Source organism: Molothrus aeneus, chromosome 9 (assembly GCF_037042795.1).
Source record: "Molothrus aeneus isolate 106 chromosome 9, BPBGC_Maene_1.0, whole genome shotgun sequence".
NCBI classification, from domain to species: domain Eukaryota; kingdom Metazoa; phylum Chordata; class Aves; order Passeriformes; family Icteridae; genus Molothrus; species Molothrus aeneus.
In genome coordinates, this window is record NC_089654.1 from 4,514,388 (window position 1) to 4,657,794 (window position 143,407).

The window sequence follows — 143,407 nt, forward strand, 5'->3', positions numbered from 1 at the left end:
TTGTGCTCTACATTCACTTGACCATATTTGCTGTGAGTCTTTATTCTCAGTTTGTAAAGTGTCCAGTCTGACCTGTTTCTTTCATCATTATTTTTTTTAGCTGTCCTGCTCCTTCTGAAGGTCCTTGAATGCATCCAGGGGAGGGTAACAAATCTGGAAGGCACATCCTGGGAGAAATGGATAGGGATGTTGGGCTGGTCTCATTTGGAATCAACTTCCTGGGACATGGAAAGGGAGGTGCTGAGCTCTTCTCCCTGTGTCCAGTGATTGGACATGTGGGAATGGTTCAAAGCTACACCAGGCGAGGTTTAGGAGGAAGTATTTCTTTACAGGAGTGTAATCGTGTTGAGGAATTGTGCTCACAATAATAAATGATAAATAAATTGTGTCTGCTGCTTTTTCTCCTTTCTGAAGTGATTGCAGCTACACAGGTAGGGGATGGTAGATGGGATTTTTGGCTAATGGCTGCTTATGCAGTTTAAGACAGGTTTGGGCTCTTGTACAGGGATGCTCTTGGGTCTCCATGTGCAGTAGGAGAAATTTTTACTCTTAAGGCAGCCCTGGTGCTTCTTGAGCCATAATGAAGGAAGCTTGTGGGGTTTTTATTGCACAGCTCATAGCTGGAAGTCTGGATTCCTTGCTGCTTTTCCTCCATTTGGAGTCCAAGGCTTTCCTGTTTTCATGAAGGATGAGGCTCTGTATTATCAACACAGCTTTCAGCACAATCCAAAACACAGCTCTGTACTAACTCCTACGAAGAAAATTAACTCTGCCTCAGCCAAAGCCAGCACAGAACCCTAAGAAAAATTCCCACAAGAACTAACCTCATATCCCATCCTACTCCAGCTGCAAAGCAGAGGTTTTTGGTCTGCCTTCTTTGACACAAACGCTGAGCAGTGTCTATTAAGACAGCTTTCCAAAACAAAACCCCATCGAAACAGAAGGAACTGTGTATGATATTTCCAAGGGCAAAAATGAGACTCGCTGCTTAGGGAGAGTCATTTGAGTATTCAAGATATGCAAACCTGTGGGACACGTACTTATAATTACTTGATATTTCCCAGTTATTTTTAACTGATGTATCATGTGATGTAAATCTCTTTTTTATAAAATGCAGAGTAGCTCGAAGAACAGCGCGCCTCAAATCTTAATTCAGGCAGCTTTTTATCAACCTTTGGAATTCAGCAACAAACTAAGAAGAAATTAAGGATTTGTGTCAGACAAATTGGAGATGTAAACAGCTGCTGGGCTGCCTTTTGCACCCTGTAGGGAATTTGTCTGCTTTTTATAGCAGCTCTTGTCACCTAACACTGAAGGATTTTGAGCCATAGCTTGGGATCCCTCAGCACTGTTTCACAGCAGTCAGTTAATAGAAGACATTGTTCCCTGTAATGTAATGCTATAATTGTTTCAACTGTTTTGTTCAAGTTCTTTAATCTCTCCTCATGATCATCCCCTTCTGCATTTTTAATTATCAATGCTTTACATGAAGAAATGCTGAAGTGTGAAAGATTAGATAAGGAAACATCCAGCTGCCCTTTGCTCAGAGGGGCTGTGATCAGGGCTGTTGCACTGATTTGTTAAACCACAGCCTGTGTTTTATCAGCAACACACATATCAAATGCACTGAGCACAACAAATAAATACAGCTTCCAACAGGAAAGAGACCCCTTTCAGCATGGTGCTTCTGCTTGCTGGCTCATGTGAGACAACAACATTGTTTGTAGATGAGGAATGATGGAATAGGTCTGTGAGAACAAGATCAAGCTCATTTCAGGCCTGGGGGTGGCTGGTTTGCTCCTGGCTCAGAGTGACCCCTGAGCTGTCACACAGATGGCCTCAGGCAGCACCCAAGGGAGAGGGCAGTGCTCAGGGCACCCTGTTCCAAGGGGGAGCTGACTCTCATCCAGCTGGGACACCCTCAGGATCTTCTCCTGTGCCCTCAGGCTGGGGATTCCAACCATGCCCTGTAGAGACCACGTTCACATTCCAATATAACTGGTGAGACTGGCTCTGCCCATACCCTGTTGTTTTCCTGCCCAGAACTGCTGTGCAGAAATGCACCTGTTTCTGACAGATTTGGCTTCATTTTATCGTAGAACAATTCCTAAGCAATTTAAGCCAAGCTTTCCTATGGCCAAAAATGAAGTCTCATTACCCTTCTGTGCAGGTTCACCTGAGATTAATCTTCAGCCTTCGCCAAGATGCAGGTTCTGCTGCTCCTGATGTGTTGAATGATGTTGGGCAACATCTACCAGCATCTCCAGCTGCCTGGGAGGTCTGTTCCACCTTAGATTGGGACTTCAAAAATTGAAGAGGAAAGACATTTTAGCAGGGCCTGTTGTGACAGGACAAGGAGTAGTGGGTTTAAATTAAAAGAGGAATGATTCAGACTCAATATAAGGAAGGAATCTGTTTATCATGTGGGTGGTAAAACACTGGCACAGGTTGCCCAGAGAGGTGGTGGATGCCCCATCCCTGGAAGTGTCCAAGGCCAGGTTGGACAGGGCTTGGAGCAACTTGGGATGGTGGAAAGTGTCCCTGTTCATTGCAGGCGGGTTGGAATGAGATGGGCTTTATGTTCAGCCTAAACTATTTTATGGTTCTATGATAGCCATGGCCCCATTTAAAATCTTCCTGTCCTGCAGAAGCAGGGGAGGAAAGGGCACACATGGGACTGTTGGAAATATGTTGAAGAAACAAGATAGAGTGTGCACAACATCTTTAAACAAAGATGAGAAAGAGCTGAGTATTGCTCCAGGAGCCCAACACAAACATTCCTCTTGCTGGTGGGAGATGGAGCAGCCCCCTGTCTTGTGTCCTGCCCTCTATTTGTCCATTCAGGACACTCTCCAGCTCCTCCTGCTCTCCTCAGGCCAGGGGGAACTGCAGCTATTTCATAGGCAGCAACATCCACTGGGTTTTCTTAACTACTCTGCAGGGCCTGGCCTGACCAAGATCAGTCGAGCAGGTATGTTCTTCCCACATTAAAGCCAATTAACTCTGGATGGGGATGAGTGAGAGCAACATTCAGTCCAGCTTTGCCTTCTCTGTGGATAGGTTCACGTTGGCTGAGGCTGAGTCTCAGATCTTTCCTGGAGGCAGAGCCTCCTGTGCGAGTGAAGGCCGGAGCCATTAGAGCAGGGCAGGGCTTTGATCTCAAAATTGCACCACTCGAAATTGCAGATGAAAAAACCCTGAGTTAATAAAACAGCAGGCCAGCCTGCAAGTGAACCACTCCAGCTTCTCCAAAAGGATCAGCCCTGTGCCTCTGAATTAGGGGGCAGGAGCCGTGCACCACCCCAGAGGCACCGCAATGCTCCTTGTCGGAACTCAGCACATCCCTTTGGATGCCCAGAGCTGCCAAGGACCCCGCCAGGGGGCTCAGAGACCCTGGCATGCTGCCCAGAACACCTGGGGATTTGATTGTGACCCCTGGAGCAAGTTACCAGCTTTGTATGAGGACCTGAAAGTCACAGAAGTTTGAATGGTGTAATAACAAAATGATCACAGGGTGAAAATGTAGATTTTAGGATTTTTGGTATGGGGGTTATGGGGACAAGATGGAGGAATCAGGGCGTGTCTAGTCCTTCTTCTTTCTTCTTCTTGTTCTCCATTTTTTGCAGTGATGTTGGCACTTTGGGATTGGTTTAGAGTAGAAACACACTGTCTAACATAGGTGATAGGTATTGGGAATTAAGTGTAAATATGTTATACGTAGTTTGTAGTATAAAAAGACAACACCGCCTCTGGGGTGGTCAGAGTGCCTGTGGCTGCCTTGCTGAGCAGATCTCGGCTGGGCAGAAAGAAAATTTTATAGATAAGAATTAATAAACAACTTCAAGACTGAAAAGTGAAGAGCTCTGACTCGTTCCTCAGTTGCGCGGGCTGAAGCAGAGACACCCTGCACATCTCGGGGCAGAGAACATCAACAGCAACCCGAGAGCTCCTGATGGCCTCGGCGCCGGAAGAGCAGGGACGTGCCAGCTCTGGCAGGGCAAGATGCCCGCAGAGGCAGGGAAAAGCAGGACAGGGGTGGGTGGGAGTGTGCCACAGCTCCTGGGGAGCAGCGGAGGAGCTGTGGAGGAGCAGCTCTGCGCAGCCTCCTGCCCTGGCCCCGAGCTGTGGAGCCGCTGCGGTCGGCACCGTGCCCGGGCAAATGGGGCTGGCTCTGCAGCCCAGTGCCACCCAGCAGCTCCCAAACCAGACCTGACTTGCTCCCTGCCAGCTCCAGAGCAGCCTGAGCAGGGTGGATAGACGTGCCCCGAGGATATGTCTGCATTACAGTGCAGAGGTGAGGCCTGGGCTGGGTGAGACAGAGCTGGGCTGGTCCCTGGGAGCCGTGGGGCTGCAGAGCACCCAGGACATGGGAGGTGTGTGCTCCTGGCTCTGGGATGTGCAGGAGGAGGAGGAGGGAGAGGTTTTGCCTTAAAGAGCCTCATGATGCTTTTGGGTACTGAGTCTGGGTGGTGGAAGGACTTTATGTGTTGTGCTCATCAGTGGGGTGGCCATGCTGTAATGATCACATGGGAAAAATCATAAAATTCTGGATTCATTTAGGTTGAAAAAGCCCTTTGAGGTCACTGAGCCCAGATCTGCCAAGGTCACCACCAAACCATGTCCTCAAGTGCCACATCTACACATCTTTTAAATGTCTCCAGGGATGGTGACCCCATCACTGTCTCAGGTTGCCTATTCCCACACCTGACACCTTTTGGTGAAGATATTTTTTCTAATATCCAATGTAAACCTCCCAGCCAGCAGCACTGGGAAATGGACAAATTGGTGATGCTGAAATTGGGAAAAATACACTGGTCTCTTCCTTAGAGTGCCTGGATCTTTGGGTTTGACTGAGGATCCTCAGCTCCTGCAACCTGGCAAGGGGACAAACCCCAGCCCTTCAGCTGGGTGTTTCATCTCCAGGAAACCAAAACCATCCAAACAGATTTTGGATGACTCTAGAAAATATTTCCTTTTAAAGGTGTCCCATCTCCTCAGTCTGTGCTGCAAATGTGGTTGCTTATTCCTGAAATTCTTCTGTACTAGACAAAGGAAAAAAAAAAGAAAAGGTAGATAAAGAAGTGGTCAGAAGAAATTTTATCAACCCAAATCACAGGTGATTTTCAGTACGGTCTAGGGAAATAAAGTCTGGCACGAGTCAGCAACCCCTGGAAGAATTTTCCTCCTGGCAGCTCCAGGCACCTTGGGAATTATCTCTGCTCTCAGCACTCAGCACTAGGTGGCATCCAAGGTGGCAATTTGGGCTCCCAAATGCAGTCCTGGGCTCTGAAATTATAATGGCAGCTGGATTAAAAAAATGAAGATCCCATCTAGATGAGGGGAAAAAATCAAAGGGCTGAGGAGGTGGAGTTCTCCCATCCCCTGCTGCCATCTCACCGTGGTGCAGCCCCTCCAAGGTCTGTTCCACCACCTCAGCTGCGTGCTGGGCCACCAGGACAGGAAAATAATGGGACAGGGGGAAGAGCAAAGGCACCACCCACAAGCCAAGGTGCATTCAAGGCTGCAGGGATGCATTCACCCATCCTCTTTTTCCTGAGAATGCTGCCAGCCTCGTGGGTGCTGGGACACGCAGCACACTGCACACATTGCTCTCTGGGGTCCCTCTGCAGCCTGGGGTGACTGGAAATGCACCTGCTCTGAGCTGGAAAACATTTCCCAATGAGGGAATTACCTTTGCATCATCCACTGTGTTTACTAAATGAGCCAAATTGTCCCTAGGCCACTGATGGGATTTGGGAGAAAGCAGAAGCACCAGGAGAGACAACAGACAACCCTTGCCTGGGAGATTTTTTCTCCTCTTCACCTTGCAGGTGTCTGTGGGATGAGGAGGGGGAGTGCCCAGCATCTCTGCCTGTCATCTGTATTCTCCTGGCTGGAAGGTGGGATTAGCCCCCCCAGACTCCAGCTTGGGGAGCAAATTATTTGCTTTTATCCCCTCTCAGCTATGCCATGGCCATGAACAGGTTCCTCAGGAGAGGCAGCAGCCTGGAAGGGGCCCAAATGCACACAAAGGTGTGAGGAGCAGCCAGGTAATGGTTACATGGCCCTGGGTGGCTGCCTGGAGGTGCAGGAGCCACAGGAGAGACACGAGGCTCCCTCCCTGCCCTGTCTGCACTCTGCAAGTGACCTTAACAATTCAATGAGCACTGTGGGATTGCCAGCACCATCTCCTGTGCCCTGGCCCTGCTGAGGAGCGTGATGAGGTCCAGGTCCTGGAGGTGACTTTACAGCCACCTCTCCTGATGGTTTTTACTCTGTCTGCAGCTGAGTAAAGAGTTCTCAGGTCTGAATATCTCACCACTGCCCAGAAACAGTTCTCCCTCTGAAACACCTTTATGCTCATGCCTTTTGTTTTTCTTTTCCTTGTGTTTTCCTGGTGTGAACTCAGCATCAGGCAGGGATGCAGGAGAGCTTTATTGAGGTTCTGTTGGAGGTTGAAATACTTCTCTTCCCAAAAGTATATGTACCTACAAGGAATAGCTTCAACCCAAGCCCTGAGTAGGCAGAGGCACTACAGAGTGCTGTTTGTGTGTCCATTCCCTGTGCCTGCAATTATGGGGAAATTGCCATCGTGTAAGCAGCAGCTGTATGAATAACTCTATTATTTGTTATTATTAGTCCTAGATGTGTGTTTTTCTTGAGATCATATCTGCACAAGAAGGCACATTAATAATAGCCTTTTGAACTGGCCAAGTTTAATTTCTATGGATCGTGAAACTTTTGAAGCAAGGTGCTGTTTATTGCTTTCTTCTGAAATCAAAGCTCTTGAGCGGCAGCAGAGAGAGCTCTGTTGAGTTGTCCAGGCTGAGTTCTTGTGAGGGCAGGCGGTCATGTTGAGCTCACCCTCCTCATCTGGCATCAGCAAAAGGGTCTCGTGTTACAGCCTGGTGCCAGCCTATTTTAGGAAGCAAGATTCCCCTTTTATGCAATTATTTTTCATGTGAGTTTAAGTTCTGTTCTCCTTTGCTCTTTCTCTGTTTCGGTCTGTTCTCTCTCTTGCCTTCAGGTGGGGTGTGTGATACAGAGAACAGCAGCTTCTCAGCCACCAAGGTGCTGTCTGAGTCTGCAAAACAGGAGCAAGAATGGGTCAAGAAATAGGAAAAACCATGTGCAGTGTCCACAAAAGGACATGGAGCTGCTGGAGTGAGTCCAGCCAGCAGGATCATCTGAGGGCTGCAGAACCCTGGGGCAGCTGTGAGTGTTCAGCCCAGAGATGGTTCCAAACAGACCTTAAAGTGCCTGAAGGGGATCCAAGAGAGCTGGAGAGGGACTTTGGACAAGGACATGGAGAGGACAAGAGGCAATGGCTTCACACTGACAGAGGGCAGGGGTAGATTAGACAGCAGGAAGAAATTCTTCCCTGTGAGGGTGGTGAGGCCCTGGCTCAGGTTTCCCAGTGAAGCTCTGGCTGCCCCATTCCTGGAAGTGTCCCAGACCAGGCTGGAGCCACCTGGGATGGTGGAAGGTGTCCCTGCCATGGCAGGGGGTAGAACAAGATGATCTTTAAGATCCCTTCCAACCCAAACCATTCTGTGATTCATGTTTTCTCTTTGAGGCCATTATTAGGACTCTTCATCCAAGTACTGTAGAGAAGAGTAAAATCAGATTCCTTAATGCCCATCATGACCTAGCAGTATTTTTTGGGCTGCTTGTGAGATGCTCACAGAAGCACGGGCAGTCATAGAGCCACCCAGACTGGCAGCCCCTAAGAAAACAAATCCAAATGAAAGCAGTAAAACAGTGCCTTCTCAGACTTGTGTGATTTGTGCTTTTGCATTTGGGTTTGTCACCCCAAAAGCATTTTGCCCCACTTTCCCAGCAGCTGATGGCCCAAGATTTGCTGAAGGCAGGAGGGTGTAAAGGTGGGAGAGCCTAGGAAAGCCTAGGAAAAGGTGGGCAGGTGAGGACAGGTAAAATGAGAACCCAAAATGCCTCATATTGAGGGGGGAGAAGTGTCTTTTTCTTTCATTTTTGAATCCCAGTGTTTCAAAACAGTCCTGTGGTTTGGAAACAGGAGGATTTTGACATTCAGTGTTTGATGCTGGCAATTCTGATAAAGGAGATAAAGAGTCCGTGGTGGAGCACAGGAGATATTTGTGGGCTGTTGGGCAATGACTGTCAGTGAACCTGTGTCTTTGTGTGTTTAAAGTGTAGTCCCTGACATTTGCTGCCAATTTTAAAAGGATTTACTCTTTGCTATTTCATAATCCCTGATTCAGAGCAAATTTGCAGATTTTGAAGATCCGAAGAGACCATTAATGCCCTGGTCTGAGTCTCTGGATAGCTGAAGCCACCTAATTTCATCTCCTCCTGTACTGAGCCAGATACTTTGTGTTCAGCTGCACTACAAAGCAAGACATGAAGGTAGAAAGATCAACCACTAACCCAATACTCAAAAATGTGATCCAAGGTTTGATCATTGCCACTATTTAAAATAGAGTGAGCAACGTGTTTCTCATTTTCTTTAGTCCACCTTCAGGTAGAAAAACAATTTATGCCCAAAAATTCATGTAAAAGCAAGTATTTCTTCATCCTGTTCAAAATAAAGGAAAAGATAAACTGGATATATATCCCAGGGAATCTGCTTGGCTTTACAGGGAAAATAGCATTCTTCTAGTGATTTGATGATGTGGTCTGTAAGGCAACTTTGTGTGCATGTGTAAAATCATTTGAGTTGCAGTAAGGTCAATATCATAACTTGAACAGATCATTTTCTTTTTTACAGACATTTCTTCAGCCTTTGGAAATCCAGTGTCCCAGGCAAAATTAAACTGGCAGCGAAAACTGAAGCAAGAAGGGAAGTTTGTGCACTTAGAGAGAAAATGAAAAAGTTTTTTTAACTGGAATTGTCTGTGACAAGTGTGACAAGGCTTGACTATTAAAAGGCTGTGTTGCAAGATAGTTTTTGGGGGAAAGAATTGCAGCTAGAAAGGGGGTGTGAAACAACTGCTTCATGCTGAGTCAGTAATTTGAGTGCTGTAGTTTTGTAATTCACTACTAACCCAAACTGTGGATCCTACCACTCCTGAGTTTTTGGGCCTGGCTCTTATCACAGGAGCAAACAGCCCCTGTGAAAGGATTCAGAATACAAATGGGGGGAGCAAATCCTTTTCAGAGCTATAAAACCCTTTTGTGTTTTAAGGAGCCTGAGTGTTTCTGGCAAGACTTTCAAAGCAAACAGTGTCGAGGTCCTCTCGATGAATAGCAACATTAATATATTAGGTGTGTATTATGTAAATCCTTGCTTCAGTGGAGCACTAGATAAGATAAATGGGAGCAAAGAGCAGGCTTTGAAGACTTCTGGTGAGATTTTGTGAGTGTGCTGTGCCACTTGAAGGCTTGGTGCAGAACTCAGAGCCCACTGAAGTCCTGCCCTCCCCTCCTGCTCAAGCGGCTGCTGCTTATGGGACCATTAAATTTTGTCACCACGTGGCACAACCTTGCTCAGCCACAGCACTGCAGGGCTGTGCCTGAAAAACCTCTTTTCTCCCTGTTTTGGTGCAGAGGCAGTGAAGTTCCTGCATGGCAGAACTGGGCTGTGCATCTCCCTTACACCTCCCTGGCACTGCATGGCACAGAGGGATGAGCAGGTTACAGCAAACCCAGTCTGTGTGCTGGAGCAAATATTTGGGGAGGGTCCAGCCTGGCCCTGACAAACACAATGAAATTCTTGAGGCTGGTGGACAATGACTTATCAAGATAGGGAGGCTTGGGAGCAGATAAGCCCAGGGACTTGTGCATTGTATACAAATACCCGGCCTGGCCCTCGCTGCTCACATGAGGAGTGATGCTGGAGCTCTGCCCCAGTGAAACTCCATTTTTTGTTCTATAATCGTGCAAAACCGGATGGACAGAGGGTCCCCACATGTGGGGCCACGTGCTTCACTTTTTTCTTGTGCTGCTTCATCTCTTGATGAGCCCCAATCTTGCTCCACTTTTTTCTTTTTTGCTTGTGATGTCTTTCAAAAGCCTCTCCCAGTTACACACTCAGATCCCTCCAGTACCATCCCATCAAGGCAGAGTCTTGACTCACTTTGGGAAGGCACAACCTCATGTTCAGTATCCCTTTTCCTGCTGCTCCACCACACACCTGCCCCACCAGCACCCATGTTCATCATCAGGGCTTCACGCTTTGAAGGTGACGCCAAAAGCTGTGGGGTGGCCCATAAAAATGGCATGGTCTAGACGTGGAAAAAGATATTAATTTTTCTTTCACTTTTCACTTTTCACTTTTCAAAATGCGGAGCATTTTCAACCAGGTCATTGAGACAGTTTGCGACCAGAAATAAATCCAAGCCGAAAAAATGTCGGCGGACCTGTTTACTTTATAAACCACAAATGTTTGTATCCTGCAACAAATACCTGGGAAGTGCCTGGACCAGACATTACAAACGTGTTAACTACCCCGAGTTAAGCAGTAATCAATTCGGGGAGAAAAACCCGAGCTGGACCTCTCCTCTGAGACTGCTCTTCATAACGGGGCTTTCATTTAGGCCCCGGCCTAGCAGCGCAATTAAACCATGGCACATTCTTGACTTTCAAACAAACTCCTGGGAGCTGGCCAGCCCCGAGCACAGACCTGGATTTCACCAGGCTGGAAACCAGGGTGATGTTCCACGTCTTTCACGAGCTGTTGTTGACGGTGGAAACGCCTGCCCGCGGTAGAAATTGGGAATTCCACACACAGCCCTTCAAGGCTGCGCTAATAAACACGTGAAGGGATTTGGAAGAAATATATGAAAATATTGGTCTGTTGAAATGCTTTTTGCAATGCCACCAGTTTTGGGAGCAAGGTGTATTATTGAGGCCTGAAATTTTTAATAAGTAGGGTGCATCAATAGTAATTTAGACTGCTGATTTTTGATTTTTTCTCATTTCTCTATCAATACCGGGCCATGACCTGCAGAGGTGCTTTGATGGAGCTGGAGTTTGGCATTCCCAAGCGAATGCTGAGGAATGGCAGTAGATGGTGCTGTTATTCTCTTTTTTGAGGACAAGGATGGCAGACACAGCTCTGACTGTACACAAGGTGTTACCAGTCCCCGGTGTCCCCAAATTATAAATCAGGCTCCTTCAAATAATGGGATTTGGTCATTAGAAAACCTTAAATCAAATAACATCTTTTTTTACAGCTTCTGTGTTTTGATCTTTCAGATAAGATTTCAAGCTCACATTTTCAAGCTGTTTGCTGTGATCATGTAATTTGAAATTTATTTCCTTTTTTTTTTCATTTCTGTAATAACATGAATCGAAATCCTCCAATCATGTCAAGAGCCAGCAAGATTTAGGGGAACTAAATTAAATTAGGGAGAAACATCAGGGTTGTGAAACTTGGCAGGAATACAGATGATGGTTTCAAAACAGACTGGACTTTAAGTTGTTGGCAAATTGAATGTTGCTGACCCTGAGTGATTTGTGATGCCAGGAACGGGTCCCTGACCACAGAATGTCCCAGCCCTCGGGTCACTGAGGCACGTGCCTGAGGGCTGACCCTCCTGGCCTGCATCAGCCTGGATCCCCAACTTCCTGGACAGCACCAAACTGCTGCATCAGGATGACATTTATCAGCGAATTCTTTTTAATTACCTGAAGGTTTATGAGGCTTGATCCTTCCCAGCTGCACTGGGGAGGGCAGAACTGGGCCCCCTTTGGATTTCACTTTTATTTGCCTTTCTCTGCAGTGACAGGTCTAACTCCAGCCTTTGTAAAAATTTAACAGGGCAATGTTGACTGTGCAGGTTGGACAACCTGGCGCCGGGGATGGTGTCCAGCATGGGGACGGGGACAGGGGACACAGCAGGTGTCCTGCCCTCAACCTCCTCCTGCCATGGGCTGGGCAGGGCAATGCCCCCACTCCCAGCCCCTCTGAGGGTGTTTTCTCCAGCAGCAGCAGCTGGTGATGCTAAAAATACCCCTGAACAGGGTAGTGGTGGTTGAGCTTTGGACTTTTCAGAAGTTTACTGGTATTTTGGCCTCGTGACTCCAGGCCAGGCCACCTGATGTGCAGCACGTAACCCGTGCTCCAATTTCCCCCCTCGGTGGGGAACAATCTCAGATAACGGATAACAATCAGCTCACTTTCTTATTTTAGGATTGCTGTAGCCATGGTCATTAGCAGCTCCAAGAAATACAATAGGCAGGGCCTGGTCCTCCCACACTGCGTGTCCCCTCTCCACAGGAATTGCTGCCAAAATCCTCCCTGTGACAGAAAAGCAGAGTGGGTTCCCAAGGAAGAGCTGGCTGTTGGTCTGAGGGGAAAGGGGTGGCATGGCACTGAGCATTGCCATCAAAATGAGCATCCCAAAGGGCACACTGCAGGCACCAAACTCCTCAGCAACAACATCTGTGTTTGCAGCACATCAGGAAGAGCAAAGAGTTGTAACCTGGAGAAGGGAAGGCTCCAGGGAGACCTTGGAACCACTTCCAGTACCTAAAAGGGATCTGAAAGAAGTGGAGACGGACTTTGGACAAGGACATGGAGTCATAGAAGGGGGAATGGCTTTGAAGTGACAGAGGGCATGGTTACATTAGGTATGAGGAAGAAATTCTTCCCTGTGAGGGTGGGGAGGTGCTGGCACATGTTGCCCAGAGAAGCTGTGCCTGGCCCATCCCTGAAAATGCTCAAGGCCAGGTTGGACAGGGTTTGGAGAAACCTGGGATGGTAGAAGGGGTCCCTACCCATGGGGAACAAGATGATCTTTACTGTTCCCTCCAACCCAAACCATTCCAGGATTCTGGGATACTCTACACTTGTAAGTGGAGCAGCCAGGAGTGCCAGGGCCACATCCTGCCTGGCCAAGGAGCAGCCCCAGCAGCACAGGGACAGTGCTGGCCGAGGGCAGTGCTGCTGCCCAGCTGCCTCTGCACCCCAGAGCAAGTGCTGAATGCTGGAACATCCACATCCACTGATGGAACACATTGTAGGGACACCTTAAAGCTGTGCTGGGCCAAGGGGAGCAGGATGGGGTAAGCAGGAGCACAAGGACAGGCTACAAGTTCACTCCCTGCTCCAACAAGTAGCTCTTTTACATTAAATAATGTGTGGGATAAACTACTTCCATGAGCCTCAGAGCAGAATCTGGAGCCTTCTCCCTTCCCTACTCTCTCCCCACACCAAACCTGTGCACCTGGTGGAAACACAAGCTCTCACAACCTCTCAAGAAAGATGTTTGGGCTCCTCTTGCCCCAAACCAGACCTTACTGTCCCACTTGAGCACCCTCTTCTATGGAGAAGAAAGAAAAAAAGGAAATACAAGAACATTTTTTCTGCTGTTTTTTAGTTTGGTTTGGGGTGGGTTTTTTTGGCAGATCCCCTTTTACCAGGATCATGTTGAGTGAGTAAGGTACAAACCTCCTTTCAGTTTTTAAGTTCTTGACACGTCATGAACAGATTTCCACACAATCCTGTCCCACTGATACAAAGGTAAAAGGGGCAGCAACAAGTTCATGCCCCTTCACCCATTCCAGGAATAGCCTTAAAGAGATGATTCTCTTAAAATGACGAGACTGAATGAATAAAACTCAATTCCTCTTTTCAAAATGTTGGCTTATGAAATAAATCTGGGAAAGAACCAGTGGTACAACAATTTTTTGATCTTCCCAGAAATTATATCAGTGTATCCTTTGTTTACCAGAAGTTTGGTCCAGCTGGGGTGAAAAGGTGGTGCAAATCAGTCCTTCTTCAAAAATGCAGAGAAAAATTCACTAATTATACAAACTCAGTTAGTTCAAATTATTTATATAAAGCAAAACCTCAGTCCACAATGAGAATTTCCAGTCTGACTGAAAGGAAAAGCTGAGGTCTTGAAAAGCTGAGGTCTTGCATGGCATATTTGATAATTCCATTTATGAATAAGCGATTATTACCAATGAATCTCTTGCATATTATTGACAAAGGCACAGAAGCTGCTTTTTGGCACTGCTGACTTACCCATTGTCAAATGGGAACTGGGCAATTGTGGTGGCTGCTGCTCCCTTAAGAAATTGTCAAAGATTCAGATTTGTGTGTCCTGGCTTGCATCAATTAACAGCACAATCTTTTTGTTATGAAAAATGCAAACATAAGTAGCCTGAGGGGTCTTGTAAATGCAAATACAAAACCATAATTTCAATTTCCCTGAAAATACAAGAAAGCCTTTTTTTATTTTTTTTTTATTTGCTGTTACAATGATAAGTCTCCATTTTTGTTTTGTTTTTTTTTTTTTTTTTCTCCTTGCTTTGAACGCAAAATGGAATTTAACCCGGGGAATCAGCAGATTTGGGGATATGGGGAGGATGGAGGCAGCTGCTGGAATCTGCGGGCTCCTCTAGGCAGGGCCAGGCTCTGAAGGGTGAGGGGGAGGTGGATGCTTGGCCCCTCAGTGGACAGGAGCTGGGCTGGGCAGCGTGCCCACGGCTGGGGGAGAATTCCCACGTGAAGATTCTTTCCACTTGCTCCAGGCATCCAAGGAGCCTAAATTAGGCGCCCACACCTCTGCCACGCTCAGGGGAAAGACAGAGAGACCTTGAGATGTGTCCTCCGCAGCCAGCTTGGTAGGTGATTGGCACCATTTTGGGCCAAAAGTGGTGCTTTTGTATTCAGTGTCATGGGGTGATAATGGGCAAAAGAGTCCCCTCAACAGCAAGGTGGGAGGTGGCACCTGATTTCACATCACTGAGGCATCACGGAGGCTTAATGAAAGAATTGGGGGAACGTCCAAGGTCTGTTTTCCCCTTTCTTTTTACACCACACATATAAAAGTAAAATTTGAAAACAGCCGCTTCACTTTCTTCCTCCCTGCCAGGCTGGCCTCAGTATGCCCGTGTATGTGTCTAAACAGATTCCTGGAAAACCTGCCCTTGCCCAGGCTTGGGCTGCAGTCTGCAGCTCCAGGAGGAGCAGCAGGGAAGGGTGGCCTTGCTGGGGGCTCTCCCTGCCCGGGAAACACCAGGGATGCAGCAGGATATGTGCCAGCACACAGGCAAGAGGCTGAGGTCAAATGCACGACCCAAAACGAAGAGGAGAAGTGGTTAAACACCGTCCTGAGCAGCTCCCTGGGGTAGCAGCTCTCCCCCCACCTCCTGCACCCCTGCTCAGAGCACAGCATTGCCCTCCTGCCAGCTCGGGCTCCTGGGAAACCTTTCCTTTACTTCCTTGATGATTTTTAATTAGACCGAAGGAGCGATTAACCAACACAACAATCCCTCACCCAAGTCTCTCGCTACGCTTGTTTGATGAAGGTGGTGCTGCTGCGGGAGGGCAAAGCTGCCACGGTTCGGCGGTGGCACCTGGCAGGGTGGCACGGTCAAAATTCAGCCCAGGGTCACCCCGCTGGGGTCCGCCAGGGTCTGTGGGTACCACACACATCATGTCCCCTTCCCTGCCTCAGCACACGGAACAGAGCTGGAGGGCAGGGAGAAGAAAAACATCAGAAAAATGTTTATAAAGTTATTTGTTGTTAGTTTTCTGCCCCCTTGCACCGTTCCCAGCTTTCGGGAGTCCTCCAGCCTTGCATCGGCTGGTTGTTCTCCTTTCCCCCCTGCACTCCTGTAGGAACGAACGCTAGAGGCACCCTTCTTCTGGTCTGCGAGAGAAAACTTAGCTGCTAACTTTTTTCTTTTTTTTTTTTTCCCTAACTTCCCTCAGGAAAAAAATGTGGACCTAATTATCTATGTAAAATGTCAGTCAGATGCAGGAAAGGGGCTGTGCTTACTTGGATATCCCATCCGAGATTTTTTTTTCTTCCCCCTCTTCTTCTTTTTTTTTTTCTTTTTTTTTTTTTTTTTTTTTTTTTTCTGTCCTGAGGGCTGGAAAGCGCCTCTCGAAATAAAAGTGCAGAACCGAGCCGGTGGCTCCCAGAGAGGCCGGGGCGGGCGCGGCGGGAGCCCCCAGCGCAGCGCAGCGCAGCGGAGCCCAACGCGGAGCCCACCTGCCCCCGGGGCAGCATCGCTCCGCACCTTCTCCCGGACTGAGACCTTCACACATGCACAGAAACACACACACATATATATATAAAATATATATATACACTTTTTTTTTTTTTTAATCCTTCCCCCCGGCTTTTCCTCCAGGACTTTTCCACCGCCTTTGGGACAACCCGCAAACTTCTCACTCGCTGCCCCTTCGCTGCTTTCCCGGTGATTGGGGTTTGGTTTTTTTTTGGGCTTATTTTGGTTTTTGTTTTGCTACTTTGATTTTTTTTGTTGTTTTCCCCTCCTCTCTCCTTGGGAAGACCCGCCTGCCTCTCTCGCCTCCCGTGCCCCACCGGAGAGGCCGGGAGCGGCTCCGGCGGCGCGGGCAGCACCTCCCCGGCGCACGGCGTGCGAGCCCGGCGGCGGCGCGGCTCGGCTCGGCTCGGCTCCGAGCGGCTCCCTGCGGCCCGGCACGGCACGGCCCGGCTCGGCTCGGCACGGCTCGTCCCGGGCGCTCGCCCCCGATAATGCAGAGCTACAAGTACGACAAGGCGATCCCGCCGGAGAGCAAGAATGGGGGCAGCCCGGCGCTCAACAACAACCCGGCCAAGAGCAGCAGCAAGAAAGCCCTGCTCATCTGCCTCGACTGCCTCTGCCTCGTCATGGGTGAGCACCGCGGGCTCCGCGCCCCCTCTCCCCGCTCCCGCACCCCCCTCCGCTCCCCGGGAGAAACTTTTGGGAAAGTTCGGCGGCGGGCGGGCAGAGTTCGGCCGTGCCCCGGCCGCGCCGCTTCCCAAACAAAAGCGCGGAGCGGGGCCGCCGGGAGAGCCGGGCCGGGCGGCGAGCGGGGGAGCCGGGGAGCGGCCGCGCCGGGCCGGGGAGCGCGGGGGGCGGCCGGGGGTCCCCGCGGGGAGAGCCGGGCACGGCAGCCCCGCACCCCGGCGCACCGATTGTGGGTGATTCGCTGCTCTTGGTGCCTGGCTGCCCCCGCGGCCCCGGAGCGGCCCGGGCGGTGCGCAGGGGGCACTGTGGGCTCGGGGATGCGCCCCGGGGCTGCCCCCGGCGCGGGCCCCGCTCCCGGCGCTGCTGCCTCGGCGGCTCCGGGGCCAGCTCCAGGTGGAGGCAGCGCTCTACGCTCAGCCCGGCTCGTGTTTTGGTTAATAATGGAAAACAGCAACTCCTGCCGCTCCGGCTGCCGTGTCGCTCTGCTGGCGGCTTCACCGGCGCTCCTCTCTTTCTCCCGTCTCGCTAAACTCATTCCGGAGCGCTCTCGCAGCCCCTGGCAGAGGTTTGGGTTTGCCTGCCTGCTGGGTTTTTTTGGAGATGCGATGGCTTTTTGGAGATGCTGTGGCATTGGAAGGGAACTGTCAACAGCGCGTCTCAAAAAAAACTTTTTGCATTCCAAAACATCAACCCTTCCATTGTGGCTGCGATGCTGAATGTTTAATTGACAGACACGGGCAGGGGAAATCAACCGGCTTCCAACAAAGAGATTAATAACACAACAGCACGTGAGTTTAATACTCCAGACACCACAGTCTTTAAAACAATTGTTTCTGCTTAGTGCCCATTTTTTAAAGACTGTCAGTTTGATTTAATTTTTATGCAGTTTATTGATCATCTGGTGTATATTAGGGGGCACTAATACATTAGGAGGGGAGGCATGGTTTTCTCTTTATATTCCCACAAGAATAGGGGCCAGTGCAGAAAGCTTCATCTTCTCGGATCTGGAAAAAATAAAAATACTTGGTATCCCATATATGAAATTAATATTAGTAGGAACATAACTATCTGGACTTACCTCACTTACTTAAGCAGAAAGTTGAATTCCTAGTAAAACAGCTCCTAGGAGTCAGAACTTTTAAACTTTTATTTACCCAAGTTTTCTTAACTTGAGGTGTTCCTGGCATGAGTAGGTGCTATTTGAATGGAGAAAGGGTTTTGCTTCCCCTTCTCTGGGCTAAGGGTCCTAAATGAAAAAGCAGTTGGTTGACATGTGTTATTCTACTTGTGCTAGTTTGGGTAAACAGGACTTATCAAGCATCACTGGAAAGTATTGTTAGCAGGGAATAATGTGATACAGCAAAACTGTGATTGTTGCTTTGTTTCAGGTTGCTACAGGTGGAAATCGGGAAGTAAACACCAGAGTTGGCTTGTTTAGGGGTTTTTGTTGGGGTTCTTCGTTGTTGTTTTGTTGTTGGGTTTTTTTAGAGTGAGGAGCATTCAAATGCAAGAGCATGAATGCAGCAGAAAGTTTAGATCTCACTGATCACTGGCAGGTGAAGGGCATGGGTGGGACATGGTGAGGGAGATGATTATGGGATGGAGAGCCCATGATGTGTGTTTGGGGATGGATAACCCATGTTGTTGTGTGTTTGGGGGATGAGCTTTGCAAATATACCCGGACCAGGACCAGGATATTGGACCTGCCAGTGGATGACTGGGCATGAGCTGCTGTCAGAGCTGCCCCACTCATGGGAGGCTTGGCTTGCTCTTCCCTCTGCCTTTTGCTAGGGAAGACTATCAGCTTATAGTTTCCAAGTACTTGATTCCCATTTTCTTGCTAAAAAAATCCCCCAAAAACCACTTGGAAAGTGGAAAAAAGGTGCCCTAGCTGAATCCTTCCTGTAAGAGAAAGGTGGACAGGTACAAGTTGATGGATATTTACATATACAGTGGGGAATAAAAAAAAAAGCCCTATATAAGATAATGAGGAGCAGAATTGGGTGAAATGACTTCTTCTGAGGTGGAGGGACCAGAAGAGATCTAATGCTGGTGCGTGTGGGCACATGGCCAGTGGCCTCCAGTGCAGTCAAACTGAGTTACACCTCTTGAGCAGCTGCCCAAAGACATTCAGAGAAGCAGGGAAACAGAAGGCTTTTTCTCATTTGAGGACCACTTTAGGAAATATTAAAACTGGCCATTTGATTTGCAGGGGCCTCTGACGCTGCACTGGCTCCTACTGCAGGTAATGCCATAATTGGCCCTTGGATTGGTTTTCTCTGAGGGGAAAATGAAAAGAGGGAACTATGGCTGGAATGTTTTTCAGAAGTGACACGCTCTGTGTGAGGCTGTAGATGTGTACAAACCCTTTGTTTACACACAAATTTAAACAAATTACCCAGAAGACAATTACCATAAACATCTAAGAAAGTCTGAATTAGTAAAGCTGAGCTATCAGGAGCTTCCTTCAGCTTTAATTTGGCAAGAGTAGTTAGAAAGATCCAGTTTTGTCTTTCATCCTTAAGCAGTACAATGGTTATCTTGATAGCAAATGCATAAAAGGAAGATTTGTATCTTTTTTTTCTGGGGGAAGCAGCTCACGAGCCAGTGGCTGGTGGAGTGGGTTGGATGAAGATCACTGCACCAAACCCTCCATTTTTCCTGCATTTCCAACTTGAGTTGAGTTGGCAGGGAGCTGGATGTTCCTGAATGACCAGCCCACTCCTCTAATGAGTGCACTTGGCACTCATAAATCCCTGGGCTCTTGCATGAACAAGAGGTTTGATCGCCGACACTGCGAACTTCCCAGAAATTCCATGCCCATGCTTAACTCAGTAAAAAAGGCAGAAAAGAACTGAGTGTGCATTTATTAAAGCAGGTCATGCAAGGGGGGAAAATAACTTTCTCCATCTGCTTCCTCCCCTTGGGAGGGCTCTGTTTAGAGGATTGGAAGATGCTTCCTGAAATTGTTAGGGCCACAGGCGAGCTTGGTGGTGTGGAAGAGTCCCCGCTGCCCTGTCCCTGTCTCCTGATCACTGCAAAACGTCTGAAAATGTGATTGAGAGGGTCTGGGCAGGTCTGAAGTTCCCCCTGCTGAGCTGGTTGGTGTCTTTACTTTGTAGAGCAGTGGGGAACTCTCCGAGCAGCAAAACAAGAGGCATGATGGGTGGACCTCACTCCACCTTCATCTGATCATCCTCAGCCCATCCCTCTGCCAGGAGTTTCCTGTACCTCCTACTTGCAGCTTGGATTTATTATGTGGGGGAATTGAGGTGACCCTGGCTGGGGCAGATCTCAGGGGGCAACTTTCCCTGGTGCCATGGGGTTTTGCTATCCTGCAACAGCCCCCAAACCTCCTCCTGATGCAGGAGATGTGGCCAGGCAGGGAAAAGCCTCCTGGCCTGGCCCTTGAGGTGGGATGTTCTGGAGCCTGGCCCCACAGATGTAGCATCTAGGGTTAAATTTACTCCTCTCAGACCTGCTGTTTTCCCTTGGCAGGGGCTCCTGGTGTTCAGCAAGCTCAGAGCAGCCACCTGTGCTCTGCTGACGGGTGCTAAGTCAAGCGTTTAATCTCGGAAGAGGGGAAGGCTGTGTCAGCAAGGGTGATAGGGCAGATGAGGGTCTTCAGTAGCTTGTATTTGTGCAGCTTGTGCAGGTAAAACAGCTTCCAAAAAGTCCTGCTTGTGCCATAAAATAGAAGGATTTCATCTGGCATACCTGCTTCTGAGGCTTGTGGAAATTGGCTTTATGGGAGCATATGTTTCAGGCTGGTGGGATGTAAACTGCACATAATTTACTGCCCTTCTTCTTTTCTGCCTCTAATTTAATTTTCTCTCTTCTGTCAATCCCAGTTAATCTGTGCAGCACAAGTTTTACTGCCTCGGGAAGGTTTTTTGAAGCAACAGATGGACAGACCTCTTACAACCTTAATATCTCTGCAGCTTTCTCACAAATTTGGCATCTCCTGTAGCGAGCTTGATGCTAAAATGAACTTTGAAAGTAAATATTTATGTTAGCTGGACCTTGACATGTTTATGTAAGTGGGTATATAATCTTATAATTTGGGCTAACAGTTTAGATTACTCTTGACTTCCCTCTTCTGTGTAGAAAATTGTGTAGTTCTCCAGCTCTCAGAAGCAAAAAGGATTTGAGCTCTGCCAGGGGCCCTGTCGCTTCATCACAAAAATTGGTGCAAACAGGCCTGGGATTGTCATTGAAGTGTAAGGAGTGGGAGGAATTGGAGATGAGGGGTGAGGTTAGAGTTATTTGGATGGTGTAAGGCTGGATGTGTTGAGCTAAGCAACTTTACTTTGTTTGGGTTGGGGCTGTTGTTTTTATTTTTAGGACTGCCCCGCTGTGCACCACTCACTTGTCACATGGGTGACATCTTTCTGTGCACCTGAAGAAGACACTGAGCCAACCATTTCTTGTGTCCAGCAAGGCACAGCAAGACCTGGCTGTGCCAAACCAGCTGGACAGTCCCAACCCCTCGGTGATGCCTTCTCCAGGCTGTGTCTCCTCTGTGTTGAGCCCACACCACACGGGAGAAGCTGTGTGGGTGGAGAGTCGTCATCGTGTTTTGAGCATCCCTAGGTGGGGTTTGGTCGTTAATGTTTATGTGTCTCTCCACAACCTGTAGGATCTCCTGGTGGCAGCCAGCTCCTGGCCAGGGATGGCTGCTCTGGAGGTGCTCTGGCACAGGCAGGTTGGCAGAACTGGCACCTTGGCATGAGGTTGTTGTGCAGTTGGACTCTGCCAGAACTTGGGAGTAAAGGAGATTTTTTTTTCTTTGAGCCTGGAAAAGCTTCTTATTGAACCAGCAGTCAGCACCTAAAGTGTGATACCCATCTGTTGTGCCTCCCTTGAAAGACCAAAGGAGCCAAAGATGACTGGAAGTAAAGGCGAGAGAAATATTTTGGAGGTGTTTGAAATCCACTTTTTCTGCATTTGCTTTGTGAAAACAAACAAACAAACAAAAAAGAGAGAACCGAACTATCAAAAAGAGATTATTAGTGACAATTATACTTGAGGTGTTAATTGCAGAACAAGGAAATGCTGTACCTATGGCAGACCGAGTCCTCAGGGGTATAAATCTGTTGGCTTTCCTGAGTTGGTGGAACTTGGCCAGCCTGAAGATGTGTCTCCAGGAAAAGCAGAATTACGTGCAACTGCTTCATGGCCAGGAGTGCTTTGAATCCTGTGTACCTGCTGCTGAGACAGGCAGGAGATGGGAATCACAATTACAGCAGATGACATTTTTTTAATTGTCTGTTTGTAGTGAGCATGGAAAATAATATAAACATCGCTCCCAGATCAAACGGATTATTTTTATACCCTTTAAATCTCCATTTAATATGCATGCCTTTCCTAGGCTGCTTTGGTCTGACCATGTTTGTCTGGATACAGACTGGTGGTGTCTCCTCCAGATGCGTGTGCTCTGTGTACCACCCAAAAATGGTTTGCATACCACAGCTGGGGAACCTCTGGCAAACCAGGGCCCCTCTTCAGCATCTGAGATAGGCGGGGTGTTTGTGTGGCCCCATCTCTGCCTGAAATGCCTTCAAAGAGGGGGAGGCAAAGGCCCAGCTCTGCTCTGGCGGAGCAGGCTCCATCCTCCCCGTTCCCTTCATACAATGCTCCCACTTCATCCATAGTAATCCAGAAGGGACCCTTGTGGTCTCCCGGCCTGCCTGTGCCTGGAACAAGGGCCTGCCTGTTGAAGGCAGCGTGGGGAAAGGCAGCAGCCTTCAAACCCTCCTCTCCCAGCATTCACACAGCCAGAGCTGGGAACAGCAGCTTCCCTGGCATCCCAAGGGGCTGTGTCCCCAGGGGGTAAGGAAGCAGGGAAACCCCCTCCCAGGATGTGGCTTTCCCCCCTGCCAGCTGGGGTTTTGTATGAGTGCTATCATACATATATATATATATAATTTTTTTTTTTTTTTTTACATTTCTTCCTTTTTGTTGTATCTTAGGGCCTTGTTCGGCTCTTCCGGTAGGTCAGGTTTCATCTTTTAAACAAACAAACAAAAAGGCTCAGAAATGAGAATGATAAAGCCTCAATGAAAGAGGTGAATTAAAGTAATCCAGCGCTTATCCTGTAATTATAAAAGTCTGAAGTCAGTTTTCTGAACGCTCTTCTGTGCTTCCCCCCTTGCCAGCGTGTCTGGCGGCCCAGCCTGTGGCCAGCCTTCCATCTGCCTTCCCAGATACCTCAGCTGGGTGGGTTTTGCCAAAAGCTGGGAGCAGGGTGCCCTGCGTGTCACATCTCCTCATGGATCAGTGGCCCCCTTTCCCAGAAGGGCATTTGCATCCCTTTCAAAGCCACCCCATCTCAGTTTCACTCTCTCCCATGGCATCCACCTTGGAGGGGCACTACCTGCTCCACAATTTTAGAGCAGGTGGGAAGTTCCTTCGTGTGGATCAGGTGTCTGTGGCCAGGGATGTGTTGGAGCAGCTGTTGGGAAATTGGAGAATCCCTTCTTGCCTCTTGGGTGCACGCAAGGGCTCAGTTGCAACAGTGGGATCATGATCAGCAGAAGCTGCTCCTCCAGTTCGACCTGAGGAAGCAGAATGCCGTGAAAACCAGGGAATTTGAAGTGTCTTCGTTTCGATTTTTCTGCAAACAGCTTGAAAGCAAGCCTTAAGCATAAGTTTGTTACCAAGAGAATGCATGAATGAGTGTGAAAATCAGCTTTGTCGTGGCAGGTTTGGAAGTACCAGAAATTCCTATGGAACTCCATCCTTTGGAGTCAGTCACGTAAGTGGGCTTGTTTTTCACATGTGCTGGATGTTTTGGAGACAGAGGGTTGGAAACAGACTCTGCATCAAGTCAAGTTATATGCAGAACATGTAATTTAACTCCAGAGCTTGTGATGCTCTGCAAATGCCTGTGCTCTTTGTGCTGTGTGTTCCTGTTCCAGCCCTGGAACAGGACTGCATCCATGCGTCCTTGTGTTCTCTGAGCACATGGTGCCCTCCTTCAGGGCCAGGCTGGGGCTGCCAGCCAGAGCCCAGATGGAGCTACAGCTGGTCTGACACTGGTGGTGGCACTGACTCCATGGAGACTGCTCATAATCCTCTACTGTTTTCCCATAGCTTTGCAACCCTTGCCCAGAAAGATGTGAAAGAGTGTTGGTCATAGCGCTGAGGAGCTTGGGAGGTTTTCTGGCCATCCACACCAGTGGGCATAGCCTGTGATGCTTGGAAAACACAGCAAATTGAAGCTGGAGCAGTTGGAATTGTTGGGTTCACCCGCAGCTTGCCCTGAACACCAAAGGTGGCTGTGGGACCGAGCTGTCCTTCACCCCTTCAGGAGCTTGCAGGTGTCAGACTGCACTTCTTGGGGCCTCATCGTCTTTCCTGGCTGCTGGAGCTGAGAACAGCGTGGTTCTTCCTTCCATGGCTTTAAAGAGAAGAAGTGGAAGTTACTGGTGAGATGTTTTGGGCAGCCATCCCTCCTGAAAGAAATTATACTCCTTCAGAGAGCTTCTGCCCCCCAAAAGCGTCAGTCTGGTGCTGAAGAGAAGAAGAAATTAGCTGATTTCACCTGTAAAATCATAAAAAATTACCGCCATTTTTGGCCAGCCAGCAGTGCCCTCTTGTCTGACCATGCAGGCACCACACACTGATATTAATGACATTTCTGTTAATTGAGCATTAATATGAAGCTGAGACCTCATCACATCCTCCCAGTGCCCAGCCACTGAATTTGAAAGCCAATGTGCCAATTGGGGTCTGGGCTTCCTGTCTCCTTGACACTCAGCTGATTATTTATGACTTTTTTTGGGAGGTGGTGTAATGGGCTTTCCTTTAAGCCTGGAGGGAGCATCCAGCCCAGCCCTGGTTATCATTCCCAGCCAGCTGACAGCGAGGTCTTTGCTCTGGTCTTTGTGGCAGCACAGCAGCCATGGCAACCAGTCCCACATCCCAAGCATTTTGAGGGCTTCCAAGGCTTTCCTGCAAGGCCCACCACCCTTTAAAGTGCTATTTTCCAAAGGGAGAGTCACACACAGCATGGTGAAATGCTGATAAGCAGGTCTGGTCAGTAACCACTGGGTGCATTTGTGTTCTGAGTGATGCTCAGGGAGTAATTTTGGGTGGCTGGCGAGCTGATGGCAGGCAGCAGAACTCCTTTGAAGTCGATAGCTGTGAATCAATTTGGTGTTAGCAGGTTTCTGGAGCAACTCTTTGATCACTGATCAGATGGCCCTTGCATTTTAGGGAGCTGCTTCTCCCTGAATTCAAGTGCTGGGCCGAGGATCCCTGTGCCAGGCTGTGCTGCCCTTGGTCCTGCCTGGGCACGTCACGGGAGGTTTGTGCCTCTGGGAGTTTCTAATCTGGGGAGCCAGGGAGCAGAAGGAGCAGCATCACCCTGGTGCGTGGGCAGGCGCTGGAGCCCGGCGAGGGCACACTTTGAAGGCAGTGTTTCCAGTACAGAGGTGCCCAGTGGGGCTTTCAGAGCTGCTCAGGCACCTCTGATTCCTTCCGGAACTCCCTGTTGGAGCTGCAAACTTCAGTACTTCAGTGCTTCTGCCAGGCCTCCCAAAGCATCTTGAAATCAGATCCTGGGCGACTGTGGAGGAGTCTGTGACTGCCAGGGCTTGGGCTGAAGTGTGTCCCTAGGACGTGTGTGTACCTGTCCCGGGGCTTCCCACCTAATTCCTGTGAAAACTTACCCAGGTGCCTCTGCTCTGGTGCTTCCATGCTCTGCAGAAAAGGGAAACAACCTTGGATTCCCCCACTGCAGCGGGAGCTGGCTTGTCCTTTTCCAGAATAAGAGCTGGAGTTTTTTCAGGTAAAGGATGTGGAGGAAAAGCTGCACTAAGGCATCTGCCAGTTGATAATACATTACAAAAATGTATGATTCTCAAAGGGAAGGACTTGGAGGGGCTTGTATCCTACTCATACTTGCCAGGCTGAGAGAAAGTTCCTTTGCTGCCTGACCACAAGAGGCTGTGCTTTTCATAGAGAACTCGGGGACTTTTTTGCTTTTTTTTTTCTTATTAAAAGAATAATAAAATTTTACTTTCATAAAAATGTGCAGCATCAGTTGCTATCCTCTCAGATAATCCCGTTTTTTTCCCACATAATCTGGGCCAGATATTTTTTCATCCAGCCCTCCTGGTTTCTTGACCATCCCTGCAGCTTTAGCATGCAGCTGTCATTCTGCTGCAGCTCCCACAAAGCGGCTGAAAACCAAGGTAACAGCAACATTTTGAGTGAAGGGGATGAAATGTGGGATAGGTTCAGCGTATTTCTTTGTCATTGTTGGAGTCCTATTCAGTCTGGAACTGAATAGGAGGCTGATTAGCATGTGGAAGCATTTCTAAAGCATTGGGCTGTGAGGGTTGGGTGGTTTGGTTTTTTTTTTTTCCTTAAAGGAGAAGTTTTGTGGCATTTGTTTTTCTGACTGAGCTGGTATGAATCTTTGTCAAATGCAAAACCCGTGGAAAAGCCAGATAGCATTTTGGAGAAAGCCTGTTTTGATAAATCACCATGGGCACAAAGAAGTTTTCCAGTGTGTAAAACTCTCAGAGCCACTGGAGAATCTAGGCATGCAGCATGTTTGAAATTGCCAGACAAGTGGGATAGTGTTTGGGATACACCAGGATTGTGGATATAATAACAGGTACTTTGCTTTTGCTCTTGCTGAAGTTTTCTGCCACAAGTGGGTATTGGGTCCACGGCCTGAAAATCCACCTGCTTAAATCTCAGGGTTTTGCTTTCACAGGGAAAGATGTAACACTGAGGTAAATTAAAGCTGCCTGCAAGTGAAAAACATCTTCTTTCCCCATGCTTTAACTCCTGGGCTGGTTTTGGAGGAGAGGGTTTTCCCTTTAGTGTCAGGGTGAGGTGTCGGGCTGATTCTCTCATTAACACTCCCTTGCTGCAAGATCTGCTGTGTTTTCTCTGAGGGGTGAAATTGCCACCTTGGTGCTGTTTGTGGGTGTCAGCTGGGTCAGTGCAGGAGCAGAGATCCTGCCCTGGGAGCACCATATCCCTGCCTTTGGTGGGAACACAGGATTTTGAGGGTTTGCCAGTCTCAAGGGACACAGGAGACCCCCATTGCCTGTCTGTATGGATGTAGCAGAGTTGTGCCCTGAGCTTGCAGTGCAAGAAAATGCATTTTATTTCTGTGTATGGTGAGTATTTTATTTCTTTGTACAGTGAGGGATGGACATGAGGATTCAGTGAAGGCCTCAGTGAGTGATGGCCTTGGGGTTGTATGGAAAGTACTTGGAGTCAGACCCTCTTGATGATGTGTGCATGGCCTGGATCTTGTGCCTGGGTTTTTTTGATAGTTTTCTTTCAATTATGCCAGTTTAAGAAAGGCAAAATGGTCATCTCAGTTGTGTGCCTCAGTGTCACACAGTGGAATGATTTGGGTGGGAGGGGACCTTAAAACTCATCTTGTTCCAACCCCCTGCCATGGGCAGGGGCACCTTCCACTATCCCAGGTTGTTCCAAGCCCTTTCCAACCTGGCCTTGAACACTTCCAGGGATGGGGCAGCCACATCTCCCCTGGGCACCCTGTGCCAGGGCCTCACCACCCTCTGAGTAATGCCAGCTATTGAAGGCTGATTAAAGCTATTGTTTAATTAAGGAGAACTCAGCTCCTCTCTTCACAATCCATGATTAAAGGATCTTTTGAAGTAATTCTGCAGCACTTTCTCGTGTCCTGCCTTTCTCTCCTTCACCGTGGAGGGAGTTCCTGGTGCTGAGGGTGCCGGGCTGGGCGGGCCGTGCGCTGTTACCGCAAACCTGCTGGCAGAGCTGCCTGCTGCCAAAGGCATCCCAGCGTTCAAAAACCCTGCAGAGGGGTGGAAGGGAGTTCAATCTCAGGATACGCTGATTTGGAAAGGGAATCCAAACAAAGAGGCTTTTCAGCAGAGGCTGAGGCTTGGCTTCTCTCAAGGGCAGTTTGGGCTTGGGGAAGCATCCGGGAGGCGGCGAGCGGAGCAGGAGTACATGAGCTGGATGCCGCGTGGTGTAAGGTTTCCCAGCACAGTCTGGTTTTGTGTTACAGGCTGGGGAACTGGCTCTAAACTCTCCTCTCCTTTCTTTTCGTTTTTTTTTTTTTTCACCCCCCTTTCTTTTATTTCTGTTGGAAACAAAGGAGAGGTTTAGGTTCTTTTGTTGTTGTTGTTGTTTTTTAATAAAGGTTCCCATCCCCTGCAGGTTTGGCGGTGCCTCTCGCTGTTGATGCTGGAGGGGGACCCGTTGGTGACTGTGACCTGGAGAAACCCTTTGCAGGGTCCCACACAGGCCTCACAGGGATGTTTTATTTTGCTCAGCAAGCTCAGTCCTCTCAGGGGCTCACTGAGGGCACTCTGGCAGGAGCTGGCGTTCCTGAGGGGACAGGCACCTCGTAAAGAAGTTCTGGCTCAGATAAGAAGTGAAATGAGGTGGATGCTGGGGCACCTTCTTTGCAGCAGGAGGGACGCAAAGTAGAGGGGGTGTCTGCCAGGCCCCCCGTTCCCATGGCAGCCCTGTCCCTCACTGTGACACCTCTGGTGCCACCACGTCCCTGTGAGGTGCCAGGAAGAGCCGAGCAGGGAGGAGGTGCTACCAACCATCCCAACCAACCAGTTGGGGTTTTTTATAGGCACCAGATGGTTTTAATAGAGGAAAGCTGAACTTCTTATGACCCTTCCCCACAGACGTTGTTTGTTGTTTTGTAATTGTGGCCAGGACAAAACCCTGTTCCAGAACCTGCAGTGAATCGAGAGCTTGGTGCCTTCTTCTTCATCCCACCATAAACCCTCCACTGTCCCCATGCTCCTCTGCCTGCCCTGACTCCAAATGATCCAGGAGAAGCTACTGGGCATGGAAAACTTGAGGCTTTCCACTGATCCTTGGCTAAAGACATTATCAAGAGAAGAAACCGAAACATCTAAAAGCAAAGCACAAGGAAGCAATAAAATGTCAGGCCATGTTTTCCCTGCTGGTTGATTAAAAATTCTCCTGATAAGCAGGAAAGCTTTCATGGCTGGACAAGACCTGTATTGTGTCAAATGCAGTGAAAGGTTTATTGGAGAAGGATAAAGCGGTGCGAGCGTTGGGTTGTACTTGCAGCCCTCCTGGAATCGTTATCCCCCGGGGCTGAGGAGCAGTGTTTTTTGCAAAAGAGAAAGTCAAGCAGAAGGAGATGAGGTCTCAGTCTCCATTCTCCCCATGGGAAAACCATCAGCAGTGGCAAACCAGTGAGCTTGGGGACCTGTGCCCAGCCAGTGCCAAGATGCTCCACTGGGCCCATGGTTTCCCTCTAGCCTGAGAAATCTTGGGATCAAACACAAGACAGGAATGACAAAACAGGAAAACAAAAGGCTCACTTCCATGCTGTTGTGTTTGACTTCCCAAGGTTTTAATTGCCAAGGGCTGCATGGGGAGCCAGCTGGCTGCAAAGGGATGCAGATCTCCAGTAAGAGAGGCAAAGGGATGCAGATTTCAAGTAAGAGAAGAAAGACCCTTTTTTGTTGTGGTTTTTTTTTTAATCTTTTGTCAGAGAAACTAACAACTGTTATGTTTTCCTACAGGAGATGCAGTTTTGTGTACATTTCCCCTTCAAAAAGTAAATTATCATTTTTAGATACCTGCTTCCTCAGCTCCCCCAGCTGCTCTTGAAGCTTCTGCTGTTATTGTTTTGCCACCTGTAGGAGTAAGAGGGTGCAAGCAGCAGGAAAGCCAAGTACAGAGTGCAAAGGGTGCCTCAATTTTACAATTTTTCTCCTTGGAGCAGAGAACCTCTGCTTTTTACAAAAGGAAAACACAGTAGGTGGTTTAACTTGCAAGCCCTTGGCCCATGCTCCAAGAGATGTGCATTTCCCTGCAGATGTGGTGTCAGCAGGATCAGGCCCACCAGTGTGTGGCCCTGGGAACAGGCTGGACAATCCCAATTTTACTGCCAAAACCTTGTTTTTATATGATAACTTGGAAAGAGGGGAAAAAGGCCAGCTTAAAGTAATAATAACAATAATATTAATAATAAAAAAGCATGGGCTGTTTGGCACGGCGGGTGTATAAATCTCAACATTAGCTACCTGTGAATCATCCAGCAGCACGTTAATTGGTACCCCTCAGTAGATGAGGATTTGGCACCGGGTCTGCATGTAATTACAAGCCACACACAGAAGGACACAGGCAGCTAATGAACTCCTGCCAAACTCCAGCTCCGCTCCTGCGGCTTTTGAAGCCCGCTGGTCTTTCAGAGTTTTGTATGGTAAGCACTGAAAGGCATCAAATCACTCCTTTGACAGTGTTTAGAAAGGGTTGGTTTGTTGAATAACCCAGTCCCTCCAAAGTCCCAAATCTGAGAACTGGAGCATCTATAGGCTCCTTTCTCAGCAGAGCAGTAAATAGACTGGAAATAGAGGACACCCCTGAGGAGCTCCTGCCTTGCTGACAGGAGCCAGAGGGCTCTGGTTGCCACGATGGGCTGCAAGAAAAGAAACTATTTCCACTTTAAAAATACTTCAAAACAGTCCCACCAATGGGATGCTTTTTGTTCCCAAGCCTCATTGTTTTGAACTGAGGCTGTGCACAGCATCTCTCATGGGTTTGCAGTTGCTCTGGTGTTCTGACTGAGGTGGTAAAAAGGGTTTTTGGAGGGTTTCTGCCCTGTTGGGAGGGCAGGTTTTCATGGGGCTGGGTTTGCAAGGTCGTGGTGCTTTTTCATGGATGTTTTGTTGCTGGGATGGGATTTGAGCCTGAGCCCTTCTCCTCCTCTTTTCATGTCTGAGGTGACAAAGGGAGCAGTTGTTGAGATAAAAACAATTTCCATGAAAACCTGAGATTTTCAGGCAAACATACCAGGCGGGTTTCATGGCAGTACCATGGTGAAGAGGAATAATGCAGCTTGGCACGAAGCCCTTCCAAATAAAAAAAAAGGGGGCAGGAGAGGAAACAGAAGACCCTTTGTCAAAATTAACTGCAATAAAGAAAAAGGGACTCCTATTCCCTTGGGCTTCTTTAACCTTCTTTACTTAATTTATTCACACGTTCCTTGACAGCAGGGCACAGCATTGTTGCAGGAGGCTGGAAATGGAAACTGGGAGTTGTCCATTTTTGGTTTTAAAAGGCATGGTACATGTTGTGTCCCTCCAGTCAGTGTGAATAGAGCCTTGGCCCTCGCCTGTGCCATTCAGATGTGGCCCAGTTCATCCTGTCCCTTAAAGAAACAGGGTTATGGGATGTCACCTGGCTGCAAAATGCAGCTGTTGTGGGCAGGTGCATGGGAAAGGGGCTGGGGTGACAAGGTGGCTGTGCCCACCCTGCCTGGCCCTGTGCTTGCAGAACACGGGGGTGAAGTTTTCAGTGCTACACTGGATTTGCAGAATTTTCAGTCTCTTAGAGGGATAGAAGCACCCAGGAGTCCGAGATGGTGTGCAGCATGGAACCATGCTGTCCCAAAAATTCTGTTTGGCTTTCAAGGGCACAAATAATTCACAGGGGCAGATGGGCAGGGTAGGTAAGTCCTTGTGTGCAGCACGGGGTGGACACCTCTGTCACTGCAGGTGATGATGTCTTGCCTCCAAAATACTCCACTCCCAGCTGCTTTCCATCAAAACTTCTGTGGGCAGGGAGGTGTCAGCATGGCCAAGGCAGCAGTTGTCATTCCTCCTCCTTCCCCTGCAAAGTCTCCTTTCCCTGTAATACAAAGCTATTTTAATTAGGAGCATGGTTTTTATTTATTTTTTTAACATTACCAGCACAGCCTCAGATATATCATGTATTGCTACACATTAGGATGCCACTCTGTGCAGTCAAAATACAGAGGAACAAGAAGAATGGTAATATTACACTTTTTTAACCCATTGATAAATAGGCAAAGCCTTTCAGAGCTCTGCTCTGGGGACCACCAAGATCAACCCCCATCACTTTAAGGGCCTTTGGATCACTTCCACCCACGTCTCTCTGCCTTTCAGCACTCTGGGCCGTGCTTTATGTCCTGGAAACTCTACCAAATCGCGACTACCGAGGGGGAAAAGCTTCATTTCCAGTTAATCAAGGGAGTTGTGTAATACCATTTTCTCCTGGGGAACTTCCAGAAAAAAGAAAGGAGGAGAGGAAGGGGGGGTGGGGGGAGAAAGGGGAGCATTACATAAAGCAAGTATATTAAGAGGAAATAAATTATGAATTAAAAGTGATTAGTGAACTTTTAAGGAAGAGGTCAGAAGTGCTTTTTGGAATACAAACTTTTTAAGCTTCCAGTGCTTGTATTGGGTTACAGAGTTATAACCCGGCCTTATTTGTGCAGGTGGCTGCTGCTTCAAATCCGAAGAAGGATTTTGCATTTACAATAGGTACATTGACAGAACTGGGTCAAAAAGCTACTGGTGGCAGGCTCAGGGCTGTGGCCAGGGGCTCTGCTGCCTCCTGCACCGGGGCAGTTGCTCCCAAAAACATGCTTAATTACAGTGGCACTGCCTGGCCTTGGTGCTCAGGAAGATGTTTAGGAAGTTCAGTGATGAGGTTTGATGAATTTTTATTTAAGAGACCTAATGTTGACTAAGTTAACTGGCTTTATTTTTGCTTCATATGCTTTGTGTCTTTGCTGAGTTAAAAATAATACACTTTTGTTGGCTGCATTACGTTGGCTTCAGTTTTACATTTCTACCTGTTCTTGTTATGGTTTGGGGTGTCTGTGCAAAGAGGAGGAGCCAGGGCTTCTGTTCTGTGGTGTCTGGGGGCAAGAAGCTGAGATAAGGAATTTTTGCTTGCTATTTTATGGATTAAAACAGCACCTACATCTCACAAAATTTTCCTTTTGAGTAGAGGGCGATGAATTGGTTGGATGGGGCCCTGAGCAATCTTATCTAGTGGGTGACATCCCTGTGCATGAGTTGCAACTAGGTGTTCTAAGCTTCCTTCAAACCCAATCTTTCCTATCATTCTGTGATTCTATATGAGCAGAACAGAGTTGTGATTACGTAGGGAAATATTAGTGTTCACCCAGCCAGTGGGATGACAGGGACAAAGGGGAGCAGCTCCTTTGCTCAGCCACTGGTTTGGCAGAAATTTCTTAGATTCCCCCCCAAAGAAGGGGGGTGCTGAGTGTTGCTGGGGCTGGGCAGTGGCCTGATCCATTCCTCGAAGGCAGAGCCCAGAGGAGTGGTGGTGAGAGGCTCGTTCCAAACCCTGCTGACCAGCAGAGCAAGCGCTGCTCGCTCCATTTCTAATTGGAAACATCACAGTCACCACAGTGTGTTTTTCACACGAGCTGTTGGCCTTCACCATTGCAGAGTTCACAGGCACATCTTTATTTTTTTAAATTTCTCTCCCTCTCTTCAAGCTCGGACATCCTAGGTTGGGCTTGTCATATTTGTGAGACTTCCAAAGCACATGGATGTGCAGAGGTGCCTCAAAAGGTGTTGTTGACACTTGGGGGTTTTCATGGGTGTTGCATTTTATCCCTTGCTGTAGACAATGGGAAGTGATGGCTTTGTTTCCATCAAGTTTGGCTGGAGCTGGCTCTGGATTCCTCTTGGTAATGTCTTTTGTGTTCACCCAATTCAAATTTGCTCTTTCCATCATGTTCATCTGGAGCTGGCTCTGGATTACTGTTGGTAATGTCTTTTATATTCACCCAATCCAAATTTGCTGGTTGGCCAGTCTGGTTTAAATTTGTTTTACCCCACAAATGCAGAATTTTTAAAGGACCTACATATTGTGGCTTGGATAGGACCTTTTGTTCTTATTAATGAGTTCTGAGGTTATTGAAAATAAACGTGCACTTTAATATAAAGGCTTTTTAATCCATCAGCTCACGCCAAACTCCCATGAAGAACAACTTAACACTCTTTGTAGAATTCCCTTGTTTTTCTTCCTCTGTATGTGGTCCTTATCTTTGAAAATAGGTGACAGCTACTCACTAAAAGCACTTTTTCACCCAGAAAAAACCAATGGCAGCATTCCTGTTGGTCTGGAGCACTTGGAGCACGAGGCTGGCACGTTATGCTCCAGCCACATGAGGAAGTATTTCTGCTCTTGGTTTCAAATCCAGAGGAATTTGCAGTGCAAGAGGATAATTTGGCATTTGGCTTGAAGTATTTGTGTGACCAAGAACCTTTCTATAATGATATTCTCCCAGGATGGCTGGGTTAATAAATATGCTCTAGGTTGCACAAGGGAGTATTAACCACAAAGAATGAGTATCATGGAATCATGGAATGATTTGGGTTGGAAGGGACCTTGAAGTTTGCCTATTTCATGGACAAGGACAGTAGACCACGTTGCTCAAAGTCCCATCCAACCTGGCCCTGAACATTTCCAAGGATGGGTTTGTGTTGGGCAGCTGGTAGGGACTCCTGTCACTTTTGACACCACCTTTGGTTCCTTTTAAAGGCACTTGTCAAATACCCCTGAAGCCTAGGGTCATCAGTGCTGTGCTGTTGTCCATATAGAAAATAATTATTTCTTGCTTTCTTCTTGTTTGCTCTTGCGCTAACAGGCATAAGAAGATGTTTTTCCTTAACCAGTTCTTACTAAAAACAAAGAAACAAACCCCAAAAATGTAAGAACCCAGAAAATACTATCTAAGTCAAAATGAACCTGTGTCTGCCACTAGGAAGTCTTTTGGAATCTGTAGCATCTGGTGGACCTAAAATGGTGAGGTTTGCTTTGAAGTTCCTACAGTTTAGCTGAAAAATAAAAATAATAAAATAGACAACAGAAATGCCACTCTCTGCATAGGAAGGATGCCAGACAAATTAATTTAGATGGGGCAGATGTTCATGGAAGTTATGTGAACAAACCTACAGCAAGTACAAAATTAACTAATTTTTAATTCTTTTTTTTTTGGTGGAAACCAACCCATTGTGCCCAAGAAATTGTCCAAACAGGTCAAATAAGAGAAATGCAATATATACTGATCCTTGTTTATAGGTTCTTTAGTACTCTAAAGCAGGTACCTGTTTTACCATAAAGTCTAGGGTTTGTTTGTGTGGACAATTTTCTCTCCTCATGTGTCAGCTGAGAGTAGTGGAACTGTAATCGAGCTGAATGGGAATCTGTTTTGCAAACAAAGATACTAGATGTGTTTCCAAAATACAGGCAGATGCACAAATCAGTCTGCTGGACTGCTGGAATCAAGGTGAAGAACAATCAAGACTTTGCAGGTAGTAAAATAGCAGAGCTGACGGTTAGCCCAGTTGTCTCCTTGTCCTAGTGAATATGTGGTCCTCAAATATCCAGATTCAGTCAAAAAACATAGGGATGGAGACACATCACTGATGCTTTAAAGACCTTTAAAAGTCTGAATTTAATAGCTGGATCTAGTCTGCAGTAGGATCTTTTTTTGGCTGATACTGGGCTGCAGATCTGGTCCCTTGAGATTATTTTTTTAGCTGACCACGCTCCTCCCATTCCTTCAGATACACCCAGTGCTGGTGTGGAGCTGGCTTCTGTTTTGATTGACAGCACATGCCTGATATGGCAGAAATGTGGAAATACTTCGATTCACCGGGTTATTAACTTTTATTTATGTATTTATATATATATTTATACATGTACAGTGTAAGTTGGCTCCAAGATTTGCTCGCTCTCGCTGCAGTTGCCAAGGCTGCCCTTGCAGTGCTGCAGCTCTTCTCTCAAAGTTTTGGGAAGCCAACTTTTAAAGCCCCAATAAAAGCCTACCGTAGCCTAATCTAGTTTATATGCATTTTTAAATATGTACAAATATTGTAAACCAAATAAGGCTTGTATGTACCCAGGATCAGCCACTAAGTACTTCAAATAGAGAGCCTGTCTCTTGTAGGTACCCAAATATTTACAGTGTGACTTGAGTAAGGAATTAGATACCCCACTCAGCCCTGCCAAATTAATTAATGGTCTTTTACACTTATTTAGGTAGATGTCTGATCTAGTGAAACCCTAAGAACACCCAGGGTCTGGACAGTGGCAGGTAAAAGCATCATGGAATACTTGTTAGAAATTACTGTTGCTTTGTTGAGGTAGCCAGCAACATCCCACTGACCTGCATGGTTAAAGAACAAAGATTTAATGGGGAAAAACCCCTAAACCCCATCAAAATCAGACATTTAAAAAGGAGAAAGTGGTGATGGTTCTTAATTTGCTGCAAAGGTGAAAGCTGGGCTGGGAAGATGAGAGTGGCCTGGGTGGGTTACTGCCCAAATGCCTCTTGTCTTCCTCTCCTTCCACTTTTTGATGAGTGGCCAGTGAAAGCTTATCCCCTTTTTAAATTTTTTTTCCTCCTATTAAATCTGCACAAGTGCTAACTTTTCAAAGACTCTAAGATTCAAAGTGCTGTACCCAACACAGAGCCCTTTTTTCTCCTGCCTTTGATTTTTATGCACATTTCAAGCTGGTCAGAGAGTACACGGGGGTTTTGTTTAGGCTTGGTGCTGGGGTTTTAGCTTTCAAGCTGCCAGCCTTCCCAGGATTATTGCCTATTAACTGCCTCTTCATAAAGGTGCTGACCAAAGAAAGGAATATTTTTTTCCTTGGTGCTAGCCTTCCAAACTCGATTGGCTTTATTAAATGGAAAGACAAATAAATTTAAACCCTGCTCTGAAATACCTTAGCGCAGGACACCAGCAGTTAGAGGTCACCAAGTCACTTGGACTTCCTCCCAACAAAAGCAACATCATTTTTCAATGTCCAGCCCCACAGTATCCTGCAGTGCCTCACACAATTCCTCGGTGTCCACACCTGCTCCATGCCACTCGGAGCAGGGCTGATCCTGTTTGGATGGGGCAAGATCAGTCCCCGAGAGAATTCTGTTATGGTTTGGAGCCGTGTTTGATCTCTTACAGCAGAGCTGGATAAAAGCTTGTGGTTGGGATTTCCTTGTTCTGTTATTAAAGCAAAAAATCCCCGTTGTACGAGGAAAAGAAACTTTCCATCACGTTGGGAAGGATGTTGCAGGTCAGAAAGTAATTTCAGCACTGTTTACCTTTATTGCATTGGAAGAAGCAAATCCCTTTGTTTTATGCTTTAGTTTCCCATGAGATGGGTAGCAGTCTGGTTGCACAGCTCCCTTTGGATGTGCCAGTGTTGTGTCCATGCTTTAGGACGTGGTCCACAGGCTTCTGTGTCATTTCTCAGCATGGAAATACTAGTATTAAGGAGGATGTGAGGCCCTTCTGCAGCATTCCTAAAGATTTTGCAGTTGGTCTGCACATGACAGAATGACCAGACAGTACTATTTTTGGAGAAAAGTGAGCATCCCCAAAATCAGTGTCATTTTTCTGCCTGCCCTGTACATCTGTCATTCACTTCAGTGCAAGTCACTGTTTCCTGAAGTGAACCTCTTGTGTCCTCAGTAGTTTGGTACCATGTGTAGGGATGGGAAGTGGTGGAGGTCTAAGACTCAACACCTTTATGGGATTCAGCTGTTGAATCCGTAGATCTGCAGCCAGGGATGCACACTCTGAATTCCCTCTTAAAATGCTGACTCAGAGAGGCAGACTGGGGCAGGAGAGGTGATGAGGACAGATGTTCCATCCTCACAGTACAGCCCTACTCTTCTTGCCTTCCATTTCCAAGGTGTGTGGGCTGTAAGCCCCACTTCTGGATTGGATCCTTTTGCCTCGGGCAGATCTCCTAGTGTGAATAATGTCTCTGTGGTGTTTTGTTTGAGGGATCCCAAAGGCATCTCTCCCTGTGTTTAATTTTCTGTCTCCTTCCAGACTTCCCTCTGTAGTGTTTTTTCTGCATAGCCCATGCTCTGCCAGCCTTTTGGCACCACCACAGGTTTCTCCATGCTGGAACCCCCTTGGCAAAAAAAATATGGGTGGTGACCTAGTCCCTCAGACAGCCTGTCCTCCAAGAAATAACCTCGTGGAAGAAGAGCCATCTTGAGCACAATTTATTGTTTGCCATGGGCTGGGGTCCTCCATTCCTTGGGTGAAGGAGCAGTCTCTCACCCAGCCCTCAAAATCAAAGGCATGTTATGTCTTCTAAGTAATATTCACTCAGTTATAGGGAGTGTGTTTATGTTTCTCATGTTAAAAAAAGGGGAGGGGAAGGGAAAAAAAAAAAGGGAATCTGAGGTTAGTGTTTTGCTGGAAAAATATCAAGACTTGATTGGCAATCTCCCACTAAACCACAAGTTTGTAGGAGAGAAAACAAACCCATTGGATTTTCCAAACTATGCCTATGTGCTTTATGAAAATGTGTCCCATATAGGTCACTTACACTCTTATTATAGCTGTGGCAAGTGTACATATAATTGAAACACGGAAATACTACCCCAAGCTGCTCAATGAATGAAGGAGAAACAAATCTTTATTATTCCTGGGTTCACAGAATATATAGGAACACTATTGTTTCTCTTTTTTTTTTAATTCTATTTTTTTAAATTTTTTTTTTTTTTAGGGCCGGTTTTAGCTTTCAGATGTATTTTATTGTCTGTGGGAACATGTGTTTTACAGACCTGTCATGTGAAAGCCATTAGCAAGAGGAACTGGAGGAGTAACAATGAGCCACGTAACCGTGGTGTGTCTGCTCCCCAAGTTCATCCGGATCGTGCCCGGCGACGTTAGTGCTTCTCCCCTGCCATTCCTCACCAGGAAACCTAAGGATTTTTTAAGAATTTTTTAAGTGGCCCATTAAAAAGGGATTGCTGGCATCACAGGCAGGCTTCTGGGGCCAAGCTGGCTGGGCTTCAAAACGGTTAAATCGTGGAATGAAGATCAGCTGGATTCACACGAGATGTCCGGTGTTATTTACCAAATCTGAGCGGGGCGGGCAGTTCTGGAGCTGTTCCTTGCTGGTTCACACATGTGGTGGAAACTGTCCTGCCTTTCCAAGCAGATCAGGGCCCAGAACTTGCAATTGACCCATTTCCAGAGTTTTTGAGAGGATCTGAAAGGGGCCCTGAGCAGTGGCCTAGACCACTATGGAGTACCTGAAAATTTCACTTCAGTATGTGTTGTCCCTGCTTGCAGGCGATGGAGTTTTTTCTTAAGACTAACAAAACCCTGTAGTAATCCTGGCTTAGGCAAACCCATTAACATATAGGAAAAGCAGCCAAAGGGGATTGCGCAAAGTGAAATCCAGAGAGTGGTTCATGTGGAGAACATGAAGAGCATTATTTTGGTGACACTTCTGAGCAACGTGCATGGTGCCCTGGCTAATCACATCTAGCAGATGGTGTTCACTACAAATGTGCCGTGGACAGCTTTGGTTCAGACCCAACAGCGCTTCATTTTTTATTTATTATTTTTATTCATTTTAGAAGGAAAAACCCTCTGATGTCTTTGAGTGCTAGCTGTGTAAACAAACCCACAGATACTTAAGCAAGTTAGTGGTCGACAAGTATTCCCTAATGCCTTCTGTAGGATCTGGGTGTGAGACCTGTTGTCTTGGCCCAAGGACAGCTGGAACCACTGTGCATTTGTTTTTCCCCTTACCTGGGTTTCGCTCTGCAAGTGGGACGAGGGTTTCCTGTACCTTGTGGCTTGTGATTTACTCTGAACATGGGTTTCAGGGAATTTGGGGCTTGGTTTTGTGGGGATGTAGTGCTCCTCTCGATGATGGGCTTAACAGCAAAGATGGATGGGGAAACTGAGGCAAAGGGAAGGAAGGTGCCCTGCCCAAGGTGACATTGGGGTTGGAAACACCCTACTAGGTTTGAGGCAGTGCTGTGTTTGTCTGAAAAACTTTAAAAAATAGGGAGTTGTGGACGTGCCACAATTTCCAGGTGTGCCCCCCATACTGTGTGTCCTGACCCGTGGTCTTGAGCAGATCTGCTTCCTGCCTGGTGCAAAGATCCAACCAAGCTGTCCAGACACAGCAATCCTGCACAGAAGGTTCCCAGATAGTATTTAAAATCCAGATTTCACGTGGCTTTGTTGTGACTGAAGGTGAACAGGCTCAGATGGGAGTTCATCAGCTTTTGTGGATGCTCCGGTCCTTGCATGGATGTGTGTCCCACAGCTGCCCAAAGCACGTGGTTGGTGCAATAGTAGGTACAAACAGGAAACTGTCAATACAGCCTGTAAATACAAAGAGGAGTGAGCCAAGGAAGGCTTCAAAGGCAGGGAAGTGATGGGGATGGAGAATGGCTGGCCGGGGAGGAGAGAAGCCCTGCGGATACTCGATCCTGCCGTGTTTGTTTGCACAGCTCTGGGCTGCTCTGCCCGGCGCACTCGGAGGAGCATCGGGCCCTCCCCGGAGGACAGTGCCAGATTGGCTTTCATGGCCTTTTGCAGAGGGATTGCTCCAGGGGTCTGTTCCTGTAAGTTAATATTTGCAGCGCACAGGGCTTAACTGGAACCAGGCTGCGCAGACATCTGATAACCATAACAGAGCAGATGCTTTTTCCCTGCAAGAGCAGCTTGGAAAAACAAATCTCAATGCTGTTCCCTTTGGAAAGATAACAATATGGAAAGAAAAGCACCAGGAAAGGTGGTGCGTGGTTTGCAAGGGGTTTTCTAGTTGAATCTTGGGGGTTTTTTTGTGAACTGCTCGGTTTTGCCTGTATTGCTGATGGGTTTGGTTGTCTCCCCTTCTTTGTAGCCGGGTTGCCTTTCCTCATCATTGAGACAAGCACAATCCAGCCCTACCAGAGGGGCTTCTACTGCGACGACGACAGCATCAGGTACCCGCAGAAGAACGTGGAAACCATCAACGACGCGGTGCTGTGTGCTGCAGGCATCCTCATCGCCATCCTCGCGGTGAGTCCCACCTCCAGAACCTCCTCCTCTGTCCCAGCAGGGGCTTTTTGGCACCTCTTTGTCCTGCTAATGCTGCCACGGTGTCTACTGGAGCACATCTCCTCTGCGGATTGTTTGACTTTTGTAAGCGTGGAGTTGCAAATATTTACAAATGAAAGCTTGTAATGAGAGGAATGAGATTACTCTTGAAGCCTGTAAACAGGCCCAAAGCTGTTTGGGCAAGTCTGTGAGCTTCACAAGAACTTTTCCACCCTCCAGTTGGAGTTCAGAGTAGAGGCAAAAACACTTGAGTGTCAGTAAGGATTTGGCATGGTTTGTCACTATTCAAATAACTCGTGGTATTTGCCTATTTTATAAGGTTTAAAAAACAAAGAAAGGATACATCTTTTCAGCTAACCAGTGCCTGGAAAATTTAACAGGTTAGTATTAGGTTTTTAAGAGATTGCATATTACAGCTGTTTTTAAAAGACAATTAAAACCTTCCATGGGGAGCATGTTCCCAGGGTCCTCGCTGTAAAATGTAGTTAATGTCCCACCTTCCCAATGCCTCTTCATTTTCCTTCTGCCAGTTTTTCTAGAGCTGTGCTAGGAAATGGTTGCATGGCAAGAGTTTTATTTGCCAGCCAAAAAGCTGAACTCAGCCCATGAGTTGAGCCTCCTGATGCCCATATGTGCTTGGTCTGGGGCAGAAGACAAGATCTGTCTCCAGGTTGTTGCTTAAACATTTCCAGCTAAGATGAAATTCCCCTATGAAAAGTACCTGCATTTTTTTCCTTCTCACCTGCTGCCAGAACAGCTCAGGTGCTTTCCCAGAAGTGCCACCTTCCTCTTGCTCCTTCAGCCAGGAGGGATGGCAATGGACAAGTCAGAAGCACTTGTTCTCCTTTCACCTTTCCTTTCATGGGCAATAGATATTTTAGGATGGCACAATGCCTGCTTTGGTAATACTCCATCCTCAGCCTTGTTTGATGTGAATAACTCCATCATTTCCTCATCTCTCCATCATTTCCTCATCTCTCCATCATTCCCTGACCACATAGACATCCAGCAAAGCAGTTCCCCAAAATTGCCCTGTTTCTCTGCCCCCTTCCTCCCCAAAACAAGCCCAAAAGGTGCCCGGCCCCCAATTCTATAAACACAGCAGAATTTCCCCCGTAGGTGAATGACCCCTGAGTGTGGAAAAGCCATAAAAATGAAATGAAAAAGCCTCTCATTTTCGCATTACTGCCGGAGCTATCGGCACGCCAGCTCCATGCAGAGTGTGCTTCTGATCCCTAATGAGGCAGTGGCAAATACAGGAGTTGGAAGAGAAACTGGAAACATAATCAGCTGCCTGTGTGATCCATCAACTCTGTACCACGAAATAGCAGGTCAATTAAAAGAGAATGAAAATCCCCAAAGAATTGGATGTTTCTGACCTGGTTTCGCTGTGCCCACAACAAATGTAACTTAATAAGGTAAATTCAAAAGCTCAGTTATTTGCTGTTGAGTGACACAAATGGCTAACGAGGAACTGAAGCAACAGATTTCTTTGCTATGGCAGCCTGCATGGAAAATTCAAGTCAGCCTGACCTCTTTTTTCAGATGTAACCCAGATACCAGAATTACTGTAGCATAATAGGAATTCCTTCCAAATCCACAGAGCACTGAGTGCGCTCCTTTGGCTCTTTTGGAAGGCAGGGCAGTGGTCATGAGCACTTCCAGGGAGCTGGCTTTTGGGATGGAGCAGCCAAAATTCCACACCCTCGCTTCACGTGGAGACACAGGCAGTCTAGCCTGGGGTAAAAAGGTCCAGGTCATGTTTTAAGTGGCTTGAGGACACCCAGAGAGTTTGTTAAGTAAACGGCAGAGGAGAGACCTTTGCTTCCTTCAGGATGGGAGAGGACATGCATTTGGTTTTAATATCTGTGTATTTACTGACTTCAGGCAAATGTCCATGCAGATGGCACTGGAGAGGCTCATGCCCCTGGGCTGTGCACTCTCACCTCTCTCCTGACTGCACTTTGGGCTAGAAGGTGGTTGGTGTGATGTTGGTGGTCCCTTGGATGGTGGAAAGGGGAAGGTGACACTCCTGAGCTTTGTAGGGGCACCACTGCTGTGGTACCATGTCCCCACACCTGATAGGTCTTGAAGGGCTATGAAAAATTCCTAATTAAATTAATTTGCTAGGTGATCTAAGTGACACACCTGGATTAGCTGGCTGTTTTACAGTTGAAGGTGATATGCTGCAATGTGATTAGCACAGAGAATGTTACACCAAAAGCAAGTGTCTAGAAAAGCTCTAAAAGTAATTACAGGCTAATTGGATTGCTGGTGATAGCTTATAATAACAATAAAATGGACTTGACAACTGAAAGTCTGCAAAAAGCATTCACAGACAGAAAAATTTGATGTTGGCTTCTCTCTAGTGACCAGCTTTTTAAAATATGTGTGCCAGGGAATTGTGCCCATCACCTGGGAATGGCACATGTCCCATGTGGATGGCTCGCCAGGAGTGCAAGGAATGAGAAGAGCTTGATATGTTTAAAATATCAATTTGTTTTCTTTTCAGGATGTCCTTCCAGTCTGTGCACATCTGTGCTGCATTAGTTTTTCACCGTCCTGCTTTATCTGGGACAGCACTGCCAAAAAACCAAGTTTACCCAATTTTTAGCTACTCATTAAGTTGATCCATGGCTTTCACTAACTGGGGAGGGTTCCTGGGTACCCAGCAGCATTTTAGTGAGGGAGTGAAGGCTCCAATTTACAATCTGCTACATGTGTGCAATTACCCAGACCACCAACGGTGAGAGAAAAATATTAATCCCCAGACTTTTGTTGGTCCCTGTTTAAAATGGTCACATGCCTTTCCCCAGGCCAAGAGCCTCAGGTTTGAGTGGATCTGTGTGTGAGTTTGCAGTAATGGCACATGTCCCAGTGTCAGATATCATCCTTAATTTGTCTGGTCTTCCTTCTGTGAAAGCCACGAGTTTTGAGCCTCAGAGCTCCCCTTCTTGTGAATTTAGGCTTTTGGGAGGGCAGGAGCCTCTGTGTCCATCCAGGACAACCTCCCTCTGCAGGCCTCATGCCAGTAGATTTCCTGTGCTGGAAAAAAGAGGTTCAAAATGGAGATAAACCATGGTCTTTGGAGACTGTGAGGATTAAAATGATGCAGCTCCCTAAACAATCCTTGGTCACTACCAGATTTCCAAGAGCAAATCTCAGCTGTGACGTGTAAACCCCAAATGGTGGTGCAGCCACTGAAAGAATTTCTGTGCATGGTAGCAGAGCCTGCTCTAGCTTGGCATTTATTTTCTGTTATTACAGTTGTATCTCTCTTTGATAAAGCCTGCTTAGCTGCAATTTCAGCTGCCTTAGGTCAACCTTTGTTTTTCCAAGCCCCGGTACGAGTGACTTCAAACAATGATACAGCTTCAACTCTTCTTAGTCTAATTGCCATACTTTTCCAGTTTATTAGTTTCCAAAGGTTGTGCCAAGCTTTTAAAAAAGGTAGACAGGGGAGCCTCGTCTCCTGCTTATGGCTGGCAGGCTGCCACGCTGGGAGGAATATTGCTGGCTGCTCCAGAAAGGGATTAACATGAAGGCATTTTTCTTGACAGTTAATTTTACATATCACAGTCCCCGTGACTACAGAGAGGCAGGGACAAGGGGGCATCCAAAAAAAAAAAAAAAGAAACAAACCCCACAAAACCTCTGCCTCGATATATTACTCAGGTATAAAAACATTTAGAGTAATGAATGAAATCCTAAAGCTGTAAATCTGGAGCTTAAAATTTAGGTGTGTAGCGTGACGGAGAACAATTTAAATCTTTGGCTCTTTGGGAGAGGTGAGACATTTGGACTTCATTTCACAGCCTGATTTTCATTAACCTGCCTCTTAAGAGTCATGAGTGTGAGAAGTTGGATCCTCGGCGCCCTGACAGTGATTTATGGCGATACTGTCAAACCTCAGCACCCCTGACACAAGAAAAACATAATCTGCTGCCATGTGATGGGAAGACACCTTGAAATGCCCCAAAATAGCTGGACTTTTTGGAGGCCTTGAGAGGTCTGAATTGGGTCTGCTGGCAACAAGTTTTGGGCCAGAATCTGAAAAATTTGGGGCTTTCTGTTTCTTCCTTTGTTGTGTTAATGATTTTAAGAGAGGAAGATAAGCAGGATGTGGGTTTATTTTCCTCCAAAATCAGTTTGACAAGAGGGTAGTGGGTCTGGCCTCTCCTTCCCAACACACACTAATTCTTTATCTGGTTTATGTCAATTTTCTTTTCCCACTATGCTGGGGTGTTACTTCACTTCAGTAAAGATATGCCAGTGTGCTAACCCAAAATTTACTCTTTTGTTTCATTTATTGGACTTTTCCATAAACAACATGTTGAGCACTGGGAGGGACGAGGGGGAGGATGGAGAGACACTGGGCCATGGCTTCTCCTTCCTCACTCCAGAACCAGATTCCTGGTTTGAGATCTCAGAGCTGTCTCAGCCCTGCATTCACACCCGGCCCTGCTTTTGCCTGTTGGAGCCCTGGATGCTGAGAATTTTAAACTTTCTGTGCTGAAAGGCACAGACCCTCAAGAGAATGCTGTATTTGACCTGAGGCTGCGGAGAAGGCTTCTAAAATTGAATGATAGAGCTGGTATTAGGGGTGTATAGTTTGAATAGGAGTGTGTAGTATCACAGGGTGGAAAACTTAGAGTTTAAGGTTTTAGAATATAGGAATATATATGGGGCAAGATGGAGGATTTAGGGCAGTGGCTGGTCCTTCTTCTTCACCTTCTTCTTCTTGGGTTTGGGTGTTTGTAATTGGACAGAAAAGTCCACATTGCAGGACATGAGGGATTGGTTATTGGGTTAAAAGTAAAAATAATCCAGGTGTAATTTCTTAATTGGATAATTTAGCCCTAAAAGACCTTGTAGAGAAAGATGGTTAGCCATTTTGTAGAAGGCTGTACAACTCACAACTTGTAAGACCATAATATAGATAAGAAATAATACACATTTGAGCCTGAATATGAAATACTATCTCCAGAGCTTCAATCCCAACCTTGACAGAGGCAGAAAGGAAGTTAAGAACTGACATTTGCCCAGCGTTTTTCCTGCTCTCTGACCTCTCTGTTGTGCTTCCCTCACAGATTATAACGGGAGAGCTCTACCGCATCCACTACCTGAAGGAGAAATCCCGCTCCTTCATCCAGAACCCCTACGTGGCAGCTCTCTACAAGCAAGTGGGCTGCTTTGTTTTTGGCTGTGCCATCAGCCAGTCCTTCACAGACATTGCCAAAGTGTCCGTCGGGCGCTTGCGGCCGCATTTCCTGGCGGTTTGTGACTTGGATTTCTCCACCATCAACTGCGCCAAGGGAGTTTACATCCAGAACTACACCTGCAGGGGGAACGACAGCAGGGTGCAGGAAGCCAGGTGAGAGCCCCTGGCACCAGAGCCAAGGCTTGCTGACGCTAAATGTGGCTTGGGTTTCTCTGTCTGCAATAGAGGATTCGAATCTGAAACTGAGGGTGGGGTTAGTTTGGATGTTAGGATGAAATTCTTCCTTGCGAGGGTGGTGAGGCATGGGGTGGGTTGCCTAGAGAAGCTGTGGATGGATGCCCAATCCCAGAATGCCATCTAGGATGGGGATCTAAACAACCTGGTCTAGTGGAAGCTGTCCTTAACCATAGCAGGGGGGTGGAACGAGCTGGTCTTTGATGTCCCTTGCAGCCCAAAACCATTCTAGGATTCTATGAAATGCTGCTTTTTCTGCGAAGGCCATAAATCCGTTTTCCAGTGGGCAGCAGTTTCCCTTGGGAAGTGTGGTACTCAGCTGAACAATATTTCTTTTCCTTTCTCTTTACTGCTACACTATTGTTTCCCTGAGCTGCTGCTCTCTGTGGGAATTCACCCCCAGAGCTGAGCTCATGGTGAGCAGCCCGAGCTGTCCCGTGTGTCACAGCAGAGCTTCTCCTCAGGAAAGGCTCCACCACACAGGCAGGGCTGCCAGTGCCTCCCCTTGGAGCTCTATCACATCCATCAGATGCCCAATTTTGACTTTGCCAGGGGCACATTCCTCATGCTGCAATCAGGCTTCTGGAGAAGTTGCTCTCTTCTCATTTCTTCAGGGTTTCCCGGTTATTTGAGGCGAGATGATGAGTTATTAGGTTATCCTGGAAATAACTCCTGTCCCCTGAGTAGGCCAGGAAGGGACAAACAATGCAAGCATCCTGTCCATCCGTTTGCTTTCTGCCTCACCAGCAGGCAGGGCGGATAACAGAGGTTTTATAATCAAAGGATTGGGGGTTGCGAGTCCCTCTGCTCTGGCACCCTCAGATGCCAAGTCACCGTATTATAGGGGGAATTGTGATATTGAGGATTGTGCTGGCTGGTTCTGAGCACCTGCTTTGTTTCGCAGGAAATCCTTCTTCTCCGGGCACGCGTCCTTCTCCCTGTACACCATGCTGTACTTGGTGGTAAGTGACCTCACTGAGCTGATTGATCCCCTGTCCCCCATCCCACATTCCATAGCAGTAATGGCAGGATGAGCCTTGGACATGGGAAGTTGGCTGGTAAAGAAGAGTCTGAGCTGTTGGTGGGAAGATCCTCCCTCAGCTGCTGTTGTGGTTTTTAGGACAGAGACTCCTGGGATGATAACTGAGCTGTGTGTGTGCAGCTTTGGGATGTGGCCAAGGTGGCAATTAAATCCAAATCCTGCTACATTTGTGGATGGCCTGTTTGCACACTGAGGAGAGTTTGGGGCAAGGCAGAATGTTTCATGGATGGAGGGGCAGGATGTGCTGCATGGCCATGTCAGGAGGTGATGCCTGGTTCCGAAATGTGCCAGCAGAGCAGGTGGAGCAGCCTGGTTCCGGAGGGGAGGGCTGGGACTTGTTTTCCTTTGTCAGTGAGAAATGGCTCTGCCCTTCCTGCGCCTGGGCTGGGGCCGGGGTGGCTGCCAAGGTGCTTCCTGCTAGGACTGCAGGAGGCAGCGCTGCCCACACGGGCTGGACACACACACACACCCTTCTGAGGGGTTTGTGCCTGGTTTTCCTCTTTTGCAAGTTATTTATTTCATAAAAAATCAGGTTTTGTGTTGCTTTTAAGATTTGTGCTCCTCCTCCGTCCCTGGTAATCTTGGATTTGCAAGCAGAGGAACAGCACTGCACTGATAAAAACATGAAACATGAGCTTTTATCTATCAGCAGTGCTCCCCCCATCCCTTACCCTCTAGAAAGATAAGTGGCCACTGCTCCCTCCAGCCTTTTCAGCCTTGGATCCCCTTCCCTGTGACAAACTCCTGTAACTGAATCACTGGGCTTTCCAGGCAGTTGTGGGCGGCGTATTAAATTCTTTCTTTGTTTTCCCTCTTATTTTGTTCTTGGAAAACTTCTGAATTTCTCCAGCGACTGTTTTGGCTGTTTCCTCCCAGTTATTACAATGAAGAGCCGCCTTGGTGATGCTTCACAGGAGGCTCAGCCTATCATAAAGCTTTCTGAGCTGAGTTTGGAAGCCATCGCTCACAAGGGCAGTCATTTATTTCTGGGGAGGTCTCTGGGCAGTCAGATAAGTCAGCCCTGAGGTATTTTCAAGCCCAGCATCTGGGAACAGCAAGGACTGCCGGTCCCTATTAAGGTGGTGATGGCTTCTCTACCAGGGCTTGACCTATTTGCTGCAGGTTTCTGGACAAACTTTCTTTTTTCGTGTGTTTTCTGAAACTCCAGGACTTTTGGAGCAGGTGAGAAACAAATGGGAATATAGAGCTTGGGGGGCAGAGACCCCAAAACTGCAGAGTGCATTCCAAGTTCCCACAGGATGCACAGAAAACCTGCAGGGCTCATTTCTCATTGCTGCTTTGCACCAGTGCCTGCTGCCTGATGTTGTTTTTAACTTTGCAGCAGGCTTTAGAAGTGGTGTTTAGCTCCTGTGTGATGCCTCAGGTCTCTTTGCTGCCCTTCCCTGTCCCCATATAGGAGCACTTGAGCTGTCAGCACTCACCAGACTTTGCCCCACACTCCCCAGGACAACAGGCTGTTCCACTTGCCCCTCTCTATGCAGGGGACAATCCCTTCTAAATTATTTTATTTTTAATTTTCACCTTGTCCCAAAACTGTGATATGGCTGGTAGCAGACTCTGCCTGACCAGCTGTCCAGTTGCCTTGTGTCTTAAGAAGTCAGGAGAAATTACATCAAGTATTTGGTGATCAATTGAAGGGAGAAAAAGGCAACTTGAGACAAGACAAGTGAGTCAACAATCTTAAGGCTCTCTTCCACCTAAATGATCCAGTGATTCCAGCTTGTCTAGCAGCACCCTGCTCTCCCATCACTCCAGTTCCCTGGTCACTGCCAAAGCCTGACAGAGAAATCTCATAGAAAAAGGGAGGCAGAAAATCTGACACATTGGAGAGGCTGATAATAACAAAAAAATAATTACAAGAAAAAGGAGATTATAGTAAGCCAGAGGGATTTTATTTGATGCAAGATAAACCCTGCTGTCTTGCCCACCTCAATGAATGAGTTGGGGTTTTGAAAGCCTGCTTAGAAACATGGCATTCACCATGCCGGTGCCTGCAGGAGGTGTGTTTGATGGGTTTAATCAGGGAACCACCTCAATCAAGACAAAACGGGTGCTCCCCTGTTCCTGGGAAGTGAGGGCTGTGCTGCAGCAGGTTGCTGCCTACACTTTGGATAGCAGCAGTGTGCCAGGAGCTGCTGCAGAGCTGGGGGATCTGTGGGGCTGAGCGTGTCCTGCAGAGGCCTGGCAGGTCAGCCGTGTCCCGAGCGTGTTCCTGGTTGAACAATACCTCATATTTCAAGGATAAGTCACTTCCCGCCTTTCCTGGCATTCCCTGGCTTCGCTCTCGGAGCCCATTCTGAATTAAAATGTTTTCAAGTTTGCTTCACCTGGTGGAGACGGGTGCCAGAAAATTCCAGTCAGGCTGTGAGAAGATCCATGGATTCCCACGCACCCCGCAGGGCTTTGCCTGCAGCCTGGGGCTGGATTTGTCCAGAGGTTTGGTGTGCAGTGGCTGAGTGACCACAGCTTCCCCATTTCCTGGCACAGCAGCAGAACCCTGTGCTATCCATGGGCTCCTAGCAGGAAAACATTCATAGATGCCAAGCCCTGGAGGGCTTTGAGGGAAAAGTCCCAGGGAAAGGCACTTGCAACACAGTGAAATCCTCTGGGATTTAGTTCTGAATGCTGACACCTCAGGGCTAAGTTTCTCGCAGCCTTCTTGTCACCAGGAATACTCAATTAACATCAGGCCTTTGTATAAAAAATTTAAAAGGGGAAATAACTCTTGGGTAATCCTCTTTGTCCTAATTTTCCTTGCTTTGTTACCCCTTGGCTGAGTGAGCTGTAATATGTATTTATAGCAGGCTGAGGAAAGAGGAGGTATGGAACAGCTTATTCCATGCAGCCCTCTGGAGCTGACCCACACCTCTTTGTCCCGTTTCTGTGGATGTGGGGGAGTCTTTGCAGGGAGCAGTGGATGCTTTCCTTCCCCTGGAGCATGTGAGACCATAATGCTGATTTATTTGCAGCATGAAGTTGCCTGAAATCACACAAAGGGCGCAGAAAAGCTAAATTTAAATATCAGGAAAGTTGAATTAATATCCCTCAGTAACATTGGCTAATTCTGGATAAAATGCAAGCAAACCTTGTGTATTTAATATGTGTCAGTGGGTGAGGAAGAAGGCTTCAGAATGGGTTGTGGTGAGTTCTGCTGGTGTAAATGGAAAATGAGAGATGGTGCTGGGTTTATGTGTCAGGGGAGTGTGAGGCTTCTCCCTGGAGCTCCTTGCTGAAGGGTGGAGAAGGTGCCCTGGTACAGCTGAGCAGTGATGTGCCCTAGTGAAGGAACCTCTGTGGTGGTTGTGGACTTGGAGTTGAGTTTAGTGGTGACCTAAGGAAGAGAATAAAATGGAATTAAATCAGAGGCCAAGGCTGAGCTGTGAACTGAGCTGCTGGGGATATTTCTGGTGGAGTGAGAGGGTGCCGTGCACTCAGCAAAGGCAGGGAAGAGGCAAACAGCACAGGTTGAGAGGTCTTTGCCCATCTCCTGTCTTTCCCTTGTGGCCAGCTTGGTGCTAAAAGCCAAATTCTGCATTCCCCAGCCTCCAGCTGGCTTTGTCCAGCCAGGGCAGTGCATTACACTGGGATGAGTATGGGGTGGGGAGGTTTTGGCCCTGTAGCACTTTGGGTACCACTCTGCTTGCAGATGGGGCTGGAGAGGGAATGGTGCAGGAATGGAGAAGGAGGTCACTTGGGGTCAGACAGCCAGGAACAAGCCCAGCTGTTTCCCAGAAGGAAACTCCAGGTGTGCCTGAGGGGGTGATGGAGTCCAGCCCTGCAGGAGGAGAGCATGAAGGGATTTCTGGAGAGCAGAAAGCCCCGGGAGGCTGAGGGGTGCTGCTCTGAGCCTGTGTCCCCTGCCAGCTCCTCCTGGCTTTGCTCAGAGGCTGTGTGTGGCTGTGGGCACTCCCCAGCAGCCCTGTGGAAGTCCCCTGGCACAGGAAGAGTGATGTGACATCCCTCAAGCCATCTGCTTTGTGGTAACCCAGCCTCTGCCAGGAGACAGCGGATGGGAACTCCAAATAACTCCCACTCTGTGTGATCCCATTTCTCCCACGTTGCTCCTGTTGGTGCTCCTGGTTTTTGCTGCCCTGTGATGATCTGTGGTGGAAATAACCCTGGTTGTGGTCTTGCTCTTCCACCCCCTCCTGGGAAGGGCTCCATTCCAGCTCCACATTCCCATCCAAATCTGTCAGTCTGTAGCAGGCAGCATTTCAGATTTTCTCCCAGGAGAAAAAAAACAACAAACCAACCAAATGAAAAAAACCCCACCAAAACAGCAAAAACACCTTCATAAGCAGATTTGCAGATAAATTTCCAGGAACTTCCCATTTCTTGGTAATAGCACTAATTCCTGCATTAGGGAAATTCTGATCCTTTCAGCCCCTAAATTCTTCTTTCACTTCTTGACCTTGTCGTATTAACTGGGTTTTTCTTTCATACCGAGGGCAGAAGCAAAGTTTGGAGTACCCCAAGTCTTACCTTAAAAGTATTGAGGTGATCCTGGTGTTTGAGAGCAGCTTTTCTAACACTGCATGCTCATAAAATGCCTGTGGAATAGGAGGAGTGCTGTTATGCTTTTTTTTTTGTCCTTCTGAATGGGGAATAAAGAGCAGTTTTTCCATGGCCTTTATTGTGGCAGTAAAAGGAACTCAGTTGAGCTCCTCACACTGGTGTTGCAATGTCTGAGGAGCACAGGACTAAACCTGTGGGTTTTAGTTTTCCAAGATACACAGTTGTGGGTGTGAGTTGGGTGCTGGAGACTTGGGGGACACCCAGCACATCCCCTATGGTGCCACACTGCTTTTTGCTTCTTTTCCAGCGCTGAAGATTGCACAGGAGGGACACAGTTCAGCCCCAGAAGTGCCTACTTTATTGTATCTTCAAACTTGCTGTTTGCTTTTTATTGCTAATTTTTAATTGATACTTTGCACCCTCACCTCTAGATTACTTTTTTAGTCCAAGCTTGTGGGGTGGAAAGATTTGAGAAGATGTCCAGACTGTGCAAAAGTGACTAATGTCAGATTATACAGCAGCAAATTTCCTTCTTAAGTGATTTGATGGGACAAAGACAGAAGGTTAAAATAAGACATCAGGTTTCAAGTCTTCTTGGTAGAACTGAGAGTGATGGTTTATAATATACAATACTTGGAGATATTTTTGCTCTGTAGCAGCAGCAGCACACTGGAACCTGAGTTTTGCACTGTCACCTGGGCTGAGTTGAGGCGCTTGAACATGAAAACAGAATCATGGAATGGTTTGGGCTGGAAGGGACCATGGTGTGGGGTGTGGGGTGTGCTCCATGGGGCCGTGGCTCCGTTCCCAGGCTTAGGCTGGTTTGCAGATATATTCCTCAGAATCACCATGTGCATTAGCCAGCACTGAGCTGTTCTGGTGCTGCTCCCTTCCATGTTAATTGGCTAACAATTTGGATAATTTGGAGCATCTGCTCCATTCAGACAATGTGATGTTTCATTTCTTCTGAAGAGCCCAGTGTGTGTTCTTTCCATAAAGGGGCAGATACAGTGTTTATGCAACAGCCAAACATACTAAATTGGCCAAAATTATGCTTCCCCCTTATCAGCTTCCCAGTTCTGCTTTTACAGGTCATTTTATGCTTTTATGTTGTCATTAAGTTATTTGTGGTTTCAGGGAACCTAGTGAGAGCTTCATCCCCTTTCATATCAAGGCAGTGCAAACTGCTCCGGGTGTGTAAAAGGGATCATAAATGGGGAGTAAACCCTTTTGCATTCCTCTGATGTAGCACAGCCCCTTGAAGGACAGGGGTCTGACTCTAGTGCTGTATTTAGGAGCAGAAATGGGGAGTAAACCCCTTTGCATTCCTCTGATGTATCACAGTCCCTTGAAGGACAGGGATCTGACTCTAGTGCTGTATTTAGGAGCAGAAATGGGGAGTACTCCCCTTTGCAGCCCACGGGGTCTGACTCCAGTGCTGCATTTAGGAGCAGAAATTGGGAGTAAATCCCTTTGCAGCCCACAGGGTCTGACTCCAGTGCTGCATTTAGGAGCAGAAATTGGGAGTAAATCCCTTTGCAGCCCACGGGGTCTGACTCCAGTGCTGCATTTAGGAGGAGGCAGAGCAGGCCCGGGCTGCAGAGGCCGAGCAGCATTTGCCAGGCACTTTCACACCCTTTGAGCCTGACTGCTCCCCGAGCCTGGAGGCTCCTGGGCGTCCCTCCCTCCCTCCCTCCCTTCCCACAGCCTTCCTCCCTGCCTCATCCCCGGCAGGAGCTGCTGTTTTCCTGCCCTCTCTTCCCGCCCAGCTTCCCCGTTCCCACAGGAACCGGCCGTGCCCGGTCCCGGGGCGGAAGCGGGCCCGAGATAGTCACGGCAGGGCCACAATGTCTGCCTGACATCACCCCAGAGCCCTCCTCTCGGCTGGGTCAGGGCTTTGCTTGGCATTCCCACCCAGGGAGGCAATTCCCAGGCCGTGCAGAGGGGCAGCTGCTCTGTGTTTCCCTCAAACCCTGGGGCTCGGGAGGGGAAACATGATGGGAGAGTGTTGGAGGGTGGCATTGTGCACATTGTTGGTGGTTGTGGCCATGTCTGGCAGTTCTCAGGATGGCTCTGAAGGTTTAGCATGCTGTATGGATGCTTCTTTTCCCTCTGAGAGATGGTATGAGTCCTAAATATCCCAGATTTGGGACTTTGGTTTTGTTATGTTTAATAATGCTGGGGAGGAATTTCTTTACTGGGAAGCCATGCTGTGTGGAGGCTGAAGCAGAGCTGGGGTGCAGGGGGTCCCAATCCCCTGTTTCTGGCTCACTGAGGAAGGGCTGTGCCCATCCACATCTGTCCTCATCCCCTCCACGGGTTAACAATCCCTCCAGAGGCCGCACAGGTGCAAAGAGCATCCTTCCATTTTATCATCTCCCCCTCCTTGAGCCACAGGGCCCCACAGCCACCCCCACTGCTGCATTTTGGGCAAATTTGTGCAAACTAACTCAACCTTTTTTTGTTTGTTTGTTTCCCTCTCTTGCCACAGTTCTATCTGCAGGCCAGATTCACGTGGAAGGGAGCCCGGCTGCTCCGTCCCCTGCTGCAGTTCACCCTGATCATGATGGCCTTTTACACCGGGCTGTCCCGCGTCTCCGACCACAAGCACCACCCCACCGACGTGCTGGCAGGCTTTGCACAGGGAGCCCTGGTGGCTTACTGCGTGGTGAGTGGGGGAAATGGGCAGGAACAGTGCTGGGAAGCTCCTGGGGTCTCGGGTTGTTGGTTCTTAATTACTGCCCCGAGATGTGCAGGATGTCTCTGTTTCTGCCCGTGCAACTGAAGAATGAATCAGAGCTCTTCACTTTTTGGTCTTGAAGTTGTTTATTAATTATTATCTATAAAATTTTCTTTCTGCCCAGCCGAGATCTGCTCAGCAGGGCAGCCACAGGCACTCTGACCGCCCCAGAGGCGGTGTTGTCTTTTTATACTACAAACTACGTATAACATATTTACACTTAATTCCCAATACCTATCACCTATGTTAGACAGTGCACTTCTACTCTAAACCGATCCCAAAGTGCCAACATCACTTCAGAAAGTGGAGAACAAGAAGAAGAAGAAAGGCTAGACACACCCTGATTCCTCCATCTTGTCCCCATAACCCCCATACCAAAAATCCTAAAATCTACATTTTCACCCTGTGATAATTTTATTATTATACTATTTAAACTTCTGTGACTTTCAGGTCCTCATACAAAGCTGGTAACTTGCTCCAGGGGTCACAATCAAACCCACAGGTGTTCTGGGCAGCATGCCAGGGTCTCTGAACCCCTCAGCGGGGTCCTTGGCAACTCTGGACATCCGGAGGGGTGCATTGAGTTCCGACACTGGGGGGAACAGCAGGGCCTTTGCAACCCCACCAGTTCAGCTCAGGTGGTTCCCTGTTACAGCTGGGGATGTGGTGAGAGGCTCCAAAGGCTTGGTCCAGGCAGCTGGGGGCACTGAAAGATATTCAGCCAAGGGAAGGTGTTTCCCTCTCCACCAGAAGCTTTGGCAATTCTCAGTGGCACTCAGCTGAACAATATTTCTTTTCCTTTCTCTTTACTGCTACACTGTTGTTTCCCTGAGCTGCTGCTCTTGGTGGGAATTTATCCCCAGAGTGAGTGTTCTCAGTTAGGCTTCTTAGCAAGATTTTCCACCAGGAGCTGAGCAGAGAGTCTGGGGTGCTTGGCATTATGGCTCTTACACACACAGTCCTTCCAAAAACTGCTATCTCCCTGACATGGGGAGGTGGCTGATGGCTGATGGATTTTCAGGGGGCGAAAGGGCTCTTGAAAAAGTGGCCAACAAAAGCTGTGCCCATTTCTCTTCAGCTGCTGGGCTGGTTCTTGTGCCACTTGCTCTCCAAAGGGTGACATGATTGCACAGCCCTGTAACTCAAAGTGACACATGCAGATGTTTTAAGTTGGCAGGATGGGGGGGAACCAGGTGAGGCAGCTGCCTCAGACAAAAAGAAGCTGGGGACTGTGGTGGTTTCTGTGTCTGTGTGAACTCCCCAAAAGCAAGATTTTAACAGCTCACCACTTTTTGTGGGGGTTTTTGTTGGGTTTTTTGTTTGGTTTTTTTTTTTAACTGTTCTAAAAGTAAATCAGTCTTGGGAACAAGAAGTTAAGTTCACCAATATTGCATTTTGCAGGGAGAGAAAATAGGTTATTTATGTACTTCCCACTCATTGATAATATTCCAAAGCCAAAACAAAAATGTCATTGTTGGGACATTTTCATGCAGTATTATTAACTCTGTGAGCAGTAGCTATTGGGTTTTGCCTTTGCCTGGTGCCCACATCCCATGCAGGGCTGGCAGATCCCGAGGGGGAGGTGGGAGAAGTGTGTGTCTTTGTGGTGGGAAGTGGGCTGACAGGCACAGTGTGGAAGGGGAGTGGGGAGCAGGCAGTGCATCCCTGGGTCCCAGCAGTGGTTCCAGAAGGACAATAGCTCTCCGGATGGAGCTTGGGATGGGTGTCCGGATGCTTCCTGGCTGGGACAGAGAGCAGCAGGCCTGGCTGTCCCCTCCCAGCCCTCCGGCAGCTGGGAGCTGTGCTGGGAAGGGGAGGCTGTGGCAGGGCTGGGATGGTTTTCCTGTGTCATAGGAAGCAGCTGCCTGGAGTTTCCCAGGCAGGCTCGAGTTTGCCTGTGAGTCTGGGGCAGCCTGAGCTGCTCTCCCAGCCCGCAGGAGGAAGGAGCAGTTGTGTCTAAATGCTTTGCAGGAATGTCTCAGTAACCTGGAACATCTCAGGGCAGAGTTTGAGCCCAGCCCTTGTCCCATTCCATCAGCCTGCAGAGAACCATCAGTGTACTGTTCTCCAGAACCTGGCTTTGCTGGTGGGAGTCTTTGCCTAGTAGGGCCTAGTAGACTTTCCCCCATTTTGGGAGGTGGCAGCAAGGGACAAGAGGAAGAGTCATCCCAAATCACCCTAGAGTTTGCACTGAAGGAGCAGTTTAGGAGCTTTTTGTCAAAATTCCTGGTATGTCCTGGGGGTTCTTGCCCAGCTCCCCTGCACAGGCTGCTCTGAAATGGAGGGACCTGGAGACTCATCACCTCCCACCCTGGGTGCTCCCAGCCACCCCTTCCCCCAGCAAAGCCTTCAGGGTCCGCCCTGGTGATAGCCAAGGGCTGTAAAAACACCACAGTTATCAGGCCATAATTTTCAGTAGAAACCAGTTGTGGATTTCATCTCCAAAGCCTGCCCGAGCTTAAACCCAGGTCGTGCTGCAGCAGACACGTTTGTCTTTCAGTGCCTGAAATAACAAGCAAAAGACATTAATGTCAAGCACTTCCAGCTGATGAAACATTCAGACATGGAGCCAGGGTGAAATACAACGAAGATTTCTCAAATAGAAATAGTTTCTCTGCGCCTTGCAGGCAGCTTGCTGTGTGTTGTGTGGTTTATGTCTCATCTGAGGGAGAGGGAGAAGAGGAGATGTCAGGAGGACATGCTCCCAGTGTTGCTCTGGTTAGCTCAGAGGAGTTGTTTTAACCTCTCTGTATATGATTAAAAATTGCTTCAATAGGATGAAAAGTAATAGGAATTGTTAAGTGGGAATGTGAGATACTGGCTTAAAATGCTCTCAGTCTTCTCCCATCAAGTTTTCTTTATGGGTGGAGAGCACCTTCTACAGGAAATGGAGCTAATCCAAGTGAAAAACTTAGCACGTTTATTAGTCCTTTTTTGTGTTAAACAGTTCAAGCATTAGGAGGATTTAACACACTTTTAACCCCCAAAGATCACGTTTCATGATTCCTATAAATGTTTATATAACCTCCAGCCATGTTAAAGTGAAATACAGTTTAAAGAGAAATTAAACCCCTTAACCAGCCTTTCAATGAAACTTGAAAAGCAGCACAGTAAAAGCAAAAATACCCAGGATGACACTCCACCATAACTCATTCCTGTCAAAAATAAGGACCAGACTCAAAGCAATCCCCAGATGCTTCTTGCACTCAGCAATCCCCTCCCATAAATTGATTTGTCATGGCTATCTTGGTGCAGAAGTTGGACACCTTTTTGATTGAATCCAGCTCTCAGAGGTGGATGAATGAGTGAGATGGCACCAGAAATGCACCAAACCAGACAAATGGGGGGTTGCAGTTATTAACAGCCCAAAATAAAACCAGTGCCAGAGCAGTTCAATGTAGTTTTACACTGGGATGCTGCAGCAAGGGGCCAGACTCCAGCTTGTGATCCTCGGGAGCATCAGCTGGATCCTGTTATTTACCCAAACATACAAAGGCTGCCACTTGGATGCCCTGTAAACAACTTTATCAGCTCTGTTACACAACCAAACAACCAGAAACCAGCACATACATCAAGAAAAGAACTGTTTTGTACATCAGCTCCTTCTCTGCTTTTCCACAAAGCAGCACCAGCTCAGCTTCCTTCATCCCTGGTTAGAGTTGTAGGATTAAATTGCTGCGTACAGCAGCTTTGCTGGCTGTCCAGCTTGAGCCTTATCTGCTGTGCTGATAGGGGCTTCCAAAAGTTATTTGCAAGGACAACTTGACCTGCTGCACAAGGCTGTGGGTGGTTAGAAAACGTGGAGATGCAGGTAGACCAAACCTTTGCTTTCTCCCTGTCTTACCCAGCCTGGAAGTCGTAATCTAATATTATTTCTTTAAACACCTTGGAATTATTTTTTCCCCTGATTTATCTGGGTGATTAAATGTTGCATTTGAGTGGTGTGGGAGAAAAAAATCAAATGTACTGCTGATTGCTACAGCCATGTGCTGCTCATCCTGGTATTACAGCTCAGCAGACCCATGGCTTCTGTTGGGATTATTGGGGTTTAGGGCTTTCTGAGATGAGCTGTCACACTTGGGCTGGCAGGGACAGTCAGTGGCAGAACGGAAGTTTGGGGCTGTGGCCCCAGGTGACAAAATGATGAATCCTTGCCACTTCTAGCTCCATCCAGAGGATCTGGCTGTCTGACTCTTTTCCCTTCTGGCACAGGGCTGAGGTTTGGCAAGGGTGAAAGTGCCCCGGTCCTGGAGGACTGATAAGCTTCATGCTGCTGCCAAAGGAGGATGTGGAAGTTTCCTCCCAGCACTTTGTTTCTTATTGTGTTGCTGCCTTCCGAAATTGCCAAGCACTGGCTTTTTCGCATCCGGGAGAGGGGTTACATCACGGAATATTTAGGAAGAAGGAGTCAGGAATAGATTCTCCTCTCCTTAGCCTTTGGCTTCCACCAGACCCCAGCTCTGTACTGGTGCCTTGGTGGGGCATGAGGAGCATGGCTCACCATTGACTCACTGCTGATAGCTTTTAACACAGTTTTAACTTGAAAGCTTTTAATTGCCTACCTGATGTCTGGCTGAATGAATTGTTTCACTGACTCCATCCCTGAAACCACTGAGGATGAGTCAGGCCAGCCCTTTGGAGACCTTTGTTATTTTATTGGAGTGCAGGCCGTGGATCTGTTTCCTGGCTTTTCAACCCATTCAGCAGAGGTCTGGATGTTGCACTTGGTGATGACGCAGTGAGAAATCAAGTTGTCCTCTCATGTTTTTACAGTTTTGTGAGGTCTGAGCCTTTTCCTCTGCTGTACAGAAAGGTGGTAGCAGGCGCTTGGGATTTCACAGCTGTTACAGGCAGGCATTCAAAAAGTGCTATTTTTGCAGCTTAAAGATGTATATATATTCCGTAAACCAACTTTTTGCACAAACCATCACCCACTGTGGCTAAGTTTGCCTTTTCCACTTACTCCTGCAGGTGTTTTATGTCTCAGATCTCTTCAAGCCCAAAACAAAGACTTGCCTGCCTCCACCTCCCATCCGGAAGGAGATCCTTTCACCTGTGGACATCATTGAGAGGAATAATCATCACAACATGGTGTAGAACTTCGAGGAATCAGATGGGTGTTGTATTTTAAACTTTTTTTTTTTTTTTCAAAAAAAAAAGTGACTGCTGACAGCAACTACCTGCTGCTCTCAAATCTCATCAGACAGTAGAATGTAGGGAGAGACTTTCTTGCCCGACCAGTAAAGTCTTACTCTGTGGTCTTTTCAACTTGCGACATTTGGATGAAAGGGGTGGTGGTGGTCAACTAAGGCAAAGGTGACAATGAAAAAGGAAAAAAACAAAACCCACACTACACAAAATGCCGAACAAACAAAGAGAGGTGCCGGAGTTCTGGATGTGCAATTGGTTTGAGTGTTCATGTTGTAGTGAACGCCAAATTGTTCCCAGCCCAGTGAACACTAAGGGATTTTTGGAAAGCTGGCCATCCTAGGTTTTTTTCGGACTACGAAGATTTCCAATGCCTGCGAGAAAAAAAACCAACTCATGACTAAATTGTATAGCACTACGTATGAGCACTGAGTCAAGACCTGGGATTGGTTCATAAGAGTTGCTTTTTTCTCTTCTTGATCCTAGTTTATTTTTGCCTCCTCTCTTCCATACTGTGACTTAATTTAGAAGAAGCTTGCCCAGTCCATGGTCTCCGAAGGGTCTCTGCTCTCTCTGCTCACACTAGACGCCTTTAACGAGCGGCCCAAGACGCGCAGTGAGGCCGGAGATCTCCCTCCTCCGCACAGAGAAGCCACATTTCCTCCTCCCCGCTCGCTCCCTGCCGAGGGCTCATCCCACCCGAGCCCTCCTAAATGAAAAGAGCATCCTCCACTTCCCAGCCCCTTCCCCCAGAGAAAAATCCCAGCAGGTTCCATGCGCGCCTGCCCGCGGGAGCCGCGGTTTGCGCCGGGGGAGCGGCGGCTCTGCCGAAGACTCGTTCAGTTCGCACTACGACCCCGGGGCTGAGTCCTGGGGAAACTTATTCTGCAGTTTTGGGACGGGCTGCTGGGCGGCACGTCCCAGCCTGGGTGTCAGTCGGTTTGTGCATCCCCTCCTCTCCTCCTCATCCTCCTCCTCCCTGGCCACCCCAGGGTGCGCCATGGCAGTACCAGGTCCTGTGCTCCGCTGGGTCGCTCCGGTGGGAAATCAGCTGTGCCTCTCTCGGGTGTGATGATGGCATTTTTTTTTTTGCCCAGAAGCCACAGGTGCTTGGTTTGCAGCCCTTCCACGAAGCGCATTTGCAAAGGGATCCCGCAGAACACGCAGAACAGCCATTTGCACATCCTTCTCACAGAATCCGTCCTATCATTTCAACTTATAGCAAGCTATGATTTTTTTTTATATTATAAATATTATATAAATAATGTATAAAACCTTAAAAATTAACTATGTAAAATATTATTTCTGAAACAATTTTAGATATATCCACTATGACTATAAACTGTGTCCTGACCTGTGTTATTTACATTTTGCTGCTTAAAAAAGCATTGAATTAATTTTTTTATAGTCGACTAAAATATTGTAGTTCTGTGGTAGTAATATTTTAATGAAAATAACTACAATTAGAGACATTTGTATAAAAAAAACATATTAAATTGTCTGTATTTTTGTAATGTTCCATTTTGTAAAGAGAAGAATATTCAAAGACTTTTGTAGAATACAAAATTGAAGTTTGTATCTGCGAAATTATTGCTGTATAAATGTGCTTTTTAAATAAAAGCTCATAACACAACTAAACATCCTGGTGCAAGCTGCATTCTGTCTTTGGGTTGCCCTTTCCCTAACGGAAAAAGAGGGTCCTTGCCCAGTGGGACAGTTGAAAGTGTTATGTGGATGTTGGGTGGCATTTGGGGATGTGATGGTACAGGAGGGCAGCTGGATAAGAAGGACCAGATGCTATTTTTGATGGGAGTGATGAGAAGGTTCCACCAGCTCCTGGCTTGGGGCCACTTGTGGGTTTGCATGGATCTTCTCTTTTCTATGTCCAGTCTTAAAGCAAATCTCATTTTACTGAAGGCATCCCTTTTACTTTAACAATCTTATGAGATATAAAGAAATATTATGGAAGTAAAATAAGGTCTGAAGAGCCACAGCCCAGCGGCTGGTCTTCCTGGACAACCCCTGGCCTAGGAGGGCTCCCAGCTATGCTCTGCTCAAACACCTTTCCCATGAAAAGCAGGCACTTGGCAGCTGAACCAAACTCTTGCAGCTTGCTGGGTTGCAAACGTAGGTGGGACAGGAAAGAAGAAAAAAGAAAAAATCGCACAACAACATGTGCTCAGAGAGGCACATGTGCTCAGCACACAGTTATGAGGCAGCCTGGATTTTTTATTATTGTTTTCAATTTTTTTATTATTGTTTTTATTTTTTTATTATTGTTATTTTCCTCCTCCTACAGAGGCAAATGAACTTGTTGGTGGTGACACACGGTCAGAGCCGCGTTTCGACCACTCCTTGAGCGAACCACATCAGCGAGATAACACGGCACAGAAATAATATGCAAGAATGCATGACAGGAAGCAAATACCACATCAAACTGCAAAGAAAGAGCAGGTGGAAATTAAGCCAGCAGAACTGAGCTAGCACTTGCTATTATTATCCTAATTAGGAGTAAAATTTTATTACGCGTGGAAAAACTTCGTAAACCCGCACCTGTCCCAAATGCAAAGGGCGTTTTCATGGTGCCACGTGTGATCTGAGCCTGAGTGTTTGGAGGTTGAGTGTGTTGCCGAGGTGAGACTTCAGCTTCAGGGCAATGGCTGTGAGGACAGACAGGCTCTTAATCCCCAGTTTATCTCCCAAATGCATTGCCTGGGTGTAAGTACCCCCATGGGAGGAGGAAACACTGCTCTGTCTGCCTGTGGAGCCCTGCCTGTGCAGAGCCAGCCCCAGTGCAGCAAGCACCGGGCTGAGAAAAGTGTTTGCTTGCATCTTCACCCCAGCAACTTGGAAAAAGGCAGGAATACAGATGTCTGGGGGAAAGAGGAGGGCTTGGAGAAGGGTCAGAGGGGAAGCGGAACAGGAGGTGATAAGAGCCTGGGCAGGGCAGCAGGGCTGGCGAGTCATGGGATCTCACTCAGGATGTGTGGGTCAGCCTGGAGAGAGGGAGAAAAGACCATGGATAAACCAACAGGGTTGAACTCTATAATGTGGGGCTGGGCATCAGCAGTGCCAAGTCCTGTTTGTGGATGGTTGAGCGATGGTCGTTTCCTCCTCTGCTTCCTGCCCACCTCTCCCATGCTGTCCCATTCCATCCCATCCTGGGGAGGGTAAGGGCAGCTTTGCACAACCGGGTGGAACTGGGGCTCACCCCTACTCACTGCCTGGGGACTAAGAGAAGTGATCATTTCTGGCAGCACGGGTGGAAAAGGCAAGGTCCATGGAGATCTCTGGGCTAGCCAAGCACAGAGGAGCGTTCCAGTGCTACAGGAGGAATAAGGACCAATTTTAAATGAGCATTTCAGTGAAACCCCACAGGGAAGTGAAAGCCAAAGGAACAGAGTTGCAGGCACCGCAAACCATGAGTGTGGTGACAGGATGTATCTACTGCCACAGCTTCCTGAGGGGCAGGAAGAAAGAGAAAATAAATAGGTGAAATGGAAAAAAACCCAAACCCAAATCCACATGGGTGCTGACATCCTGAGGCCACCACTCTCTGCAGTGTCTGCAGGTGCAGCTGGAGCTTGCACCTTGCACTGCTGTGCTGCTTGGTCCTTCCTGCTGGGATGCTGAGCAGCCAGGACACTTTGGTGTTTGCATGCTGCCTCTCTCTGCAGCTCTCCGGAGGAGACAGACGGGTGCACAAACCCAGATGCACTCATGCAAACAAGACATGTTGCTGGAGCCCGGGGCCGGGTGCTGTTTGCAGCCTTTAGTGCTGCAAACACCGGGCTCTGCTCATGCTGATGCTAATCAGGGGCTGCGGAGCACCCAGCTGTCTGCCTTTGATGCTGGGGCTCGGCTGGCAGAGCCTCTCTGCACAAGGGGACGTTCTGGTCAAACCTGTCTTTTTTTGCACTGGGACCGGTTGAACACGTTTTCAAAGGCAGGGATTCGTGTGTGCACCTGACTGCCATGGGAGCAGGTCTTTTGTTCCAGGGGAAGGGAGGTTTACGCAAGCCCCAGGTCCGGCTGTGTCTGGGTGCACCTAAACAGCTTCACTCAGCATGAATGCCTTGGCAGCCTGCAGAGGCTGGAGCTGTTGTACTTCTGCTCAATGATTTTCGGATATGAAGCTCTCAATCAAGGGAGGGGGAGGGAGGAGATTCGCCCCACAAGCAGAGACCTGTTTTTCTCATGCTCCAAGCCTGCCTTGTTTTGGGTGTCCGAAGGTTTCACCCAGCTCTTCGTAAAGCCGAAACCAACGCTCATCCATGGAGCCAGACGATGTGTTGGGCTGAGGTCCTGCTGCACAGGAGGGCTGGTGTCAAGCCCACATCCATGGCTGGGGTGCAGCACTTCTGTCCCTGGAGCCAGCGCCCCACTTCAGCTGCATTTCCCCCCCCCCCCATCTTTGCCTTGACACACCCCATGCCTTCATCCACCGTTCTCCTCTCAAAAGGCAAGCAATTCCTCCCTTGTGTTTATTTTTTCCTCTGGACACCAGATCAGAGGTTCAGATTTTTAGGAATGAAGTGAATCACTTGCCTCCTGGCTTCTGTAAACATGGTCCATACACCTGCCCTCAGATAGGAGCTACTGCCCATCTCCTCCAGACGTTCCTACCCTCATTCCCTTGCTGCCAGGTGATGCTCTGGGCACAGCCCTGACTGCTCGGATTACCCAGCAAAACCCAACACAAGCTGTCACCTTCACTGGAGGAAGCACAAGGTAGAAAACAACCTCCTGTTGACTCAGAGGAGGGGGAAAAAGACACACAAACAAACCCCAAAACCCAACAACTTTCAATTATCACCTTTGCACGCCACCCCCACTGGCACCAGCCGGAGCAGGAGTGCCTGCATTAGCTTGTCTCGAGTTACAATTTCCTCGGGGCACAGACTACACCTATGTGTGTGTTTGGGTAATAATGATCCGACTGGTTGTGATGAATCCACGCCCCATCCTATCTGTAGCTAGAAGGGAGCGAAGTCACCGGGATCATCTCCCAGTTTCCTTAGAAAGTCTCGTTCTGCGAGTTCCTGCCACCGTGACGGCACCTCGCAGGCAGCTCTACTTTTAATATATAGTGCTGTGGCCTGCTGGAGCATTTAATTCTTGTCTTGAACCCAGAAAAATAACCGTCTTGGCTTCTTTATCTATTTTTTCCCCCAATTTAGCAAGAGGTGACTCTCAGAGCTGAATTTTGGTGAAGTGCAAGGCTGCCCGGTCATTCAGCACTGGTGGCAAAGGGCTGTGGTGTCCGAAGGCATGAACTCTGCAGGGTTTGATCTGACTTTGTGCAGAGGGTTCATAACCAGCAGGAACAATGGGCTGCTATTGAAGAAAAACACCTTTCAGTGTTTGCACGGGTCAGCAGAAAGCTGAGGAACAGAACCACCAAAACACCAAACTGTGTACACAGGCATCCACGGATGGGATGAATGGGAATTGTGGTGGATTCAGCTCGCTCCTGAGGTCTTTGAAATTATTCAAAATATACCAAAACTTGAAATAAAATGTGACTTCTCTTTCCCACCTGAAAAATGGATGAATTGAAACAAAGCCATCTGTGCATTTGTACAGGAGCTGGTGTGAAAAGCTGGGCTTTCCCACCATGCTTTGACATCTCCATTTCCAGGTGTGTGGTGTGAGTGCATGTAAGCTGAGGTCAGCCTGAGATATAAATTAAATAAAGGAGCATTTAATTCTTGCTGGGCTGATCTTTCCCCTGGAGAAACACCATGAATGGAACAGAAAGAATGGTGCTGTTTCAATAAGGAACTCAGAAAGAAAATAAAACGTTAAAAAGAGAATAAAAACTCTTTTTATGCAAAGAAGAAAGGGAGCCAAATCTCCTGTGAGCACCATCCTTTCAAAGGGATCTGCCTTCTGCACAAGTGCATAATTTGCTTATTTTCAAAGAAATTTTACTGATGTTGAAGGCAAATTAATAACACTACCCCAGCCTCCCAGGGCTTGTCTGAACAAGAAAAGTTGTTAATGTTTAATATGAGGTAAAATTTTAATCCGTTTCATTAAACTGAGTAGATATTCTTAGTCCATTTTTAAGCAGGATTAATCGTGTTTACCTCAAGTCAAGTAAGCACAAGTATAATGTCAACTGATACAAACCTTGCTTAAATTAAAGGAAGAATACTACCAAGGCTTAGGGGAGGGAAAAGCCTGCTGAAGTTTTTATTTAAAACAAAGAAATGGGGATTTTTTTTTTTCTCTTTACAAGGTATTTCTTTCCATGGGAAAACAATAAAACCCAGAAAAAGTCTATGAAAGTTTTGCTTGTAAATGATGAGACGATTGCAGCTGAAAAAACACTGCTTAATTCAGGAGAGTTAATTCTTTTCAGCAGGGCCAGCCTAAGCTGAGTGGACCTAGGGGAGTCTGGGCCTGCTTGGCTTAGCAGTTCCAACTCACCCATCTAAGAGGCACCAACAGTGCCCATCAACAAATTAATGATGCTCCAGCCCTCTCTCAGGAATCATCCAGCAGCTCTCAGATTTAGCTTTGTAGCCTATGGCCAAGGTACTGCAAGTCCTTTAGGAAGAAATCCAGGCTCAATGTGGAGGTGCCAGATTAAAAGGGATTTACCACATCCCTCGGCCAGCTGTCCCACCAGCTCGTTGGCCTCACTGTTCAACAAAAATATGTTAATTCTTCCCTTGGTTTTCATTAGTAACTGCTTTTGTGTTCCCATGCCCCATATCCCTTTCCTTTTATTTATCAAAAAAAACCCAAACAAACAAATAAACAAAAAAAACCCACAAAAAAACCAAAAAATGAAATTTTTTTTTTATTATTAAACTGTGCTATTTTCCCTGGTTAACTTTTCAGGGGGTTTCCTCACAAACAATGCTTCTCGCTTTAAAACTTGCTCAGGTTTTTTGCTTCCCCTACAAGAACATAAGAAATGCTGCAAGTAAACACAAAGTCAGCGTGGGAGGGACCAGCTAGGGACAAATTTTCCTTTGTACAAGCAATTAAGAAGGAACACCTTCTGCTTGTAGGTCAGATTTAATCTGATGCTCTTCTAGAGGAGATTCCTTATGGGGTCTTACGCCCTCCACCTTCCAGGCCCTGGGGGAATAAAGGCTTGAATAAAGAATTCACCTTCCTTCAGTCAGGCCCTTTATCTGCTAGATCTGGGGGTGCTTCTGAGCTCAGGGTACCCCTGAACAGCAAATAACCCTCCCCATTCTTTGTTTTCTGTAGTTGCAGAAAAAGCCCCTTTTAAAAGTGAACATTAATGACATCCAATGTGTAAGATGAGTTTCACCAAGCAGTGTTGAGGGTGGGCAGTGTTTCCAAGCTAGTGTGGGGTGGGATAAATCACTTTGTACTTGGCATAAATTAGGTAGGACACTGTTAGGCAGGGAAACTGGGCCACTGTGAGTTAGGGAGGCTGCATTTAGCATAAATCTTTGAGGTTTGGAGGTGACTCCTTGGGGTGATGTGAAGCTGCAGGGTTAAGTCATGGAAAGTAGGTTCTGTGTGGATTGACAGGTACCTTAAAACTCACACAGCACAGCTGCCTCTAACCACCTCAGCTTTCCAAAGGAGCTTCAAAGGACCTGGAAGTTACCTCTGTGCTAAATTCTTGCACTGCAGCTGATGTTCCTGCAGAGACAAATGCAGATGTGACCTTGCAGTGAGCGCAGAGCAGCACCCTGGGCTGAGGGTGAATAAACTGCACGGGCACCAGCGAATGCCAGCTGAACACAAGCCTGCAGGACATTTTCCACCCACCCCGTGCTGCCAGGCCGGAGGGGTGAGGGGAGGGATGCTAAACACAGGGTTACCTCTTCACTTTTATTTCTTATGGGCAAAACATTCAAATAACTGTGCGCCTGCTCCCTGCCTGAACTGGCATGAAAATAGGAAGACAATTGCCTGGCTGAGCTCTTGGAGGAAGATTTGAATAAAGCAGGCAAGTTTACTGCAGGCACTACGCCATTCATGTCTTATCTTGCTGCGAAGCTCTGGGTTAGGCACCCAGCAGGTGGATTAACTGTTCAGGGGAAAGACATGGAAAGCAGCTTTCCTGCAGGGCAGGTCTCCATCCAAATGAGTCCGAGGCAGCGTGGATTAGTGCTCAAAGTGCTGAAGGAGCTGGCAGAGCTCCCTGGGAGCGAGGGGAGGTCAGCACATAGCGGGACAGCCCTCGCCAGGCTGGCACCTCTGCTCGCAGCCAGGGGCTGAGCCTCCCAAAAACACACATTGTGCTTTAATGGCAGCCTAACACAAACACTGCCAGCGCAGGACCTGTAATGAGCTTCCAGTTTGCCTCAGGACGTTTTCTCCCAATTTGGTTGTATTTATGAGCAGCTATTTTTTGCTTAAGTAGAGAAATGGGGGAGGAGAAATGGCATGGGCAGAGCTCTGCTTACCCCTTCACCCACAGTGGTAGAGGGGTGACCTTTTTGGGTGGTTCATGTCCTCTCATCATCTGTTGCATTCTATTTTATTTTTTTTTAGGAGGGGAAATATGTACATTTTCACAGATGAAAGCCAGGCAGTCATGGGGTTTATTGAACAGAAAACGAGCCTAAGAACAAAGAGAGGCAAAATGAAGGTGCCAAGGTGAGCAGGAGTGGCTGAGGCTGGGGCAGGGAGGTGGGTTTGGCTGTAAAGCAGTCATCCTGCCCCACCCATGGAAAACCTTTGGTGGGTGGCTTTGAGCTCTCCAGGAAACAGGGGAGGGTGGCAGGAGTCACTGGCATTTCCCCCCATCTGCGTTATCAGCCAAGGTAGGTAACCTTGTGAGGGGGAAGCCAATCTGCTGGTGTTTCTACTGACCAAAACTGCTTGGGGTTTCCCCTCGCCATTCCTCACGTTATTAGGGCAATTTTGAGTTTGGCCTTGTCCCTTGAGAAATTCCAATATTTCACTCTTGTGCCTTCCTTCTGAATTGAGTCAGAAAATCAAAATATTAACCTTTTTTCTTTTTTTCTTTTTTTTTTTCCGTGGAGTGGGAAATTCCAAACAATCCCCATTAGGAAATGTTAAACATTTTTTGTGCAAATATATTTGCCCATCTAGTGCAGCCCCACATAGCTCCAGACACTTATCACAGAAGTGCCCTTGACTCCAACATTACTTACAACCTCAAAGCAGTCAAGGAACACATTTTTTCTTTCCTTCAGTTCTTCAAGACGTGGTAGGAGAATAAGATTAATTATTTTAAAGTGTGGTGAGCTCATGTTCACCGACAGCAGCTGTGCAAGTGCATTTGCTTACCACCACCCTGTGAGACATTGCCTGGAGTGTCACTCCTGAGCTCAGGAAAAGCTTGGACCTCCTGGCATTGCCTCTGGGTGCCTCAGCAGGGATTACCTGTCTCTTTCTCCCCTGGAGCTGTGCTAATCTGCTCGGGGTTCAGGGGATGCTCAGCAGTGGTGAGGCCATCCCCTGCTAAAGCCTCTGGGGAAGGTGCTTTTGTTGGAATGACCTCCTCTCCCTAGAGCCACGCAGGGAGGTAAAGTGGGAGCAAATATTCCAACAATAATGAAGTGGTGGGGTTAAAATGACTCCTCCAGTAACACAAGCTGCCCAGCTCTGGTTTCACCTTTACTTTGCTGTGTCGCATCTGCCAAGCACCTAAAGCTCTCAGCGGATCCCGGTGGTGTTTTGTGAGGTTACTCAGGCATTCTGCTCTTTCAGATTTTAACAGGAGCTGGTGCTAACTGGGCAAAAGAGGTCTAAACAACCTTTTCTGTAGAGACCCCAAGTCCTGAGCATGAGCCCTGCACGCTGCACCCACACTCTGCTGCCATAAACAGCATGAATCATGGGACGCTTCATCTGCACAACCCATCACAATCTGATAAAAGTCAGGCAAAACATCCTTCACCTCCTGCAAATAACTCAGAACAGAGTCAAAATAAGTGCCAGCAGAAAGAGTGTGTTCCTGCAGCAATAGGATTTCCAGGAATGCTGCTTTCCTTCCCCAAACCCCTGTGTTGTCCAAGGGCTCTGGGTGTTGGAGGGAGCCGGGGCTGAGCTGAAGTGAGAGCTCACTGCCCGGCCCAGCAGCACATGTTTCACATTAAGGAGCTGTTTGAGGGGCCTGTGTGGCTTGGTGGATAAATTGTCAGGTTTGTCCCCTTGCAGCTCACGTGTCCAGAATAGCCTGTGGTCCTAAAGGAGGAGAAAACCCTCAACGTGAGCTCAGTGGGTTTCCATCACAGAGGTTCTGCTCTGGTGCGAAACAGCCGGCGGGGCAGAGGCCAAGACTGCAAGGTGGACCCATGAGAAACTCCAGCCCCACCTCGTGTGGGACCTTGGGAGAAGTTTCAGGATGTGACAGTGCCAGTCCTGCCATCTTCAGCTTCTCTGGGGGTGCCCTCCTCCATCCACAACCTCAGGAGCAAGCGGAAATGTGGGAAAAGCGATGAAAACTCATTGGAACACGAGCTCAAGGCTCCAGCACATAAATAGCAAAGGAAGGAGAGATAAATACTAGAATAGTCTTTAAATATCTGCAAAGGAAACCAGCCAGGAGCCAGTTTGGCTACAGGGGGAAGGCTGGAAGCTAACATGGATGATCCCAATCTTACCCAGTGGCTAAGTGGATTTCTAAGCACCGTTTTCACAAAAAAAAAAAAAAAAAAAAAAAAATAATCTGAATGATCCGGTTCATTTTCCTGGGTGGGGGAAAGAACTGCTAAAAGCCTTTAATAGCTCCTGTTCAGGCAATCGTGATTATGAGCAGCTGGGAGAAGTCAGGCCTGAAGTATGAGATGCCAGACTTGAAGGTGGTAAACAGGGGCAGGGGAATATTTGTTTTGACAGCACGCTCAGTACACAGGAAACACGGAGCAATGAGAGGGACGACTCTGCACAGGAGTTCCCAGTCCTATATTTAAGAGCAAATCAAACTAAGGGAGGACCCTGCAAATTACAGACATCTACAAATAGCCCCAGACCTTTTGTCTCAGCTGTGGGAAGATCCCGAGGACACTGATAACAGACACAGCATTGCACAACCTTGGGAAAGAGGGGGCCTGGTGGTGTGTCCACTCTGCCCAGGATCTTGGCTCTTGACTCTGGTTACAGGCTGCAGGGGAAGGTGGAGAAAGCCCAGGAGAGGATAATTATGGAACAACCTGTTGATGGAGGAAGTGGCTTCCCAACCTCCCTTTACTTAGGGCCTGAGTTCTGCTCCAAAGCAGGAAGATTTATAGCACTCCCCATGGCTGTGTTGTGTTCTCCTTCTGGCCAGATTAGTTTAATGAATGAGAGGTAGGGAAAAAAACTGCTGAAAAGCAAATCCCCTACAGCCATGCTGTGTCACATCATTAAATAAGGACACTTTTTACTTAAGAGGAGTTGTTTGACCCATAATTACAGCTAAACTCCCATTTGGCTTTTGGTCCATGAGGGCTTCTCCTGTAATTTTAACTGGTTGCAGTCTACGAATCCTCACCTCCATTTTCCAGGGCAGCAAAAAATGATTATATAATATTAAACAGCAGCTGTTTTTCAGGCTGGAAGGGGCTCTTCACTGCTGTTATCCACAGCCTCTCTCTGAAATCAAACACTCTCTGCAAATGTCAAATAGCACCGGGTTCTCATTCCTGAGGTCTGCACACAATTCGTTGTGGCAAAACACAGGCTGAAAGCTGACCTGGCTTGTGTGACACAATGAGTATCGACTGGGAATTTCCAAATCCCAGCATCACTGGGGAATGTGGAGCTCAGAAGATTGTGAAGGTGTCACAGTGTCCTGAAGCATGGGTTAGCAGCAGTATTTACTGTCCCCCAAGACTGGATTGGGCATAGCAAGAATGCAGTGGCATGTTTAGCCTTGTTGCCTCATCACCGTTCTGATCTAAACCAATTATGAATCTATAAATCAGCTCTGAGGTCAGCAGGCAGCTTCTTTGGTGATAATAATAATTACATTCCTTGCATTTACACTGTATTTTTCACTAGCAGATCACAGGAGACTTCATCAAAGCAGGCAGCAGTCATTGCTTCCCTTTATTAGCAGCAGGGAATATGAGGTGCAGGGAAGGTAAACACCACGCTTGTCCCAAACTCAGGGTCAAGTGAGGGGGGCGGCAGCAATTAGGAGCTCTGTGGCACCATATTCAAAGGAGAAGCCATAGCTGCTGACCCACTCTTTCAAGAGGATTAGCATGGTCTGCTCAAAATCTAATGGTGAGAAGACAAATGGGAAGTCCTGGATTAACTACTTCAGCTTTGTCCTTTACTTGTCCTTGTTTTCTTCCAAAAGAAACATTTCATGACAACCAGCTCTTTCTAACTCACCTCCCCTGAAGAAAGGTTTCTTGGCACCACAAGCTGCTTTGTGGTCCAAAAATGTGTGTATTTGGCCACTAAGGCCTTTGGTGGAGATGTGGGAACCCCAGACCTGTGTCAGAATTCATGGCCAAATCTCCCCATCCTTGAAGAAACTTTTGGTCATGGTCTCACCACATTGCAGCTGGTCTGGGCTGCTCAAAAAACTCTGGTTCATCCAGCCAAAATAACTTCATTACTGCTTTAGCTATTGCTAAAAAAAGGGTATTTAAAATTATTTGATCCCCCAGTGTTTGGATTGTGACCAGTTGTGGGACAAGACACGAGCTAGTCTTCCTTTCTGGAAGCTTTGAAAGGTGTTGGTCTCACATCCACTTCCCGGAGAGCAGGGCTACATTCTGATGCCTCAGCAAATTTTTCTGCCTGTCCTCATGTGGGAAATTTCCTGTCCATATTTAAGCCTTGCACAGCCTCTTTCTGCTGTCACTCCCTCTAACAATAGAGTTGCAAAAAAGGGAGTAAAACCCAAAAAGACAAGCCTGTTAAAATGTCCCCTGCATTACACCCTTAAGAAAAACATTAATAGTGCATTATCCAATTGAACATTTTCCTTTCACATCACTTTTAATCAGAACTCCAGTCTCATTTCAAATTTGAGGTCTGGGAAAAATAGCAATTTTTTAAAATAAGAAAATGTTGTGTTCTTGGGGAAAAAAAAGCCCACCCAACCACCAAAAAAATTCCTCTTGACTCTTTCTGAGCAATTCTTCCGTACTTGATCTGGAGTGGTTTATAATGCATAAAGGCATTTATATTTTGCATGCAGCCATCTTTGGGCTTTTGCCTGTAGCTGAACAAAGTTCTGACAAATATATCCCCAGCAAGAGTTATTTCAGTTTTTGATTCACATTTTGGTGTCAGCAAGGGACTGAGATCTCAAAGATGGAAAGAAGTAATTTCTCATAATTTTGCAAGTCTACATGTCATTTATTTGTCTGCATCAACTCTATGAAAGCTTTATTGCTATTATTGTCCTGGCCTCCTCACTGGAACAGGGTTTTCCCTAAGAAATGAGGAGACAAAGAAGAAAATTAGGGACAAGAGAATGCCTAGCATCCCAACTTTTTTATACACAAAGGTGTTTTCTATTCCTTCAGTTTTGCATTTGAGGAGAGTCAGGTTCACAACAAAGCCAAACTATCTCCTTAGAGCTCTGTGCTTTGCATAGGTTTGATTTTTTCTTTTCCCCCCAAAACACAGCTAACCCACTGCAAAGCAGTTTCAGGCTCACAAACTCCAAGCAAACCCTGGCCTGGAGGCAGAACCCCCTGGCGTCCTGCAGAAGCAGCAGAGCGTTTTATGGCGAGGTGGAGCAGCGATTTTTGGGGCGCCGGGGCTGCTCTTGCTGGCAGCTCCCAGGACAGATTTGTGTCTCCACCGAGTTTTGTGCAGCAATCGCCAAGTTTTGCGTCCCCAGAGGACCTGCAGTGTGCGTTGTTTTCTGCCTTCCACGGGCAGGGAGAGGAATCCAACCCCATCCTGAGCAGGCTTGCCCCCAGTGGAGGAGGATCTGGCATGGAGGTGCTAATGTGCTGAATAAAACCATCACGGTGCAAAGCCCCTTTGTCGATGAAGCCCATCTAAATACCATTTCTCCATGACAGCCCATGCTTAGGCTGTATAAACGAGCAGAGAGAAGGATCTTTGCATTGATTTCACTTCCCTAAAGAATATTCCATCTCGGGAGCTGCCCAGGGAGCCAGTGCCAGAACTGGAGGACAGCACAATGTCATGCAAAGCAACCACCAGCTCCTCTGGAATCTGATATGGAGGTAGAAGAGAGAAGAGGAGCCAGATTTTTGTGGGAGATAGGATGGGCAGACGCAGGGATTGGGGACAAATCTTTCTGCCCTGGCAGGTGACTGCCATCCCCAGAGGAGGCTGCAAAGAGAAACCCCTGACTGCCAAGCGCCTCCAGCCCTCCTCCGCTTCCAAGGAGATAAAACCAGCCCATGGACAGTGTAAGTTTAAGCTGATATAGACACAGCTGGTGTGCTGGGAGCTGAAGGTAATTTATTTCTCTTGGCTGATGACCCGCTCCCTTCGAGGGCTGCGTTTTCCAAGCGCTCTCCGCTTGGCCGCAACATTTGTACCTCTGGCAGTAATTGTTATTTTAATATTAGGCTAAGAGCTAATGTATTAGGCTAATATATTAAGCTGGTAAACTCTTTAGCCAGCCTGTCCTGGTGACACATGAAGGAGATTTTATAGATAGGCTTTTCAAGCCCAGCTCAGCCCTGGTCTGGCATTTAACCGTGGCCTGCAGAATATAATGGCTGAATGCATTTCGCCCGTGCCCACAATAACTCTCTTTGAGAAGAACTTCCAATAAATATGTCATTCAAATGCGGATGTATTTCGGTAAAAATTAGTGAAACTGATGCTATGAATAACCTGCAGTGCAGTTTCTGTTGCTCTCCCATCAGCCAGGACAGAGATGATTAACACCAGACCAGCCACGATATTTATATTGCTCGGATCATGGTGTGTCGTGAGCAAATGTGAAATTGGGTACTCTATCAGAACAGCAGGGATGGGAAGAGCCACGTAATGAGCTGGTTTTACGGGGAGAAACAAATGGGATTGTAACACAACCCTGGAAACAAGGGAGGGCTTCCAGGAGGGGTGGGGAGCAGGGCAGAGGTGTATGAGAGCAGCGCTGAGGATGACTTTGGGGTTAAATCGAGTCATTTATACAAACAGAGGTGTTGGGTATTTTCTTTTCTTGCCATGACATAGCACACATTTGAATAAATTCTGTGAACAACATACTCCCAGACCTGACCACCTTGGGAGAGCATTTTATTAAGTCAATTATTTTTGTTTACTTCTGCTAAAATAATCCCCTGCCTTTCTTTTTCTCCCCCCTATTATCCTCTCTCCATCCCTTCTGCTCTACCCATAACGGGGTTCCTGTGAATCTGCCCCTGCAAGCAGCGAGTCCCTCCCCCACCTGTGGCCCCTTTCCACCGAGTGCTATTTTGTAAGATCTCTTGTCACCAGGACTCTGCGAAGACTTAGGCATGTAATGGGAAACATGTGTCTTTCCCTGGCTCTTGCAATCTTACCCCAAGGAGCTCCAGCGAGGGCTGAAATGGGAGTGCTCTCTGTGGAGTCAGGGAGCTGACAGGGGGGAAAAGTTTGGAGCCAGAGACTGCAACTTGGGTGTTTTTTGTTGTTTGCTCCCAGAAGTGAAGGATTTCACACCAAAATGATAGTGGCAAACGGTGGTTTCTGCTCAGGAGGTGGGGGGATTGTTGGGCAACAGTGTTTGTGACAGGCAGCCCAGACAAAAGGGAGCAAGGGAGACATAAATGGCTTTCTGGGAGATGGCAAAAGCAAAATTATGGAAAACAACCCCCAGATTGGAGCCTCAGCCCGCCACAGTTTAGCACATTTTCCTGAGCAAGAGAAAAACACAGGAAGGAGCTGAAGAAGATACAGAGAGGTTGGGAAATCACTGGGGTTGTAAAATTATGTTTTTGTGAATCATCACCATTAAAAAGAAAAGTGGTCATCATGATACTGCACGAATGGTATATGACATATATCATATACATAATATATGGGATAGCTGGCCTCATTCCTCATTGTTATTCCTTCTGGGTGACTTAATCTGTGCTCTTCTGGACAAAGCTGATCCTGCCGAGAAAGTGGTGCCTGCACGAGGATGTCAGGCTCAAAGTAGATGAGGTTTACTCCAATGATTAAACCTACTCATCACCTCAGCCTCCTCCTTCTATTTTTCTGGGGTGCCAGCCAGAAATACAGTCCAGAGCAATCAGGACCCAGACCCAATTGTCATATCTAAAATCTGAGTGTGACTTGGCCTCATCTGGGATCAAACACCGGAATAACAAAGCACGCAGGATCTGGCTGGTGTCTGACAGCCAGTGCTTCTGGGCTTCCAACAGCCAAATTCATTCTGAGGAAAAAAAAAAAAATACAAAAAAAAAAAAATCAGGCTAAGGCTGAGGCACGTTGTTGTTTCCTTACGAGTTCACTTGCAGAGGTCACTGCTCCTCTCCCCCTCCCCAGTCTCTCTCTCTCTCTTTCTCTGCAACTCTTTTGTTTGTGCAAGACTTCAGGAATTAAAACCTCATTTCAAGGGTTATGAGTAGACCACAGCAGCGATACATTGCCCTGATTATCAGCAGCAGGCGAGCTGTTCCCCAGCAGCCCTTTTGCTGTGCAAGTTCTCTGTGGCTTACACTGATTTTTCCTGCCTGTAAATTTTTCTTTAGAGTTAACAGGGACTCCATTGCACAGACTTACAGTGATAAATTACACGGGATTATATTGTTACAGGGAATTGCCATCACCTCAGCAGTAATAGAAAGGAAAAGTTAAAAAAAAAAAAAAGATAAGTAGATAAAGAATAGCAAGATGGCTGGGAGTACAGTGAGAAGAGAAATGGCCCTGGTGGGGAAGCTGATACATGTCTTCCTCAGGTGAAAAGATTCATTTATGGACAGAGCACTCTGGGAAATCTTTGGATGGAAGAGCCAAACTATAGGAAAGTCATTGTTTTTATTAAAAAAAAAGTGGAGATTTAAGGGTTCCTAGGGGCTTAGTTTTCTAGATCTGGAGTTCATATTTTGGTGCAATGATGGGAACACCATTTTCAAAAGTAAACAGCAATTTTTAGTGGCCTTACATCTGGGCAGATAGAGGGAGAGACCTTGGAAGATGCTGGATTTCCCAAAAAAAGCTGTTCCCTCCCCTGGGAAATTCAGACTTCCTGCAGCAGGACCCCTGAAAACCTAGGGAGCCCCAAATAATTTTGTGCTTTTGCAATGGGCACATCATTGATTAAAGGCCTGGCAGAAATGTTATCTTCCCTGGCCTCTTGCATAAGACAGGCTAGATAATTAAATTGTATAATCTTTGCATCAAGCCTGTAATTCCCTGATTGCATTAGAGTATGTCCCGGAGAAAAAGCCCCAGCCTAAATGCCCCCAGAAGCATTTTGCTTCCCTGAGCAGACTTTACATTAGAAGGGGTCAGACTTTGCCATTTCCACCTCCCATTTGCACTGATTTTATCTGGGCTCAGCTTCCAGCCCTGGCACCACTTCTGACTCTCAGAGAAATGCTGATTTGCCACCAGCAGCCCTTTCTCTTCAGTGAGCACCATCCAGTTGTGATGGGGACACCTCTTGCCCTCCTCGGGGCGCTCAGTGGGTTTGAGATCCTCACCACAGCCAGGTTTCCAAACACCTTTTTCCAGGCATGCTTTCCTAAACCCTCAATAATCCACTGATGTGCTCTCCAAAGCCCAGCTGAGCCAGGCACATTCCCAGCAGCTCCAACAGGAGCAGCAACACTCACACGCTCATAAGGCCAACCTCTGCCTCTCTTTTATTTCTCTATATCATTATGGTGATGTAATAAATATGCAGAGGAGCTCCAGGCGCTGGCTGTCTCCTTTGCTGGAAATGCTGCCCCACGTTCTCCCAACTGGGTATTATCCTCTGATTATACACATGCCAGAGGAATGGCTCCCGATGTCCGTGCAGCTTTTGCACCGTGTCCCTGCCTCCCTGTCCTTCCCTTTGCACTTCCCATCCCACATTCACACGCTCCCATTACATGCCAAGCCTATATTTTACTCCCTCTGTTCTTGTTGAAGCCCTTCTTGGTAAGGGAAGTCTTGATTATACGTTTGGCCAAGTGACTTAAATCACAGAAGAAAAAAAAAAAAAAAGAACATGCAGAAGCATTGCCTTGAGGTCAGAATCCATCAAGATTTAACCTCCATCCCAGGAAACTCCAAGCCAACCCAGGGTGAACTGGGTGGAGAGCAAAATCTTCCACATGGGCTGCAAACTTGAGGCACTGGGAAGATTCCTGCCTATTTCCAGCAGTGGGAAAATGTCCGAGCGGGGAAGTCGTATTTACATAAGTGAAGGAAAACACTGTTTCCTTCTTGGGCAGGAAACAGAAGTTATTCTCAGAGCTTCAGCAAGAGAACAAGAAATTAAATAAAGTGCTGGCAGCCTCAACTTGTTTTATTCCTGTGGTTTTACAATCTCTGAGTAAAAATAAACACATTTTCAATTTCAGGAGAATTATTAGGGTAATAATAGCGGGGGGGGAGTTATTTACAGGCTCCGATGGAATCGCTCAGTGAATCATGAGAACCGTGACAGCAGATCCAGGGCAAGAAAATTCACATTTATGCAACTGTCTGGTCTGAGTCTTCTGTACTGGGTGCTCTGATGCAGCAGTACAAGATTGGGCAAACCTTTGGGTGCTCCCAGCAGGAGTTTTGCCTGGGAGAAGGGTAATGATCGATACTACAGCACCCAATTTCTGTCATTTGGGAGTTTTGATGGATTTTAATGGTCTTGTACCCCCTTAAGCCTGGGATGGACTCCCTTTGGTGGGTACCAGAGCAAACTTCCTGGGTGAGGGCTCCCATCCCAGGCATTATATGGTGCTAATTTACATTGCCTTGTGACATCCAAAGATTAAGTGCAAATGAGGAATTTGAACGCTCACACTTTGTACTTAACATCTCAGCTATTAAAAATAACCCAATTTGGCATTGTTTATCCTCAGGATAAGAGGCCAATAGTCCGCATAGTCCTTCCTCTTCTCTTCTGCCTAAAACAGTTGTGTTTGCCCAGGATATGACAAGGACATCCCTATGGGCAGCACCTTCCCATCTCCTCCAATCTGTGCTTCTCCTGTGAAATTCTATGGTATTGCAAAGACAGCTCTTTTTTGGGGTTGAATTCTGTCTACCACTGTGTATTTTCTACATGTCCAAAACACTCATTGTGAATTAATGGAAGAGTGAGATGTTTAATTTATATATATGTATGTAACATACATAAATGTATTTACACTGCATGGTTTAGGCATTTAGACATAAATATATTTATCATAGGCATCATATAATCTGTCTACAAGAGCTGCAGGTACAAGGACAACCCAAAGCAATTACAAAAAATAGCTACAAGAGGGAGTTACAAGGGAAACTACAAGAGGTACAAGTGCAAGGGTAAGTACAGAAGGAGGTTCAGGGCTCTCAGCCCTGGGAGGATGAAGGGCACAGGAACAGGAGCCTGTTTTTGGATGCTAGGATGGGAATGATGCAATCAGAATCCTGCAGCTCTTTGCCAAGCTCTCACCTTTCTCTGGGATCCCAGAGATAAAAGCAGGTAGCAGCTAAGTGAGAAAATCTTCAATTGCTCATCCCTTTCAAGCCCTGGGGAACAGCTCGCCCTGCACAAAGCAGTTCCCAAGCTTAGGCTGCAGTTCAAAGGGTAGGGGTTAAACTCAGATCCAAGCCTGTAATTTTTATAAACAAGGCTCATGTTTCCCTTCTGGCAAAACATGTATGGAAGCCCATGTATGCATGGAGCCCAAGACATGCACGGGAGGACCATTGAAGCCTCGTTATCTTTGCTTTTGTTCTGCTTTCCTGGTGCTTTTTTAATCCCGGCACTGCCTTGGGATCGACTCCCTTTTCCAGGACGAGCTTTTCCAGGGTTGAAGGGCTCTTTGTTCTCCTTGGCCGCCCCTCGGTGCTGTTTGTTGTGCAGTCCCTGGGGTGTGCTTTGCTCTTCCAGAGGGCCAGGAGTGGAGAGGAAGAGGCAGAGGATGTGAACTCCCATGCTGGAACACAAAGCGAGAGAAAGGAGGACCTGTTTATTCTTCTGCTAAATGTGAGATTTCCTCATGTTCACAGAATTCACAGAATGACTGAGTTGGAAGAGACCTTAAAGATCATCGAGTCCAACCCATGCCCTAACACAATTAAACCATGGCACCCAGTGCCACATCCAATCTATTTTTAAACAAGTCCAGGGATGGTGACTCTACCACCTCCCCAAGCAGATGATTCCACTACTTTATCACTCTTTCTGTAAAATCTTTTTTCTAATATCCAACCCACATTTCCCTTGATGCAGCTTGAGACTGTGTCCCCTCATTCTGTCAGTTGCTGTTCAAGAGTAAAACACTAAAAAAAGTGGTAAGAGAGAAGGTGATGTGAGTTCCTGGGGTGCTGTGGTGCTGGATTCCTCCCCAGGGGTTGGTTTGCAGCCCTCACTGGCTCTGTCATCATCTCAGTGCTTGGGTGAACCCTTCAGACCTGTGTGGGAGTCACCTGTGGGACTTCCAGGTACAAAACCTGCTGGTTCCAGCAGAGCTGCTCCACACACCACGGCAGGGAAGGTAAATCCCTCTGTGCTGATGGCCTAGGAGGGAGCCACGGCCATTCCCAGGCAGGCAGGGCTGGCAGGGACCACCTGCGTCACAGGGCTCCGTCACCAGTCCCTCACAAACACCTTCCTCAAGCTGGTCAAGCCCCGACTCCTCGGTGATTTCCTGGTTAGCCCTGCAGCTGCTCCCCCTCGCTTATTAAAAGCTTGGCATAAAAGTTGGAGTTCTTCAGTTTGCCTCACTGTTTTTTTTTAACTGAAGTCCACAGAGCTTTTTTTTTTTTGAGGAGCACCCTAAGTCCACCATACATGTGCCATCACCTTTTTATTTTTTTTAAGAAAACTAGAGAAATACAGCTAGGATGCGTGCTCACATGTTGCACTGTTTTACTGGTTGGTTGTTTTATTTTCCCTGCACTCCAGAGAACTAATACCTGGCGAGGATTTTGTGTTTGGTTGTCCACCATAGGGAGGAAAGTCGTCAATCATTTCACAGCCCTCCTCTCCACGTCTTACGGCCCTGGTGGTCCACAGCTGAAGCCTGAGGACTTTGGGGTTGGTGGTTAGACCCAGCCAAGAGCTCTTGTGCTCCCCCCAGCAGGTTGTCGTGACTGATTGAATCATTAAAGTGAGTAATTTGTTGTAACACAAGAACAGCTGAAACACCTTCTGCATCTTCACAATGGTGCTGCTCCACCATCCCCCTTGCCCAAACTGCACAGCCAAGGTGTGAGTCAGATCTTGGAGGTGATCTGGGCTATAAACAATATTTTAGAGGGAGAAAGAATTAATTTCAGTGGGGGCAATTTCTCTACAGCCCAACATGCAGTTGGGAGAACTGGCAAGCCCTCAGCCCCTGGAAAGGGCAGGAAGGAGTTTCTTACTTTGGCTCTATTTGCAGGCAGGGCCACCATGAAACCATGATCAAAAATAAGTATTTCAGGGGAAACAGATCTATATCTTTGCAGGATTGAGCTGGACATGCTGTCCAGTATGGCAGCCCTGCACAAATGTCATCCCGGGGTAACAGTGATGGCACTTGGGGGCTCTCATCACCCAATGAAACTGGAGTTCCCTTGCATTTATTGTGGATGAAGGTGAGGACATGGACAGTTAGTCCATTACAGACTGGTGCTGTCCCTGCCTGGTGGGAACCTGCTGGAGAGGCTGTACCCATGGAAGGAGTGGACAGTGGTTATCTCAAGGTCAGGCGTGCAGGAAGCAACCAGGAGCACGTGAACATTGTGTAGGTGGGGCTATCAGAGCTTCCCAGGTCAGGCAGGACACACAGGGAGCCACCCTGTCCCAGAACAGAGCAGGAAGGAGTGAAGATGGTGCCAGAAAGCCTGCAGAGAAGGTTCAAACTCTGGTCAGAGCAATTTCAGCTCTTGTCAACAGAGAGAGACTCGAGCTGAGCAATGCCCATCTGGAGCTCAGCCTCACAGGGTGTCCCTGTCCTGCAGAACCTGCCCTGCTGAGGCTGGAATTACAGAATCTTTCCAGATTCTGTAATCTGAACACCTTCTGACACATCAGAAGGTGTCTCCTTGCTCAATATTTATTTATTCCTTCATCCGAGAGCATCGTGGTCCACGGAGGAGCTCACAAGCAAATAACAACAGGAATGGTGATAAATAACAAGAGGAATGGTGATAAATCCACCAGCAGCATCTGGATCTCCTCGAGGGTGAAAACAAACCATGATGAGGCTGCACAGCCATAAAATCAACAGCAGCTCCCAAAAAGAAAAGCCTGAGGACAAGGACTTTGCTGGAGCACCAGACATCAGGGACGTCTTTAAGGGTTAAGGTAGAAAGCTGACAAAACCCTTAATGTTTTTACAGCACACAGACATGTAACATACAATACAGGACAATTCGTTCTATTGATGTCTAAAAATTCCTAATGGGGAAACAGGCTGTTAAAATACAGGATACTTTATAGGTTAGCTCTTCTCCATACTTCATCCTCAGGTATTTGCCAAGTTAGCAGAGGATCAGACTTCAAGTCACATTAAGGCTCCTCTAGAGCAGTTTTTCCACTAGAAGCTTAGCTCAAAGACATACATATTAATGAAAAAAAAGAGCCATTCATTCTTGTCACACATTTTGTCCTCAGAACAGTTGAAAATCCTGCATATCATTTTTTTTCTAATCAAAGGGAAATAAAACATCTTTTATATAGTTAGACAATTGTCCACAGTCTTTCCCAAGAATGGAAAAATGCCCTAAAAATGGAAAGCAGGTGGGGTTTCTCAACAGCAACTTTCTTCTTCTGCTCCAGAACGAGAAGGCTGCATCCTTGTTTACTGTTTAAAAAATTCCAGAATCACTGCAGCTACTAAAAGAGTCCTGTGAGCTGGGGATCTCTTGGAAGTGCTTTTTGGTGTCTGTATTAGCTATATTTGTCTACAGTTCCTTTAACCAGATGGAGAAAAACTTTCCTGCTTTCCTACTGTACCACAGCAACCTTGGCACCCCACCTTTCCTTTCCACTGCTGCTAACTTGGGAAGCTCTGCAGATTTCTTTGATGTTGCTGTTGGCTTGGCAGTGTCACATCTGAATAATAAACAGGGGACACCTTCAGAAATTGTTGGTGGAGCGGGGGGAGAAGAAGCAGTTTGGGTTTTGCTTTAAACGACACCAGAAAAATGCAGAATATAAGGGGAGAGGGGGGAATGCTCAACAAATGATCTCCACTGCAGGACTTGGGGTCTGAATCTCATTGGTATTTGACCAAGGATTTGCTTCATTACACCTTCAAGAACTCAGAAGTCTCCTCAGTAGGAGCAGAGATGGCAAAATTTCACCCCTCTGGCAAATCCTTCTTTCCACACCCATGTGGATCCCAATGAGGCACAGAGTCACACCATTATTTCAGACATGGGTTATCAGCAACACACACAAAAACACAGGGTTAGAGGAGCAACTTCCAGAATAAAAGCTGCTGATAAACCTGGAAATACTCTCAGACCTCCTGTAGCACAGGAACAGCCAGGAATAGTTAATTGAGTGCCAAAGCAAAACCCTTGACCTGAACAACTGCATATTTCAGAGACATTTAAAACAGAATCTCGGGCTGAACTCAGAGGCATGAGAACAGGATAGAAAATTGAGGTGATATTAATGAGGCTCAAAAGAGGTCAGAGTTTAGTTTGGGGTCATATTTTGGGGCCTTCCTGGCTTTTCGGGATTTTTTTTTTTTGAGTGCTCTAACTCAAAGTGGGAAGTGCTCAGTGAACACCTCCAGATTGTTTTCCATTCAGCAGCCCAGCATCCCTTGGAGATAAACCAGTCTGAACCACCCTTGCTTGCTGTGACAGCTAATGGAGGGATGAAGGCGGATGAGATGATTCCATTTTGTTATTTTTCCTCCCACCTTTCTTCTTCACTGCCCGCCACCGATTCCCTTTCCTCCCCCTCTCCTGCCCCCCTGCTAAAACAAAACATCTGCCACAGTTTTAAGACACTTTGGGCCTTTCCAGGCTGCTACCAGCAAGGACAGGGCTTGGCAGGGAGGGAGGCTGAGTGAGAGCCGCAGCAGGTGAAGGGTTTTCATTCAATCCGCTGCCACGACCACAGGAGGCAGCTGTAATGATTTCCAAACCCAAAAGAGAGCCCTGGCAGGCTGGGCTGGGGCTTGGCCCCATCCCTCAGAGCTCTGCAGAGCTCAGCTGGTGACTAGTCGCTGCGTCACTCCTTTCTGATTAAATTCCCGTTCAGTTTGAAGTAATAACACGTCCTTAGTGGAATAAGAAACTCTGGGAGAAGAAAGAAACCAGCCTTTCTAGGGGTTTTTTTGGCCAGCCCTGAAGAATCATATGGGAAAAATGGCTCTCTGACCATGCTTTTAAGGCACAGGGCTTATCCTTGCATTTTCTGTGACCACAGAATCCAGATCCACCGGTGAACTAAGACCCTTTATACGATTACGACAGGGAAAAAATGCTGGACAAGGCACATAAATTATGATGTGTGAACTATGAGGTACAGAAGCGCCCAAGTCTTTCAGCAGACAATTTCTCAGAGGGGTTGATCAGAACAACCTGCACATTTCTGTCCAAGATATTTGGTCTGACATTCTGCTCTCCCAGCTCCCTGACCCTTTTTTTCATTATCTGTCTGCTTGCTGTCCTGTGAAGGAGCCAAGCAGATGCAGTAGAGGGGTCACCAGCTATTTTGGCACGCCCAGTCACATTCCCTGAAGGAAAATAGGTCCATGCCACTGGATCCCAGGTCAGGGAGGTCCCACCACCTTTACCACCAGGATTTGTCCATGTAAAAAGTTATTACAGCTACAATATTGATAATTATACTAATAATTAATCACCTTGTCTTGTGTTTCTTCCCCTATAGTTCTTACAGTCCTGCTGGGGAGAGACTATTGGTTTGTGTCTAGCCCAATGATTATACCTTACTTGTTTTAGGACTGAAATGGAAGAAGCAATCCTAGAAACTTTCATTAGTGGGTTCAAAATGACATTTTTGGCTAGACGTGAGATAAAACTCCTGACTTCATTTGGGGGCTGTATAATCTTTTTGGATAACCTTCTCCTTCGGTTCAAGTTAATTTTTGAAACTGAAGCATGATGAAAAGCAGATCTGAAACAGGTGAACACTCAGAAAAAAACAACAAAATGAAACACTGCAGCATTTCCATGGCCAACCTTTGCATTTAAGAAACGCTGATAGAAAAGTAGAGATGCTTTCCATGGCTCTCTCTTTCCACAGGAGCTACTCACCAGATTGAATCCATTCACTGATTTTTTCTCTTCCCAAAGCCTCATTTGATGGGATGAACTTATGGTAGAACTTCTCCAGGAGCAGATGTGGCTGAGGAACTTTGGGTCAGCCCTGCCTCCCTGTCATGGACCAAAGCCCCACACAGATCCCCCTGAATTTTGCATGGTGAGTCGCCACATGCATCATATTCCCAGTGGGAAGGGGAGGTGCTGCTGAAATTATGGGAGCCATGAAAATAGCAACACCACGCTCAGCTAATTATACCAGTCTACCTGGTGCTTGGGTCCCAGGTGTGTAAAATAGGTGGAGGAAGTGTAAGACACTGGCAAATACAAATTTTTGCTTGTGGTTGCTGACATGACTTCCCTACTCACATTAAAGTCAGGTTACATGGGAAAGGGTTTTTAAAAAAGCAAAAGAAGGAGCTGTAAATCATCTGGAGATCCGGTGGGATTCCTCAGGATCATGGGGTTGGGGCCAAAGGCAGGAATGCAGCATCTAATGGCCTTGCTCACCCCTCAGTGCTGTAACCCAGAGTTCCTCATGGTGTGCAGTGACAGGAACACCAGCCTGAGGGACAACACCATGAAAGAGGGTCCCTGCTCCAGACAGCACAGCCAGGTCACACCAAGGCATCACAGCCTCATCCCTGCTGCCCAAAAACACATCCCTGCTCATCTGCTGCTCCCACCCTGCTCTCCTCTGGACACTGATGGCTCCTGGAATGATTTGGCTCAGGTTACTAAGGAATTATAAAGCAAAAGAGAGCCCCTCAGAGTCCTGGGGAACTCCACCTGGCACGCACAGAGGGGCTGGTAACACCACCCTCTGCACATGCAGGCAGAGGGGAGAAGGAGCAGAACTATTAATCTTCTGTAATCTGGCTGGAATTAAGTGACAGTGATGGAGTGCTTTGTAATGGACTTCCTGAATCCCCATACAAATGGAGGAAGTGACCACCCTTGACCAGGTTTCTGCTCATGTTGCCTGTTTCCCTGCCTGCATTGCACATTTTCCCTTTCGCAATCAGCTGCGACCCCACTTGAGCAAGGCCAAGGAGTTAATGCTCGGCCAGCCAAGGGAATGGCTCCTGGAAGGGCCCTGGGGAGGGGTTTCTGCAGGGTGCCATGGAGCTGACAGCCTCAGAAAGGTCTGCTATGTACCAGGAACCAGCTCTGGGATAGCCAGCCTCAAGTCTTCACTGCCTGAGGAAAACACTGGGCTCTCCTGGGCACCCCAAGAAATGCTGTCCTTGGGCTGTCCCTGTGACATGGAGAATGTCTGGCATTCCTGGTGCCTCTGGTTCCTCCTCAGCAGCACAGACATGTCCAACAGAGCCAGCAGCACAGGAGCTGCTGGAGCCTTTCAAGCCTTGCTGGGGGAGAGGATGGCTTTATTTTTGGAAAGCGTCATTTCAGCCCTATTGTCCCGGCATATCCATGTCACAAATCCATGCTGGGGACACCTCCCTGCCTCATGCTGGGCTTGCACAACCCTCCTTGGTGTTGACAAGGGACCATGACCTTCCCTTTGAGGAGCAGTGCTGCCCTGCCAGCTGGGAGCTCTGGCAGGCAGGGAATCCTGGCAGGATTGTGAATTCCCTGCTCCCACCCAACGAGGCAGCCATGGACAGACCCCGAAGGCTCCTGTAGAGGAGTCAGTGAGGAACAAAAAAGAGACCACAGCCCAGGGCCTGTGGGGACTGCCAGCCACGCCAAAGGAAGAGCCAGGGGATGCTGCAGCCATAGAAGGGCATATTTGGAGTCTGTTCCCAGCATCCCAACCTTGGGCTCGACAGAGTCTGGCAGTCTGTGTGGGCTCTGCCTCTGGCATCAGGGCTGGCAGGAGGAGGGAGAAACGGAGCTCAGAGAAATAAATCCCTTTTCCAGCCTGGGCCTGGGAGTCTCACAAGCACAGGGACAAAGGGAAGGATGCAGAGAGGGAGCAGAAGTGACCTCACAAGGACAGCGAGGTGTGTCACCAGCCAGCTGAGCCCTCATTAATATCACCTCCCAGAACAACAGCTGGCCCACCACACCTCAGCTCAGGTGTGGGCTTTGATTTTTATGTCTTTTCCCACATCAAACTCCCAGGCACACCAAGCAGGAGGGAGTTAGAGAGGGGAAGAGAGCTTGACACCAGCTCTGGATTTGGCCCCTTGGCCCTGATATGTTCCAAAACAAAAATGATGTTATCAGTGGTGTTTTGCCCCTCTCCTGCAGCCCATCACTCAGCACAGAGCCACCTCTGATCTCCACAAATGTGGATTCACTCCTGCTGCAGGGGAGGGTCAGAATCAGGCACTCAGTTTGTGCTGCCCTACAGTCCTTTGTTCTCTTTCTTCCTTTTTCATCTTCTTTTGGTCTTCCCTCAGCTGGTTAAACCCCCACTTACTTGCTGCCTGAGTCAGGAAGGTCTAAAGCTTTAGTAAAGAGTTCAGGCTACAGTCCAGTGTTTTTTGTCACTTACTTGTCTAAATAATGCAGGAAAAGCTCCTGCTTTGCAGGCCAGGCGCTCCATGAAAGGCGCAGAATAGCAGAGGTGCAAATGGAAACCTTGGTGGCATTAGGTGTTGTTTTTCTAAACATTCCCCATCAGTAAGCACACAGTCTCTCAGCGCTGCACGGTCCCACCGAGGTCTTTAAATTGTATTTCTAGGATTTCTCTAAAACAGGGGCCTCAAGCTTTTAAATACAAAGGGAGCTGGGGAATGGTTTCTTTAGCAAGAGATTTGAGCAAATCAGTGCTTTTTGTCTCTCTCTCTCTCTCTCTCTTTTTTTTTTTAATGGACATCTGCTGGGGTTTGTATTTTTTGAGTCATGGGGGTGAAGGAGGTTGAGGGCAGAAGAGAGGTTTGCAGACAGGGTGAGCACAACATACACTGGAAAAAATCCCGGATGCTATAAATGGGAGCCCCCTAACAGTGCAGCTCATCTGAAGCAAAATGAAAATATCAGGCATCCAAGAAACATATGTGCAGATGGCTTGGAGCCCAGTCTCCTTTCTAGGGCTCTGCATTAAATAAAATGCACCAGGTCATGTTGCTATAGATATAAGAGATTACTGGGTGCAATGTGCACTTCGCTGTGAAGCTGCAGGTTTTTAAACAATTGCAAATACAGACCTTGTTTATGGATCAAGCAAATGGCTTCAGTCAAGCAGAGCAGCACTTATTTGAGTTTTTTGTGGTTTTTTTTTTTTTGCCAGGGTTGGGGTCAGGAGGCTCCTACTCTGTGAGATTGTGCTGCAGCCTCTGCTCAGGAGGAGCAGCCTCACCACTCACGTGAGAAGCGGCGTCCAAGAGGGCTCTTGACTATGACCTGTATTTTTGAAGGATGATATGAATCAACCCAGAGCCTTGGCAAGACCTCGCTGCTGGGGCTTTTGCTTTCAGCCAATGTCAATTATGTCATTACTGAGCCTGCAGAAGCTATTACTAATGTTACTTTTACAGTTCACTGCCGACCAGAGAAAAGAGTTTTTCACACTGTTGTCGTTTTGTTGGAGCAAGACTATACGAATCACAGATGGCTTCCCTGCCAGATGTAGCCTCGCAGGACGGCAGTTTGGGGTTTACAAGAGGTTTAATGAAAACTTGGCACTTTACCAACTTTTGGCAAATACTCCTGGGCTGTCAACTCACACACAAGCAAATCAAGATCCTAAAAAAAAAAAAAAATGCCTAATGACTTGTTCTCGCCGAACGAGGAGGTGAAAAGTTTTACCTGAGAAACAAAACCCAAGTGAGCAAACCAATAGTCTATAACACTGGGCCTGAGCTCATGATCAGTGAGGTTACTGAAAGCTCTCACTGCACCCTGGATCTGTTCCCAAGTCCTTGCTGTTGCACTTGAGGGGTCCAACATATTTCTGCTGACACGGAACACGGATGGTGAGCTGGGGGTGGAGGGAGTGACATCCAGGTGTGTGGAAAATCACCTCATCCTTACTTTGATGTCTGCTGCTCCTTTTTTACTGAGTTATGACTTTGCCGCTCTGCCCTGGCTGAGAGTTCCTTGGCTGGCCTTTCTGCTTGGTTGGTTTCTTCCTTGATGACATGAGCAGCTCATTAAAATTCTGCTAAAAGAAATCCTCAGGTGCGTGCCTTCGGATGTAGGACTCGTCCCCTACTAAACTTGCTGAAATTGTGCAGAAATAACCAACATCTCCGGATGCAAGCTGGAAACTCTGCATTTTTTTGAGTTTTCAGGCTCAAAAAATGAAACTCAAGCTTCATATTGCTTCCTTTTCTCCTTTAATGAAAGTGTGTGCTAAGTGAGACTTGCCATAGCACAGTGTCACTGTAGGCACAGCTTTTCTTAGTTTATGAGTCTCCACATTTATCCTCTCTCATCATCCTGGACCAAATGTCATCCTGATCCCAATGGCCAAATGGAGTCAGCTGCAGTGATTTGGCTGTGAAGCTTCTTCAGTTATGGTTTGGATAAGAAATTAGGTCTTAAATCCCAGTAGCCCCAAAGTGCTGCCTAATGGGTGCAGCTTGTGCACCAGTGGGATTGGGCATAAAGGTGCCTGGACGTATAAAAAAATGCATTTGAGCCATTCAAAAAATGATCTCCAGCAAGCAAACCCTGAAGCATTATCCACATCACAGCTCAAAGTTCCATCTGTGGGCCTTTAGCAGTCTCCCAGAACCAACTGCCTTTGCCTCAGCCTGTCTGCCTGCCTTTAAATATCTTCATCCTGAGCCTTACTCAAATGGTAGATTTTTTATCACCACTGGTGCACAAACCAGATGACCGAATTCTCTGGAGGGGGGAGGAAGTAGCAGTTTACATCCAGGTGGCAAAGGAATTAATAAAAGAGCTGGAGAAACATAATCACAGAGATGTCATCCTTTTTCCACTGGCTGAGGTTTGGATGCAAACCTGATACCTGACTCTCCTTAGAGTTCCCGAGGATTCATCTCCTTCAGAGTCTCTCTTAAAAAGAGTTATTCTGACTTTTTCTGTGTCAGGTGCTCTGAAAGTTGATTTATAAGATGCAGATTGAATCAACAATTGAATCTCTGAGACAAAGATCAACAAGCACTATGGGTCTCCCTCTTTTTTCTTTGGTGTTGTAGATCACAGAATCCTAGGATGATTTGGGTTGGAAGAGCCCTTAAAGACCATCCAGTCCCAACCCCATCCAACCTGGCTTTGAACATTTCCAGTGATGGGATGTTAGGGAAGCTATAATGGAATGTAAATCTCCCTCCTTCTCTCCCGCAAAACTTAAAACTTAAAGTGTCAGGCTTTACAAAATGAGATTTTTAATAAAACTTCAGTTTTATAGAAGACCTTTGGAAAGGATCAGAAGAAATCTAGACGTTTGTGATAACTAGCCTTTAAAAAGTGCCATGTGTCTTTTAATAAAACATTGGCTTGCTGGCCTGGGAGGGATATTGCTAATGAAAGACTGCAAAACTGCATAACATTCCCTACTTCATGCAGCAGGGGAGACTCAGTACAGCAGTAGCCATGATAATAATCAACCCTGAAAGATGCTCTGCTTGAAGTTATCTTTTCTTGGAAAGCCCTTTGTCTGCCCAGTGAAATGCTGAGTGCCACTGTTCTCATGATCTGCTCTGCAGGTGGCCCGGGGAGCTGCTCTTTGCTGAGCTCTGGATGGGGCTGAAGCTTGGAACTCTGAGGCACTGACCATGGAGCCCAGAGGTGTGGGAGAGGATGGTTTAATTCCTTTTCATCCCAAAAACTGCTGATGTAGGCCCTCAGCTAAGGCAGCTGGGGCAGATTTCATCCTTCTGTGCCCCAACTACATCTGTACTCAGTGAGAAGAGGAAAAGGGACTTATTTACAGGAGCTTGTGGTGACAGGATAAGGGGGAATGGCTTCAATCTGAAAGAGGGCAGGGTTAGATTAGATACTAAGAAAATTTCTTTATTAGGAGGGTGATGAGGCACTGACACAGGTTGCCCTGAGAACCTCACGGTGGATGCCCCACTTCTGGAAGTGTTAAAGATCAGGTGGGATGGAGCCCTGAGCAACCTGGTCTGGTGAAAGGTGCAAAATGGCAGAGGGTGGAACAAGATAATATTTAAGGTCGCTCCCAATCCATCCCATTCTATGATTCTAAATTTCCAGAAAAGTGAATATCTTCAGTCTGCACCATGGAGGTGCCAGCGTCTCTCCATTGACTAAAGTGGGAGCTAGCTAATACAGCTTATATCCCTATGAAAAATCCTTCCTTCCTTCCTTCCTTCCTTCCTTCCTTCCTTCCTTGATCCATCAAGGTGGTCATGGTAAACACCAACACCCAAGAGTGCGTGATTGCTAATGTTTAACATTCCCCGGTAAAATCACAGCAGTATTAATTTTCCTGCCTTATATACCTCTGGAATGGCAAAAGCAAGAGGAGAAACCTGGGCCGAGTGATCCATCATGCAAGGCTTTGAACCAGAGCCAACTCCAGTGAAATTTGAGCGAGCCCCCAGAAACACAAGGAGGGCTGGAGCAACAAGTGCATTCAGTGAGCTGTGATATCACCCTCTGCTCCTTTCTGCAGGGGAAACTCTTTATCTGATGTGTAGGAGAGAAGAAAGAGGCAGAAAAGCACACATATATATATTTAAATATTAAAAGCTGCCCCAGGAAAGAACTTAAATTATGAGGTCATTTCCTCGATGAGCTTAAAACATTATTTGTCATCCACGCTGAAACAGGAGAGAAAGGGAAATAAAAGAAGGACAGGAAAAGCACCCTGGGCATTTGTGGTTTGGAGGGAAGGTGCGGGGTTACACTGAGAGCTGAGACAGCCTCGAGGGTGCCCCTTGGGTCTGCTCCTGGCTGGCTCTGAGCACCACAGTGGCAGAATTCCTGGAGGGGAGCAGATGAGCCTTGGCAAAGCCCTGGTAACACCTGGGACTGGTTTACATTTCCTTACATCCAGGCATTTGTCAGAGCCTCCAGCCAAACGGCCTCAGAGGGATGAACTTTCCTGTGGTTGGTCTGGGCTGTGGATACTAAATTCCACCAAGCCTCTGGACACTGCCTAAGCAGCTTTAGGTGTGTATTAAGGGGTATCTTCTTGGGTTCTGGGCTGGGGTTAATAGATTCCCTGCATATCAGAACAAAATGGGTGTAATAAGGTGCCATTACATAAAGAGAAAGTTAAAAAGTGCCACTTAGGGGGTTGCTGTAACCCAAGTGCAGGATCCAGCTCTTGGCCTTGTTGACCCTGACAACAGCCACACTCTTCATGATTTGTGTTTTCTTCTGCTCGTGCTGAACTCCCTGCAGAAGTTCTGGGCAGAGCAGCAGGATGTGAGCAATGTAAAAGTACAGACTGGCACAGGCATCTGTGGGACGCTTGGCTCTGGCCCTGTGTCCTTTATTGGCATGGGTGCAGCTGAGATGTCCTGGAGAGGATCAAAAAGGCATGAAATCACAGCATGGTTTGGGTTGGAAGGGAGTCTAAGGCTTATCTCATTCCACGCCCTGCCATGGGCAGGGACACCTTCCACTACCCCAGGCTATTCCAAACCCTGTCCAATCTGGCCTTGCACATTTCCAGGGACCCAGGGGCAGCCACAGCTTCTCTGGACACCTTGTCCAGGGCCTCCCCACCCGCACAGGGAAGATGAAGCCATGAAGAAGGCATCTGGAAAGGGCCCTGGAAACTTTCTGCCTCCATTTGCTCTGCCTCTGGACAACACAACAAGCTTTGCTCCACAAGGAGCCTGTGGTCTGCCCAGCAGCACTGAGCTGCCCTTTGGAACCAGTGATTTCTCTGGAGCTGGGAAATCCAGCTGCTGCTTGGCCTCTGGATTGTGCAGCTACAAAGAAATCACTGGTTCCCTGTTATCAAGGGCTCTGACTCAGAGCTCAGGGAAACCTTGCCATTCCAACCTCTGGGAGCTGGATCATTTCCCCCTTGGCAAATTTGGCTTGAGCCACACCAGTTTTGTGAAAAATTAGAATGTCTAAGAAAAGAGGAGACTGTTAATTTTTTGCATATTTGCCTGTTCTAAAAGCTGCACTTCCAGCATCCTGTGACTCAGCCGAGGGAAACTTCAACATTGATTTTTACTCCAAAAAAAGGAAATTAAAATGATGATAATAACTGCCCTGCCAGGGAAGCACTCGGGCCTCTGAGTGCTGCACAAATCACAGAATTAAATGCAGGGTGCCCATGCTGAAATACAGCAAAGGGGGGTTCAGGTGGCTCTGCAGCCCCTCTGCACCAGGGGAATGTCACAGAGCCAGCAGGTCCTTGCTGGCAATGAGGGAATGAACAATTCCTGTCTGTCTGTGTGCAGCAGATGGGAAAACTGCAGGGAAGCAGTGGCCAGCAAGGCAGCAAGGGGTCCATAGCAAGTCAGCACCTGGAGCTCCACACACATTGCTCTGAAGCAATAAATGCTGCCAGTTTAATACTGCACAACCCCATAGGGATGTGAATGCTCCCTGGGTGCTCCCCAAGTTCATTTCAGCTCATTTCAGCTTCTTCTAATTCAAAAAAAATAATATTTTTTAAGGGTTATTAATCCGTTTTGGGGGCAGAAGGAACCTGCAGTGCAGCCACCTGCTCTACATGGATCACATGGATCGTCCAGCTTCAATCAGCAGCATCAGCACCACAGTCATAACTTCTGGTAGAGCAAGGGTCATTTTCATCAAATGTGGAAAGGATTGGCTTATTCCCTGCTCTACATAGTTATCTCTATTAATTTTTTATTATTAGTTTAATTTTTTTCCTCTGGTATTTGAATTTAAAAATAACAAAGTGGAATTGCTCAGCAGGATGAACTTCAGCACTAACCACAAACACAGACCTGGCTGCAGGAAGCAGTGAGCTTGGAGGCATTACCACATTCTTAGTGTTAAAAGAAATAAATGGTGAGGAAAATCTGTTCCCTGCTCCTTCCAAGTGTGCTGATCTCTGGTTAGCCTTCCCAGGCAGGGAGTGTGAAAATCAGCAATGCCCAGCCAGCCATTTAGGCATAAAGAGGGAAGGGTGAAGATCAGCACTTCATTAGGAATGATGGCATTGCCGCAGTGAAAACCTGCTGAGCCATCTTTCCATGCCCAGAGCCAAATGAAGGCTGGTTGAGGCAGGTTTGGTGGGGCTGAGAAGCAGAATTTTCATGATTTGTGACAACAGACAAGTGTATATTTGTGCACCTGAACTCTGGGCTTTCCTTGCACACCTGCCTGCTGTCCCCTCAGTACCCCAGCAAGGTGCCAGAGTCACTCAGATTTCCAGGAATCCTGCCTTACATCCCCTGCCACTTCTATAGCACAAAAGGACACAGTTCACCTGGCACTTGGCAAGTGCTTTGCTGCAGGAGCATCCATGGGGAAGCAATTCTCCAAAAAAAACCCACTCAGTATCTTCCAGATTTCCATTTGCCTCCTTTTATTACAGACACCATGTTGTTATTGATGTTTTTTCTTCTTTGCTTCTGCAAAAGGTCACCAGGCTAAATCAGCCATCTCTCACTGCAGCAGCCTTTCACTCACAGAAAATGACAATTCCCTGCAAAATGTCTCAGTCTCCAGCCCTGGAGCTGAGTGGGTTTGTCAGCCCAGAGGAAGCAATTTTATCTGCCACCTTACATTGAGGCTTGCAGGCCTGGGAGATGGAAGGTGAGAGCTGAGTACTTTCTGCATCACCCTGAGCAAGCAGGACCTCTGAGACTCCCATGTCTGCCTCCTCCTTCTTCCTTTTGCCCTTATCTCCCTTTCTCACCACACATTGCACCCTGACACCACGCAGACACGTGCTTTTCTTGATCCCTGCAGACCTTTAGAAGGCAATGATTTGCAGGCAATTTCTCCCCACCACTTTTTTTTTCCTGAGACCTGGATGAAAATGCATCTTTTTAAATGAATTTTCAGTTTTGTTCTTGATTCTTTTGCGAGGAGGACAGGCTCACTGATCATCCTTCACTGCAGCCAGCCTGTGACCACCAGAGTTCCTCAGGACACTCTGAGGCCATGCCTGTCCTCCCCTCACTCTTGTGCCCTCCTGAGACCCCCCCCATGCAACACTGCCTGTGCTTTGCTTTGGCTTTTCTGTCAGTAACCTTGCTGGCATGGGTCTGGGATTTGTCAGGAGAAGGATGTTTTCCTCACACACAGCTCAATACTCAGTTTGGACCACTTGTGATCCATCTCTGCCTGACACTTTCTGCACTCTGAGAAACCCACCCGGCCTCGAGTGGAATTAGATAACCCTTTAATGGTGCTGTGGGCAGCAATGCAATGGGGTCGGGGTGAAAAATGTCAAAAGTCAAATGAAACAATAAAAACAGCCTCTTTGAACCAAAGCAGGGCTTGTTTATATCATAACACAAGGTTCATCCAGGTTAGGTGTGCTGGAGAATGGAGCACTGCACTCCTCCTCAGCTTATCAGCAGAGAAGATTTTATTCATTCCTCAGACAAGCCCTTGGACCCAGCCAGAGCTCCCAAAAGGAGAAACTCCCCAGACTATGTCAGATTTCAAAAAAACATGACAACAACAGCCTTGCCTAGCAGATGCTGTTATTTCAGAGAGAAAAGAGCATTTTTTCAAGGCAGAAGGCAGCAGCCTGGAGTTCAGTTACATTGTCTGGGTGATTAATGTGTTGTTTAGGGAGCAGACAGAAGCAAGGAGCCTGAGAGAGACCTCCTCCCCTCTGTGCCTGCCTTCAAGCACTGAAAAAAACCCCACAGACAAGGAAAAAAAGCAAATTAACTCATGTGGACACTGTTTTCTGACTATCTAAGGAGCATTTGAGGTACATTGTGTGTATGACAGGAATGACCCTAACTTGTGCCAGCTGAAGACAAATCCTCGTGTTTAACTCCTTCACAGACCCAGCTTATCAGAGCACCCAGGCTAACAACAAGCAAAAGCAACATTGCAAACAAAAAATCCCAAAAGAAACGAGCAATGTCTGGTTTATCCTTTTAGACACGTGAGTAGCAGGATCCAAACTGTGAGTTTCATAGCAGAGTCACCAAATCTCCTTCCCCATCTCCCGCCCTTTGTATGACAGAGGTGGCTGAAAGGAGAAGGAATTTTATCCCAAATATGGGGACCCTTTAATGACAAAGATTCCATAGAACTTGTCAGCTTTAGGGTGGCTGGGAAGAGACTCTGCAGTCCATCTGGGGGTGTCCTGAGTGATGGAGGTGGGTGCAGGACAGAGTGTGGCATTGTCTGAGGTTAGAAATGGGGGCTTGTATTCAATTACCATCAGTTAGAGGTGGGGCAGTTCTCTTCTGTTCATTGGGCAGTTTTTCTTTAATGTTTTTCTTTATTTTCTTTATTTCTTCCACAGGCAATCCTACCTCCAGGAGATCTCTTCGCTTAATGGGCCATTAATTATTAATTATCTTCTGTTAATGGGCCAGTGAGTGTCCCTGTATGGCTGATAAAATTCCATCATCCCATTGGGAGATGCTCTGCCCAGGGGAGGAGCCAAGCATTCCTACCTGGATACAATCTGAGGGTTGGGACACCACAGCAGCCTTTGCCCAGTGCATTCCCAGAGGAGCAGCTTTCTGCTGCCCTGCATTGGCAGAGAGAGCCCAGGCCCATCTCCAGCAGCCCTGGAGCTGCAGAGGAAAACTCCCCCCTTGTGCAGGATCCCTGCTCCAGCAGAGCCACAGCTGGCACTGCAGGAGGGCTGAGCCCCCATGGGATGGGGCTGTGCCCCCACCCTGACACACAGGGGGACAGCTGCTCTTCTGACTCTGGCAGTGGTTTGTTTTCTTTTTTGTACTATTGTATCATATTTTTTTTAATTTTCCTAGTGAAGAACTGTTATTCCTACTCCCCATCTCTTTGCCCGAGAGCCTTTTAATTTCAAAATCATAATAATTCAGAGGGAGGAGTTTACATTTTCCAATTCAAGGGAGGCTCCCTCCCTTCTTTAGCAGACACCTGTCTTTTCAAACCAAGACAGGCATTTAGCATCCACATCCAGGGATGGATACAAGGAGTAAGGAATAAAGGTCTCGTTTTCCTCCTGGATACCAGAAATAATCAATGCTCTCTGCACCAGCTCAGAACTGTCAGGCTCTGATTCCTAAGTGGGTAGTAGAGACCTCTGGGCATCCCATGGGAGCTTTTCTCCCTGGAATCCTGTGTCCATGTCTCAGATGTGCAGCCCTAGCCTGTGTGTTTTGCAGGGTGTATTTTTCATCACATGGTTTGCCCTCTCTCCTCCCAGCCTCCTCTCCTCCCCTCCTGGGGAATACAGCACAGTGCACGCATTTGGCACATGCTGAAATGTATAAATAAACCAACATTTTGCTGGGTCAGCCCTCTGTTGGCAACCTCCTTGTACTTTGTCACTGCAGGCCACAACTCCACTCACAGTGACCATCTTGTCTTGGCAGGACTGGTTTGCTTATTCACTCCCTCCTCAGCTCTGCTGCTTGGTGCCAAAGCACACCAAGAGACCCTCAATTGCCCTTGGCTTCCCCTCTGCAAAGGAATGCTGAGTTGTGGGGACAGTCCACACCAAAAGGAAAAGGGATAAAATGTTGGTTGCCTGTGTCCAGGGAAAGGGAGGAGATCTGTGCTGTCAGATTCTACTCGGATGTGGTCTATGGGGAGAACTGAAGGAGATGCTTATGGCTCTCACCATTGGCTTCCACGTGGGGTTTCAGATACCCTCACGCAGTAATAAGGATAAATATCCCTTGGCCCTGATGAAGAGAGACATTTTATGGAACACAGAACCATTAAAGTTGGAAAAGACCCCTAAGATCACCTATTCTGTTCATTCCCCCAGCACTGCTATGTCCACCACTAAACCATGTCCCCAGATACCACATCCACACACCTCTTGAACACTTCCAGGGGTGGCAACTCCCCCACTTCCCTAGGCAGCCTGTTCCAATGCCTGACCACCCTTTCAGTGAAGAAAATTTTCCTAACAGCAAATCTAATCCTCCTCTGGCACAATTTGAACCACAACTGCTCACAAAATTTCCCAGACGAGTATCGTCCCTCTCTTTTTGTCCAGAAACAGAACCATCTCATCCCTTTCCCTGCATTTTAAATTAGAATTGCTTTTCCCTATCCTAACTCTTACATGTGTTTGGTCTTTTTCAGTGCTGCATTGTTTCCAAAGTGCAAAGTGTCTGGAAATGGAAAAAAAAAAAGTCACAGGTACGTGGCTGCCTGTCAGACAAGAACAATGGGCTGTCCTATCACTGGAAGGGTGATGCTGTGGGCACAGCATCCCTAAACATGAGGTGTTTAAAGAGGGAGGTTGAAATTTGCAGAACAGGCTGTCAATTCCAGAAGTACAACCTCAAAGTAGCCTCATTCTTCAAGGACAGCACTCTCAAAAAATCACCCTGATCCCAAGCTGGACATTGCTCTGGAAAACATCAAAAATCCTGCGTGGCATTTCAGAGTCACGTCCAAAACATTTGTGTTTTGTAAACAGGAAGTCACTTTGTCTGGAGAGGATATTTTCCCCCTTTCAATAGCTGCATGCAGCCTTTTTACATAACCCCTTTTTGCAGTATTTTGGGACTGAAAAGCTCATTTCCCTCTCATAAGCACAGAGGAGAATGCAGCTGCCACCCAGACATCCTTTAAATGGGACCACATGTAAGCCACTTAGTCTCCAAAAATGAAAGCAAAACACAGAGCTGTCATCACTGCACGGCACCGTCAATCAGAGCTGCTCATAATGTGCTGCACCATGTACATCTCACACCACGTCCATTATGAGCTTAGCCTGATGTGGAATAGTGCAGCAGAACATTATAAACCCCAGAAATTCTGCATTAGTTAGTGAGGGATAAGCAGGAACAAAAAAATTCTGATCCGGCCTTTTCTTTCTTCCCTGCCCACGAGCATTGGTGAATACAAATTCAATACTAATTCCTCTGATGTTTTTTCCCAGCTTCACCCTGACCAGGTTGGGTGCAACCTCCTGAAAAAAAGGCATTTTTTGTACATGTTGCTCCACTGAACAATCCCAATCCAAGAATTTTGCTTGCAAGTTCAGCCAAATGATCTTGGCAGGGTCAGTCCCCCGTGGTGTGGATGGAGACACCAGGCTGGGTCATGCCCAGCTGGTTTAGTTGGTTTCTTCTGCTCCCTTGTCCTGTTGGTCCCATCACAGGATGCAGAAAAGCCACAAGGGGATGTGCAATGAGGGCAGATGGTGCCTGTCACCCCAAGGACCAGGAGAACAGAGAATGTCTACAGACAGCCCTGGGGCTTTGGGCTGCTGCTGGGATTGCCAGGAAAAGCTGCCTGGAAAATGCATCCTGTGCAGTGAAATGGTTGGTCCAGGACAAATCCCTGCATCTCAAAACTGCTGAATGCTGGAAAGGCAAAGTTGCCTATATAGTACATTAAAAAAATCTGGCATCAAGGCTCTTGCCTTGTTTAGAGGCATGAAAGGCTGAGATGGAAAAGGATGTGTGCTTCCATGGGTGGAAAGAATGCATAAAGGCTGACAAAAGTAAAAGCTATTGATAACTAGACTTTCCCTGTAGCTACACACCTCCTAAGAATTCTTAATTTCCAACAGAAAAGGTCATTTTTTTTAACTGCTTAGCATCATTACTGGGATCCCAGCCTTGGCATTGAAAAAGAAATGTCTGGCGGGCAACAGATGACAGGAGGGCTCTGTACTGAGACAGATACAGAGAACAGGAGGAAGAGGACAAGGTCCAGTTGAATGAGTGTGCAGTGGAAAAAAATGTTCAAGGAAGGAGCAAAACCACAGAGAAAAAATGATTCAGTTCATAGATCTATTGGAAGCATTGTTTAAAAAACACAAGGAAATTATTAAAATATATTTGGTAATTTGTGCAAAGCTCTTCAAGTACCTTAACATCGTCTGTTAAGTGCCTGAAAGAGAGAGAGAGAGAGAGTCCATTAGGAACGAGGGTAGGGAAAGAGGAGCCAAGGCTCTCTGGTGGGGACTGGTGGGTGGGTTGGTTTCATCGTGGGAAGGCGTTTCCCCTCCTTTCAACATGCCCTGGCTGCAGAAGCAGTTACAGTCTTAAACAAACCAGCTGGCACAGGCTTAAAATTGTGTTGTTATTCATATGCATCCAAGTATAAAACAAGGACTGTATGAGCTGAATAAATAAACAGACTCACTGGCCTCTGGTGAGGAGGTCTGTGTCGTTTTATTCACACTTTTTGCCATGTTCTCTGGGGTCATTTGCCAGACTGGGAGTAAATGGCATCTGGTTCTTTAGCCCATGCTTAATCTGCTCTCTCTCGTATAAAGACTTTTCTTTACTGGCTTCTGGATGCAAAAACCAGGTGAAATGGATGGAAAATCTAGCCAGAAAGTGTCTAAAATATATCAGAAACCTTTGGGCCTGATTCTGGCTGTGTTTGTTCCATTTTCCTGCCATTATAACAGGGCAGAGACTTACAGCACCCTTGGTTTCCCTTGAATTCAGGAAGAAAGTAGTGAGATATTTGTTATAAACTTGCTAAATCTCAATAGAACTAATTTAACTAAATCAGCTGCTTTCAAAAACTCAATATATCTACAATCAAATACCAAACATGTTTCAGTGGGAGGTTGTAACAAAAGTGATTTCAGAGAAGGAAAAAATGCCATTTGCAGGCAGGAGAAAACCACACATTTCAAGTAAATTTTTTCCAACAGTCACACAGAATTCACACCAATTCACCCCAGTTTGACTTTGCTCAAGCTGCTCTGTGTCAGTGCCTCTGAGAAAGGCAAGTTGGCCCTAACGAGCTGCCTTCGTGGAGATTGTTGGACTCCAATCTTTCAACAAACCCATTTTATTGCTTCATGATGGGGTTGGAAATGAAAGACAATTCAGATCTGGCTGCAGCTGTGCAGACACCCCGCTCCATGTCCTCCTGTGGAAGACCAGAAGTAGGAAAATGAATGGTTTTTCTCAGTAAACCAAATTCTACAAATATTACTGTATTTTGAAGATAATGAGGAGAGGAGAGGAGAGGAGAGGAGAGGAGAGGAGAGGAGAGGAGAGGAGAGGAGAGGAGAGGAGAGGAGAGGAGAGGAGAGGAGAGGAGAGGAGAGGAGAGGAGAGGAGAGGAGAGGAGAGGAGAGGAGAGGAGAGGAGAGGAGAGGAGAGGAGAGGAGAGGAGAGGAGAGGAGAGGAGAGGAGAGGAGAGGAGAGGGAAGGATGGAAACTGACACTGCAGGGTGCCAGGGAGAAGCAAAGTGGTTTGGATTGAGATGTGGGGGCCTGAAGACCATGGTCAGAGCTTTGGCCACCATCCCTTGTGCCAAACCTTCCCTTGCTGCCACCCGAAACCAAAGAGATTCCTTAAAACACGGAACAGGGAGAGGTAAAGGGGACATCTGTGAATGCTGCTGCTGGTAGGAGAAATTGTGGGCACACTGATCACCCACATCAAAGCCGGGGTGGCAAAGTTTGGGCTGGGGCTGGTTTTCCGTGTAGCACATTGCTGGAAAATGCAGCATGCTGCTGATTCCATCCAAAACCTTCCCCATGTCATTAATGCTGGAAACCCCTCATTATACTCTCATTAAACCTCCCTTAAAATGCCCTTCCTGTGTTTTCATGCTGAGGGCTGGGCCTGGCACGTGCAGTGGCTCTTGCTGGCATTTCAGGTGAGATTTTTTGGCCTCTTGGAGGGAAAGGAAAAGCAAAACCAGAGGCAGAGCAGCTTTAACTCTCCCACGTGTTGAAGGTGGGTGTTTGTGGTCCAGTGCTGCTGAAATGAATGGCAGTGATGTCTGAGGGAGCAGGATTAGGCTGGGGCTGAGATGCAGGCCTGGGATCAGAGCAGGGCCCAGATGCATTAATTAGGGGGTGATTTGTGGAAAAACCAATCCCCAGCAGCACAGATTATTTAGTGGTGGGTTCATTACTTCTGCTCTTGGGTTCCTCTCATCCCATGTTCTGCCCTGGCCTCCCAAAAATGCTTTTGTCATTAAACCTCCCTTAAAATGCCCTTTCTGTGTTTTTGTGCTGAGGGCTGTGCCTGGCACGTGCAGCGGCTTTTGCTGGCATTTCAGGTGAGATTTTTTGGCCTCTTGGAGGGAAAGGAAAAGAGCAAAACCAGAGGCAGAGCAGCTTTAACCCGTCCACGTGTTGAAGGTGGGTGTTTGTGGTCCAGTGCTGCTGAAATGAATGGCAGTGATGTCTGAGGGAGCAGGATGAGGCTGGGGCTGAGATGTAGGCCTGGCCTGAAGTGCAGGCTTGGGCCCAGCTGCATTAATTAGGGGGTGATTTGTGGAAAAAACCAACCCCCAGCAGCACAGATTATTTAGTGGTGGGTTCATGACTTCTGCTCTTGGACTGCTCTCATCCTGTGTTCTGCCCTGGCCTCCCAAAAATGCTTTTGTCCGGTGTGAGAACACGGCACGCAGACACAGTCCCGACAAGAGCCTCATGGCCGCCTTGACACGGATTTTTCAGGGATGGTGACAGGGGAAGAAAGTCTCGTGCACACCACAGATGTGTCTTTGAAGATAGAATGGGTAATGTCTTGGAATTTAGGGGCTGTCATATGGGGATGGTTTGCTGGGCTTTTAGGGTTTCTTTGTGTTTCATAGCAAGAGGGATCCTCACCTGCTACCCTTCACACATGTTATACCACAGGGAAGCATCCTTTTGTCTTGATCTTGGCTCTTTGCCTGGCATTTTCCTCTCACCTGATACAGTTGCAGGTGTAATCTTTATCCTCATGCATGCATCCATGTGTGCATCAGCCTTTCTCATCATCCTAAAAACATCATGGCTTGGTGAATCCCAAAACTCAGATTCCTTTCCAGGCATTTCCTTGTGCTGAGGCAGCTGAGGACCTAGCAGCTGTGCCCTCGAGCGCCTCAGCAGGGTTTTCCCTCCCATGTCCATGTTTCCAGGACTCAGAATCTCCATTCTGACACGCCCCAGCAGCATTTATGGTGTCTAAAACACATTTAACATCCAGGAGAAGCCCCTGCCCAGAAGGCTGTGCCCACAGCAGGTTTCACTGAGCAGCACATCAATCAGCTGCTGAGATGAATGTCCTTCCAGATATGCACATGGAATTAATTAATTCAATTAAGAATTTTTGTTGTTGCTGTTTCCTGGAAGCAAACATCTCTTTTAGCTCTGGGATATACTACTATTGCACAAAGGGATAAAAAAACCAAAATCAAGGGGATGATTTTTGTTTGTGTGTGGTAAAGAGTGAAGCTTTTAAAGTGGATTTAGTGTTATTGTTGGGTGGTGGGAAACATGAGACTCATCCAAGTGCAGCTTGGAGTTCAGTGTGATTTGCAAACCAGGCAAACCTGGGTTATGGCTGTACATCAAAACCATGGTAAGGGCTGGCTAGGCTCTGGCTGGTGCTTGTAGCCATGAAAGCAGGAGAGTTTGGCTGGGACATGCTCCAGTTTGGCTCAATAACACACGTGACAGATGCTGAGACACTGAGGCCACTCAGTGCTGTGCACACAGAGGACTCAGCTCTGAGGAGCTCCAGGGGCAGACTAGGTTCTTTTGTTTAGGAAAAGTTCATCCCAAATGCAATATTGTGCAATATTTACTCCTCTGTGTATTTACCCCCACAGCACAGCAGTGATTCACAAGAGCAGTATTACATTATTTACTTTTTTCCTCAGTTTTTTCTCTTGCCAGACGCTGCTTCTGCTGGGTCACTGGGGCTGAAATGCCCACTGCCTGTTGGCACATGACTCCTTTCACAAACAGACCTGATTTTATTTTAAAAGCAGGTTTTCAGAAATTACTCTCCTCGCTGTGAGGTTCCCTCTCAGAGTCTCTGTGGGTCAAGATGACCCCGAGGGGTTGGAAAATCTCTTTTTCCCGGCCCTGAAATCAAAGAAGGAGTCAGGATTCTTTGGCTGTGGTTTTCAAGGTTGTTTATTCTCTGTTATCTATAACATTATTTTTCTGACCTGCTGAGGTCTGTCTAGCAGGTCAGGTTGAGGCACACTGAGGTGGTGTTATCTTTTCATACTAAAAACTACGTGTACATAATTTACAATAATTTTCCAATACCTATCACATATGTCAGACAGTGTGTTTCTACTCTAAACCAATCCAAAAGAGCCACCATCACACAGAAGATGGAGGCTAAGGAGAAGAAAGAAGAAGGACAAGGCATGCCCAAATCCCTCCATCTTGGCTTCTGAATCCTCATTCTAAAAACCCCAAAGTTTTACTTTTTCACCCTGTGACAAACTATCATTCACTTAAACTCTTGTGGCTTGTAAATCTTCACATAAAGCTGGTAATTTTCTCCATTGGTTAAAATCAAAGGCACAGGTGTCTTTTGGTTTCATGCTAAGGTCTCTGAGCCCCCTAGCAGGGGCCCGAGCCATCCAGGGCATGTCCTGGGTTCCAGCAGTTCACCTCGACCTCTTCTGCCCTTGTGGTTGCAGAAGAGCTCAAGGGAATTTATTCAGAGCCCCAGATGGTTTGGCAGTGTGCACAAGGTGTCTGATCAGGGTTTGGGAGCTCTCAGGGGGCTGGCTGGTTTGTGCTGTGATAGCCAAGGACTATTGTCTGTCTGTCTGTCTGGGCACACATGGGACTCGTTTTGAACCAGCCTCCTTCACCCTCACACTCATCCAGGGAGGTTGCAACAGCCCCAGCTCCTCAGGGTGAGCCCAGGCTTGAAATAAAAGCACATTTTCCTATCATCAGGACTAATCATTCAGGGAACGATTAGAGGAAGCCAAAGCCTGGAGGTGCCGGGTAAGTTTTGGGAAAATCTCCCCATGTCACTGTTGATATTGAGCACTGGAGGTGGTTTGGAAAGCCAGAGGGGGATTATTTGGGTTTTCTCTTTGCTGGTTTATTACTAAAATCCAACAATAACAACAAAACAAAATAAATTTTCCTCATACCGAGAGTAATTTCAAGCAACAACGCTTAGGTAGTGACAAGGCAAGAGGTGCTGTAAAACCTTTCTGTGGACAAAATTAGAGCCACAACCTGAACAAAGTGAGGTTCCCTCTGAAATAAAAAAATGGGATTTTTTTGTGGGAAAAGGTAGACCCTGCGCTTCTCTAGGACAGCTGGGGAGAGCAGGAAAGAAAGTGGGAATCTGCAGGAGCAGAGAATGATGAATGATTTTCTAGATACCTATGTGATAGGTATCTAGAAAATGTGATTTCTGCAGGAAGATGACAAGAACCAAGCTCATGCTGTGCTGAGGAGGGAGGCTGGAGGGTGAAGACATGACATTGTAACCCAAATATTTAGATAGAGAGGAAATTCATAAACTGGTTTTGTGTCCACTGAGCAACAAGGAAAGAAATCATAGGCTTAACCGTAGGCAGCAAAAGAGTCTTAGGCTAAAATCTGTAAAAGAGACTTAGGGATGCTCTGGCAGGGATTTTGCAGGCAGACTGTGCATTTGCCACTGCTGCAAACCCGTACAGGGTACCTCCACCTCCCAGGCATGGCTCAGAGAGCTTCTGGCACCAATGTAGACTCACAAACTCCCTTCCAGCTCCATTTTCTCTGGTTTTGAAATAACAGCAAAATTACAGCCTGGCAGCATAAGAGCTGGGATTATTTGTTTTAGGATTAACATAATTAGGCTAAGCATGAATCAGATGTTTTAGCAATTTGCAATTAAAGCACACAGGAGAGATGCGAGTCTGCCTCTCTGTCACTGAAAGATCTAGAGGCAGGAAGGAAGTGCTGACAGACACCTTCCTCTCACCTCCACAAAGGCCAGGTAGGGCTACAGGAAGGATTAGGCATCACCTTTTAATCCTGTACAGTGCCAGGCTGAGCCCTGCTTGTACAGCCATAGCCTTGCTGCAGTCTGATTTCAGTGTCCTAATTAACACCAATAAATGTTAGCACTGTCTGGATTTGCTGGGAAGGTTTGAACTCCAGCTTAACTCAGTGCTGACATATCAGCAGTTGAACTCAGAGATCAGACCCCTCCTAGAGCTGCCTGTTTTAAGATCACAAGGGGTTGCTCTTGGCTGCCTGCACCTCCTGCAGTGTGGAGCCCAGTGCAGGAGCAGAAGGATGCCCTGGGACTGACACCCCATCCTGGCTGGAAACCTTTGATGAGAGTCAACCACAGCCCTGGGACAGCCCCAGTGGATAATTACAGCTCAAAACGTGCCTGTTTTATGGCTGGAAGAGCTTTAACTCTGTCTGCTGGATACACCTGGGCTTCTCTTGATCTGATAAGTGACTTTATCAGTGAACAGATCAGGAAGATGCTTATCCCCCCATGGGTGCACACAGCAAGCAGTGATCAAGGAAATTTCAAGGTGATTATAATAATGTTCTGTGTTATAATAATAATAATCTAGAGATTATTCCAGCCTCTTTATGACAGGCAAACCATGAAGGCTTTTCCAGTTTTCCCCAGTTTTCCTCTTGGTAGCAAGCTGCTTGCTCATTACACCTTAACACTAGCAATGAGTTTGGTTCAGGGAAACTCCATCCTTGCTCTGCATGGTCCTGGCATGGACAAGGGAATAACATTTGGTTCTGAGTGCTGCTGAGGGATTTATTTCATTTTGGTGACTGAATGCAATGTTAACTGGCAGTGCACCACCAAGTGCAGGGAGAGGGGCTGGTGCTCTTCAAACACATGGAAAACTTCCCAAAATGTCCCTGGTGTTGTTTTGCCCCTGTTTTGAAATCAGCATCACCTTTCACATCTGTGGCAGTGGATAAATAAGGTCATGCAGCAATATAGACTCAGGAGAGTGAGAGCCCAACAAGTGTATTTTACACCCAGGGATATATTTTAGAGGCAACTGGACCTATCCATCCCTCCCAATTGTATGCATATGAGTCTTTCTTCTCCTGAATCTCAGCACTAAAAGTCCAGAGGGCTCAATTTTATCCCATCCATCCCACTTCTGGCACGATTTCCTCTCAGGAGAGGACACTGTGCTGCAGACTCCCCCACTAGCAAACACCAAAGAAGGTTTTTGGAGGACTATATTTAAAATATTTAAATGCACCAGCCCACAGCTCACTAACGCCACTGGTTTACTGGGAACCTCTCTCACACTTTGATCAGTATCTGCTATAAGAAAAGATGCAGAGACATGGGCATTTCTCTGGCAAACGCTTCATTTCTTTAAGGAAGAAGTGTCTACAGAAGGCTTGAAATCTGAAATCAGGCTGGAGTTCCTAAAGTAAAAAAAAAAAAAAGAAAAAAAGAAGTGGCCAGGCTTGGCTCCCAATATCAAACTCCTCTGAAAATCCTGGCTGGAGACAGGGACATGCAATCCCAAAGTCCAGGCTGCTGTTTGCAGACCAATTTAGCAGCATGCCTGCTCGACCCCTGGCTACAGTGGTACCATCTGTGGTCTATTACTGGGGATTTTGTACCAGCTGGGCAGCAGGAGCTTGTCTGAAATCCACTGCAGCTCGGGAGCTGATGGGCTATTTAGCTACTGCTTGTATTTGTCTTATAAAAGTAATAATGCCATGTTCCGTTGCCATTAAGGTCTGACATTAAATGCATTAATTTCCTAATAGATCTGAAGTAAGAGCTAGGGCAGCCTTTTATTTTAATGAACTGGGGACTGCTGTGATCCCATTCATCCACCCATGAAATCCACTGACTGACAAGGTCCCATTTCTGGGCAGCGAGGTTAAATGTGCTTCAGACAAAAGCCAGATTTTCCTTTCTTCTGCATGCCATGGGCAGGATCAAAGGAGTGGGGAAATGGACATTAAAGCACTTGTAATCAGGGACACAGACTCCATCCCAGCATGGGCCAGCCCCCTCCCAGGCTGATGGGAATGCTGCTGTGTGTTATTGCATGGGAAGCCTGGGAGCTCTGGGGAGAAAAGCGGGCAGGTAAATGAGGCTGGGGGCAGGACCTGCATGGACCAGGCTCAGATGTCATCACCAGGAGCTTCTCCACGTGGGAGTGAATATCCTTTCCAGCTCTGGGGCTTCCTCCCTGTTCAAGGCTCTCTTAAGGAGCTTGTAGTAACACTGGGACTCAGCAGATGGTGCTGCTATGGATAACCCTGGAATGGGATGGATGGGCCAGCAGGTCTGGGGGGGGAAAGGAAAGAAGGAATACCAGTTTGATTTAATTTCTCTTTAAAAGCTGTGCTAATATGCCAGAAAAGCTGTTCTCATTAATCCCACCTCCCTGCAACTGAAACAACAATGTAGGAAATCCATAATGTGGGATGGAGACCTGGATGGGTGGCAGGGCTGTTCCCTTTGGCTTGCTGGGCAAACCACAGGACCTTAGAGGTGAGGATGAAGGTCACTTTCAGAGAAGCAGGGGAGTCACTCTGCGTTTGCCTTTCCCTTTGGCCTTTTAAGACACCCCTTTTCAAGCAACCCTCTCAAAAAGGGTCTTGAAAGGATCAGGGCAGAAAGGCTGCTGATGTCTCCCCAAAGACAACAAACTGGGAATGGTTTCTTTTCCAAGCACATATGAGTTCATTTTCCTCTCAAAATTTGCATTTATTTTTAACTAGATTAACATCCAGCTAATGTGGATGTCAACCAGTTGGAATGCAATTTTGGGAATTATGGAGGAATTTAGCACTGTTGATACAAACCATGTGATGGAGTTGGAAAGCATATGATGTTTATCTGCATGGGCTTGGTGTCATTAGTATGCTCCGTGTTTCTCCTAGGTTAACTCTTAGGTGATCCAAATGGGGAGAAATATTTCTACCACAGCTCCCATATGGCTAAAATGAGAGAGTGCATTACTCAGCTTGGGGTTTAAAAGAAATAATAGGGATTTTATTACCCAGATCTTCCTCCTAACAGGAATAGATAATAGCACTATATATATATAAAGTGATTTTTTACTTGTTAGGCTGGGGTTTTTTTTTCCATTTGTCAATGTTTGAATTATTGCAGTGCATGATGATTTGTAAGCACATATGTATGAGCATAAGCAGGCAGCTCTCCTCATCCTGCATCTATTTCAGGCATGTTCAGAGGAGTTATTATGGCATGTGCTGAAACTTGAAGCTGATAAGTCAGGAGAGGACTTAAACATCTTTAAGTCTGTACCATGAAAGGGGAACCACCTTTCCTTTAAGCAGATGAGCCCCAGTGACCTTCTCAGTGCTGAAATCCTGCCCCTAGGAATCACAGACCAGGAAGCATCAAAGCAGACAGGACGAGTTGTTCCTTAATCAAAATATTGTGGAACTGTGGTTCTGTCAGTGCCTTGCTGCTCAGGGTTTGTAGATACATAGGATTGTTGGGGAACTTCAAAGAAAGATGTCAACCAAATGTTCTCCCGAGTCACATGCAGGGCAGAAGGAAATGTGCTTCCTAAAGGTCCTACCAGCAGATGGATATCTTTCTGCAGTCATTAAAGTTGTAAAGTCATCCCCCAGCCCCCTCCCTACACACACATGAAAGATGAGGGGATTTGCATCCCAGAGAAAGCCAGATTTGGGATCTGGACGTTTCCCTTCAGCACGTGGATCTTGCAGTGGGTGTGGTGGAGGAAAGCACAGCAAGGACCTGGTCGTGTTGGGCAGTTTTTACCTGGCCCCTGCTCTGCTGCCTCTTCCCTCACAAGTGGTGGAAAATCTATGGAAAAGGGTTTGATTGGAAATATCTCCAAGAACCTGCATTTACTGTGTAGAAGAACATTTCCTGACCTTTCCCAGCTCCACAGAGGGCTCATTACAGCACAGAATTCCCTGTAAATCACACCACAGTGGCCTTTCTTCAGGATGCTCCAGAATACCTGCTCCCTGCTGACGAAGGTGGGAGGATTTCCACGTGCTAGCATTGCTCCCTCCTTCTCCCTGGGCATGGCCTCTCCCACAGGACATGGTCCTGGACAGCTGCCTTCTTCACTGCTCCATCATCCATCTACATCCCTCATGGGGAAAAACTCATTAGGGAATGGTGAGGCTGACAGAGGCTTCTCACACCTCTGTTTCCACAGAGTTGTGCTCACCCAGCTGTACTTTCTCACCCCAAATAAATGCCCAGCAAGATGGGAACTCCTTTCAAAAGAGGACAGGAACGAGAGGGATGAGTCTGAGACCCTCCGCAATGAGCAAAGGGATGATAAAAGGATAGTGGTGGTCTTTGGGCTCATACCTCTCTCATGCAGGGTCTGTAGTATCAATGGCAGCTGCTTTGGTGAATATGGATTGGAGTAGAGCTCCCAGTTTCTCAATTCAGGCCAAATTTTAGTTCTACTTAATGGTTTCTGGGAATGCAGAAGGCTGATTTATGAACTGGGAAAATGACTTTAATTCATTCTCCTCCTCTTCCCTCCCTAAATTTGTGGGAAGCCTGAGTCATCATGGCGTTGTGACATCCTCAGCATAAGGTGGGATCCAAGGTTACTCTTATTTTATTATTTATTTTATTATATTTATTTATTATATTTGTTTTATTTATGCCTAATTCCTCGGAACTGGAGGCCTTTGTAGAGATATCACTTGTGCAACACAGAGCAGCTGAGCTGTGGTGGTGGCACTCCTCAAGCTCTCACATGGACTCTTTACTCTTGCAATTGTCTTGCAATTAACAGAACCATTCCCTATCAAGTCCCACGAATGGCTAGAGGGCATTAAAAAGGCTCCTATCACCAACTAATTCCATAATTTTTGGAAACAGAACCCCCACATGTTTTTTCAATAAGCACTACTCTGGACAGTGCTACATCTTTCACAAACACCGCAAGAGTAACCTCAGGACTTTGCCTGCAGCAGTGAAGTATGAAATTTTGAATTCCATGGGTCACTGTTTTCGCTGCAGCCAGATGTGGATAAAAGGCAAAGGGTGTTTTATTGTTGTTTTTTCAAGAAACAGAGAAAGGTTTGTACTAAGGTACACCCTCTACCCTAAAAACAAGTGGCTAACATGTGGCTTGAATATCACCAATTGGCATTTCAAAAGATGAAACTTTTAAAAAAATATTTTGAATTTAAATATTCTGTCTGCAGCTAATAAAGTACATGATGACCTTAAATTGGATTTAGGGAAACATACAGGAGGGCTACAGCCTTGATGCCAGGCTGTGCATTAGTTGGCGGCTTCATTGGCCTCACAGGTACCAATGGGTTGTGATGGATATAAAAGGGAGATACTCTATGGCTCAGACCTTCCTTTAGTTCTGAACAGATTGGGTTATCCATTGGAAATAAATTACCAGATGTATCCAATCCCTGTGTGCAGTGATGGATGAGTCTATGAAAGCCTTCTTTATTGGTATGCATTTTATGCAAACTCTTCTGGCGACTGAGGCGTGTTAAAAAACTGCTTAGTTTAATTTCTCTGAAGCCCCAGTGTGCCACTGATGATTTAAACCCTCTGTTTCCTGCTTGGGGAGCTGAATATTGAGCAACCAGGAATGAATATCTCAATTCTGGAATTTTATGAGGAAAGCTATCTTCGTGGTAAAATTTCGGTGGACCTCTTGGAAACACTTCCAGAGAATATTTGAAGCTATGAAACCCATAAATAACTAACTGAGAAGTTCACTGTTTGTTTGTGGGGGGGAAAAAAAATTTATATTTCTCTTTATTATTTGATCCAGCTCTCCCAGTCTGACAGACAATATTTGGGTTCCCAGCCACGGTCTGTGCAGCCCAGCAGAGTGATATGATTTTGGCTTCCAGCAGTTTCCCCACTGTCTCCTGAAATGTTCTGTTATGAAACAAAAAGATAAAAATGGTGAATCACAGTGAAACACAAACCAGAAATATTTGGTCATCCTCCAGCTTTGGTTGCTGCTGCTTTTAGCCTGGTGCTTGACAGCGCACTTGCCAGATGCACAAGTAGCAAGGTTGTGACAACCCTGAGATTTTACTGCTGCACTACACTTTTAGGATGATGTTCTCTAAATGTTAACAGTTGTAACTCATGGTTTTCTGTAAAAAGTTGGATTTTTCTTTGTCTTGCTGCCCAAGTTCCTCTTGTCAGAGGAATGGAGCATCCCTTCCACAGAGATGAGCTGAGAGAGTTGGGGTTTTACAGCCTGGAGAAGTGAAGGCCCCAGGTCGATGTTTTTACAGCCTTTCAGTACTTAAAGGGAAAAATATTTTAGAGGGCAAATTTTTCAGCAGGACCTGTTTGACCAGGACAAAGAGCGATGGTTTTAAACCAAAAGAGGGTCGATTGGGACTGGAGATAAAGAAGAAAGTTTTTACAATGAGGGTGGTCAAACACTGGCACAGGTTGCCCAGAGAGGTGGTGGCTGCCCCAGCCCTGGAAACATTCAAGAGAGAAACCTGATCTAGTTGAAGATGTCCCTGTTATTGCAGAGGGTTTGGACTAGATGACCCTTGAAGATCCTTCCCAACCCAAATTACTCTGTGATTCTCTGACAATGGGAAGAAAAATATTTAGCTATTTGTACCTGTTGAGAGCATTCATCTCTTCTCCAAATTATGTGATTTCTTTGCTTGTGCCTTTACAAGATTTCCCACCTCTGTGTGTTGCACACAGAGTTTCAGCAGCCAGACCACATTTAGCAGGAAATATGTGGCCTCACCTTGGATGAAAATTAAACAGCCATAGAGTGGTTTGGATTGGAAGGGGCTTTAAAGATCACCTAGCACAACTCTGTCACCATGAGCAGGGACACCTTCAACCAGAGCAGGCTGCTCAGGCCCCATCCAGCCCAGTTTGATCACAAAAATGTCTGGTGAAGGAGCAGATGAAAGCAGAGTAGGAAAAAATGTGGGCTATTCCAGATGGAAGCACAGAATAGGGGAGGAAGGAAAGGGATTTGGAGATAGGAGCCTTCCCCTTGTGATGGCAGGAGGAGAGAGGACCACCACAGCCATTGTGAGGGGACACAGCTGGCCTCATGCATGCCCCTGCTCCCTGTGTGGAAGAGGCAGGTGAGGGAGAATTGAAGGAGAATCATCTTTCCCTCCCTCCTCCGGGACTGTGGGGACAGAATCACCCTTTCAGATTTACCACCACAGGCTGGTCCTGCTCCAAACAAAGCCTTTGGAGCAGCAACTGCACCATGCAGGATCCCAGGAACTCAGCCTCACCCCTGGTAGTCTAATGTTCTCAATAACTGAACCCCTTTGAGGTGCAGGTATTTTCATCCCTTTCTAATTTGCAGTTGGGACCTAGGGCAATTTTTGTTCCTGAAGCTTTGGAGTTACTTCAACATCATGAAGCCAGGGAACAACTGCTCGTGTTCTCGTTCTGGCATTTGAAGTCTCCCTATGAAACAGCTGGGCTCTGATGTGCAAGATACCTGCTTCCCACTATTTGGCTTCCAACAGCAAGAGGATGACTTATGGCCATGAACTATCCCTTAATTTAACACATCAAAACCGAGCAAAAACAAACAAAGCAGAGTGAAGAACACATGTAGACCATGAACTCACATTCTGCACCTTGCACTTTTGCCCAGAGCACATGTTTTTGCAGCTTATCTCCCTAGGTATCTGTGATGGTGCCTTCTCCTGTGTTTGTTTTCTTTGTGTGGGGATTCTTGGCAAGAAACTGTTTCTCTGGGAGAAAAAGCAGTTTTTGCTTCTCTCTGGCCATGGACCAAACAAAGACCTTAACTGGACACTTTACCACAAGCTTAAAAACCTGTCCCAATACCTGAAGTGATTTGCACTGATTCCAGAGGGTCTTGAGGAAGGTTATGTTCCAACAACTTTGTCCTTTTGAGCTACATTATCCTTCACTTACATCAGTTTCCTGTAAGGTCTCTCTCTGTGATCTCATAAAGCCCTTCAGCAGCCCCAAAGTGCAATGTAATGTCACAGCAGCAACTTAGTTTGAGTCTTGCCTCGGTGTGAAATGGGGCAAAGATCCATCCATGGGTGCACCCTTTGGTAGCTAGGATTTATCCCACAGTGTGACAGGCAGTGATCATCACCTCTTACTCCTAATAGACTGTAAAAAGCTAATAGGATGCTTTCAACCAAAAATGACCCATTAATTCTTATTTTTATTTCCACTGACTGCTTTTTCCTCTACTCCTTTTAAGTGAAAGGCTCCTGAGGTGTATCATTCATGGGTAATATCAATGCATCTCCATTGGAAAAAATATTGTGTTGCTTGCAAAGACAGAGCTCAGATATGCCTTAGACCAGAGATTCCCACTGTGGGCTCCAAGTCCTGCAGCTGATTTTTCAGCTGGAAAACAGACCTGGTGAAGCTCAGCTTCAAGTTGACTGAAAGGGCCTATAACACTTCCTGAAAACACTTTTAACTTGTTTCTAAATTTGTACTCCTCTTTGTACTGGAATAAGTGTCAGTTTAAAAAGATAGTGAGGAAAAGAGTCCCAGTTTCTTCTGGCCAGCAGAAGAAAGGCAGAGTTCTTCCTGTCAGTGCTGGGTTTGTGTTACAGCTGGCATATGTTGTCCCTCACCAAACACAAGAATTCAGGTCTTCAGCTGGTCTTGCAGGGCCCCAAAACTTGCTCAGAAACTGCTTCATTATCAGCAGGGATCTGCATGGATTTGTGGATACAAAACCACGCAAGAGCAGCTAAGGAGGTGCCACATCCAGTCCATTCCCACTGATGATAAGGAGTGAAAATACAGCCTCTCCTGTCTTCCTCATGATGAATACAGAATGAAAGGGTCAAATCCAAAAGCTAATGGCTGGTGAGAGATTCAGCTGGGTGAGGGTTAAGATCAAGTCTTGTGGAGTCAGGAAAGAGAAAGGCCCCGAGTGTCCTCAAAATTTCCATATGACATTTAGGTATCAATAAGGGCATTGTTCGGGAGCAAGAGCTCATTTTCTAAGGAAGGCAGCTTGCTCCTTGCAGACCACTCTGCCTGTGGCTGGGGATGCCAGGCTGCTGCTTGGCAAGGAGCTTGTTAGTTCATTTTAAAAATGCCCAAGTTAAAGGAGGTATAAATCAACACCGTTTCACTCACATTAAGACACCCCAACTTAATCCTGCTGAGGACACTGACCTGAAAATGTTTAACAAAGTCAACATTTCTAGGGAAAACTTTTCCTGTGCAGAATTTCCAAGGGCTTTTGGTGTTTTTTGTAGTTTATTTTTCATCTAAAAATCCATTGGCCATATTTAATTTTTTTTTTGTAAGGATTATCTCTTAATCTTACCCTGTTACAAAATGTATTCATAATCCTCATGGCAGTTACTTAGCAAGTCTTAAACCTGTCATTAAAATACCTCCTCTTGTTACTACAATCAGCAGTCTTAATCCACTGCAAGTCTCTCCTTTTTTCTTTTTTTTCTTTTCTCACTTTGTTCCCAAATGGCTTAAACCAAGGTATGACAGGTAGCAAACAATCCCCCCTCTAATTACTTGGAAGAAACAAATAAAGGGAAGGAATACATTTGTGTGGCAAATTCCTGAGAGTTTGGAAACTAGAGGCTGTAGGAATGTGCCCTGGGAAATTTTAAAGCCACTCCAAAGCTGTGGGTTTGAACAGTGGTGGATTTACTCCCTGGAAGGCATGGAAGGGGAGAGGTACTGCCAAAAGAGGGGGTGGCTGTGAGCAGTCCCAGTCCTGGGGTGAAAATGAGGAATCAAGGTCCTGTGCAGGAAGATGTCTGCATTGCATTCCCTGCAATGTCCGGATGCAGGGAAATATACCTGGAGCTTTACCTGGAGTTGCTCAGCAGCCTGGTGTGGCGCAGCAGTGCCTGAATCCCTCCCAACACTGAATCCCTTGGGAAAGCCCAGGCTTGGGAGTTCCAGGAATGGTTGGACGCCGGTGAGTAGGAGGGCAAGCGCTGGGAAGCAAAGGGGCCACATTGCTGGAGGAGTGGGTGTGAGTATCAGGGAAGGGAAGGCTGGGAGCAGGATGTCAGATTCATGGCAGAAAAAATGCTCCTGAATTAGAGGGGAAACACTGCAACATCTCTGGAAGGGGGAGGATTGGGGTGTCACTTGGTCAGTGCTTCAGCAGGATGTGAAACTCCAAGCACAGGGTAAATGCATCAGGCAGCTCCCAGCTGTTGGGAACACAGAGTTTGTTCAACACCCAGCCCCATCCCAAACCTGCACCTCTGCACGGGTGGTGTCCAAAATTGCTCCCAGGCTGTGCTTTCTGGGAGGGTCTTTAGGGGAAAACACGAGCTGAGGTTCAGAGTCCCCGGAGACCCCGTGCTGTCCTGGGAGCTGCTGGGTAAACACTGGTTTGAAATCAGATATTGCCTGCACAGAACTCCTCACGAGATAATTAGGCTCAACTGGGATTTTTTAAAAAGGCATTAACTCCATGAACTTTTCAATCTAAAACAATGCCACAATGACCACGTTGGGAATAAGGCATTCTGGCCCTTCTCGGGGATAGTGTGTTGAAATTGTCTTGTTAGTAGGGAGGCGTTAATGCAATAAAGGCGAGCATTGTGGCCTGGAACAGCTGGGCTTTTCTAACTGCTTGCCTAAATGTGGATGATTAATGACCAAAATGCATCCTTGCTGAATGGCATTGAGAGGCTGGAGGTATTTCATGGCATTTTCCTTTTTCCATTTTTGTAAGAGATTTCTTGCAAACAAAGCTCCATTGATGTGGGTCCATTACAGATATGCAAAGTGAATTCCAAATTATTGCTATCTGAGGGGTGACAATGCTGTTACATTGTTGTTGCATGTTTCAGGATCTGAAGATGCTCAAAAAGCCACTTGGTGCTTTTGGAGACTGGAGCTACTCAAACATTTTAATGAGATTTGTTGTTATTGTTGTCGGAAAACGCTGCTTCATCCAAACCAGAACATCTTGCAGTGAAATAGCCCCATTAATAACATTTCCATGGGAAAGCGTTCAGCTTTTCTGGGGTCAATTTATAAGCAGAGAAGAATGTAAATGAGAACCCCGATCTTCTCAGTCTGAAACCAGATGTTTCAATGGCAACAACGACAACAACAAAAAACATTTTGGGGAAGCGTTTGTAAAGTTTGGTTCTTTTTCCACACCAGAATGAAAACACATTTCCAGACCTCAAAGACCTTTGGGGAAGTGCATTGCAGATCTCTGGCTGCCCCAACCAGAAACTTCTTGGCCCATCAGGAAAGGGGCTGGCACGTAAATCCTTTGTTAGTCCAGCCATGCCATGGCCACCCTGACTCATCCTTGGACTTGGGTGGGGATGTCACTCATCTGCTGCTGCCTGTGCTTCTCCCTATCTGCCCTGAAGCCTCTGGAAATTCAGAAGAGCTGCCTTGCTTTTCCTCACCTGTAAAACGTGGTTCATAAAAAGTAGGAAGAGTTCTTTGGATGCGTGAGCAGCCATCCAGGGGAGAGGCAGTATTGTGGTACCACGAGATGTGAAATAAAAGCACAGAGTAGGTTTATTACACAGCTATCAGGAGTGCACGTGAAAGGCAAGGCTGAAGGCTGGGCAAGTCTGCAAGGGATGTCCCAATTTCCCAGTGCTGCTGTCCAACACCATCCCACAGCTGCCAGCGTGCAGGTTTGAGTGCCACCCATCAGAGCTGCACCAGCAGTGCCTTGGGGACTCCTGGCTGGTAGGAGGCACCCATCTAGCATGGGTGGGTGTATCCATGGGTCTCTTTAGGGTGGAACAGGCAGTTTGTAACTTCTTGCCAACACTCTGTGCACGACTGCAGGTTGGTGGGGAAGAAAGGATTGCATTTTGATACCAGTTCTGCTGGCTGACCCTTCTGTGCCCGCAAGCCACACGCGTGAATGACAATTTGCTTCACCTAAAGGCACTGCTGCAGCCAGGCAAGGTATATATATCATGCATTTATCCAAGGCACTTACAGGCAATTTTTTTTTTTCCTCAGCCAGCGTGTTGGCTTTTATCATTCAACAGGCCACAGAATTGTTTTCCCTAACATCCCCTTAAGAAGGATGTATTTTTCAAAATACTGCCATTCCCTTCTCTAAAACGGGTTTTGATGTGGCTACTTCAAATCAAAACCATGAGCTTTCCTCTCCTCACGCCCACCAACTTAAAACCTGCCCCCAATGCCAGTGGTTCAGAACTATCCAAATAAAGCAGTTGCTTTAAGGAGTGTTTGCTTTTCCTCTCAGGCTCCTTCTCCTGACGCTATATTGTTTGTGGAAAAAGAGTTCTCTGGGTGGGTCATTGAGCTGTCGTGGTTAAGAAGCTGTATTTGAAGTCTGGTTCAGTGTAGAAGAAAAACATGTCAAAACAGCCTTGAAAGTACAGCTCCCTTTTTTCCCTCCTCTATGTCAGGATGTTACCTTTTCCCCTTCCATGTAGCAGCTCTCTCCCATGAAAAACAGCTTCTTGAGGACATTTGCTGGGTGGCTCCAAAATGCAGTGAAAATAACACTCTTTTCATACCAGGAAAACAAATTGCTTCTGGAATAAAGCCGTGCCTATACAGCTCTGCATTTTAACTCTGCTTGAATACTTACTCCTGGATATCTTTATATCAGGGAAACATGCTTAATTATTTCTGAGTAATTTTGCCTGCTGGACTGCAATTCCTCAAATAAATGCTATGTGGGATTTTCATGATGATGTTGTTCTTTTTGTTTGAAAGGATGCCAAGGAGCAGGTCTCCCTCTTCCATCTTCCCCCTCTACCTTTTGACATTAAAGCAGATTCTTGGTACTCCTTAAGTAAACACTCCTCTGAGAAAATTTTTCATGGAGTGGCATGAATGCCATGAGCCCAAAAATGGCATTAATGCATTTTTCTTCTGTGGCTTTGGAATGAGGTGCATCTAATGTGGATGTGTGTTGCCTCAGAGAATGCTCTGTTTTCTATTCCTGTTTGATTCTCTGCAGCTGGGGAGCCACGTTTCACAGGTGGTTGGGAAGCTTATTAGATTATTCATAACTGGGTTTATTTCTTTTTTCCCCCTTTTTTTTTCCCCTCTAAGCAATTAAAAACATGTGTCAAAGGAGGCCTGAGATGATTAAAAGCACTCTTGACATCTCTTTCCCATTTACCTTTTGCTGTTTTCACTTGGGTTACACAGAGCCTGGTACCCACAGACGAGGCCCTAAAGGAGCGAGAAGTGAGTGTTTTTCCTGTTAGAAATAGTTAAAATAAAAAAGATTTGCCCCTGGTTTATCAGGGACTCCTGTATGAGAAAACTCTGTTGTTTTCCTGGGAATGAGCAGCAATCACAGTCATAATTATCATAATGATGATGAATGTTTTCAGGCATTTTTTCTGCTGGTGACTACAGTGACAGACTCTGGGCAAGCACTGTTCATCTGAAGATGAATTCCCAATCCATGGCAGGCTTCAAAGAGGCACACACACCAGGAAGGGGAAAAGTCCTGAGAGAGTCACTGATGGGGAGAATTCTCTGAGCCAGAAGAGAAGTTGTTACTGCACGAATCCCCAGCTGAAATTCAGTGTGGATTGTGAGGACTTGCAAGCCTCCATCAGGATGGTCCAGACCATGTGTGAGCCAGACTCCAGCTTGGCATCCCCTCCAGAAGAAGACTCTGGTAGCTCTCATGTGGCCTGTTCAGCTCCCAGGGGAGCCCAGGCTGACTTTTCAGAGGTGTTGAGCTTTGGCTGGCTCGGGCTCAGGCTGTGCTTGTGAACAGCCAGACCCCAAAAAGCTGAGCTGATTTTCAGGGAAGAGCTTCAAGCAAAGGAATTTAACTCAGTGTTGTACATTGTACAGGCTTTTTAAAGGGGGTTTGTTAAAAAAAAAAAAAGTAGGATTCATATTTGGTTGTAATTGCTGCATTCTTAAAGGATACATACATGCAATGGAAGGAGAAGGGGTAAAAAGATCAATATCAGAAGTAGCAGTGTTATAAACAAATCATAGAATCATAGAATCATACAATGGTTTGGGTGGGAAGGGACCTTAAAGCTCATCCAGTTCCACCCACTGCCATGGGCAGGGACAGTTTACACTAGACCAGGTTGTCCAAAACCCCATCCATCCTGGCCTTGGACACTCCCAGGGATGGGGTGTCCTGCCTGGGGAGATGGGAGAGGTGCCCAGCATACATGTGGGCTGTGGTGATGGGACAGAAACATCTCCTCACACGTCTCAAGTTAAGCTACTCACCAGCTATTCACCCTTCTCCAGGACATCTCCCATCCCTGGAGTGGTTCCCACCAAAACCTGTCAGGCAGAAAGTCTTTGTCTTCCTCTTCCTCACTATATGTCAGTGGCAACTACATCTCCACAGTGCAGCTGCCTGTTTTTACCATCAACCAGCAGCTCCCTCCTCTTCTCCAACTCTTCTGCTGCTAAATAATTCAGATGGTGAAAAGTTTCCTTTTAAAATGCTCCTGGCTTATATGTACCCCTCATGCATCATGATTTTCTGCATTATCTCCTCCTCTGCCTTTGGGTCACTTATACACAGGAAACAAGAACAGGATGGCAAAGTTTGCATGAAATATCCATCCTTGTGTGGGAGCAAACACAGACAGCTGAGTCAGGCCATGCTCACAAACAGCCCAAGCACTGCAAAATATCCTGCCCCACCACTCCCCTCCAGCTGCAGGTTTTCCCAGTTCAACCATCCACCACCATTCATTTCTACAATCAGCCTCTTTGCAATTCACCCACCTCAAGGAGCTGCTCTTTGGAAATATCAGCGTGAAAACGACTTTAAAAACAGCTTGGACAGCAGTGGGTGTATGAGGTTGAGCCTGGATTTACACCTAACGTCACCCTAACTGGAGCTGGAGCTGTGGAATGTGCTGCCTGCACAGAAAATGTCCCTGGCAGCAGGCTGCTGTCATGTTCAGTGGCACATCCACGCTGCCATCAGCTGTGCTCCTCGGTGACCTCTCCTTCACAGACGGAAATGAGCTTCTTCTTCTCCTCATCCTGACATCTGCCAGCAATCTGAGGCCGCTCCATCCTGCACAGCTTGGTTTCCTATTCACCCTTTTGGTGAGGAAAGGTCACGTGGGATGGGCATAATAATGTTTTCTAGTTAACCCATGGGTCTCACCTCTGGTTCTAATCACCTCCTGGCATGGAAACCAAGAGCATGTCTATGGTGTCTGGTCAGAGAGGCCACATCCATTCAGCTTTTTTTTTTTTTCCCCTCAAAGATAAGTAAAACTTGTCTAAATTCCCACTTTTCAAGAGAAGAGTTAGGGGGAAAGCTTCATTCAGTAGCCATGGGAACACACAAAGAAAAGAGGCAACCTAAAGGTGACTTACATGGAAGTAACAGAACAAACCTCGTATCCACCAGGGCAATCTGGAGTCATTCTGGACTTTTATTGTGCAAAATACCAGTTCTCCTTATCCCAGGGATCACCCACTTTCCTGTCCAGAGGTCTGTTCCTCTCAAGCACTCTTCAGCTTTTCCACTTGCAGGTTCTGTCCCCTGGGACATTTCCCGGAGGGTGAGGAGAGCTGCAGTGCTGCTCACAGGTCTGCTTCTGACGTCCTGTGCAGCCTGTGAAGGTCACCAGCAATGTCACTCCTGAGAACTTGCTTTTCCAGCTGAATCCAGGCCAGATTCCTCTGGAGGGCTGTGATCCAGGAGACAACACTTCCCATCACACCCGCTCGGGGAGCGCTGCCTGATGCTGCACAGCCCTGACTGGGATTGCCCCCAGTAATGATGTTCCTCCAATTAACCTCACTGAGATCAGACCTTGTTCAGCTCACAGTGATTCTGAAAATCCCATTTCCCTCATCTTCTTGGTCCACGGGTTCCCCCAGGATGATGTCACCTCCTCTGCCTGCACCAGAGGTGGAAATGTCTTGCTGCTTGCTCATGTTCCTGTAGGGTCTCTCAGCAGCATCAGGAGTCACAAATAAATAATAGTGTACAGCACCAGCTGAAGTTTATTGGAGCTAAGACTGGGGGTAATTGCCTGAAGCAAGGAGAGATAGGTTGGGTTTTTGGGATGGCTGGATTCCAGAATGAAGCAAGAAACCCCCATCCTACCAACAGCTGTGCCAGGGCATATCTCCTTTCCTCCACTTCTGGTTAATTAACATCAGGTCCTGATGAGCTGAGCTGCCAGCCATGCCTGTGCTTCCCTGCTCAGATTGCTTTCACAAATGGTGTGACCTCTTCTTTCTCTGGTTACTCTGCAAATATCATTTTATACCAGGATGTTTTCCAGCCTGCCCAGCTGCACCAAAGTGACGACTTCTGGAGGAACACAGCCCAAGGTGTTGATGCAGCCTGACTGGAGCTACAGGGAGCTCTCAGACTACACATTTTCTTACATTTCTCTCCTAGATCACTCTTCTCCTGCAGCTTGAACTCTATTTTTCTCATGTGGAACCTACCTGTGTATGTCCTAGGGCTCAGCAAAGCCCCCCTCCATTCAGAGCTGGGAAAGATGCTGCTCTTCTCTTAAAAGAGTAGTTGGTGACAGAAACTGCAGAAAAACAGCTTTTTCTTCCCCCTGCTCCTCCTCCCATCCTCCCCATGGGTGCTGCTGCTCACTCAGATTTTCCCAAGCACTTTATTTTCATGGAGTTAAGGAAGCAACTGGTTCTTTGGGATTTACATACCTTTGAGGTAAAGGCAGAGGGATTTTACCCAAACTTTGCAGCTTTTTCACATTGCTCTCTGAGCTGACACCTTTCCTTTGAAACAGGGAATATGACAAGCACTTTTTGCCCAATGTCTTGAATCTTAATCCAATTTTTGCAAAGGATTAAAGAATTTTGTGGACAGGTGCTTTTTTTTTTTAATTCCTCCCCTCATCTACTTTGCTGCTGTGCTTGGACAAGTAATTTCTGCAGAGTAGGAAGTGCAGCCAAAGCAAGTAGTTTACTGTCTTTTCTCAGTAAAACAATAATAAAAATGATCAGCCTCGGATTTATTTTGACACGAAATTAAAACTTTGTTCAGACACAACGGAAAAAAAATCACAAAAACTGCACCAAGAGCCCGGCTCCAAAGCGGTTGGTTCCTTCCTGAGTTACATATGCAGTAAAAATGTGATTTCAGTGGGAATATAAAGGCAAAGCTGGTGTTAAATCTGGAACTGGTTTGCACCCAAGCTTTGCCTGGTGGCCTCATCAATCTCGCTTGATCGATTCGTCCCATGTTGTCCTGGTAGGGCTGAATGCAAAAAGGAGCAACAGAGGGGTTTTGTTTTGATACCATATCAGGTTATTCCTGAGGGAGCCCTACAAGGGCAGAGGAGGGATGTTATTCCCTGCTAATCCAGGCTGTTTACAGGGTGTAGGCTGGAATATCTCAGGATATTTGAGTTTGAAGGTGCCTGCAGTGAGTGTGGCTCTCTCACAGCCAGAGGCACACATCAGTCAGCTCCTGAGGCACCAAGAGTTCCCTTTTGCACTGAAATTCTGAGAAGTGCAGCTCAGAGCCTCCCCAGGAGACCTTGGTGGGTTTGGCCTCTCATAGGAGGAGTGATGGGATTCCTCTTTGGTGGCTCCTCCTGAGGCCAAACAACAGAGCGTGTTCTTAAAAGGACTTTGCAGCAAGAAAATCACCAAGGTGTGGCCAAATCTGAGCTGGCATGAAATATAGAGGCACCCAGTGTCCTCTTTTTTATCCAGCCCTGTGGTTTTTTGGGTTTTTTTCCCCATTTGGTCAGTAGGTGATGCCATTACAAGGAAAGATTGGGATTTTCCCTGTCACCAGACACCCAGATCCCTCAGGGCAGATACCTGATCCTGTCTGCACATACTGCCAGCACTCCAAAGAAGCCCATCTGTAGATCTTAAAAAGCCTGAGGTTATGTCTTTGCTGGCTTCAGATAATCTTGTAAAGAGTTATCCACGCCCCAAGGACAGACAATAAAATAAACAGAGAAATTCAGAAAAATTGGAGGCAAAACATCATTTACATTAGATTAATGTAAAGAAAGATTACATTTTTTCCTGTCATTACGTTTCAGTTGAGTCCCTGTGCTGTCCCACCACGCCTGCATGGCATTAAGGACCACTGCAGGGATTTTTTTGTACCTTAAAGCAATCTGGTAAGGTAATTTCATTTCTTCCCAGTAACACTTGTGATTAAAACACTCCCTTCCATTGTGGAAAATGTACTGTGAAACATGTACTCATCTGCCCCAATAAAAGCCTTTATGGGTTGAAGGGGGAAAGTAATGTTTTCCAGTACTCACCAAAGCTAGAATTTCATATGAAATTTTAATTCATGGTGTATTTTTAACCCTGGAAACCTGATCTGGGTAGGATGGTGTTTGTATATCATGTATCTCACACACATACATACATCTCTTGCCAAGGATTATTTTGTACTTGGCAATATGTTCCATCCACATATTAATACACTTATTTATGGTATTAATATGATGAACTCCTGCCAAGAGCAGAGTGCTCTGCATGGTGGATCAGCACGTTCTGCTGCTGTCCCTCCACCTGGGATTGCTACAGGAAGAATTCCACACAGATTCTGGTGTCCCAGTCCTCCCCATAAAGCACCAGTGCTGGGCTGAGTGGCTGCACTGGGGTCTCCTTTGGGTTTTACATCCCCTCTCTTGAGTCCAGTACATTTTTGGCTCCTTGAGGATTAGGGTTTTGTGGTTCCCTGTGTGAAAATGATGAGCATGGCCAGCTCAGCCTGGGCAGGTGCACAGCTTGGTGGCCCTGGGCTCGAGGCAACTCCTCTTCTCTTCTCTTCTCTTCTCTTCTCTTCTCTTCTCTTCTCTTCTCTTCTCTTCTCTTCTCTTCTCTTCTCTTCTCTTCTCTTCTCTTCTCTTCTCTTCTCTTCTCTTCTCTTCTCTTCTCTTCTCTTCTCTTCTCCCATGACTGCTTGCTCACCGCTCCATCAACACAGATTTATTTCCATGCTCGATTTGTAGGAATAAAAAAGCCAGATAAGAAATATGTTTTTAATAGCAATGTCACCAGTGAATGCAGAGCATCTCGATATCAGCCATTAAGTAAAAGCAGGGGAGGAATGAGCATCATTTGTCTGTTGCCAGCTTCTCTCAACTGGCTTTCATTTAGAGGAGAAAAAAATCCCCAATCATTTCTATCCAGGTAATAGTGAAATATATTCTTTGTCAGCAACAGGTCAAAATGCAGAGATATGTTATTCACAGCAAGCTGACTTCACATTTTCTAACCTAAGTGCTGGATTGCTCGCCTCAATTATTCACATATGTTTTCTGGTTTAATAATAACCCACATGCTGTCCCCTAAAGAAAACTACAGACTTCATGATGTTCAGCTAGTATACATAGATCTGCTCAGCCATTTCTTGTTCCAGAAGCTGAACCAGCCAGTCCCAGAGATGAAATTAAGAGAGGTGCCAGTGTAAATCTCATCCTGTTAAAATATAAAAATATGCAATTTACCCACCAAAGAATTGCAAGTAAGGAAAGTTTTAATGATATAGTGACTTAAAAGGGAGGCAAAACAAGCCTGATGGTCACACTGTAATTGCCAAGCCATGTGTTCTCTGCTCCAGGCCTTCTGCAAAGCAAATTTATTTTCTGCCCACATAGATCTGGACACTTTTCTCTCAGCTCAGCTGCTGCAGTTTCTTACCCCTGGAATTCTGTGGGGCTGCAAGGGTTCATTCACCTTGGAACTGCAAAGGCAGAGTTAAAGCAGCAAGCGTGAGCTGGCTTTGTGCAATGCCTGCTTGCACACTGCTTTGGAGCTACATGTAAGCAATGGTCAGAGCCATGGGCAGGTTCTGCAGCTGGTGCTTCATAAAGAAATTATGGTCTGTTGCCCTGTAAGGATACTGAGGTGGAGTCCATCTAGAAAAAAGTGGCAAAGAGCATGGTCAGAGCTTGATAAGAAGTAATTTGTGCAGCCAGGGATGTGCCAAGCAAGAAATGAGATGTGGAAACAGTCACAGTCAGCAAGTCCCACTCCTGAAATCTGCTCATGTCACCATTCATAGAATCAGAGAATTATTTGGGTTGGAAGGGACCTTTAGGATCATCCAGTTCCAAGGGACACTTTCCACTAGACCTGGCTGCTCAAAGATCCAACCTGGCCTTGGACACTTCCAGGGATGGGGCTGCCACAGCTTCTCTGGGCAACCTGTGCCAGGGCATCCCCACCCTCACAGGGAACAATTTCTTCTTAATATCCATCCTCAACCTTCTCTGTTCCAGTTTAAAGCCATTCTCCCTTATCCCAGCACTACATTCCAGCCTCATTTTCAGCGCTGTGGCAGCAGGGAGGTGCCAGCTCAGGAAAACATCCCCAGGGTGGGTGATGCTGTGCTCATCACTGTTCCAAATCCCCTTGCCAGGTGTTGGATGGGAGAACTGGGCTGCTCACCAGTGGGGGTTTCAGTTTCCAGCAGAAAAAACCAAATGTTCTGAGAACACAGATGGTGTTGACGTAACCAAACCCCATGTTCTCCCTGGAAAAAAGTTTAGAGGGAGATTTTTGACCAGCACCAAAGACACTTTCAACCCAGAGAGCTCAGTGATCCCCCCAAAGATGAAGGATTGAGGAGTTTCAGATTCCCTTCCTGCCCTGCATCAGCTCTGGGTGATGCCTCAGCAGTCTGGCATTGAGCAATGTCCCGCGACTCGAGAGCCCCCGCGTTCCACGTGTAGTGCACTAAAACCTCATATGATTTCCATATGTCCTTCTGCCTGAATACTTTTCAACTGGTTCAGGATGAAAAAAAAAACTTATAAACACATTACCTTGACAGGAACAATTCCTGGAGTAACAGGAGATCCGATAGCACAGACTTTGAAAGGCGATCGTTATTATCCAGTAGCGTTGTTCTCTGTAGTCTATGAAATTTATGTCAGTGAGTCACATCCTTTCAAGGCAAAGAATGAAAAGTGCCCTGCAGGACAGGTGAGCTCCTCCCCAAGCCTCTCCATGACTATTTAGCTCCAGAGCTGCTCACAGCACTGCCAGCAAAGCTATTAGCTGAACAAGCCACAGAGCCGGATGCCTTGGCTGGGAGAGAAAATGATCCAAGCTTCCACATCTGGGGCTTGCTGCAGCTGTAGCCACAAGTGCTGACTCCTTTGCTGGAGGACACAGAGGGCCCAGATGGAGAGAAAAGCACCTCTGCCACTGCTGCTCCCAAATGTGGATGGTTTGAGCAGACTGGTGGAACAGTCCTTGTGCTTCTGACAGCACAAAACCATCCCTAAAAACATGGCTTAGGAGGGGACGTGGCTCTTGTGGGCACTGAGTGCTGTGCACAGCATGCAAAAGCCTCGAGGTCTGCCAGTCTGGGCCTCCCCAGCATTCTCCATGAGGCTGGAAGTTGGGTTTTTTTTAAGCCTTGGACATCTCAATCCTCCATGCTGATTTTGGACAATTGGACCTGTCTGCCTGCTAGTGCTTTACAGGTTCATTTAACCCCTCCCCAACTCCTTCCCCACTTTATTTCCACAAAAAAGAAAAAAAAAATATAGAAGCAAATGTTCCTCTCTGTGCCAGACTTCAAATATAAGAGATGCTCAATGTCTCCAGAGCAAGATTTTTCAAATGCTACTTCTGCAGTGCCCGGCCTGAAATTATCCACAAATAGGGGGGTCCTAGTGTTGGGAATAGTTGCAATGACAGATTGACAGAGCTGGCCTGGAAACCCCATACTCCCACCCTAGTGGGGTGGCATCTGGATGATCCAAACACTGATGTAGATGGAGGACTTCAAAACTCAGAGCAGAAGGGTAATAACAAACCTTTGACCCTAGCCACTGATCCAGGGAATTTCTCCTGGTATCCCAGTGGAAACAGCTCTCATACGTGGGCACCCCATGACCTGCCCTGTGCGGTTTAGTATTGCCCTGAGGCAGCTCAGCTGGCCCCTGCAGATCTTTTGGGATTCCCACATAGAAATTTTGGGTTAAATTAGAGAATCCATGAGAAGAGCTCTCCTTTATCTCTCCTTCCTGTGAAGTGCATCCCTGCTTTTAAGTGGAAACTGGAAGGACAGCTAATGCTAGTGGGGGAATAATGTGTGTTAACTGCTAAAAGCCCTTGGGAGAAGCCAGTCAGATGAACCTGTTTTCAGCGTGAAGGCTGGTTCAGCTCTTTGTGAATTTGTAGTAAATCAGCACTTCATAATAAGAACAAATGTTTCATTCTCACTTAAAAATTACCACGGTCAGAGCCTTGTAATGTGCAGTTTTCATGCAGGGCTTACATGACGGGAACTTAAATCTGTCCCATTTTCATCTGTAATTTAAAACGTGTTATTTTGATCGATGAATTAGTAAAGGAACCCGGGATAATTTTGAAACTACCAGCTTAGTAAAGTTGCCTGACCTTGCAAATAACCTTTCCAGTTTAGAAGATTTTAATAGCTTAACTATTAGCTAATCTCCTGGGAAACGTTTTTCCTGGGCAAAACTAGTATGGAAATACAACACCAGTAATAAGGTTTCCATCTTTCTTCTATCTTGATCTTTTTAATTAATTGCTACGCAGTAAAAACATAAGATTGGGAGGCAGGGGGTAAAAATCCTTGCAGGGGGAGGGCAGGAGTTAACTGTAGGCTGTTTCTAGGCTTTACCTACCTTTTTTGCATGGATTCATTAGGTGCTGAAATATATTAGCAATTGTTAAGGCATAACTGCTGCTTGATTGCTTGACACTCTGGGCTGAGAGCTGTGAAATAGATCACTTTGTAATGGAAAAAAGCTGCTCCGGCTTATAATGAATAAACATTAAAACCTAGAATGGCTCGCAGGGCACCTCGACAAGCCCCCGAGAGCTTTTGTGTCGATGTAGTTGATTCTTGAGGTTTGTGGATTATTTCTTTCTGAGGAGGGGCAGTGGTTTTTTCCGAGGGCGATAAAGGACTGCAAATACGGGATTTGTTACACAGAATCGTGTGTAAGTGAAGGGGATAGGATGGAACTTCACGGCTCAGGTGGAATGTGGACTAAAATATTGTATAAAACATCGGCATCCTGGCTGGTTGATTTTCCCCAGGTTCCTAGTGCCCTTTTATCTCTCTAACACAAGCACTGTGCTGGATTGAGGACGGGCTCTCCCACTGGGGTTACCTGGCTGATAAAGGGGTTCTCATTTTATTTCACCCGTGGTTTCACAGAATCACAGAATAATGAGGTTGGAAGAGACCTCCAAGATCATCGGGTCCAACCTATGCCCTAACACCTCACCTAGGCTATAGCACCAAGTGCCATGTCCAGTCTTTTTTTAAACCCATCCAGAGATGGTGATTCCACCACCTCCCTGGGAAGAGCTTCCCAGTACTTTATTATTCGGTTTGCACTGTGTTTTTCGATGCTGTCTGGGGAAAAGGAAAAAATTTAAGGAAATTCTACTTTCTAGGCCAGGAACACGTGGTGTTTTCACTTCTGTAGCTCTCCAGCAGCACAGCTCTAGGTACAGCTGAGGGCAGCCCCAGCAAGGACAAGGACAAGGGGACATCACCCAGTGGGTGTTTGCCATGCTTCAGGTGCTGTTTCACCTTCCAAACCCATAAACTATTACTGTTCCAATAACAGGAAAACAGGGGCAAGAAACTAAAAGGTCCTTGCAAACCACAAATATGAATGCTTCCATTTTAAAGAGAGGACGAGGGGCTTATTTTTTTTTAATTGTTTTCCTACTTTTTATGTGTTGGTGAAGAGCTTGTTGAGATTTTCATTTGTCTACAAGTATTCTGCATCGTTAGCTGGGACAAAGATCACCCACCTGTGCAGGTGAAGGCACACAGTTTAGGGAAGGAATAAAACAGCTCCTGCATGAAGACAATGTTTTGGTACAAGGGAATGGATCATGGGGGTTTCCCTCAGGCCAGGTTTATTTTGCAGGTCTTCACTGCAAGCTTTCCGCTACATGAGTGAAGATAAATCCCCTTCTCACCAGCACCACCAGTTCCAGGCTGTTGATCTCCAAACCTTCTCTGCCATGGGGTGTGATGGACTGAGTGCAGGGTCCTGCCCTGAGGGCTCTGCTTGCAGTGAAAATGAGCTTGGTCCTTGCCCAGCTGTGAGGTGACCTCTGAAGCACCTCTGAAGCAGCCCTTCAGCCCCTGGAGCACAGAAATGAGACTGCAGCCTGGAAGGCCCTGGATGATGATGACCTGTTATTTTATCTTGAGCAGGAGGAGCACTGGCACATGGCTTTTAGAGCTAATCACTCGGGCTCTTTGAGGAGAGCAGGAATTTCCCTCCCTCCCCCTCCAGCAACCTGGGACTTTATTGTGTGTCTGGATCATTTCAGGCTGATCCTTCCTTAACATTTTCCATTTATTTCCCCCAGGTTCAAACTTCTGGAGCTCTCTGGCATGTGTGATGGAGGCTCTTTGCTGGAGCCCATGGAGCCCAACCCTTCCCTGCTGCAGTCCCTGTCATCCCCCTCCGTGAACCACCTACTGTGCTTTTCATCCTTCTGGGATCTCCCTGCTGAGCCCTGTGTCTGTTATACCAAAAATCCTGGGGTTTTTTGCCTGTTTCGCTATCAGCATTCACCCTTGATGATGCACAGGTGGCAATCCAAAGGAGAGGTGAGAAGTGGCAGCACTCTCTTGTTTCCCTTCTATCCTATCAAGCCTATGGGGAAAGCCTGAGGGTACAAGCAAAATAGAGAAGGGAAACTCCTTTTTTGTTTTCTTTTGTTTTTTTTTTTTTTTTTGTCCCGAGGCTCCTAAATACTTGTTGTTTGCTCAGTCCAGTTTTGCTCTGGTGAACAAGGGCTCCCTACAGGGACTGGAGTGCAGGGTAGCAACAAACAGGAGAAAATGGCAAAGGTCAGAGAGGCAGACATTCAAACCAAGAGCCCTTGGGATTAAATTGTGGGCAGCCATTGTCAATGTGCCCAAAATACCTCCAAAGCTTGCATGGGAGCAGTGGTGAGCAGAGCTGCTCACCCCATGGCTGCTGCAGCCTCCCTCCTGTCCCATGAGGTGTCCAGGGGCCGTGGGGTCTTGCAGGGCTGCTGAGCATCATCTGCACCCATCAGGGGTCCAGGCTGGGGGGACAGACCCTGAACTGGTTCTTCCCAGCAGGTGCTGGTGGCAGGCTCATCCCAGCCCGGAGAGGGAAGATTCACAGGCTCCCTGGGCAGCATGAGACCTTGTGAGAGAAGTGCTGGTGCTGGCCTGACCTCCTGGGCTGGCCGGCTGGGAGATCAGGTGTGGTTATTATTCCAAATACGTCCAGAGGTGCTCAGAAAACAGAAGAAATGAACTTGCTGTGCCTGTCCAGAGTCTCACAGGTGTGCATCTCCAGCGTGGTGGCTGTCCCCTCCTTCTCTGACCACCTTCAGGGTGATCCTGCAGGTCTGTCCACGGGTTATCCCCAAACCATTCACATTCCAAAACCACTGCATGCACACACAGAGCTTTTCTGGAGGTCCCTGAGCTGATGTGACTGTACCTGTCCCCAGAGCAACCTGCCCTGTAAGCCACAGAAAAGCCATTTAATGCCAGTGCTGGACTGTAAAGCTCCTGTCTGCTCTGGGACATTGCAACTGCAGGACAGAATTCGTGGCCTTTCGCAAAGGACTGTTCTCTAAGTAAATAATATTATTTTAGAAAACAAAATTCATTTTGCAGCCCGAGACCAACTGCAACAGGATACGAAGCAGGGGGAAAAGAAGTAAAAATGCCTTGCCCCCGGGCCTATTTATTATTTATACACCACTGTGCCTAGATAAACTCCTCCTTGAAAGAGTAGGACGAAAATAATTCTGCAATGTAGAAACAAACTACCTATTTAAAGTGATTTTATGCCTGAATGGCCTCATTATAAAAACAGCCTGCATGCAATAACTTTTTACCTTTTTCTACAATATCCAATGAACTGCTTTTTGTCACTCTCACCAGTCCCAGTGCTTTCATGCAACCACCTTGGTGGAAAGCCTTCATGGTTTCCTTAGAAACGTCTTCCTTCCTGGATGTTGACCCATGGTGGTTGAGGCAGCTAAAACCCTGGAGAGGTCCTGTTCAAACAGGAAAGAGCAGACAGTTTAATGGCCAGTTTTGCAGCTCTGCTCCTCCACAGTTTACAGTAGTTGGGAGCCATAAAAGAAAAATATCACAACGAAGGTTTCTTTATTTTAGGGTCAGCTCTGTGTGGGTATTTTTTGACAAAAGCTGAATCTGCAGCTCACAGGCTGCTGGTGGGCAATGGTGGGATGGAGATGGTTCAGTTGCAAAGTGCTGGTGCTCAGGAGATGGCTCCTCATGTGTAAATAGGCTTTTTTCCTTCGGAAAAAATACATCCTGTGTCCTTCTAGGTGCATTCATAACTCATTGGCACAAGGGGCAGCCTGACAAGCCATAAATAACATCACCTTTCAAGTGTTGTGCAGAGAGTGCTCTGCAATGTCTGAGCAGGGACAAGAAGCCAGAGCCCAGCAGTCCTTGAGAGAGGTGGGAAAAACACTTGTCAGGCTGTGGGGTTATTAAGCCAGGCTTATGTCCAGCTCTGCTCGTGGCCAGGCAGTCATTGCCAGGGACAGTGACCCACCTCACGTGTTGGCCACTGGCATTACCTGGGTGCTCCTCAGGTGAAGGGACCTGGTGAGACCCTTCTAACCTGCACCTCCCATCACCAAGGGCAAGAGCACGGGTAGGTCATGCAGGTGTTTTAGATTTGCTGCTTCCTCTCACTTTTATTTACTTCCAGGGGAACTCATGAAACCTTTTAACTATGCTAAAACCTACACAATTGTTTGTTTAGGTTTCATTGAGTTTTGGGTTTTGTGTTTTTTTGTTTTGTGCTACCTAAATAGTGATTCTCTAAGAAAGCTGGAGAGAAAGTGTTTACAAGGACAGGTTTAGATTAGGGATTAGAAAGAAATTGTTCCCTGTGAGGGTGGTGAGGCCCTGGCACGGGTTCCCAGAGAAGCTGTGGCTGCCCCATCCCTAGAAGTGCCCAAGGCCAGGTTTGACAGGGCTTGGAGACACCTGGGATGGTGGGAAGTGTCCCTGCCCATGGCAGGGGGTGGAATGAGATGATTTTTAAGGTCCTTTCAAGCCAACCATTTTCTGATTCTATGATGACATCTTCCAAGTGCTGCTTGCTCTCCAGGCTTTGCTACCTTTACATAAAGAATGGAAAAACCAGTGACAGTTCCATTACTGGCTCTAAGCTGTGAGACTCTCCAATCTTGTTCCAAATCTTGCTCCATTTAGCAGCCACAGGCTTGGGAAATCCATGGTGCAGAACAGAGCAAAATATCCCCAGGCTATTCACAGTCCAAGGTGCCCAGGAGCTCTGTGGTGAGCATGGCACTCATCCTGTCCCCGTGCAAAGGAGCAGAAATAAATAGCTGTTAACTGCAGTGCAGTGCTGTGCCAGTGCTGGTGCACCAGGTCAGAGAGGAAAAACCTGGAGAACTGTAATTAACAACAACAAAAATAAATTACGCAAGAGCACTTCTCTTAAAGTTTTTAATAGCAAACGTTAGAGAGAGCAGGTTTTTCAAGCCAAACAGGAAGGAAAACAAATAAACAACTGCACTCAGTGCTTTTAGAAGTCAGGTTATCAACCACGGACCCACAGACAGGAACTGATGAAGCAGAAATCTTCAGGGAAACAGATGAAGGTCTCAAAGAACACAAACACATAAAACCCTGAGATGTGTGTTTATAAATAAGCCCAGGGAAGAGCTGGACACACAATTCCCAGGCTGAGGGTTATGGGTTGGAAGAAGAGTCTGAAGATTTGGCCTACACAGGTAAAATCTGTAAATGGCTGGAGAGGTATTTTGGGCATGTTCAAATTTGGAGAAGTCAGACAACACAGTGAAAGCCACTGCTGCTGGTGTGGGTGTGACACCAGAAGGGAAAGGCAAAGAAAAGCTGAAGGAAAACTAGAAGAAGCCCCATCCTCTCCAAAGGACAGTGACAGCTGTGGAAAAAGCTCTGCACAGGATTGCACACACTCCTCAGGGCTGAAACCCTGCCATGGGGTCACATCAGCAAACACAAGGCTCTTGGGGGGTCCCAGTCTCCCTTTAGGGTGACCTGCTTGGGCTGAGCTGCTCTTGCTGCAAGCCCCTCTCAGCCTCCAGGCAGTTTATACTGTCAGTGGCACAGGAGTGGAGAGGGTTAATACCTACAGGAAAAGGTTCAGTGGCCTCTTGGTGATGTGTAAATTAGCAAGTGGACAGTTGCCCCAGAGAGAAATGGCAAACAAATATTTATTGGTTGTTTCAAAGAACCACAGCCATAAAACTTTGCCATTTGACTGCAGAAGTGTTTGTGTTTTTACTGAAACCAGTGCTAAAGGTGATGGCTTTATTTCTAACCGAGGTAACCTCTGTAACCCTGTGATTTACTGCCTTCAGGTAACAGAAAAAGCCACCTAGCATGTGCTTCAATGTACATGGCTCTTGCAGTGTGACAGGGAGGTGCCAAGAATGAATTTGAATACCATTTTTCTCTTATGATTGTGGGTAAACACCTGATGGGGCAGCCTGAAGGAGGTTGAGCCAGGCTCTGCTCAGGCTCAGTGGCAAAGCCAGAGACAATACAGAAAATTCCATTCAAATGTAAAAAATAAAAGCTTTTTATGGAGCGAGAGTGGTTGAACACTGGACCAGGTTGCAACTTCCTAGAAGTTTCTGGGGAACCCTTCTCTATGTATTTTCCAGGCTATCTCATGGACTATTTAAACTCAAAAAATCTATTTAGACACAGACTTACATAGCAGGATATTTAGAAATATTTATCTTCAGCAGAAACCCCATGTAAAGCGAAGCACTGTCTAAGAGGAGTGGAGTTGTCAGAATCTAATGATACATAAAAATTATTGTATAGGTGCCTTAAATATATATATGTGGAGATATATATAAATCTGGATATATAAATATATAAAAAATAAATATATTTATATTTATATTTATATTTATATTTATATTTATATTTATATTTATACTTATACTTATACTTATACTTATACTTATACTTATACTTATACTTATATTTATTTATATATGGAGATATAGATGGAGATATAGATATAGATAGATATAGTTAAAACAGAGACTTTCCTAAGTCTCTGTTTTAAATTACTGTAATTTCCTAAATTACAGTAACTTCTAATAGGGTTCATGCTTAATAATGAGCAGTTTGGCATTCAATTCAATTCATTTCTATTCAGTTCAATTCAATTCAATCCAATTCAAATGAATGTTAATTTTTTCCTTGCATTTTTAAGATGTCATCAAAATGCACTGGCCTTTGGTCAAGGTTGATTTATTTATTTCAATTAATTTATTTTAAAGATAATCTCAGTTTCTAACCCCACATATAGGTTTCTAGGTTGGAGCTTGGACAGGGAGGCACCATGAAGGAAATGATGAAGGCACCTGGGTGTGTGTGAAATCTCTGAGTTTGCCTCAGTGCTTCATCATCAATAAGTGCTTGAATGGATGAATGGCCTGAGCAAATGCTCAGTGTCAGAGTGCGCATAAATTTGAGCTGAGCTGCAAAAGTTATGGAGAGGCCAGAAATCCATTCCTGTCACCGTGTGCCATTTGCTCATTAGCCCCCAGAGACCACCATAACCACCCCTGATCTGGGGGCTGTGGTTTAATTTGGATTTATAGAACACCATGGCACGCACACTTTGATGCAGCCTTTGAAACAACTCGTGTTTCAGTGACCCCAGCATCCTGAGTCAGCTTGGTTAAGGAAATATGCACTGAGAGGTCATGGAAGAGGCCAGGCCCTCTGTAGCTCTGTGGAGACTCCTCAGTGCCTGTGAGAAGCCATCCCGGGGCTCTGCCTTCCTATCGCTCCTCTCCCACCTCATGGACAGCACAGTCACCCTGCCAACGGGTACCACTCTTTAAAACACATGGTTCTGAATGTTTGGCTTGAGGACTGCAGCAAAAATCAGGGAGAATATCCTGATCGTCTCCAAACACAAAAGGAAATCGGGTGAGAATTATTGTCTACAAGAATTGCCCTGTTTTGCAGAGAAGCTCGTTTTTTAGTTGTCTGCAGAGGGGAAAGATGTAGGAACTAATGTGTTAACAGCGGGGAAAATGCATTCTTTTCAGCATGTATGAGTGAATTGTGGCTGAAGTATTTCACTGCTCATTCTTGCTAATTCACCTTTGAGGGGTCTCTATGACAAACAAAAGCCATCCTCTAAGGAAAACCTCATTTCCCTAGGAAGAGAGGAATTAGCACAAATTAAGATTCTATTTGCCTAATTCACTTGGAATTCTAATTGAAATGCTTTTGCAATCTGAATTACACCACTTCTTCCCCACTTATTGCGCAAGTTAAGAAAGAAAAGCTGCTGGATGACTTTCTTAAGGGACACCTAAGCCTGGCTGAGCTGTTCCTGGGAAGCTTTGAGTGTTTGTCATCAGGCAGCTGGTCCCAGCCTCCTGGGGCCATCTATCCACTCTTCCTCCTCAGGACATGAGAATATTAAATTGGAGAAACCCTCCATGCCCCACCAAAAGCCAAATCACTCGGGTGCCTTCCAGGAAGATTTCACAAAATGAGAGGCAAAAGGAGGGCAGGAAGAAAAATAACTCCAGGATGAATTTAGATGAGCTGTTCTTAATGATGAAAATTCCTTTATTAACCCCACTCCAGCTTTGCTGATGCTGTGGCAGGAAGGGGAATATTGTAAAGATAGTGAAAGGTGTTCCTTTGCAGTGGGATTTGGAAGTGGATGATCTTTAAGATCCCTTCCAACCCAAACATTTTTATCTTTCTATTAGGGAAATAAATCAAAAGTATTTCTATTTCTATTTCTATTTCTATTTCTATTTCTATTTCTATTTCTATTTCTATTTCTATATTTCTATCTATAGTCATAGTTATATTTATAGTTATCATTGTAGTTATAGCTATAGTTAGTTATAGTTATATTAATAGTTAGAAAAATTTATTTTTATTTAATTTTAATTTTAATTTTAATTTTAATTTTAATTTTAATTTTAATTTTTATTTTTATTTTTATTTTTATTTTTATTTTTATTTTTATTTTCCATTTTCATTTTTAATTTTATTTTTAATTTTCAATTTTTAATTTTTAATTTATTAATATTATATTTATATTTACCGTTTGTGCTGAAAGCTGTGACACATCAGAAAAATCCCCATGGACTCTGCAATTTATGCTGCTTTTATATCAAATAACTGTCCTGTTAGCCACAGAGCACTCTGCTTTCCAGGAGTGCCAAATCCAGAGCTGAGTGATTCGGCCTGAAAGTCAGATCAGTTTTACAGGGTCTCTAATCCCCACAGATTACTCTGCCCCATGAAGACTACTGCTCCACTGGTGCAGGAGGTGGATTTAATAGCACCACCAAAATCCCTTCTCATCTGTTATCTTTGCCTGGAGAATCAGACTTTTGACATAAACCTGGAAGGTAGTTCAAAGCCTTGCTGCATAAACACACATCCATTTTTTGTACTTTAGGAATAGGTAATGTAAGAGTTGAAAGGTGAAGGTTATGGCAGTTCGTGTTTATTTCACCAAGAGCCAAGAGATGGGAAACATCTGGCACTTACACACCAAGCAAGTCTTAAAAACAAAGAGATCTAGACTTTAGTCCGGCTGAGCAAGCACTGGGATAAAAGCTAATGACAGGCTGCTTATTTAAAGGGATCATAATACAGAGCAGCCATGTAGGGAACCAGGGAGGATTCAGGAGGGGCAAAATGAGGGGAAAATTCAGCTTTGTGTTTCCAAGCTAAGGGTCAAAGCCTGACTTGAGTTACCCTGCAGTGTCAGCCCTGGCCTGCAGGCTCGTACAGCTCGTAGCACCCTCCAGGTTTCATTTGGTCCTTATTTCCAGCATGAGCAAATACCCAAAGCAGTGCTCAGAAGTGCTGCTGCTGTGTTTCAAGTGTGACAATGTAGAAGCCCTCAGGAGCAATGGTTTTTGTGAAGGTGAGAGGAGGGCTGAGCGCAGAAGTGACTCGCAGTGAGGTGAGTTGGGTTAGCATGAAATGTTCATCAGCAATTCCTGGGAAGGATGGACATGCTCAAGCACATTGCTGCAGCTTCCCTGGAGCAGATCTTCACCTGCTTTGCACCTTCCTGCTGAGGTTTGTCCTGGAAAAGGTGCTCTGCAGAGTGGGGCTGTGTCCTTCTGAAAAATCCCAGGCTAAACTTGTTCATTTATTGTGACAGCTCCTCTTCAGAACACATCACCTCCCCTTTCCTATTTTCATTGCTCAGTCCCCAGAATAAATTGGTCCCTTCAGCAGGATCCATTGTGCAAGCAGAGATTTATGCAGAAAATGAAGAGTGAAGATTCTTTTGCCCCTTTTTCCAGTTGTTATGGCACAGGCCAAGCTCCCACACCAGCTCGGCCAGCGTGGATGGTGACATGGTGACATCCTGACTTTACCTAATATCCTCTGCCCATCCAAACTGTTATGTGAGAGCTTCATCTCTCATCACAAAAACAAACCAAACCCAAAACCAAAACCAACTCCCAAAAAACAAAGAAAAAACCCTCAAAATAACAAAAAAAACCCAATGCCCCCCCCCAAAAAAACACAACAAAAACAAAAACAAAAAACCCAACTAAACAAACAAAAAAAAACCCCAAAAAATAAAACCAAAAAACCCCAAACAAAATCATGGAAAAGGGGAAAATAGGATTATTTGTACTCCCTTAACTGCTGTTCGATGACCTTGGAGCTAAGGAGAGCTCCACTTTTTGCTTTTGGCAAGGTAAGTTTCCAATCCCAACCCCTCAAGCACACCAAGAATTAATGTTTAGCCTATCTCCAGAGTAATGGGGAAATGTGGACTCCTCCTTCTACAATTGTAAAGCTCACTATTGAAACCAGCATTGTCTGCATTGCAACAAACATGCGTGAGAGTCCTCTGTAAATTGGTTTTTCAAGAGAAAAGGCCTGTCACAGGCATACAAGTGGCTATCATAAAAACCTCTTGCTCCCAATAAGATGTGATAAGGAAACAATGGTTACTGCCCTGGAAAGAGATTTCCAGGGGCAGCTACGTGACAGGAGCTCAAGTGCTAATTCTTCAAGGCTGTGGTTTGCAGCCATCTGTAAGATTTGTGGTTATCACACCACCAGTGCCATGTGCCAGATGAGCAACACACTGCTAGAGCATAAAAAAAACCTCCAATCAATGGCTCACATTTGTCAAAACAACAACAACCAGAAAAAACCCCTTTATAACAGCAGGTTTTTGGTGTATGAGTATTTTTTAACTTCGTGTTGGACCAGCAATCTCCTGCCTTTCCCCAGCAGGAGTGCAGCTAGCACAGGAGGATAAAGCTGGTATAAATTCCATATCATGTCCCTTGGCTAATTTGACAAAACACAATCATGTGTCCATGCCTGATCCACATTAGATTTATAGTCCTGGGTGAGCTGGCAGTGCACAGATCTGGTATTAATAATCCTGGAACCACAGCCTAAATCTATTAGCTGGAAGCAGTTGTATGATTCTTAATCCTATTTTGTGTCAGAGCAGATGACTGCAACCAAGATGGAGCAGAAATTGGATGGGTTTGCATGGCTAAACTTGCCCCGAGCTGAGCTTTCAGACAGTTCAAACCAATCTTAAAACTGATGTTTTGGGGGTACTTTATGGGAACTGAACCTGGAAATCCAAGAGCCCAAATCGTGAAGCTTTGTCCTGTAAGAAATAAACTTATTTTATTTGAAAGACGTTTAAATCCCAAGCAAGAAATGCCATCTATGCTTGAGAACCCACTGCTGGAGCAGGATGAAAGCTTAACAGTTTAACATCATTTGGAAGCACAGTAAAGATTTGGAACAGTATTCCTTGAAAACTTAATGAGACTCGTACGGCAAGACTCCACCATAAAAACACAGCTCCCTTGCTTAGAATAGTTTTCCCATTCTAAATAACTGAAAATCACAATCATACTGTTTCCTCAGCAATTAGATATTTTTTATATACTACGTTTCTTTAATAATACTAAAACTTTTTTTTTTTATTTAAAAAAGCTGTCCCCTGACAAGCACATTATTAAATTACAGTTTATAGCTCTTGCAGTGGGGTAAATTATAGTTGCTTTATTAAAGTATTTTAAAGATTGGAGTCTTACCAACATCTTACTCCTATAGTTGGCCAAACCCACGTATGCTGTGAGGTGCAAGTTGCCTCTCACAGAGCCCTTCTGCACGCCAGGAGGGAATTTAGGTTTGATTTTCCAAATAATGGGACACCACAGGAAGCAAGTCTCATCAGCCTCCAAACCTCTGGTGTTTAACCCCCATTATCTGTGTTGAGCTGTTGCATTTTCTCTCTCACAAGCACAAGAGAGTGGTTAGATCCAAGGAGCAGCAGGCTGGGGCCTGTTGGTGCCCTTATTATTTTATGAGTTTATTCTTTTTGCATTGGTTTGTTCGCTTCTTCACAGAGGACTCTGTTTCTCCACTGGTGCCCCTCAAATGGAAGAGCTCCACAAGTTTACCCACCTGAAAAGCAGAAATAAAAGGTTGGCAACATCCAGGCTGCATAAATACTCCATGAAAATGCATATTTGTGCCACTAGTCCAAAGGATCCAGGATCCACTTTTCCTGTGGGTTTCCCTCTCTGGAATTACACATCAACAGCATCACTGGAAATTCATAATCCAAGTATTACATGGATCTCCTGAGCCTTGTTTGGAGGCAGCAGAGCTTTCCCTTCCACTGTGTCAGTAACTGATCACTGTGTGTTTGTGTCACTGTGTTTTCTGCTGGCACTGTGGGAGCAGAGCTGCCACAGCCAAGCTCCAAGGGCTGATCCTTGGGGAAGGCTCCCTTGTCCCCCTCTCCCAGCAGCTCCTGCATTTGGCACTGCAACAGGAAATTAAGGGCTGTAGGAAAGCAACCTTTGGCCTTTAATTCGCTTTTTAATAAAATCATTAAAAGAAACCTACTCGCTGCCAGACATTGTGGGAAATTGCTTTAATGATACTTTGGAGCAGAACGCGTTCTCTCAGCTGCGCGCGTGGCTTCCTCCGTAGCTTTGTGTGTTTGCAGCATGAAAATGGTTTCAATTACAAAGCCAGGCTAGAAAATTTTATATGAACCAGGCCGTGATAACAACCAGAGGCCAGGCTCTGTCCATTGCACATCTTACACACAGACAACAATTAGGAAGTTCTGCCAGAAAAGATCAACACGTTTGAGCCAAAGACAAAAACCAACAAAAGGACAAAGAAAGCAGAGGGATTCTGTGTGTTGTTCCTGTCTCTCCTGGGAACAAAATAGGTGCCATTACCTGCAAAAGTGAATTTAGATTTGGTGAATGGGCACACAGCAAAGCAGACCTGCAGTTTGTGAGAGCACAAACCCATCTAAAAGTATCAGGGTGTAGCTCCTAATCATTCTGTTCTCTCATTAATTTTAGAGTTTGCAATTCCATTTTTCAGAGGTTCTTGTGAAGAAATTTTATGGCCTTATTCTCCTAGAGAAGGGACAAACCTTGCTTTATCATTCTAAATTCAAAACTTACTACTTGGGCAAGTAAAAATCTAGTTAGGAAATTTTATTAATTGAGCAAAGCCTATGGATAGGTAATGGTTACTGAGGACACCTTAAAAATTACAGGAGAGACCTGAGCTAAAACAAATCCATTGTTTAGTTACAGCAGTGAAATTTTAAGAGACTGAATAACTTCTGTCTAGTACAAAATTTGCCCTCATGTACTTTGATTCTTTCTGTCTTTCCCATTGTATAAAAAATCTTAATCAACAAACCTGGTAGTCAGTTTTCTACAATCAATAAATTCTACATCCAAGCCACAGTAGCTTTTATGTCTGTACGTTGTAAAAGTAAATTTACATCGTATGTCAAACATTAGACACAAAGAGAAAAACAAGGCTGATTTCTAGTCCTAAAAGATATATGTGTATCCATAAAATCAGCAAGCTGTGTCCTGAATACAGCTGGATGATCATACTCTGACCAAATGGCTTTTTGTCTAAGCCTGGAGATCTGTCAGGCTCAACTGTTTTCCAGAACTGCATCTGTTTCAGGGAGCTCTGGGGAAGTGCAGGACAAGCCCCTGCATTACTACCAGTCCTATGGGAACCAAATTTTCCTGCTGCCTGGGCTGTGGAGCAGCCTGGGTCCTGCCAGGTTCTCTCAGAGGCCCCAGGATGGCAAGAACTGGGCCCAAATTGGAGCTGTGCTTCCACAGCAGAGAGACAGGCAGCCTGGTGGAGTTTGGTCACCAGAAGGAAATGAAAAAGGAGGAAAAGACCCAGCTGTGTTAATTAATCACAGGGTGACTCCAGAGCACCAGCTTGTGTTGGGAAGAGCAGATCTGATCCTGGGAAAGGGGGCTGAGCAGACATGAGGAGCAGGGAAGCCTTTGCAAGAGGCGTCGATAAGAGCCCAGCATTGCTGGGCACCTCCCAGGGAAGGGAAATCCCAGCCAGAAAAAGTGCAGGGAAAGGACAACCAGAAACACCAGGGAATATGTGACCTTCTTACCAAATGAAACTCAAAACCTGTGCTACCTCTAGCCTACTAAATGACCCCTAGGATGAACACAATACTTGTCTATAAATACATTGGAGGAGAGCGGGCGGAAAGGAGGAAAACACTGCTTTAATTTAAAGACCAAATGTGGCACAAGAAGGATGGAATATGATCTCTGCCCATAATTACATAAACATTCAGGGAGTTCCATTGACTAAAAAGTGATTAGCCAGGTTTAACAGTCATGGTTTTACCCCAGTGTGTTGGAGGGAGCAAAATCTTCTTGCAATGATTGTGATTATTTCCTTTTTTTCTCCCCTAAGAATTAAGATCTATTTCTACTCATCATTCTAACTCCAGAAGCTCACACCTTGGTAGCTGGGGGTCACAGCAGAAAGAGAAGAGGTGGAAGCAGCAAAGATTTGTTCATGGGCTCTTTGTCAGTGGGAACATCCTCTGTGAAAAAACTCTGCTGCTGGAGAACACGACATGAGTATTTCCAGAACATTTTCCACTGTTTTCCAACAGTGACACAACATTACTTTATTTGGGTGAGCTCCTTACTTTGGCTGGTTGTGTCCCTGTTTTTGGCTGGAAATCTCCATGGATGAGTAGGAAAGGAATGCTACCTACTCCCACAAGCAGTGTTTTGAGCTGCAGTCTCTAACAAACTATACCTTTCTCATGGAAGGAATTTATTAGAAAATCCCTACTGAAAATTAATATGTTTCTGAAACGAGCTCTTTATCTAATAGCTCACCAACTTCCTGGGAAGTGATGAGGTGGAGGCAGCTGGATTTCTGGGTGGATCTGGTTAATATAAACTGCCACCTTGTGAATGCTAAAGAGTATTTTTGCCTTCACTAGGCGTGGTCTGGTTTACACTTTGGAGGAGAACAGATCTTCAGATACTCCTAATGTCGTACCATTAGGAGTTACAACACAAATATGAAATGAAATCACTGCATGACTTTCTTCCAGCCACACTGCACAGAGGTTATTTTAGCACAATGGCTCCTTCCAGAGTCCCCAGGCCAGAGCAAGCTGAATTCAGGCATTCACAGCTCCTGCTCATCATCCCAGGTGACTTTTTCATCCCAGACAAGAAGAAGCCACCCTGCTTAACCTGTGCTGCCTGTTGATAACACAGAAATGACACTGCTTCCTTACAGAAGGATGCACAAAGTGTCCAGATCCTGTGGGGATGAGCTCACAGCCGTGCCCAGAGGAGTTTGGGGATGCCAGGCTGCAGCAGCAGCTCCTTTCAGACAGCTCATGGCATCACAGACCTGCTCCCAAGTCTGTGGGCACTGCAGGACTCCCCCACTGGCTTTTATCAGCTTTGGCTCACATCCTTGGCATCTGGTTCATGCCTCTTTATTTATAAGGTCATGCATATCAGGAGCAGCCTCCCAGGGAAAACAGGCCAGCTCATCTCCTTGCTCAAAGAAGCAATTTAGCTGTGATTGTAATCTGTGATTTCATTGCTAGCCCCTCTTGGGCTCTCCAGGGAGGGAATTTTATTTCTTTGGCACAGCCTAAGCATTGTGCTGAGCAAATCTCTCTTTCTATTTATCTCATGCATACCTATATAATAAGCATGGATGTGATGAATAATAAGTACATAGGTGCTACGGGTCTCCTTTGTATTTCTTTGGCATTATTAATAGCCTATAAAAGTGGGAATAACTCTCATTTGTGCCAGCTCTAAGCTGTCTTCATACAGTCCAAGCATTGTAAGGGAGTTTTATTTTAAACAGAACATTTCTGAATAATTAATCACCCCGATATAAGACACACATAACAATT

General features: G+C 46.6%; 1 protein-coding gene across 1 annotated transcript; it reads left to right on the forward strand.

Annotated features, from left to right (window-relative positions):
* The first annotated feature begins 15,860 nt into the window (after positions 1–15,860).
* On the forward strand, positions 15,861–60,872 carry PLPP3 (phospholipid phosphatase 3). The gene is made up of 6 exons (XM_066555833.1): positions 15,861–16,578; positions 40,117–40,274; positions 45,404–45,687; positions 46,673–46,730; positions 53,838–54,014; positions 59,058–60,872. Exons 1-6 carry the CDS (start codon positions 16,440–16,442, stop codon positions 59,181–59,183), a joined length of 942 nt encoding a protein of 313 aa, XP_066411930.1. The 5' UTR covers positions 15,861–16,439; the 3' UTR covers positions 59,184–60,872.
* The last annotated feature ends 82,535 nt before the right edge of the window (positions 60,873–143,407 follow it).

Excerpts from the sequence above, each read along its gene's own strand:
- PLPP3 (XM_066555833.1), top strand. The coding sequence starts at position 16,440 with ATGCAGAGCTACAAGTACGACAAGGCGATCCCGCCGGAGAGCAAGAAT. Across the intron at positions 40,275-45,403 it reads TCCTCATCGCCATCCTCGCG|ATTATAACGGGAGAGCTCTA; the intron begins GTGAGTCCCACC and ends CTTCCCTCACAG. Across the intron at positions 54,015-59,057 it reads CCCTGGTGGCTTACTGCGTG|GTGTTTTATGTCTCAGATCT; the intron begins GTGAGTGGGGGA and ends TTACTCCTGCAG.